Source organism: Triturus cristatus, chromosome 4_2, assembly GCF_964204655.1.
Source record: "Triturus cristatus chromosome 4_2, aTriCri1.1, whole genome shotgun sequence".
Taxonomy (NCBI): Eukaryota; Metazoa; Chordata; class Amphibia; order Caudata; family Salamandridae; genus Triturus; species Triturus cristatus.
Window position 1 is genome coordinate 11,461,678 of NC_140586.1, and position 144,179 is coordinate 11,605,856.

The following is a 144,179-nucleotide window of genomic DNA, read 5'->3' on the forward strand; positions in this document are numbered from 1 at the left end:
CTCAGAAAATTGCCCCAGCTCCACTGAAGCAGACATTACGAGCTCCATGCTGTACGCATTGTGGGATGCCTATAATGGGACTCAGTACATGCAGCAAGTAGTGGGTAGGAAATTCAAGCACTCAGTGTGAGAATCTAATAGATAAGCGCTTGTCATTCTGTTTGAATGTCATTTGGAGGAAACCTATATCAGAGGTTGGTGTGACCTGAAGGTAACTGGGGGATTGTGCAGAAGATACACAACGCGTCTTGCCCAAAACACTCAACATTTCAAAGACGTCTACTAACACCTGCGATTGTCTAACATGGACAATTCTAACATGAGGTTATATTGTGCCAGAGAGTATTAAGGAGGTCTGTGGCCACATTCTAAAGCACCCACTGCTGCACTAATGGCAACAGTGAATGCACTGCCGAGCATGGTGCAGCACTTCAACCTAACTGTTCTGGTTAGAGGATGCTTCTGCGTGCTATAGTTTTAATCGAGCTTTCAATCACATCTCAGTTTTCACATACATTTTTAAATACACAGAGGCTTATGTACAACCCCCGTGCGCAGCTGTAACATCCCTTTTTTTTAAGTTCCGGCAGCGCTGAGTGCAGAGCCAAATGTATGTGGCCACGAAAAGCCACCCTACGAGGCTTTCCATGGCCTATTAGATATGGTGTAAGGCAACACAGTGCAAGTCGCTGTGTTGCCTCACACTGCTTCAGGAAGGCATGCCATGAGCGTTGCCGTGGGTGTTCCCACTCAAAACCCATGGTGTCTGAAACAATCCCAGATTCACAACACACATCCACTCAAAACCATGCACCTCCCAAGGGTGGCGTAACGAGGAGAAATAACTTTGGCCCATATTCACAAAGGGTTAGCATTACTTCTTTAACCCTAACCCAACGCTAAACCTTTTGGGAGATTAACAAACCAACACTAATTGGTATTAGTGTTGGTTTATATGGGAAAGTAATTCAAAGCAGCCTAAAACGCTACTTTGCATCAAAGTGAGGTTACATGGGTGGTATATGGGTGTTCCCATGCAACCAACCATGCTTTTGATCCTGAACCCTATCTATTAACATGAGTACACATGGGTTAGCGCCAAAATGTAATGCTGCTTGAAAGCAGGCGTTAAAAAGGAGAAATGTTTTCATTTCTCCTTTATTTTACGACTTTGCTTTTGTGCTGCACTGGGCAGCATACAAAGTAGGAAAAGCATTAAGGTGTGTCTAGCCATAGTATTTTGTACAGGAATGGTACCCTGCCTGTACAAAACTTTTGCACAGGCGGAGTACCCTATGGTAGGCTCAGGCATGCACCCTAGGACTAAGGCGCATTGGTGTATGCCTGGAGCACAGCTGCTGAAATCAGCGCTGGCACTAGAGAGAGGGGAGGAGAGAGCCATATCTCTGTGAATATGGCACTCTCCTGCTCTCTTCCTGTCACGCAACCCAGCACAGCATTTTTGACTGCTGCGCTACGTTCCGTGAAACCTTTAAGAAGCTGGGCCTTAATTTCTCCTTGTGTTTTTCCTCTTTCTGTGTGTGCTAATAGAAAGAGGAAAACACCTCCATTGATTGTTTTTGTCAAGGCAGGTAGGTGTCCCCTCCTGCACAAAAACAATAATTCCTTCAAGCTGGACATCCTTGCACCATGGTGCAAGAGAGCCTGCATTAGTGCAAGGCAGTCATTTGTGCGCCAGCGAAGAGGACAGGAATGCGCCTTATCTCATAGATACAGTGTATTCCTGCATTTTTCTTTATACACAGATCAGCTCAGCAAAGTGCTGTGCAGCGCTGCCCTGCCTCAAATAGTTGTAAATGAGGCCCACAGTTTAAAAAAATAGTGTTATGACGTCACATTCCAGCATGGACGGCGACATCGCATTAGGAAATATTTACGAGAGCAGTGAAGCCTGCCTTTGTGTAACCTTAGCTACTCGGGGAGAAAATGGATAAATAAAGGCTGTTAACCATGTGGGTGCGCATCAGAGCAAACAGAGGGGAAGCGATAAATAGAAATTCCAGAACCTAACAAATAGCTGTTGTTCAAACACCCGCCTGTTTCCACATTCAAACAGCCCCGCCTGAGGACAAAGCACACATCAGAGTTTGGACGTGATTATTTCGGTTAAACAAAATATAAGAAAACTCGCTTGCTTCCGGATACGGAATCTAGCCCGCTTACAGGAATCAGCGCTGTCAGTGTGCAGAGAAAAGTGGACTTGGGAAACAAGGCGTATACTGTGCCCGGAGAGACGTGTTATATTTAGGGCAAAAGACAGGGTGAGAGCTGCTCTTATGTTCTGGGGAAAAAAGCTGGTCTTTGTTTCTGAGCCTCCTTTGCAGCACGTGGAGCCCAGGAGGAGAAACGAATCTGTGGCTCTCAAGCACATAAGCTCATGAGCTCCCAGCCTGCCCAAACCCCGAGGTGGAGAGGCAGAACGTTCCAGGAGGTCTCCTCTCCTTTTCAAATATTCTCTTAGTGATTCGGCCTCCATAACAACCTCTGGAGGCATCTCAGTCTGCCAGCAGAGTACGTGCCTGCCCATCATGGCTGCAGGAATGCCATGATGGGTGCTATAAAGTACAGCATAAAGGCGGGAGGGATCATCATGAAGGGCGGACAATAAAACACACGAACTGCTCTATTAGTTGCACCAGCAAAACCGTGTGTTCAGAACGATCACGACTGAATAAACAGAAGTGAGATGCGGTGATGAGCTACCTATGTTGGAGCAGTCATATGTGGCTGCTGTGCAGATCGGGGAGAAAATCCAGGGGAAATACGTCCTCTCTACAATGAGGAGCTGTTCTGAGAGCGGCCCTTCTTCTATACAGCTCCACTGATGTTTCTAGAGCACTGCTTGTGTGTGGGCGCTCCAGGGATCATGAGGTCACACTGGCGGATCTTGAGAAAAGTGTGTCCCGAACACAAAGTACGTTCGCCCTTGCTACATCAGAACTGCTCGTGTACTCAATTCGCACAATGGGCTGTCAATCAATCAATCAATCAATCAATCACTGGAGTTTCTAGAGCAGATGGTCTAACGTGCCAACTTCCACCACAAAATGACATTAACATCTCAATGCTTCTAGATCAGCGATTCTGCTACTCTTTGAGCTCAACATATTCAGTGAGCGCTCAGTTGTTTCTAGGGAAGTCTACGTGTGTAAACTTTCTAGTGTGCGCAGATCGCTACTTCTCCTCGGCGAACGTCGCATACAGAGGACGCTGACGTTTCTCGAGATCTCGTGAAGGGATGATTCTACCGCAGAGCATCAACTCAGATCAAATGAGCTACCAAACCGTGCCTGTCTCGTTCGCAAATAGCGTGCTCTAACTGTTGTTTATATAGCTTACCATATTCAGCACTGACCTGGGCTCTCACGGACTAGAACAAATCGTCTCTGTACTCATCTCAGGTACAATGAACTCTAACTCGTCTTTCTAGAGCAGAGTTCCCGCAGTGCTCACCTCACTCACAAGGAGCTCAGAGCTCTCGCTGCTGCTTCTAGAACAGAGACATCCCTCACACAGGCCCCGTAGCCAATGAAGTAGAGGGAGGGCGACCCTTCTGGGCCCATAGCCCCACGGGGAGGAGAGGATGGGTATTCAGCCCAATGCCAACAAATAAGGACCATTGATGTGTACGAACAAGTGGTGGCATTGCACCCATCCCAAATATACTATATTCGTGTGCCTCGAGTAAAACTGTCCCTGTGCTCACCTCATGTCAGTCTACTGCTGGGGAGGGGGGGTCTCTAGTGTGCCTGGAGCAGAGCTGTTCTGCTTTTTCCAGCGAGAGAGTAGGCTCTCTCAGGATTCACTGCACACGAGCATATCAAAAGCAAAGCGTCTGATCTCACCTCATGGTTAGTGAGCGCTCACGGGTGTATTTGTGGTCCGCTACCCACCTCACATCCATTACTGGTGAAGCCCTCTGTGTACAATGACTCATGTAACTGCAGCTGCCGGATGAGCAGTTCTTTTCTGAATGTGCCCATCTATGTGTGAGGACCCCACACAAACACCTTAGGAGCCTGGGAAACCTGCTCGTCTCAGTCCGTGCGCTCTAGGAGAGGCGGCCACAGTGACACCGTCGCCCCTTTGCTGCACCTCCCGGACTCTTCGGCCTCTGCCCAACCTGTGATCGTCAACGGACTTTTAAAAACACCACTTCACGGCGAAAAAGTCGAGCAAACTCTGTCCGCCGTATGGGTTCTTTTCCAGGCTTCTGGAATGGGCAGTAACCCAATTACTTACCTGTAATTTTCATTACCCCGCCGAGGTCCTCCTCGCCCCAGTCCTCACTCGTGAGGTGGAAGCGCCTCGGAATTCAGGACTGGAGCAAGGAGGGCGAAGATGAGGGGGTACGGAGAAGGGACCTAGCTGGCAGGGTGAAGGGCGTCTGGCGGGTCTCTGGTGGGATCCCGACGAACAGGGACTAGACGCAGGAGGAGAAGTGGGGTTTTGAGGATGGGGAGAGCTCTGACACCCGGGAGAGAGGAAGGACTGGGGGAGGGGGAGTTCTGGATTTTGGAGAGAGATGGGGCCAGGGCTTTCAGGGGGAGGTGAGAAGGGAGGTCTGTGGATTTGACGAAGGAAGGGGCGCGGGCTTTGAGGTGATGGGAGGGCTCTGTGGCTCAGAGAGGAATGGGAAAGGAGCTTTGAAGAGACGGTGAAAGGGCTGGTGGGCTCAGGTTGCACCTCCGCTGGGGGGCAGGGCCGGGCCACAAGGCCCAGATATACGCCGGCGCCCGGAGGGCGGAGGGGACATATAACTGCGGTGCCTTGGTCCAGAGCAGTCGGGGTGAAGTTCCTGCTGGGGCCGGCACTGGATTCTCCTTCTTTTCCCGAGGGGTCGGCTGCATGAAGGCTCGATAGCTGCTGGGGAATATCCGCTTCTCCCTCCTTTTCCTCGCAAAAGTCCTGCATGTCTAATATTTAGACATGTTCAGCTTTGTGCACTCGCGGACTCTGGTGCTATTCGCACTCACCCAGTTCATTTTATTAGCCATTGTCAAGTGTCAAGATGAAGATATCCGTAAGTAGCCGCGCTGCGCGTCTCTCCTCCGTGGGGGCAGGTGTCCTTGCGATACCTTGCATGACCTAGGAGCGGGCTGCCCTCTCTCGAGGGCCTGGGGGCAGTGGGCTTTGGAGAATAGGGGTAAATGTTGCTGCCAAATGTGAACATTGTGAATACATGTTGAAATGTGCAGGCCAGTGTGACACTAGCGGGCGAGTCCATAGCACTGAAGCAAAAAATGGTTAGAGTGTAAAATATATGAGGGGAAAGGGACGAGAGTAGAAAAGTAGCAAAGGTGGATGTTTGGTGTAACATTTCGGGGGTACTTGCACCGTGTTAAACGTGGTATATAAGCGAAGAAAATATGAAACTTGGAGGCAGTAAATGTGTTGTGGGCATGTGGTATAGGCTTGAAGTGCGTGATGACAACACCTGTTACAGACTAACCTTATACGTTTGGTAGAAAGTGATTGATAAAACACATTCTTATTATTATTACGAGTACATGATATGGGTATAGCTATACCTGTGGGAGGTGCCCCTTTTATGAAGGGAAACTTATACCTAATGTGGGGGCGAGGAAGTGTGCATATAGCGAGGGGTAGATGCACTTGGCGTAAGGTGCGTATGTCCCTAATTGATAAAACACATTCTTATTATTATTACGAGTGCATAATATGGGTATAGCTACACCCGTGGGAGGTGCCCCTTTTATGAAGGGAAACTTATACCTAATGTGGGGGCGAGGAAGTGTGCATATAGCGAGGGGTAGATGCACTTGGCGTAAGGTGCGTATGTCCCTAATTGATAAAACACATTCTTATTATTATTACGAGTACATGATATGGGTATAGCTACACCCGTGGGAGGTGCCCCTTTTATGAAGGGAAACTTATACCTAATGTGGGGGCGAGGAAGTGTGCATATAGCGAGGGGTAGATGCACTTGGCGTAAGGTGCGTATGTGCCTAATGTACGCGTGGGGTACTGGTGTTAATGAGACGCACTGCATATGAAGAATGAAGGCTGCAAATCCCAAATCATTGGCTGCTATTTATTGCAAGAAGCCTGTTCTAGATCGCGCAGCTTGTGCCTAGAACGCTTACGAAAATCTGCAATCTTAGAGCGATCTGAGCAAAACGTCAACAAGATAGAGCTGATCCCCAGTGTCCAGTATGTCAGGGTCACCTATTTGTAGTGTATTTCAAGATTCAACGACCCTTCGGTTTCAGTTAACGTTTTAAATGTGATGTCTGTATTCTACGCCAGGACAGCCAGCGGCACTGCCTTTAGGCTCAGGCGCAGCTCGATTCACGCGGAATATGTGTTTTAAGTCTAATGTCTGTTAAAGACCCTCGGGGCTGTTATTATTGCGAGACACTAAGCCCATGATAGATGTTAATATGTTCCATGGGCAGCTACTGCTGAATGAAGTGAAGAGGGCTTCAAAGGCGCAGGCGCAGAGGTACCTGGGCCCGCACATTCCCAGACTATTTACAGCTGCTTTCAGAATCAAAGAGCATTAATGGACGGTCTGGGGCCAGGAGGAAGCACAGCGTTCGCATGTAGACACAACACAGACATCACTGGAGAGGGCGGATGCTGCGAGGAGGGGGGCGAAAGCCACACCGGTGAAGCAGGAGCTAGGGGGTGCCCTGGGAAGGTAGGAGTTGTGGAGCTAGAGCACAGAGAAGGTAGGACACAGACCCTGAGGGGCTGGGGAAGGAGAGCAGGTGGCACCGGAGAATGTGTGGGCTCGGTCCCTGGGGAAGGTGGGAAATGTGGAGCTGAGGCATTGAGAATGTAGGGCTGGGTCATTGGAAAAGGTAGGGGGTGTGGAACTCCTGAAGCACTGGAGTTGTAGGGCTTGGACTACCAGAGAAGGGAGAGACTACAGCACTGGAGAAGCTGTGTAACACAGGCCCCTGCAGCTCCAAAGGTGCTGGGGTCCCGGGCCCATCAGGTGGCAGATTCTCAATCTAAAACCTAGGATATCTGTGAGATGCGCAAGTGTAGGGGACCCTCATCAGCTACTCAATCTAAAACCTAGGATATATGTGAGATGTGCAAGGGTAGGGGACCCTCATCAGCTACTCTATCTAAAACCTAGGATATCTGTGAGATGTGCAAGGGTAGGGGACCCTCATCAGCTACTCAATCTAAAACCTAGGATATCTGTGAGATGTGCAAGTGTAGGGGACCCTCATCAGCTACTCAATCTAAAACCTAGGATATCTGTGAGATGTGCAAGTGTAGGGGACCCTCATCAGCTACTCAATCTAAAACCTAGGATATCTGTGAGATGTGCAAGTGTAGGGGACCCTCATCAGCTACTCAATCTAAAACCTAGGATATCTGTGAGATGTGCAAGTGTAGGGGACCCTCACCAGATACTCAATCTAAAACCTAGGATATCTGTGAGATGTGCAAGTGTAGGGGACCCTCATCACATTTGCAGGGGGAGGGGGGCATCATTTTGCATTATGCCACTGCGAAGAAGGCGGTGATCGGTATTTCAAGTTGTGGAGAAGGTAGAGGCTGGGTGTAAAGGCTCTGGAGAACGTAGGCATCTGGTAGCTGGGCATTAAGTTGCTACCAAGGTTTCAGGGAAGGTAGAGGCTGTGCAGGTAGAGCAATGGGACTCCATGGGCACAATGGTCTAGAAGGTAGTAGCTGCATGCTGGGACAGGTGCTGTGGAGAAAGTATTCCATCGGTAAAATCAGGCAAATAAAGACGACACAAGCAGAGAAGCTAATGGACTGGAGAAGACAAACAGTGAAACTGGGAATCTAGAAATCATTTGAGTCCATTAATTAGGGCTACTGATGAATCTATTAAAGAAACTTGAAACATGAGACATTACCGGCCTGGTTACTGCAGATTCAGGAGTGACGTCACTGAAGAGGTGGGGCTGAGTTACCGGAGAGACTAGCACCTGGGGTAGTGGAAACTGCAGGGTGTAGCGTAAGAGGTACTGAAGAAGGTATGGAGCGACAGACTGTAGCAATGCAGAGAGAACAAGGGCTGTGAAGTGTGGAACATCGGCATTGGCGAGGCTGGGGGTGGTGAATCCGCAACACTGGAAATGTCATGGCTGTGGGGGCTGGGGGACTAGAGAAAGCGAGCTCTTATGCATTGGGGCATTGTGGAAGGCATGGGCTGTAGTCTGAGGTCACCGGACTGTGGAGATGGAATGCAGTAGAACTGGAGGATCTTTGGCCCCAGTAATAGCAGGGGCCATGGTGGTAAGGCATTTGAGAAGGTAAAGCTCAAGGGACTGTGGCACTGGCGAAGGCGAAGGCATGGGCTGTAGTCTGAGTTCTGTGGAGCTGGGATGCCATAGAGAATAGAGCTGTCCCAGCTGGTCACTGGTTCAGGGATTGTAGGTGATGGGGCACTGGTGAGGGAAGGGACTTTGGCGAGTGGGGCACCAAGGAAGACAAAAACTGGTGTAGCTTAGGCTAGGAGAGATGGCGTGCCCTGTAGTCTGATGCCTGTAGGCAGTTGAACGGGGTACCACAGAGGCAAGGGGTAGTGGTGGCTGAGCAAGACTACTGGGGGTGTGTGGGGGCCCAGAGAAAGAAGCAGGAACTGGCAATTGATGCCATGAAGGGGACGATTCGGGAGTTTGGAGCTATTTGAGAGGCCAGGCCACTGAAGAAGACGTGCAGGGAGTAGGGAAAGCAATAGAGGGCCAGGTGGCAAGCTACTTACTATAGCAGATTGATGGGCAACAGGTTGTGAGCCAAAACAAGGGAACCTCCAGAGAAACCACCTAAGGATTGCAGGAATGCCAGAGCCCCCAGTGTGCTTTAAAATGGCACTCTAAAAATAGGCCTAAGCAAAATACAAATATTTTAGGCTCTCCAGGAGGGGACAGTTGCCACCCTCCATGTCTCTCTTTTTCAGTGAATGCCAATAGCCCCAGTCTGCAACACTGTTTCTATTATTCTTCAATGAACAACGAACAAACTAGCCTGCGTTTCTTCCACATGTGTAGAAGGGTGTTCCTAATATGCATCAGAGTGGGGCAACCTTCTGACCAAAAATGTGCTTCGACTTTTTTTTTTTTAAACTAAGGTATTTCTTCAGGAGGATTTGGGTGGTAGAAAGATGTATTTGGCCTGTTTGGGCAGATCCTTGTACTGGGTACATTCCTTTTCAGTCTCCACTTTCCAAAAGGTTGTAAATCAAATGTTGGAAAATGTTTTGCTCTCTTTAATTACCCTACGCTGTGTGGATTCCAGTCCCGTGAAGTGTAAACTTCCCAGAAACGTTAAAATATGTTGAGTGGTATAACTGAGAGGGTATGTGTTAAGTGGTGGGTTTCATAACAGAAAGGGGTGTGCAGAGAATGCTGACTTTGAGCTTAGCAGACAGTCAGCATTTAAAGAGTTCACTGTAAAGATGAGAGAAGGACTGGATGAGGAAGGCGTGTGAGTGTGCGTGCAGCTCTTCAATGAACCAACCGAAGTCATTTGTGAAGTAACATCTTGCTAGTGGTTAAAGAAATGTAAAGCACCCAAAACAGTGAAATGGCATAAACATGGCACCGGAGCTTGAAATGAGACGTTGAATTGTGATTGATGAAATACGGGTAAAGTGAGTGAATTCGATGGGATGGGTTATGGCTCACAGAGCACCTTTTTGTATTGTAAATGGCGCACAGAATCTATAATGTCCTGCTCTCATGTCTTGCCGTGAATATTAACTGTAATGCCCACCACGGCTCCCCCTCTGTGCAGCGTATGAAGAGAGGGTGTTGTGGCCTCCAATGAAAGACACCCATTCACCACTGTGAACGTCTGTTTGCACTGGGAAGATTGGCGGCGATGTTTTCCAGATGGGGCCGACATGCCATCCGTGTTTGTTTAAACCGGCCCCTGACCGGGAGCTCTGAATTGGGTCCTCTGTGTCCTTGAGAAAAGGCCCATTCATCAGTAGAAGGGTCCGCTGGGCTACCCAAGCCTGGCCTTGTCCAGGGCTGCCTTACCAGGCGTTCCCTTTAGGGGCGGCAGGGGGCAAGGAGACCCTGCAAGAGTAACAGTGGGGCACATCCATTCACGAGCTGGCTGCAGAGCACACAGTGGGAAACGCATACACAGGGTGGCCCTCAAGGGGTACCAGTGAGACGTTCATGAGCCCCCTTTAGGGGCAGCACATACATGCGTGATCCCCTCTGCAGGGGCAGCACCGAAGCACAGACATGCACGACCCCCTTGCAGATGTGTCTACAAGGCCCCCAGTGGGAAACATATAGGCATTGACTCCCTTCAGCAGCAGCAGCTGCTCACAGACCTGTCCCGTCTTCCTGCCCCAGTAAGAACCAGAGCTGCAGGATAGGGTCACAGGAGCAGCAGTGAGGCACAGAGCTGTCCCGTCTTCCTGCACCAGTAAGAACCAGAGCTGCAGGATAGGGTCACAGGAGCAGCAGTGGGGCACAGAGCTGCCCCGTCTTCCTGCACCAGTAAGAACCAGAGCTGCAGGATAGGGTCACAGGAGCAGCAGTGGGGCACAGAGCTGTCCCGTCTTCCTGCACCAGTAAGAACCAGAGCTGCAGGATAGGGTCACAGGAGCAGCAGTGGGGCACAGAGCTGTCCCGTCTTCCTGCACCAGTAAGAACCAGAGCTGCAGGATAGGGTCACAGGAGCAGCAGTGGGGCACAGAGCTGTCCCGTCTTCCTGCACCAGTAAGAACCAGAGCTGCAGGATAGGGTCACAGGAGCAGCAGTGGGGCACAGAGCTGTCCCGTCTTTATGCAGCAGCACCAGTAAGAACAAGAGCTGCAGGATAGGTTCACAGGAGCAGCAGTGAGGCACAGAGCTGTCCCGTCTTCCTGCACCAGTAAGAACCAGAGCTGCAGGATAGGGTCACAGGAGCAGCAGTGGGGCACAGAGCTGTCCCGTCTTCCTGCACCAGTAAGAACCAGAGCTGCAGGATAGGGTCACAGGAGCAGCAGTGGGGCACAGAGCTGTCCCGTCTTCCTGCACCAGTAAGAACCAGAGCTGCAGGATAGGGTCACAGGAGCAGCAGTGAGGCACAGAGCTGTCCCGTCTTCCTGCAGCAGCACCAGTAAGAACAAGAGCTGCAGGATAGGGTCACAGGAGCAGCAGTGGGGCACAGAGCTGTCCCGTCTTCCTGCAGCAGTAAGAACCAGAGCTGCAGGATAGGGTCACAGGAGCAGCAGTGGGGCACAGAGCTGTCCCGTCTTCCTGCACCAGTAAGAACCAGAGCTGCAGGATAGGGTCACAGGAGCAGCAGTGAGGCACAGAGCTGTCCCGTCTTCCTGCAGCAGCACCAGTAAGAACCAGAGCTGCAGGATAGGGTCACAGGAGCAGCAGTGAGGCACAGAGCTGTCCCGTCTTCCTGCACCAGTAAGAACCAGAGCTGCAGGATAGGGTCACAGGAGCAGCAGTGGGGCACAGAGCTGTCCCGTCTTCCTGCACCAGTAAGAACCAGAGCTGCAGGATAGGGTCACAGGAGCAGCAGTGGGGCACAGAGCTGTCCCGTCTTCCTGCACCAGTAAGAACCAGAGCTGCAGGATAGGGTCACAGGAGCAGCAGTGAGGCACAGAGCTGTCCCGTCTTCCTGCAGCAGCACCAGTAAGAACCAGAGCTGCAGGATAGGTTCACAGGAGCAGCAGTGAGGCACAGAGCTGTCCCGTCTTCCTGCACCAGTAAGAACAAGAGCTGCAGGATAGGGTCACAGGAGCAGCAGTGGGGCACAGAGCTGTCCCGTCTTCCTGCAGCAGCACCAGTAAGAACCAGAGCTGCAGGATAGGGTCACAGGAGCAGCAGTGGGGCACAGAGCTGTCCCGTCTTCCTGCAGCAGCAGCAGTAAGAACCAGAGCTGCAGGATAGGGTCACAGGAGCAGCAGTGGGGCACAGAGCTGTCCCGTCTTCCTGCACCAGTAAGAACCAGAGCTGCAGGATAGGGTCACAGGAGCAGCAGTGAGGCACAGAGCTGTCCCGTCTTCCTGCAGCAGCACCAGTAAGAACCAGAGCTGCAGGATAGGGTCACAGGAGCAGCAGTGAGGCACAGAGCTGTCCCGTCTTCCTGCACCAGTAAGAACCAGAGCTGCAGGATAGGGTCACAGGAGCAGCAGTGGGGCACAGAGCTGTCCCGTCTTCCTGCACCAGTAAGAACCAGAGCTGCAGGATAGGGTCACAGGAGCAGCAGTGGGGCACAGAGCTGTCCCGTCTTCCTGCACCAGTAAGAACCAGAGCTGCAGGATAGGGTCACAGGAGCAGCAGTGAGGCACAGAGCTGTCCCGTCTTCCTGCAGCAGCACCAGTAAGAACCAGAGCTGCAGGATAGGTTCACAGGAGCAGCAGTGAGGCACAGAGCTGTCCCGTCTTCCTGCACCAGTAAGAACCAGAGCTGCAGGATAGGGTCACAGGAGCAGCAGTGAGGCACAGAGCTGTCCCGTCTTCCTGCACCAGTAAGAACCAGAGCTGCAGGATAGGGTCACAGGAGCAGCAGTGGGGCACAGAGCTGTCCCGTCTTCCTGCACCAGTAAGAACCAGAGCTGCAGGATAGGGTCACAGGAGCAGCAGTGGGGCACAGAGCTGTCCCGTCTTCCTGCAGCAGTAAGAACCAGAGCTGCAGGATAGGGTCACAGGAGCAGCAGTGGGGCACAGAGCTGTCCCGTCTTCCTGCACCAGTAAGAACCAGAGCTGCAGGATAGGGTCACAGGAGCAGCAGTGGGGCACAGAGCTGTCCCGTCTTTATGCAGCAGCACCAGTAAGAACAAGAGCTGCAGGATAGGGTCACAGGAGCAGCAGTGGGGCACAGAGCTGTCCCGTCTTCCTGCAGCAGCACCAGTAAGAACCAGAGCTGCAGGATAGGGTCACAGGAGCAGCAGTGGGGCACAGAGCTGTCCCGTCTTCCTGCACCAGTAAGAACCAGAGCTGCAGGATAGGGTCACAGGAGCAGCAGTGGGGCACAGAGCTGCCCGTCTTCCTGCACCAGTAAGAACCAGAGCTGCAGGATAGGGTCACAGGAGCAGCAGTGGGGCACAGACCTGTGCCGTCTTCCTGCAGCAGCAGCAGCAGTAAGAACCAGAGCTGCAGGATAGGGTCACAGGAGCAGCAGTGGGGCACAGACCTGTGCCGTCTTCCTGCACCAGTAAGAACCAGAGCTGCAGGATAGGGTCACAGGAGCAGCAGTGGGGCACAGAGCTGTCCCGTCTTCCTGCACCAGTAAGAACAAGAGCTGCAGGATAGGGTCACAGGAGCAGCAGTGGGGCACAGAGCTGTCCCGTCTTCCTGCACCAGTAAGAACCAGAGCTGCAGGATAGGGTCACAGGAGCAGCAGTGAGGCACAGAGCTGTCCCGTCTTCCTGCACCAGTAAGAACCAGAGCTGCAGGATAGGGTCACAGGAGCAGCAGTGGGGCACAGAGCTGCCCCGTCTTCCTGCACCAGTAAGAACCAGAGCTGCAGGATAGGGTCACAGGAGCAGCAGTGGGGCACAGAGCTGTCCCGTCTTCCTGCACCAGTAAGAACCAGAGCTGCAGGATAGGGTCACAGGAGCAGCAGTGGGGCACAGAGCTGTCCCGTCTTCCTGCACCAGTAAGAACCAGAGCTGCAGGATAGGGTCACAGGAGCAGCAGTGAGGCACAGAGCTGTCCCGTCTTCCTGCAGCAGCACCAGTAAGAACCAGAGCTGCAGGATAGGGTCACAGGAGCAGCAGTGGGGCACAGAGCTGTCCCGTCTTCCTGCAGCAGTAAGAACCAGAGCTGCAGGATAGGGTCACAGGAGCAGCAGTGGGGCACAGAGCTGTCCCGTCTTCCTGCACCAGTAAGAACCAGAGCTGCAGGATAGGGTCACAGGAGCAGCAGTGAGGCACAGAGCTGTCCCGTCTTCCTGCAGCAGCACCAGTAAGAACCAGAGCTGCAGGATAGGGTCACAGGAGCAGCAGTGAGGCACAGAGCTGTCCCGTCTTCCTGCACCAGTAAGAACCAGAGCTGCAGGATAGGGTCACAGGAGCAGCAGTGGGGCACAGAGCTGTCCCGTCTTCCTGCACCAGTAAGAACCAGAGCTGCAGGATAGGGTCACAGGAGCAGCAGTGGGGCACAGAGCTGTCCCGTCTTCCTGCACCAGTAAGAACCAGAGCTGCAGGATAGGGTCACAGGAGCAGCAGTGAGGCACAGAGCTGTCCCGTCTTCCTGCAGCAGCACCAGTAAGAACCAGAGCTGCAGGATAGGTTCACAGGAGCAGCAGTGAGGCACAGAGCTGTCCCGTCTTCCTGCACCAGTAAGAACCAGAGCTGCAGGATAGGGTCACAGGAGCAGCAGTGGGGCACAGAGCTGTCCCGTCTTCCTGCAGCAGCACCAGTAAGAACAAGAGCTGCAGGATAGGGTCACAGGAGCAGCAGTGGGGCACAGAGCTGTGCCGTCTTCCTGCAGCAGCACCAGTAAGAACCAGAGCTGCAGGATAGGGTCACAGGAGCAGCAGTGGGGCACAGAGTTGAAGGGTTTCCTTGTACCTCCAGAACCCACTATGGGGCACAGGTGCAAGGTCTCTCTGCAGGGCAACAGTAAAGAACCCAGAGCCCAGGAGGGAACCTAAGAGGACATAGGGTGTCACTCTAGGACACAGGGCACCATACTGGGAATGCAAGAACAACAGTGGGACAGAGCACTCCTTCGTCTGAGTGCAAGGAAGGAGATGTGGCCTAACGGCTGGAGCTGAAAACTTTGAAGCTGGGAAACCGGATTCGAATACTGGCTTCGGCTCAAAATATCTTGGTTTTCAGCACATCGTTTTGAGCGCCTTTACTAACAAGACTTGTAAGGGACTTTGAGTTCTTTTGTAAAACGTTCTAACGGCCGTGTATAAACCTGCAAATTAAAAACCAGTAATTGGACCCACAAACCCAGACCCAGGAAGACCATCCAGGGACGCTGAACCCAAGAAGGAGCATGAAGGGGAGTGGGAGGCCTCAGAACCCCGGAATGTATGTAGCGGAACAAAGAACCTCAGTCTTTAATTGATTTGATCTACCTATGGTGGATTAGCCGGTCAGAAAAATGTAGACCTTGTCAGTCGGGTCAGTGGAGGGAAACATACCTCGTGATTCGGCTGCGAGGGCAGCAGATAGCTATAGAGCTTTAGATTCTGCTTCCAGGGACAGAGGTGAGGCACATACCTGCAGGCTCTGCCTAAAGGGTCAGTTCGCAAGTTCTAAGACTCCAGACTCGGTCTGTATGGACAACAGTCCAAGACAGTGATCTAGGCTCGGCCGTGGAAGCAGTAAATGGGCTCTCGCCTGTGGCTTGCATTTGCAAGGGCCTTGTTGGACAGTGGTGGACGTCAGAGCTCCACACGTTGGTAGGACGGGCACGGAACACAGTTGTAGGCTCTATCAAAAGGGGACAGCATGAGGCACGGACCTCAACTGTGCACTGGGCCACTGTCCCCAGAATGCAAATGTCACAACGTTCTGAAAATAAGTTAACAAGAGAGCACAGCAATTGTAATCTTGATCCCAAAATGTCTCTACACGTCCATTTATCTAACACATCCTACGAAGTAGAAAAAAATGCAAGCATTATGTCATGAAGAAAAGTTCCTACTAAGAATATATTTACTGCAGCGTTTGCTTACTTTGTATATGCTCATGTAAATCAGACAACCCCTCAACCACTCAAGTCTTTATCAGGCTTGCATAAAGTTCCAGAACACCATAGGAAACATGGCTGTAAACTAAGTATGTTCCAGATGCTGAAGCTGGTTGCCTGTCTATGCCCTACCACCTCTAGAATGTGCATGGAGTATCCACATATGTGCATATTGACTACGACAAACAACCCTGATTGGTTCATGCTGTCTGGCAGTCTTGACTGCACACACACTGCTCCTTGTGAGCATTTCTGGTAGATTATGTTTGTGGATGTAAGTGCCTGTTCTCAGTCCCGACCACCTGAACACGGAGGGCAATCCCTTAAAACTCTGGGCCCTCACACCCGGCATGCCCTTGAGTTGGCCTTATGAGGCAATCTGAACTAATGCAAATTTAGAAAAGACATTAAAATCTACCTTTTTGAAGACACTTTTTACACACCTTTGCCTTCTCTGAATCAGCACTGTACCAACTCAGGGACGGGCTTTTACTTTCCTTTAATTCTCTTAAGCCCAAACTTTCGGATATCCTCGGTACTCCTAGATTCACACTTTGTTACCTGCCTTGACCTTCATTTACAACTGCTTCCTTCTGGTCTCTTCTGCCAGGTTTCTGGCATTGATTCCAACTAAACCGCTCTATTGCCATGAAGCCTCTAAAGTGGCCCAAAGGCGATATGCAGGGCCTGACAGGTTATTTCAACAAGCATTTCCCAAGTGGGGTGGAGCTCTTGGTGAAAAAACAAACAAGAAGCTTTAGAATTCCAGCACCAAACGTCACTACTAGTGAATGCCTATTAAGTCTGCACTGAGCCTCAGTGCATTGAGTCTAGGATGTGACCCACATACATCCCAAAAGGGTGGCAACAAGCCAGCACTATCCAAAACAAATAACATGACCCTGCACCCGAGAGCTGGAGCTCTTGGTGGCCGGTTTTGGACTGTCCGGGCCGCTGCTGGTGCCTTTGTACCCAGCTCCAGAGGTTAACTGTGGCAGGCATGGGAAGGGGTAAAGCGAGCGAGAAAGAGAGGGAGGAATGGGCAAGTTAAAGGGAAAGTGTTCCGAGAGGAAGAGGAGAGAGATATAATGGATGGATGGACAGTGACTGTGCGAGGAGAAGAAGTGAGTGGTGCTGGTTTGCACATTTGTGCCTGGGCCACTTTTGGTTGCCCAGTAGGCCCTGACATGTGCTAGTGTTTTATGATATGCATGACATGCTTTAAATTAATATGTGGGGGCAACATGTCTTTTTTGTATTTTTTCGACTTAACATTCTCTCCAATGTTTAGGAAACTTCCATTGTATCATTTTTTTACATTCGCAGCACAGAGCCAGGAATGTAAGTAATGTCAGGCACATAAAGTGCTGGGATGTGCTCCGTATGTTTATGGACTAGGAGTGCAGTATGAAGTCTACTCATTGCTTTACCATTCATTCAAAGTAGGTTTTTAAGAAGGAGCTCAATAGTTACAGTATGGAGTATGGAAAATTAGAAATCAGGAGACAGGCTGCCCCTTTGGGAAACCTAGAAATAGCACGATAACCTCTACACTAAAAGGAGGTAGAACAGAAACAGTCCCATATTAGACTCTGACACCTGACTGACCCAGCCCCAACCCTCGCAGTGGCGCCAACTAGCCTCGGAATGTCAGGTTTCACGAGAGGCCCCTTCGTCTCAGAGCATGTATGAGAGTGCGTTTACCTTATATTATGACGTCAACATAAAAGGCGTATTTTGCATGCTGGTGTTCAAGCACAGTGACGTCTTTAGCTCAGCGAGTCTCTACTTTTACGAAGTCCTAATATATATGTAATGCATAGCTTGATGTCAGCCACACCTCTCGTGTTGCATCACGCTATTACATGAACGTTCAGGATAAGAGCAGGGTCTCATTGGTTACATCTATCCTAGAGTGATCCTGTTCGTGTTGCTTATGTGTCTGCATGCTTGCACAGAACGTTCCGCTGCTCTAGGATTTGTAGGATGTGTGCTAAGACCATGACATCTTTTTTCTTTCATTCTTCATCTGTCTGGCCCCTCCCCAGTGGACGCTGTGAGTTGCGTTCAAGACGGGCAGCGCTATAGTGATAAGGATGTGTGGAAGCCTGAGCCCTGCCAGATCTGTGTGTGTGACACGGGCACCATTCTCTGCGACGACATCATCTGCGAGGAGGCCAAAGACTGTCCCAATGCGGAGATCCCCTTCGGAGAGTGCTGTCCCATCTGCCCCACCGAGCCGTCCTCCACCACCAGCGGTCGTAATTTATTTATTTCTGTTCCATAAATAAATTACCAGAATGTGCCAATGTCAGGATGTGCCGGGTGTTTCCCAGAGATTGCACATTCATGGGGTGCTGCTGAGAGTGGAAGGCTGCACTGCTTCACTCTGTTCTGTCTCCTTCACAAACGTCCATGTGGGCCCCTTGCTATATGTGCACTAGTCATGAAGCTTATGGTGTCGGTCCAAACATATAGGGGCCTATAGGGCAGCTAGGAGATTTGTAAACGGACGCCCATCTCGTAGAGACCAATGCAGCGAAGGGATTCCGTCGCATGTCAAGCCTGGCATGTTGCGGACTCTTGTCAGGCCTAATCGGCATCTCAGATTGTGTGCTCTATTGGGGAATCAGTCGTCTAGTTTCCCATAGTGCATTGCTCCTCAGGGAAAGCCTTATACTGCTGAAGAGAGCCTCCCAGACTTGCATTCCCAGAGCCTGAAAGCACACCTCACAAGGGACCTCCCTGCTTGTGAGGCCTGTTCAATACATTTCATTTACACACCAGTGCTCCTTAGGTGACCACCCACGCCGACTGCTGCAACTTAATAGGGCTTTATCTCGTCTACACTGTCACTGCAGATCTCCTGCTACCTCTCCCCTGTCTGCAGAGTATTTTTTGTAAGGTACATGGACCACCTCGCTTCACTCATCACTCGCCATCCCTCTCTCATATCACCGGCACTGCGCTCAGCCCTCCTCCAAAGAAATCACGCAAACGGAGCCCAGTTTCAAGAATAGGGTTTAGATTGCGTTTCCTTTTGTTAGGTAACTGCAGGCGAGTCACACCTTTCCCTATGTATAGAAGAACTGAGATTAGTGCTACAACTCTACTCCCACCCAGTCTGATTCCACCAGTGCAAAAGGGTCTATGCAGTTGCACACTGATGAGTACACTTCCACACGGGCACGTGCAGCTGTGATGTTATGTACCCCTGTCCGTACACAAAGCAAGTATTTAGGGGGGGCAGCTGTGTGGACTTTTATCTAAGAGACAGAACTACTGTGAAGCAGCCTGTGGCCTTTTTAACTCTTCACTTACTAGGGATGCAGGATACTAGCTATTGTATGCCTCACTTAATGTATGCTTGCATACTATAAGAACCCGCGCAAGTGAAGAGTTAATTTAAGGCTATTAACAGTTTTCGTACCTGCATTCTGTATTTATGACGGTGACAAATGTTGTTTTTAATGCAATGCATTGTTATGCTTCCTTCCACCATCTTGTTCTGAAACAGTTGGTGTCTAACATAGCTTTTCCAACTGCATAATTTATAATTTCGCCTGCTAAATTAATACGTATTTTGTGGCTGAGCTGAACATCTTTTACACAATAGCTTTCTATGTGACCCTTTGTGCTCAGTGCTCTGATTTCACTCGCCCATGGATGTCTGACTCCTCTCACAGCCTACGCCATATGCCACATGCAGATTCAATGTCTTCTCCACCCTGCCAGGCCCGCCACTCTACCACCCAATGAGATGGGTTTGGTGGGGAACTTTACAACTCGCCGTTGACTAGCCGTCATTGAACTCTCTATTCCTAGTGTCCTGTGGTGCTGTGTATGCCTGTGGACGAGTCAAAGTGTCAGAATATGTTGAGTGTATATAGGCTCATGGACAGCTTCTGACCATCTCTTCTCTTCTTCAACAGGGCAAGCAGGACCCAAGGTAAATTGTTTTAAAACTCAGTTCCCATTTGACCATACTTCTTTGGAGAAATGCTGATTGGACTGTTGGGCATGTAGTTACTGTGCTCACTAGACTTACAAGATACAGGAAGAAAAGGGGAGGGATTTCCTTGAGCTTTGCCAGGTAGGAGAACATGAGGGAACCCAAAAGCTGCAAGTCTTTCAGTAAAGGGTATAGTTAGCTACTGTGCTGAGATGTGCTGTTCTCCGCCAAATTCCTACTAATAGGGGCACTAATGGGACTACTGACAGAAGATATGGCAAGCACCGGTATTGCCAATACGCCTGACCTAAATATTTGGTTGCAGAGCAAAAACCATTCAAAAAGTGGTAGCCGGTGTGCAATTTAGAAATGTTTTTTTGTTCTGAGGTATACATAATATATTCAAGCATTCCAAGATGGCCACTCGTACAGGAGCAATCATGCTAATAATTCAAGTGCAGGGCAAAAGCACATCAAGACAGGCGGGTGGCCCGGTAGCAGAGTCCACTGAGCTCTCACCAAGGCCGACTTTAGGGCAGTGCGACCTGTGCGGCCGCACTGGGCGCTGACCTGTGGAGGGGGGCGCTGACCTCATGGGGTGTGCTGTGTATAGCAAAAACCTATGATTGGAGAGATAAGGGGCACTTTTGCCCAGTGGTAGTAAGAGAATCCGAGGGGGAGGTCATGGAGGTGGGGGGGCGTGAAAAATGATTGTCGCACTGGTCGCCTCCAGCGCTAAAGCCAGCCCTGGCTCTCACAACAAAAAACAATTGTTAAAAACATGAAATATAAATAAACGTTGATCCACGAGCCCTGGCACCTTATTACACGATGTTCCCTGTGTTTGTCCACAAGGTGCACAAGTAAAATGTTGTCACTAACACAGAGGACAGCCAGTGCCAGAAGTGGGCTGACACATTGCCCCACCCTGTATGTTATAATGGGCAAAGTATAGTATGATTGAACATTTAAAATAACAAGGGATGAAGACCACTCACCAAATGCCCATATGTGTATGTATATTACACATGGTTTTTTTAGTTTGAAAAAAACCTAAGCAGTGAGACAACTAACACTCTTTCAAGGGCCAGACCTAAAGATGTGCTGTAGTTCAGAAAGCATAAAGGCGAGATCATTAGATGACTGCATGTGCTGAAGGTCAAAGATGAAGTTAGAGGTAAATGTAGGAGAGGGCTATCACTACTCCACGTTGAAGAGTATAATGATGAAGTGAGTGGAGAAACACCAGCCCTCCATGTCAGGAAAGAATATTCAAGTTGAAGATAGGAAAGGGCTGCCTGTGCTCCAGGTCAAGGAGGAAGTGAACGGTGAAGATATGGGAGGAGAATCTGCAAGATCAGGGAGGAAGATGAAGTAGAGGTCAGGAGAGGACTGCATATATTCCTGGAGAGAATGTGCTCCAGATCAGTTAGGAAGGAAAAAGTGAGGGCAAGGAAGGGCAGCCTCTATTCCATATCAGTTAGGACAAAAGTGAGGCCAGGAAAGGACTGCCTGTACTGCAAATGAGAAAGAAATGGAATGGCAAAGGCAGGTCAGAGAGGGTAAAAACAAGGTATTTTAAGGGCAGTACTTCCAGAAATGCACATCAGGAAATAAGTTAAAGGTGAACTCTGTAAAGGACTGCTTGTACTTGAAGTCAGACAGGAAGGTAAAAACGAGGTTAAGGGAAAACGTTTCACACTCCTGGTCAGGAATTAATGAAGAGGCAAAGGCAGGTGAGGGCTGCCAGTCATGAGGGCTATTCTCCTAAAAGCTCCTTATATTTCTTGGAGCAAAAACATTTCCGACCTGTTTATTGACTAGAAAAGACAATACGTCCCATATAGGTGAGTGACAGGCCTGGCCACCCTTCTCTCTTTAAATCTGAAGTGTACCAACCTGGCCAGAACCTGAGACAGAAACCTTAAGACGACTTACCTGGGCGAAGCAAATGTGTTATTAGTGTTCTGAGTGGGATCCTCTCTCTAGAACTGGTATCTGTTTAGTAAGTGGAAGTAGCTGAAATTCAAACGTTGAGTGCAGAATATGACATATGTAAAACAAGACTAAAAAGATAAAACCGGAGATCAAGTAGGTGTCTAGTTTCCGCAATAGGTGAGGAAATAAGCTGCCTAATGTGCGGTACCGGTCCATCAAATATTTTCATTCACTGGAGTCCAAAGGTGCTATGTGCCTTTGGCAGGGATGCCTGTTCTATATATGCTTTGCCTTGGAGAAGCACAGAAATCGTTTGTCCTTTTGGAGGTGGGGCACATCTGTACTAGGCGCATACGTTTTAATGCTAATAAACTATTATTTTAAAACATAACAACAATTACTGACATTAAACCTGTTCCAAAAATAAGGGAGACAAATGAGAAAAAAAAGAGGGTAGACATGGTGAAAGTGAGCGGGGTAAAAAAGGACAGAGCGAGGGGTGCAGAATGTACACCGAGATTGTATGTAAGGGACAAAGGTGCTCTCAACTCTGGTCTGATTGTCATTGTTAAGATGTAGGTGAGAAAGGGTCATCTCCTGCTAGCACACATAACCTCCAGTTACATTAAACTGGCACATCATCGAAATCCCTTCATGATACAAGACTATAATTTTAGTATCGTATTATTATGATGCGCCGTAAACAAATTAACAAAACTTTTTTTACTTTAACTTTTACCTTTTAGGGACAAAAAGGTGAACCCGGTGATATTAAGGAGGTAAGTTTGGCTTCTTTTGAATGGATGCAGGGTTTCATTAATGCATGTCTGATCTTTACTATGGTGAAAAGGGGAACTCGTTGGGCCATATGCTGGCTTACCTTGTACTTATGATTGGCCACTGTTGTTATCTGAGCCAAGAATCGACAGAATCAGCTACAGTCTGGCGTTAGCAAATCAGTTTGTGAGATTGAGCCAGTTGGAGTAAATGAATATTGTCAAATTGGGCAGTTACTATACTAAGCATAGAATAAACTGACTACATTGCAGGATGAACGCGCTGACAGTAAAGCAGCCCTCTGTGTTTAACGATTTATTAAAGACATACACCAATTATACAGCAATGGCTAATTCGTACAGTAAATATGTTCAAGAAGTATGCTACAAGACTTAGTCTGAATTGCTAAAAAGCTTTTAGTCTAGCTGCTAGCATTAAGGTCATTTTAAAAATGCCCTGTTCATTTTTAAATGAAATTACTTTTCTTTTCACAACATTAATCTGCAATTTTTCACTTTGTTTTTTTGTGATATAGGCTGTAGGACCAAGAGGACCCCCAGGCCCACAGGTAAGTATCCAACTTAAGATGTTATTCTTTTTAGCATATCGATTAAGAAAAGGCGATGATTTTGATAACGACTGTGTGCCCAAAACAGTAGCCAGTGGTAAATAGCATGGGCATCCTACTAGACAGCAAGCTAACTGTTGCCATTTCTCTGTTTAAGGGACCATCTGGCGAACAAGGTGCACGAGGTGAAAGAGGTGAAAAGGGTGAAAAAGTGAGTACTTTTAAGTCTTAAAACAGACTACTGAATTGTATATGAATCTAACTAACTTGAAAATTGGTCTTCTTGTAATCCTTTGCTTTGACTTACATTCACAGGCAGTGTTTTTACAGTACATATACATTGTTCCTCTCTTGTCCATTGTACGCAGGGTGCACTTGGACCACGTGGAAGAGATGGCGAACCTGGTACGCCCGGAAACCCAGGGTCTCCCGGACCACCTGGCCCACCCGGACTTGGCGGAGTATGTGCTGTGTTTCATCGTGTTTTTTAAAGTGCTCCTTCAGTGATAGAATTGAACCCAAAATCTCACTGCTGTTGTTTTTAAACTATATAGGGTATGCCCATATGGCATATACATGCAAATAGAACAAGCAATCAGTGGTCAATATTTTTTAATAGAAACAACTGAGAGGGTGGGTGTAACGAAGAGCTCACAGGGGAAAGTGGCAGGGTGAGAGGGGGGAAAGAGAAAGTCTGAGAGTAGAAGAAATAACGAGCAAGACCTTTGGGAGAGACACAGCAGCAGCAAACAGAAAATCCTATAATTGAAAATGAGTCACTACTGTAGTTCAAGGCAAGGATTGCATTGGAGACTGAACTATATAGATCCTAACAGCCAATAGCATCAGGGGAGAGACAATATTCCACTGGAATCAGCCAAGATGTAATAAGCACAAAAGCGCCAGTGGTCGAAGGAGATGGGCACAAAGCCCACCCTAAACATAGTGTAACCAACATATCTGTTTGACAATGATGCTGACAACTTAAACCTTAAGACATATAAGAATGCATTCCAACACTGCTTTGCAGAAAAGATAACAACCTAGAACAGGCAAGCGTGAAAAAGAGCTGAGAATTTAAACGTAGAGTTAAAAAAACACATTTTATCTAAGTATGCCTTTCCTGGCCCTGCTCCAAAATGTATGTACCAATCTTTTAAAATTCAGTCATTTACTGAGCTTCTTCATATTTCAAAAATATCCATGACAATCTATATCAACGTTGTTGCATCACACATTAAAAATGATTGCACATCTTACTTTCACACTTTTTAGTTTGTGCGGCTGGACTGTAATCGCCAGATGTATGATGAACACATTTTCTGGCTGCAAACCCTGCAAATTGGTAAATTGCAGTGAATGCGACAAGAAGATGTGTTCTTCAAATATACTAAGCCCATTAGAGCTAAATGGGTTTTGGAAACCCTTTGAAATTGCTATTCCGGAAGGGTGTGTTTAGGAATCCCCTTCTAAATAGTGATTCCTAATGGTATGCATTAAAGGTTTGCGACCAAAATATGGTCTCAAAACATGAATATTTTGCATACCACTGAATAATAGTAGTAATCCATTCACAAATGGGGAGAAGTCCCCAAGGGTCCCATTCCCTTTTTTGAATGGTCAAAAAACATTTTTGGGAATAGGCAATGGTACATGGAAGCATTGCCTAATTTTAAAAACTTTTCTTTTTTGTTTTTGCTTTTTAAACGCATCCCATTTTCCTTTAGGGAAAATGGGACATCCCATTTGCCTTTAGGAAAAAAGGGCTGAATTTAAAATAAAAGATGACTGCTTTATTTAAACATGATCACAGATATGGTATTCTGTTGATCCCAGCAGACTATGATCTCTGTGATGACAGCTAATCATAGTGGGTCGCAATTTGTGCCCTGAAATATTAAAATTCATGAGGTAGGAAGATTTGTAACCCACTGTGATTCAGTATTTTGTGAACTACCTGTTAGTACATAGGTTGGTTCGCAAAATACCCACTTTTTGTGAATCATATCTTAGTACACCTGTCCCTAAGTTCTCAAAAGTGTAAAATAGTGTTTAAGGAGCATGCAGCGTAGTTCCTAACCTTTACGTAGCTCTGTCACCCATGCCATCTATTTGGGAAACTCAAAGATGAAATGGACGAGGATCTTTGAAAAAGCGAGAACTGAAGGTGGGCTTGTGGCATTAGTACTGTCAGAGATTCTTTCTAGAATGGTCTAAGTATACAGCACTTTTGTTCTCCACTGAGACAATGTTCCTCAACGCAGAACCAAATGTTGAAATTATCTTTCTTCAACAGCAATCCTTACGGATTTGAGTTCTTAAACAATTAAAGCATTCTGAGCACTCATTTCTATATGGAAAGTAGTGCACTGTCCTTTGCTGAAAATTGATTTGTATGATGATAATTGCCTTAAAAAGAAACTTGCTGGGTTTTGATTTTACTTCCACTTGCTTTGCTGTCAAGAGGGGAGCAACACTCTAAGGGGCATATTTATTAGCCCCATGTGTCCTCTGTGGCTTTACGTTTTGTGTCGCTACAGTGGCACAAATCACAAAATTATATTTATGAGTTCAACCAAAGCTATCTTTCCGTGGCTTTGAATGGCCTCATAGATACGGAGTAATGCAAGGTAGCGCAAATCGCTGCATTGCCTTATTCTGCGCCTAGGAGGCATTCCAGGGGCATTGAGGTGTGTGTTTCCAAGCAACACCAATGGTTTTTTACGCTTCCCCAGATTTACAAAACCATGTCAACTTGGGGATGCGCCTAAACCTTACGCATACCCAGGGGAGGTGCAATGAGGAGAAATAACTTTATTTCTCCTTGTTTTTTTCTTCTTTCCATGTGTGCAGCATTCTGCAGGACACTTAGAATGAGAAAAACTCCTCCCACAATTGTTTTTGGGCAGGAAGGTACCCCTTCCTGCACAAAAACAATCCTGCCGAGAACATAGGCACCCTTGCATCATGTTTCAAGGGTGCCCGCATTGGCTCTAGGCTGTTGATAAGGCACCAGCACTGGGGGAAAGGACAGGAATGCACCATACTAGATAAATACGGTGCATTCCTGCCCTTTGACTGTGATGTAGGGCAGCGCTGCAAGGTAACTTGCTGCGCTGCCCTACTCCAAATCCCCATAAATGTGGCCCTACGTGTAGACAAATAACAGCATGTGCTCACCACCATACATCATATGTTCACCACCTTACATTTGCATGATGTCACAATAAATAACATTACTACGACTCTTTAAATGCTGGGAAGAGCTTCAGCCTTAAAAAGAATTGTTCCCATGTCATGTATCTTCTATTTTTTGACAAGTGCTTTACTTTGTTTTTAGAACTTTGCTGCTCAGATGACAGGAGGATTCGATGAGAAGGCTGGTGGTGCTCAGATGGGCGTGATGCAAGGGCCAATGGTGAGAAGACCTTCTGTCGTTTGTAATCAGCCCCTACCAAGAATCAGAGCCTCTGTGTAGCTGCTGTTAAAGCTGAAGCAGACATTCATGGCGCAGAGGTCACTGGAGTGGCCCATCATGCACAGCTCCCCGTTGTGTCTGAGAGTGGTTACATCACAGTGGACCCGCGGGAAAGCCGAGATAATTGCTCCCGCCTGTGCTCTTGCCAATTTCCAAGTGCAGATGTCAAATACCTCAAATGTTATAGCACAGTAGTAAAAATGCCACATGCCTGTAATTAAAGGCGGGTTGCTGCTACTCTTGGCACTCTGTAATTTAGACAGCAGTTTCTGTTCTCAATTCAAAAAAGTTAAGAGAAGCAAATCTCCACAATACAGCCCTTTTTTGGCATGAGGTGAATGAAACTCCAGTTTGGTTCACATGGCGGCCTCCCAGAAGCAGCTTATTTAAATAAACATACTTTTGTTGTGGTATTTCCAGCTAGGCTTGAGGCCATAGATTCAGTTACACACATGAGTTATCACAAGCATGCAGATGTTTCCTTTTCTTCTTTCTCTCTAGGATTCAGATTCAGTGAACAGAGAATGTTAGGGTACAGACACCGCTTCACTGATCCTGCCTTTCTTTATCATTTTAGGGCCCTATGGGACCAAGAGGACCTCCCGGCCCCTCAGGATCTCCCGTGAGTATAATTTTACAGCAATATACAATGTTTGCTAGAGTGTACTCGACAGGCAAATACACGAAATCAAAGCATATTAACTCAAGAATCCTCAAAAAGGTTGGAAGGTACTTCTTTAGCGCTCCAAAGCTATACTTATGTGCACTTAGTGCACTGCACTATACACATTTCTCTTTCACAAACTGGAATAAATAGTTGCATGACGCAGAGGAGTTGGAAGTCAAAGCAGAAAGCATTCCATTCTTGCATGAATGGAGGCTAGCTTCCAGAACAGTGTCCAACGAGGTAAAGTTTCGAAGTTTCCTCAAAGTAAACGTTCTCTTTAAATAACATGGAACACGTTTATGGTTGCGATGTCGTTGCCTTTCTTTTAGGTGTAACCACCTAGACTGGTGTTTATTGTCGACCACAGCTTCGTTATCTGAATCTTCTCTGCTGATCATATTGGTTTAGCAAGGCCTTGCGTCGCCACACCATTGCTGCGCAGAGCCGACAGAAAAAGACACTTCTTGCCCTGGGTCGGTGTGTGGGGCTTTCCCTTCGTTTCCAGAGCATAAGCAAAGTAAACAGAGGACAACCTCCTCAACTAGAACTCTTGAAGCTTATGGCCCAGGAATCAGACACTTCCACTCAATAGTGAGGATCTACGCCCATTTTTGAGACTACGGAGCAACTGTTGTCCTCGCAGGAGGACGCAGGCATCTTGAAGTTTGATGGTCACTATGTATGACATAATGAGAGAAAAAAGAGATTGATGCATACCTTCTCGCAAAGGAATCCTGACTGAAATGTTGGCCCTGCGCAGAAGAACATTTCCTTATGGAGGCCGTGTGCTCTGTGCTCATATCTCAGGTGCCAGTACCCGCTGTGGGGGATGGAAACACCAAGACACATTTTGCAGGGATGTTGTTGAGTGCGACTAATAGCAGAAAGTCCTTTTTGTACATCACGTGGCCTGGTGAATGGGGTTTCTAACCTTTCACTTGTTGCAACCTCTCTTTTGAGGATGGGCACTTTATACTCTTTTAGGTGGGTCTGCTGGAGTAGACCAAAGGGCTTCATAGGTGCACCATGTGTGTGTGCCATCTGTTCCAGGCAGGCGAGGCCGCACTCTTTTTAATGAGAGGAAATGCAATTCATATAATCTGCAATAGTAGCATGCTCCTTGGAGCATTCATATTTAAACCTAGTTCTAAGCACTGACATGTATCATGTGTACAATTTTACATTCCAAAATGTGAAGCTGAGGTACACATGCCTTTTTAGGTCTCGCCTGACCCAGCACATGCGCTGGTCTGGCGAGACTTATTGAGAGGGCTCCAAAAAGTGCTACCAGGCCAGCCTAGAGCTACAGTGCATGTGCACGGGCGCGCGCGCCGTGCTTTACCGCGATTACTTTCACTTTGCTGCTGCTTTGATGTTTGATCGCGATCGCGATCACTTTCGCGGCCGCTTGGCATAGCCAATAGGTCTCTCTTTTGGGACCTTATAAGTATTTAGTTATGCAACTGTTGCATGGCTAAACACTTATAAGGTCCCAAAGACGAGACCAATTGGCTATGCCAATGCTTGTTTAACTATATTTTTTGTTTCTCCATGAGTGGGGGGAACCATTTTCCTTCAGTAAAGATTTTTCTCCCATACAGCCTGCAATTCTGGGTGTGTTACCTCCTCTTCCCATCCTTGATAATACAATAAAATAAGTTTGCTCCTGGCCCTGGTGGGAATACATTTGCAAGTGATTTGATAGGGAAAACTACTTGCAAAATGTTACCGGGCACCTACAAATTTGCATCGTTTATGGGTATTCACCAATTGTTATTGTTGGACTTATTCTGGAAAAGCAATAAATGTGCCCACGCAACCAAATTTGTTAACCTAGAAATCTTACCACGACAGTGGGATTTCCAGGTGAGCATTGCTAGAGCAATATCCCAAAATCCTGCTTGGGCAATCAAGAATGAGATTTCGCCCTTGCAAATCCATTAATTTTTGTGCATAACTTAAATTTAATTGCACATATACCTTTGTGAATCGGACTCTGTCACTAAAAGTGGTTATTATGCCCCAGGATAACATTGTTTTGCCTGTATTGTACAGCATGACACCTATCCAAGAAGTTGTCAGGGTCCGGTATTATTAATTCAGTTGAATGGCTGAAATGTTCACTAACTTGGCAAATAATTTAATTGAAGGCTTAACTTCATCCCTGGCCTTTTAGATTCCTAGGTTTTTATATTTGTGCTATGATGAAGCCTTCAAGCACTTTGAGGTAGAATCAACCATCATGAGACACCCCCTGAGGAAACAGGAACCGATAACTAATGTTCTAACCAAATCGTGAAGCATTTGCGTCAGGGAACATCACTGAAAGTACAACACTCGCCGCAAACACCTCCACCACAAAACCGAGGGTCCCGAGAACAGACACTGTGCATACACTATGAGGCATGGCTCTATCTTCAACTTTTGCCTTTGAGACAAAGGTCACAAAGATCTACTTCTCCGTTTTATTTTAGGGTCCTCAAGGTTTCCAAGGCAACCCCGGCGAACCTGGCGAACCTGGTGCTGCTGTGAGTATTAAATCCATACTATTAATGCTCTTTTCTCGAGACTGCTAATCTTAGTGTTCCAGTTCCTTGCATCACATTCTCACTTGAAAATCCAGATGTGCAATAGAAACTTAAATTCGTGATATCAATTATTTAAAATTACACACCAATCACAAGTATTCTATTGTAATATCTGCTGCACCAACCACATCAGCACAGTATCATTTGTACTAATCTAGGGACAGAAAGCTCCTTTGTTGGTGAGTTCCCTTTCCAAAACTCTCCCTTCAGTGCCATCTGCTCCCTCTGAAGAACAGACTTTAGCTCTCGTGAAAAAAGCCCTTGTTCAGTGGATGGTAAATCACATACTTTGAGTACCCACCAGTCCACCAGCTGTACACACAGGCCTGGTCCCCAAAGACCCCAGCTCTATCAACATGGCTGTGTTTATTAGCAGTGGGGATGCTGGGCTTCCAATGAATCGAAGACAACAAAGTACCACGGGAATAACGAGCAGGCCTCACCGAGGCACAGCATAAGTACTGACTCTCCTACATATCTGCAAACAGACAGGCAGCTCTACTTCTAAAGGAAGTAGGCAACACGTCCTAGTCCTAACAGCAAAGGCCAATAAAATACTACAACACTCTACAAACTGCTATAAAAAAAAATACAGCTGCAAATGCAATGCAAATTTAGCCCAAGTTTTACTCTCTGTATTAATTCAGCTACAAGGTTTTACATTTACTATTCCAAGTTATACACATTAATAAGAATCATTTGTTTTGCATTAACTGTTAGTACAGTCTGAACAGCTAATATACATTAAAAAAATATCTAAAATAAGACAAATAAATATAAATAAGTTGTTTAGTGCGTTCAAGAAAACAGAAGGCAAAACATAAAATACAATTTATCCCTAAACACTATAGTGATTTGGGGCAGATTTTGTCCTGATATTGTCCCTGTAGGACATGATTTTTTCCTGTTAATACATTTTTTTAAAAATAGACTCCAGACTAGCATGTCTTGCACCTCAAGGGCACTACTAGTCATTAGCATTTGCAGCTTAAAGCACCATATTTTCAATACCACAGCCATTGCTTGATATGAAGGAAAAATAAGTGCAAAGGCTCAAAGATTTTTGCAGTAGCTTGCCCTCTGCGCTGCTCACTTCTGGCACTGCTGTCTGCCACCGTCACTCCATTTGCTGCACTCCTTTCGCTGACCTAGTATCTGTTGTAGGATATTGGTGTATACAGTGCTTCACACTGCACACTGGCTAGGCGTGCGTAACGCTACAGTAATACTAATGTGCAGTTTGCCATTTGTTTCAGCATTCGGCATTAAGGTAAATTGACCCCAAGTTTGACTGCCTGTGCTTGTTTAGTGCTGTTTTTATTTTGCACACTGGCATTTGTATTCCTGCATTTATAATGGGGGTAGGAGGAGGTCTTAGTACTTGGGAGGAATTGAGTGTGGGATTGGTGCCACTAATCCATTGCCAAAGTAGTCGTGCCTTTGTTGGACCTCATTCACTATTAGAGATGTAGCTACAGCAGTTCGAGGTTTATCATGGAAAACGCAAAGCTGACAACACTGGAGAGTAAGTGAAATCATGAATTAAAGCACATCAATTAATTTCCAGTGGTCTAAGGGGATATATGCTGCTGAGCTTTGTCAAATATCTAGCTAAACAAAGTACTCCATAGCACGAACCAAGAATAGTTTAAAGGTCTTTTATTTTACACTAATTTAACATTAAGGTCAGCCATTTCTGGTGCAGAGAAGTTCACCATGCATGACAACAGGAAACATTACCTATTCAAACGACATAAGATCATGTTTAAATGCATTGCCTATCCAGGGGCCAATTCTCAAATATGCTCTCGGGCATGCCTTTTTGAATGTTAGGTCACCGTGACCCTTCTCAATATTAAAGAACATGCTTTGTGCGGCAAGTTAGATATATCGCCAAGGGCAGCTACCCACTGAAATGCATTCTCTGCTTCATTTTAAAGTCTTCATGGCCTTAAAGTTAAATACTCTTGTAAGATTAAATCCTTAAAATGTAGCGATTGCCTTATGAAAACCAAATTGTATTTTGCAACATGTGAGATGTGCATTTTTGTTTCACAAACAATGAAAGTAAGGTGTACAAGCGCACTCTGATGTGTCCCAAATGTAATAAAAGTGAGAAAAGGTCGGTGGTGCAGGTGGGTAAATTCTCCTGAGTGTAAGGATGAACAATAATATTTCCTAAAGCGCGATCCTCTGGGTTCAGGGGCGGCACCCACTTGCACTCATTTGAAGTAGTTCAAAATGACACTTTGTTAATAAAAGTTGTTTTTCAATTGAATTATTGAATTGTTTCATTAGTATTCATAACTGATATTCATAATTCCATCATTATGATACATTCGTCACACTTTGTTCAATATTGATGTTTATAACAGCCCAATGCATTTCGGGCTGTGGCCCTTCATCAGGGGCGTGGTTCCTCTAATCAGTCGGTGAGTTACATCCAATTTGACCTCAAGATGATGCTCAAACTTTCCAATTTACACCGATAGCCGAGTGTCAAAGAGTTCAGCATTCACTCCGACAGAGAACGCCGAACTCTTTGACACTCGACTATCGGTGTAAATTGGAAAGTTTGACCATCATCTTGAGGTCAAATTGGATGTAACTCACCGACTGATTAGAGGAACCACGCCCCTAATGAAGGGCCACAGCCCAAAATTCATTGGGCAGTTATAAACATCAATATTGAACAACATGTGACAAATTTATGATAATGATGGAATTATGAATATCAATCATGAATACTAATGAAATAATTCAATAAATTCAATTGAAAAACAACTTTATTAACAAAGTGTAATTTTGAAGTACTTCAAATGAGTGCAAGTGGGGGACGCCCCTCAACCCAGAGGATTGTGCTTTAGGAATCATGTTCGTTTCACTCCATTGTGGTGAACTGTAGGTTTGAGCCTTTACTTTTTAAAGTCATTAATAACATAGACATCAATTCTCCAGAATTCCAGAGATAGTGAAGGGACATTATGCACACTTCAACTCCCATTGACATTGAATTGTTGACAACTTGTCCCACCACTAGCTAGAGTATGGGGCAGATTAAAGTCAATGATTTAAAACGAGGAAAATGAAAGTGGGTTATTTGAGTCCTGATTATGTGCAGTTCCTGCCACTTCCTGCATTACTCAGGGCTTAGTTTGAGCCATAGGCTGCTGATGGAGCACACATTTTTTGGGGACCAACACTTATTTTTCCTCTTCTGGAATTTACCCAGAGCAATAGAAGGAAAAACAAAGGGGAAAGGAGGAGGAAGCAGGAACTGCAAGAGTGAAACAAATGGACAGGTAGTGTCTAGCATGAGGTGGATTCCAGACTACGCAGTCTTGGTATTCGGCATGGTGACATATAATAGCACCGTCCAAAAGCTTCTGAGCAGAGCCTCGTCACCAGCACTCATTGTTTTCCAAATTAAGCACTGCATTACCCCTGGTATCAAGGGTATCAAGGCCAGTGCCTGGAGTGCCAAGTGCATGCCAAGGACAGCACCTGCTACCCTTGACAACCCAAAATTGATGAGATGAGTGTTTCTTTCTTAAAATGGACTAATGTACTGTGATGATGTTCAGTGCTTCTTCATTAAATGCCTCGTCAAGCATTCGTACCAAAGTCATGTTTCCTTCAATTAGGAAACATTTTCCATTTTGATTCAGAACTTTTGAAACTCTGCAGTAAAATCTGGCTTCTGTAAAGTCAATACATTTTTCTTGGCCTCATCTTAAAAGGGATGATTTTTCTATAGTAAATGAATGCATCAAACATTCACATTTGGACAAAATGTTGTTCACACGATCCTATTAATAGCATACCTTTTACAATGCAAATAGTTTACAAGTACAACACATAAACATCCATCATTCTGAGCTTGACATGGATTTTGTGGTGACAGAAATATTTTATAAAATTAATTTTACTTTAGTTTGTACACTTGAGGAACATCATGGTTTTGATATCAAAGTTTGCAAAATATCATACAAATAGATTATATTAGATAATACAACCCTCCTATGTATGAAAGACAGGATGGGCAAAATACAAACAGAAGGTAAATATCTGAGTACTTTCTAATGGGGTTTGGCCAGACTGTCAACTTCTGGAACACAACCTTGTTGTGCTTCTCAGGAAATCAACGTTATTGTTTTCAGTGGGAGTTTATATGTAAACAGTCAGCTTTATTGTCTCATTCACTTCAGTGTTCACATACATTTTGTGGTTTCCTCTGGCAGTAGTAGTCAGTGATGTTTTCTTACCAAGCTTAGATTGGGCAACAACACCTCACATGGGGAATCGGTCGTTGGAGAAAGAGTAGATGGAATAAAGACCGCACAAAGGAAAGATATTTCGCCTCATAGCTTGACAGTTATATTTTCTGCATTTCTTAATCTAAAAAAAAGAATACAAATAGTATTTTGACTTCCAGCTTTAATAATACCCAAATAACTGGGAACAACGTTGATAATCAGTTCTTTTCTCTTTTAGGGTCCAATGGGTCCCCGTGGTCCTCCCGGTCCCGCTGGCAAACCTGGTGATGATGTAAGTAATAGTTCTATACATGTAGACGTTTTAATACTCAGGATTGATGCCAAATGTAAAAGGTGAACAAAGGTACTCAATCCTAAAATCAGCTTCTGTAAAATGATTGATTAGATTTTTAATATAAAATCAAATCTCTTTATCATGGATTTCAAAATTGCCATATAAGTCAATCGAGCGATTATAGCATTAAGACCATATTTAATATGTGATAGAACCAGCAACTCTAGGTTATAAGTATAGCTGATATTGGAAGTGACATTCTAACCATTTATATTGTTTTTTCTTCAATCAGGGTGAAGCAGGCAAACCAGGCAAAAATGGTGAACGTGGTCCTCCCGGTCCTCAGGTATGGCTCAAGCATAAGATCAAAAACAGGCAATGACTGCATGAAAACACAGGGGCAAGTGAGTCAATGACTGACTGCACTGGCATTTATGCAAAATATACCTCTATGTAGTGCCCAGTATGGCTAGAGATATACTATTTTTTCCATTTCTACTCTGTCAGATAAGATCAAAAGAGAATAACATTAAAAATTAACTACTGTCATATCTTTTCTAGAAAAATATTTGTGTCAGACCCCATTGTGAAATCACCTCATTGCCCCCACTGTCCTGCAGTAAAATAGTGTAGAGATTGTTTTTTATTCATCTTCATACCAGTTCTCTGCTGAGGAACTCTGCCTCAGATGGTGATGGTTAAGTGTAGTGGTGGCATGTACTGGAAACAAATCGTTAAGATCCATGAGTGCTGATCACAGACTATTTAAATAAATTTCAGAGGCACTAAAACCACTGCATTGATGGACTCGTGTGAATCCCCAGGGGAGGGAGCAATGATAACACTATGAGGCTCTGCTCAATATGCATGTTCCAGGACTCTCTCCAAACTGAATTCCCGACACAGCTTAATAGATTATCTAGAAAAGAACATTACATTTTAAGTCTCAAAATAGTTTATATTCTAGGTCTGCTCGACTCTTGTAAATAATATACACATTGACATGTTAGAAGTATGTGTCTCTCACAATCATGTCATTAGCTGTTTGGTGTATCATTCCACCTTCTCGGGAGTGCTTCATTTGCAATGCATGAAGGACTATTTTGCATTTGAAAATGGCAATCACTCTTTGTCTGTTCAAACCATTATCTCATGCATACATTCTAAAAACAAAGTAATTAATTTTTTCCATATAGCGCCTTGTGTGCAATAAGTCCTTTATAGGTTTCTACTGCACAGCGCTTGCTCTGAGCTTGTGAAATCTATTGTATTTAATAAACTTAAAAGGGGCTTACATCCCGCACTTATTTTTATTTGTTTGTGTGCTTGCCGCTTACTTTTCCTCCATTTCTAGTGGTTGAAGCATACTATTTACTGTTGGTCCTCGTGTGTTTCTCTCATGAGTGTCCCATGGCCCAAGTACTTGTTTTCATCTGCTTTGGTGGAAATTCCTTTGTTAGGTTTCCTTTAGTTTTTTGTGCAATTTTACATAGTGTGGTACACAAGCACCAGTTCTGTTATTTAGGTTTTCTCTGCTCAGCGCTTGTTTTTCTGTGCAATTTCACAAAGCGTGATACAGAAGCACTAGTTCTATTACAGCGGGACACATTCCAGGCATAGAGGGATTAAGTGAAAGTGATTTACCCAGAATCACAGGATGTTGAGCCTCTTACCGAGGCTCGAACCCTGTTCCCCAGCTTCCAGGTAAGCCGCTCCAGCCCTTACAATACTTCTGTGCTCTATCTTAAGATTCGAGAAGATCAGCATACAAGATGGCTGACACTCCTTTGGAACACACAATTCAAATGCGTTCCCATTATAAGTTTCAAAGCAGCGCCGGTCACTTTGTTTATCTCTATGAACATCCGGCTTTACAACTGCTCAGTTTAATCTACTGCTCAGACGGATGAACAGCTGAGGTGGACTAAAACCCTGATCTACAAATAAGACTCCACAGAAAAATCTTAACTTACTCGAACAGTTTCACAGGGTTGTTATTCACTTCACGGTTAGAGCTGTTTTGGGAGAAGCACAAGCAAGCACTGCTTTCTCACACCACTGGTCCCTGCACAGTAGAGTGGCAGTGGGATTGGTGCTTTTGGGCTATGCCTGGGTGGGGGCTCCTGACTGCCCTTCAGGCATGTGCCTGTTGTATCACACTGCAAGTGTCTGTTCTATCACATTATAAGTGTATCCCAGAGAAACAAACTCACAAATGTACAGAGACTTTGGGACGGGTGGGTCAGCGCCCCCACTCTGTTATGGGGAAATCTGAATCTTCAGGGGTTGTAGGTTCTGATGTTGCTTCCCTCTCAACCCCAATCACTGCTCTTTTGTAAGGCATATTAACCAGGCTCTAGCAGAGTGTACCAGTGTACAGCGAGGAACCACCAAGTTGTACATACATGTTTGGTTATGTGAGCCCAATTTGAGGCACACAACTGAAGAACAAAGTATGTGCAGAAGAGATGAAGAACTTTTAGGTGAGCATTCTAAACTATTTTATATGAGGTCAGGGTGTAGGGTCAGACTGCACATTGTGACCAGAGAAACTCCTGCAACTGCACACAAAGCTAGTCTATAGGAACCAGATGGCGGTGGCTAAACTCCTGGCAAAGGAGGGAAACCTCACCAGATATTAAATAGCCTAGTGAGTTGAATGACTTTGTAGAGATCTTTGAGTAATATGCAGATCATTGCTCTGAATCTTGTTGGGATTGAATCAGCTTTTTAACCTTATGAGGCCGATAAAACCAGTACCATTGACCGGGCAGTTATGACTACTATATCCAGTGTCAAAGGCCATTCCTGCTGTATAAGAGATCAATTTTATTGAGCAGAGGAGCGGGGGAAGCCCCCCAGGGCTTGAGAACATCCTTTGATGTGAAATTGAGAGTGACTTGAACAGAATCCATATCTGAGCAGGCACACATCTGGATTTGTACTTGGAGTACAAATGATACTTGATGTCAGAATCCTGTGCAAGCAGTCTCTAGATTGCCGGTCTCTTTAAAAGCTTAACCATGGACTGGCTGGCTGCTAGACTGTCTCCTTCTCATCACTTACTCCTGTGCATTTTGTCACACTTTAAGCTTTTGTCTCTTCAAGGGCTGTCTGTCTCACTTTAGGTTGTCTTTTGTAAAGACTGTCCACTGACCCCTCCACCCACTCTCCCTCCCACTTTTGTGTTACATCCAGACCGCTAGTTTAGTCCTTGGGCAGTCTTTACTTTATACTTTCGACATGGCAAACTCACTCTAGCCTCTTTAACCCCCTAATTGATTATTTGGCCAGTGTTTTCAAAATTTCCTTTAAATCCGTTTTTTCTTTTGTAGCCCAAGAACTTTGTGTTGTGAACCAGCTGGCCCTATTTGCTTAGTTACCAATTTATTAAGCCGTCTTGATAATGAAAGCAGCAGTACTTGACACAACTTTATCTGAATCTTATGGCCCAGGGCACATCATGGCCTCCAAAATATATAAGAAGGCAACATTTAAAATTGAAACTAAAATAATTACAGTGGCTAATTTTGGTATATGTAAAGCAGTGGCAAGCAAGCCCCGATGAAGCGATGAACATTGTTCACTCATCTTATTAAAACTTTTGCCAAGAAGCCTTTTAAAATATTATGCAGGGGTTTTGAATGCTTTTATTTGTCTTTTACTGAGGAGTAAATAGACCAATATGTCAGAAGTGATTTATTAAAAGAATGTAATTTGGAGGCTCTCACACAACATAATTCTTGGAATGGGCACTTTTGAGGCAAATGGAGTCTACACATTGGGGTTGGAGTTGCACTCTACTTTGCACCACGGTACTCAACACCACTGCACTGTCTGCCACTCTACTCAACACCACTTTGTGCCTCTTCACTACATGCCAATGCACTCTATGCCACATGACACCACTGCACTCTGACACTACTCTACAACACAGCACTCTACTTCACTCTACTCTGTATCAATCCACTGTACGCCACTCCACTCTGCAGCACTCCACTCTACACCACTTTACTCTGTGTCACTGCTCTCTACAGCACTATATGCATGACTCTATGCCACTGTACTCTGTACCACTCTGCACAACTGCACTCTGTGCCACTCTACTCTGCACTCCTACATCTACCCCACTGTAGTATGTGCCACTTTGCTCTACTCTGCACCAATCCACTCTGCACCACTGCACTCTACGCCACTGCACTCTATCATGCACCACTCTTATCTATGCGACTGCATTCTATGATGCTGCATTGTACGCCACTGAATTCATTGCCACTGCACTCTACACCATAACACTCTGCAACACTCTATGCCAGTGGGCTCTACTACACCAGTCCACTCTACTCTGTGCCACTCCACAGTATGCCACTCTGCACAATTCCACTCTAAGCCACTCCAATAAACAACACTCTCTGCCACTCCATTCTACAACACTTTACTCCACTCTTCACCATTCCACTCTACAACACTCCATAGCACTCTCCTCTACACCACTAACTTTTAGCCATGCTGAACAGCAGCCACACTGGTTCACAATATGGCTAAAACACATTGCAAAGCCAATGGTTCTCGCATAGGCAAGACCTATTGGCTTTGCCAACGCTTGTTATATATTAATCAGAACTTGTGAGTCAGTCCTTTACTAAAATAATTGAGTTTGGTTTTCTCTCGTGCTCTAAATTCAATCAAACAATCAAGACAGTAGAGCCGTATAGTTTGCTATAAGTTGATCATGATGTGTTAATCAAATAATTTTCATGCGTGTACGTATAAATGGAAAATGTTCATTTTACCAGTCCATCAATCCATCCAACCATTCATCCAACTGTTGTCCATCCTTCTCTTCATCCATCGATCCACACGCCCAGCTACCCGATTCACACATTCACCAACCCACCAGTCCATCCTTCATCCATCCATTCATCGTATGTATTGTTGTCTGTCCATCGATCAATCCATCTGCACATCTACTTAATTCACATATCTACCATCCCACCAGTCCATCCAGCTATCCATCCAGCTATCCATGCATCCATCTATCGTTCGGCCTTCTGTTCATCCATCGATCCATCCATTAGCCCATCTACCCAGTTCACTCCTGCATCCATCTAGCCAATCATCAACCCACCCATCCGATCTTCTTTAGTCACGTGTGTACTTTGTATATGTATGTATATATACTTATGCACAGGTCTATGTGTTATGCATATGTGGCACGAATATGTTTCCATATAGCAAGCACAAGCATTTATAAGAATGTTAAGGTACACTAATGTAAAATTGTAATGCCTGCAATCAAAACAATGCAATTGGAAAAAAAAAGAGCTAAAGACTATTGAAAAACAAGCTCACTAAATGGGTTATGTTTATAAGACCATAAACTAATAATGTAGGTTAAGAATTGCAATTTCTAACTCTTACAATGCATATAATGCCATTGGAGACAAAAAATAGGTATAGAAGCAGTGTTCTACTGAATGCACATAACTGGAAGACATTTGTGCTTAAAGATTTCTTTGAGTACATTGTTTGCCTGCACATATAAGGCAACATTCAGTGCTTTTTACAATTCCTTCATAAATACATCTAAATACACGGATATAGAACACCGGTGTGCCATTTACACCTCTAGTTTTAAGGTTGGCACAACAATCGCAGCAAAGATCAATTTAGCATTTTGTGAATAACTTCGCCAACCTCTACAGTAAACTTTACAACTTTAGAAATCATAATCCATAGGTTGTCCTGCCACCTTTGCAACAGATTACTAGGGTAAATGGGATTCGTAGTAATATGAGGGTTCCCAAAGCATGTGAAATTGTGATCGAACGTGTAAATTGCATATGCAAATTTAGCCATAAAAACAAAAATTGTGATTCTAGGTATGCACAATTTGCCCATTTTGTAGTGCTTTCCTATATTTAGTGCTTTTTTTGGTTTAGTTGACGTATTTCAGTCGGTTTGGAGACATAAACGAAAAACAAGCTGGTCGTTGAATAAGAATCAATTCTTTATATGAGTGTTAACATTTCAGAATGAGAAACAAGAGTTCTCAATGGAGCGTTTGGTTTTAGACGAGCATTTGGATTGGCTGATTTATCTTGCCCTTACAAATGGCCCTTTTCTTACTCTCCTTTCACCTCTCTACCGCCTTCAGAATCAGCTTTATTTTTTAGGTCGAGCCTGGGCATGCGCTGCTCTGCGAGGCATGCTATATTGGAGTACGGGCTTGAAGCCCCGCCCACACTCCACCCATATTTGTCATTGGCTTGTGTCTTTACCCTTCGTAAATCCTGGCTTCTTATTCGTTAATAGGCATGTTAGTCCCTCCTTAGTACCGCCTTGTCTTTATTGAGTTTCTCCTACTGCAGGCACGACATGCTTTCCTGCAACATTCAGCACACCATGCATGCTTTCACGGGGCGCTTTTACAAAAATAAATTGTTTTGCAACTTGACAAACAAATGCTTTTTTGGTAAAATCTCCCCATAGCGCGCTTTCACTTTAATAGTGGCCGCAGACCTTTCTTTAGACATGGCTCGTCTAAAGAATGGGGCATGGCCTCTATTAACATGAAAGCGCAGCATGGGGCGCTTGTAAACATCAAGCATTTGCAATGCAATAGGTCTTGCATTTTGGAAACTTTGACCTATTGGCATTATAAATGACAATGCCTTTCATTATTGCAAGTTTTTTAAACACATAATTAAAAGGCATTGTCATTTACAATGCCAATAGCTCAAAATCTCGTACGTGCGAGACCTATTGCATTGCAAATACTAGTTTTTTGTTGTTGTTGGTGGGCGTCGACATATCACCATTTGGTGTCACTTTTATGAATGCAATGGGCTTTCCCATATTTACAAGGCCATGTAAAGTCATCCTGCGTGACGCATTTTGCAGCTCACATAGAAAGAGGAAAATTCCTTTAATGATTATTTTTGTGCAGGAAGGTGTCCCTTCCAGCATAAAAAAAAACATTCCACCAGTGCAGGCACCCTTGAAAAAGGACACAAAGGTGTTTGCGTTGGCACACTGCTGCTGTTTGTGCACTGGCACAGGGGAGGAGGACAGGAATGCACCGTATCTTGTAGATATGACACATTCCTGCCCTTTTATTCTGATGCACGGCAGGGTTGCAGGAAGGCCTGCTGTGCTGACGTGCGTCAAAATATTGGAAATAAGCCCCATAATGTTTATTAGAATTGTGCAAATGAAGTTAGAAATTAACACTTCCACTATCATCTTTCCTACTAAGACCTTATACAAGATACTAGCAATGTTTGAGAAGTGATACTTTTCGCAGTTAAGAAATTACTGGAATTGTTAAGGTATCTTGTGCTTCCAATAAACTAAATCATTTTTTTTTGTTCCCAAAATGTTTAGGGTGCCCGTGGCTTCCCTGGGACTCCAGGTCTTCCAGGAGTTAAAGGACACAGAGTAAGTCTTGACTGTTTCAAGCGAACACAACATATTTCGTTATATTTGTTATAGTTTATTCTGCAAACTTGAAGTTTACATTAACCCTGGTTCTTTTGATTATATTTCTTGTTAGGGTTACCCTGGCCTGGATGGTGCCAAAGGAGAAGCTGGTGCTGCGGGTGCAAAGGTATTATTTACACAATTTCTTAAATAATTATAATTTAGGAGGCAACTGGGGACCTTTGCTTTAATTGAATTACACCAAGTACAGCAAGACTGCAGTCTATCTCCCATGCTGCTCTTTCCAAGAGCACCTGGGCCATATGCTGTATAGTGTGTAGTTGGCTGAACCTGTTCCCATAGTTTGAGATCTGGTTCGGATGGTCCCAGGGCAATTAGAGGTATAGGGCACCAGATGTGATAGAGTATTTTTACCACTGGTGTCCTAGGCCTGCCACACTGTTGGATCCCAGCTCGACTTAGCAAGCTCTCTTTTAGCCTTTGACTCTCTATGGTAATAAGGCAGAGCAGTCTAAGTCTTAGTCAAGAAAGTGATGAGGTTTAGACAGGAAAAATGCAGTGAAATACACCAGTACCACTTAATAACTGAATATCCAGACAGTGCTCAACATATAGGGAAAACTACTCAAATACCTACAATGAATACTAAACATACTATGAACTCTCTTGCTCATTCCAAGCTAGAGATATAACCCCAAATATTGTTGTAGCTGCTAAGTTCTGGAATTTTCTTGATGGAGTATTTTCTAGCGGAATTTCCGGCCAATGTAATTCTACTTAGATGTTCTAGATCAGCGTCGAACAGACTGACTTCGCAAGGAACACAGACTCATAAATTGTTAGCCTGTTACTTCAATAAGATCTTTACTCTATGCAAGCAAGTTCCAACTGTGAAACGCAATGTACGCTCTTACCTCTTCACTCTCTACAGAGCATGTAGGCATGCAGCCACCAGTAAGTCCACCAGTGTCACTGCCACATTTAAAACAACATTTTTTAACTTGCTGAAATTCGTGCTACAGTTGTTCAAAGCTGAAATGTTTTTAAAGAGGGTCCGATGCACGTGTTGCAAACCTGTTCAGGGCCAAAGCGATGCCCCCACACCGTCCCAAATTGACTGGTGGGAACCCTTCAAAATCCTTGTAAGCCTAACCTGTCACAAAAGGGTCAAAGGTACAATGTCGGTGACCTAGAGGTACTGTCCTGAGGGAGTCTACTAGCACTGCAGCTGGTTCCGCATGCTCTAAGAGTAGTTCCAAGTGCCCACCCACTAGAAGCCACTTTTCTAGTTACAATCCTCCAGTTGGACTTGAATTATTATGGTGTCAGGATGATTACTGGACCAGCAAAGCTGCATTCAAGTCAATACCTGAGGTATAGACAAGTGGTTAAAATGCGGATGTCTTGACAACCGTTCAAAAGATTTCCAAAGGTATGGTACTAGAATATTGTGGCCTAAATTTAGGCTTACAAAATAAAAGTGTCCTAAATATTGGTTACAAACATTTCACCCCAATAGAGTTAATAATAGAAAATCTGCTGTCAATGGGGCATTTATTTTCTATACGATGTTGCGGCTATGATATTTATGTCAGCCAATGTTTTTGTTATTGATATTCTGACATACAACCGTTACATATGATCAATGGTTTTTGAATCAGCACACCTCTACTAGCTACCTCTATGACTAGAGGCAAAGTAGTTTTAGATGTTCCAGGAGGAAGGTAGAGCCACAGCAGGTTTCCCTTCAACATGGCCTGAGTCATATACAAAGCAGGCTCACCAGTAGCCCCTGAATGCTATGTCTCTTCCCCTGGTCCCCTGTATTGTTCAGACAGGTGGAGTTGAATGGTCTCCTCAAGCAGCTGGGCAAGGAGGCCGTATGTTTTCAAAATGTTGCCGTCCCACAGCAATTCCCACAGGTCTCTTTGATTAAATCTTGCCTCTGATTCTCTTGCAGGATGCACTCATACAAACAAGGGGCAGCACAGCGTATTCTTTCAAGAGTCAAGAAAGCATAGCTACTCTTCTTCTTCTTGAGTAGGGTCCAATCTTAGCCCACCTTGAGTGCAGGAGGGAAACCTGTATCGAAAAGCTGCCTCTAGAACTTAAGTTGATCTGCTACACTGTTGTGCAGCTCCACCTTTAGTTGATGAAAGTCACTGTATCCCATCATGTATTCTTACTAATGCACACACAGTCCTTACATTCAGCACACAACACGGCTGACTCATACACACGCCACCCACAAATATCCACCACAAATGAAGGTGAACATCCCATTTAAGCAAGCCCTTTTAATGAATGGGGCGCAGTGGGAGGGCACTAGGCATCTCTCATTGAAGGAGCCAGATAAATAGGTCTGCCCATTTATTACTGATTTCACTGCCAGGGTCAGTCCCTCAAAACCCTGCTAGAAGAGACAGTCATCCTCTTAAAATGCGGCAAACCTTTGGAGCCCCTCGACTGCAGAGCACCACTTTGATGTCTCATTACATTTTGACAAAGAGGTCCTCAGTGATTTCACATGGTAGTCAGGGGTTTATTGGGGTGAAAGCAAAAAACACAAAAACTGTAGAGAAAGAATGACGGGTAGTGTGCTCACAGGAGCCATGCAGGGGACTTTCTTTCCCAGCATACAATTATCCGGGTATTCCTATATTATGTTTGCTCCTATTTGTTTTGCAATTTCCACTTGTTGCACCATTATTCGTCCTTAGCAGCTACAGGAGCACTGGGGATGATGGACACCTATTAGCTATTATTATATTAATAAAATACTGCCATGCTTTAACTATACCAATGTGCCATCAGCAAAAGTATCAGCGACCAGGGTTGCTGTGGCCTGTGGATATGAACGATCAGTTGTTAAGCACTTGTTCTAACAATTCAGAGCTCCAACCTAGTTTTGTATTTTTTGTTCCTAGGGTGAAGGCGGTGCTCCTGGTGAGAATGGTGCTCCTGGGCCAATGGTGAGTAATGGACTTGCTGAGATACTATTGTAGAACAAATAAAATGTATTTTGTTTGTAATAGAAGGTAGCTGAAAATGTATGGATATATTTTCATTTATTGGAAAACAAATACTTTTCAAAACTATTATACTTATCTCTGACCTCCTGGACTTGGATTTTAAACATATTAATTTTTTTTGTGTTTTATTTTATGTATACTAATTATGAGGTTTAAAGTGAAAACCTCATTAAAGGGTCCAGCTGAAATAGGTGTCTTTTTCTTTTGCAGGGTCCCCGTGGTCTTCCTGGTGAGAGAGGTCGCCCTGGGCCCTCTGGTGCTGCTGTGAGTATGTCTTTGTCAACCACACTATCTTCCCCAAAACACTCACAAGTTTGTTCAATGTATGTAGATAGACACAGAAACACTGTGCAACAATGTAAACTGGGGAGCCTGCCACAGCTTCAAAACCCAGACTGGCCACCAGAGAAGCTCTTCTAACATGTATGCACTCTTAAACAGGAAGGCCCGTTCAGTTCTTGCACGTGTGAAAGACCATAAATGGGGGAAGCATTTCTGTGTTGATGCTGCTGCTATCATAGTTCCTGAAGAGTCCACAACATTTCTATGTGTGCCACAGCACACATAGAAAGTGATAAACACCTCTTAAGATTGTTTTTGTGCAGGAAGGTGCCCTTTAATGCTGCAAGCGCGGTGTTAAACAGCCGAAACAGTGCCAGCGCAGGGAGAAAGGACATGGAATGCACCATATTGCATAAATACAGTGCATTCGCAGAAAGATGAATGTATGGCGTTACAATGCATACATTTACAATGCATGCCTTTACAACACAGTTTTTACATCGCAACATCCTTTACAACGCATTCTTTTACATCGCATGCCATTACATCGCATTTTCAGAAACTACCTTTACAACGCATTCCATTACATCGCGTTATACCTTTACAACGCATACCATTACAATGCATACTATTACATCACATTTAAGGTAAGTGTTGGATAGTAGAGGGGTAATAATTACTATTCTAACTCCAGTGATTGCAACAGTAGGGTCATTGTTGGATAGTGTAGGGGTAAAAATTACTATTCTAACTCCAATGAGTACAACAGTAGGGTAAGTGTTGGGTAGTGGAAGGGTACTTCTGCATTGTAATAGTATGCATTGTAATGACTTGCGATGTAATGCCTGCGTTGTAGTGACATGCATTGTAATGACATGCATTGTAGTGACATGCGATGTAATGGCTGCGTTGTAATGACATACGATGTAAAGGATGTTGCGATGTAATGACTGCTATGTAAAGGAAGAGTGATGTAATGACTGCGTTGTAAAGGTTGTTTCCCGTGCAGCACACATAGAAAGAAGCAATAACAATGAGAAATGAGATATTTCTCTTTATTACACCTCTCCTGGGAATGCATATCTTATTGACACATTCCCAGGTTAAGCAGTTCTGGCAAATCTGGGAATGCATAAAAAAAATGAGAGTTGCATGAGAATGAACCCTGCAATGCTTATGGAACACCTTCCCAGGGCAGAGTAAGGCAACGCAGCTATTTGCGCTGCGCTGCCTTGCTCCAGATTTATGAAGTCACTCAATGCCATGCAAAGTGGCCTTGCGCGGCTTCATAAATCTGACTTAACGTTCGTGGTGAAAGAGCCAGTTAACATTTGGGTGCTTGCATCGATCAGTTCACTGTCAGTAGCGTGAATTGTCTATTACACCATTTGGGTACCTAATCTGTCTTGTTTGCTATTGAATGCTTATAGTGTCCTACTAAGACAGACTCTTGGAATTTCCAGTTAAACATTATTCATATATTTGCCTAATGCGTTTAATTTTTCTCTTTTTCTGCTACTAAACCTCCAAGAAATGTATGTACTTTGGAACTTATCAATACCGAAACACGACTCACCTTAGAAGCTCGTGGTTAGGGATTTGTCAATTGCGTGGAGCAGGCTAAGAATGTTATTGTAAAAGGATCTCCCTTGGACCCGCCCCCTACACACAGTAACATTCTCGGCAGTGCTTTGCATAGCAAAATGCCTAATGCTTTGTGCCCGGGCTTGCATCCAACATTCCTGGACTGCTCGCTATGGCTTCTGGATGTCATGTGCTAACCTAGTTACTGTACCATAAAATTGCCCTCATTCTGCAAACAGTCTAAGCCATTAAAGCTACTGTGTGAAAGGCAAGTGTTTATAGAGGCTTAGCACGCTATATTTCAGACGGTTTCTGAGCCTAGATCCTGCTCTCTGTTAAAAATGAAAGATTGATGAAAGAGTGTTTTGAGAATATGAAGGTTTGTGAAACCTTCCAGATACACATATTTCAATTAAATTAAATTAAATTAAATCTTATTCACGCAGAGCTTTCCCCTCCGCTTGGCTCCTTAAGGCAGGAACACATTAATCGAACTCGCAAATTCCAATTCCCGACCACTTGTGTTAACAGTTCTAAAATGTTTATGCACGAACTTCCGTTTTTAATCCCTGTCACGCTGCATTCACAATATTTCAAACGTCGCTGAAAACGTCTTCTGTTTCCACAGGGAGCTCGCGGCAACGATGGTCTTCCTGGTCCTGCTGGCCCACCTGTAAGTATAACCATGCTTGATTTTGATGTGAAAACACTTTTCAGATAGTGTCTGTCGAAAGAAAGATATATTTATATTTTGATGTATGTATTACTAAATTCTATTTGGTATATTGTAAACTACACAAACTATAAGAATCAACTAACTATACGCAAATAAAAAGCAACCACAAACAAAGTCCAGTTCAGTCAGTAATAAATAATGTAAATTTTACGTTTCTGTAATCTGAAATATGTGATAGAAACAGAAGCCTGTGGATTCACTCCCTGTTTACGACGGGTGTAGTGAGCGTGAAGAATGCTTTACGGCTCGCTTCGACTGTCTGCCTCGTGCATCATTTCTATAATGACGACCTGTCTCTAACTCGACTCTGTTTCTCCTTGTCCAGGGACCCGTCGGCCCTGCTGGTGCCCCTGGTTTCCCCGGTTCTCCAGGCTCTAAGGTATGTGCAAAGTGCGCTGCTGCCCCTGCTAACCCGCTGCTGGCATGAGAAAGTATGCTGGTAATTCACAGCCAAGCACTCCAGGCTCGTAACTTTGTAAAAAAAAACAACAAAAAAAGGCTTTGGGGCTTCCTTTCCCCATACATCTCCTTTCATCTAAACTCAGCTGCTGAGAACACCTGAACAAACTAAGTATTTTAGCCTAACCTTCTCGAAGAGAAGCAAGCCTTTTTAGTATGAAGGTCTGGGAGAAAATATAAACTCAGCAGTGTTTCATACAAGTGCCTTATTGTTGTAAAAGCTCTTTCCACAGAGACTAGCATAAATGTTTCTTACAGCTCGCTTTTCTCTTAGTAGAGTTTGCATTTGTGGCTAGCAGACAGAAGGACAACTAACTGGTCTCATGTAGGACATATAGGTACTCGCTGCAAACGTCTAGGAAGCCACATATGTGTCTGTGTGGAGTGAGGAACTACACGTTTGTGTGGTGTATTATCAGGGAGGTAAAAAGGAACTCTCGGTTGATGGGTCCATGTGATTGACCTTGGCAGTGCTGTGGCTGTCTGGCTTTTGGCGGACAGCCATTAAGAGAATTTGGAAGCATAAAGAAAGTCTGTTGACAGGATGGAGAATATGGTGCTAGAATAATTATCGCCTCCCAAACAGCCCTCAGTCCTCTTATTGGCATGCTTGCGTTACCTTAGACCAGAGCACACAAAACATATCCTCTTTAGGTCTTAATGATCTTTTCTACCCATTGGAAGGGCCCGAGGTTAACTCTGTGGCCAACGGTTTGAATCAGAGAGCCTCCATGGGGCATTTCATCCTTCTGATATTGATACAATGAGTATTCTTGAGATAGCCACACCAAGACACAGCTTTGCCTATCAATGGATGCATAACAGAACACTCATGCTTCATACGAGGTGAGCTAAACTGAGTCTCCATGTAGTCATTGACTACCTGATGTTCAGTCTCGCCTAGTTGTTTTATCTTCTATCTCTGTTCTGTGACCAACACATGCAGCTTAGCATGCATACTGTGGATCAATGTGGCCACAAATATAGTCGGATCAAGGCCTGAGTTATGAATGAATAATTGACTGAAACTTTATGAAAGTCTTAGCAGCTAAAAAACATGACACAAGTAGTCAGTTACTACCAGGGCTGTCCGGCCTCTCTTGGCCTATAAGACACACACTAGTATCATGCAGGAATGGCCCGAACGCCCCCTCTACCTCGATCAAAACACATACACGTTATCCTTTTCTCACTCACCTTTTTGAGTGTCCAGTGCTTTTTCCTGGCCTTGGTTTCGTCTTAAATGTAATTAGTCTTTCACGCAGTCAGCCCCCAAACTGCGGCACGGTGTATGTTTAGGCTGCGAGCAGTCACGCAGGATTTCCGGTATGTGCTTACTATAGTTTTGTATATGGCTGCACTGAGAAGCTCTGAATTGTGATTCAGTTCCTCTCTTACATACAGCACTCTGGTGACGTAGCAGGTGCCTGGACCGCTCCATTGTGAGCTGTGATATCCTTATATCAACCCTATGAAGATGTGCAGGGGTAGGCCGCAGAGGGAGCCTTGGCCCAGTAATGTCTTTATGATCTTTATTTATTGAGTACGATAGCATAGTATCTATGTTTATAGAATCCAGGTGCCCTGCCCCCATCAATGTTTATTGGATATGAAATACTCTTCGTTGTGTAATGAGTGTGAGATGCTCTCCATATGTATTACGTACAAAATCCCTGTGAATGTTGATTGGGTTTTGGTTGCCTTCCTTACTTAATAAGTTTTAGGTTTTCTCGATATGTAGCATGAACAAAGCCTCTGCACATTTTGAGTATTTGTGTCCTTCTTTATTTGATACATATGAGGTGCTCTCAATATGTATTGAACACAGGGTACCCATGAATGCTGCGCTAAATGTTTAAGGAGCATAGGGGCTCTCTGTGTTCTGACTACAAAATGCCACTGAATGTTTATTGAGTGTTCGGTTCTCATCAAAGTTTAGGGAGAATAAGTTGCGTGCACGCAGATGAGGGTTGAAAGAGGCGGGTGCAGAAGGGGGCGTCTGGAAGTTCAGAGAGATCATTCTGTGAAGCCGGGGTCTCTACAGAACTGCTACTCAGGTTTCCAGCAGTACGGCACAAGTATGAATGGAAGTCATGTTGTTTTTGGCCCCAGGTTAATTTCCTCCACGAGGTCTAGTTTCACGGATCGCCATGGTTACCAGAAAGAGCAGGAATCTGCCTAGGAATAGAAAATACAAGGGCTATTGAGAAGAGACGGAAAAATGCAGAACTCTGACCTTGTCCGAACACAAATAATTACACATTTTCAGCAGGGAGGTCTGAAAGCAGATGAAAGGAATGCTTGGAAATCTGAACTGCAGTTAAAAGAAAGGCACATTTTTGAGGAAGAGGCACTTGCGGAGACTTGTTTTGAAAAGCCTTTACCCTGGTGCGTGCACAGCTCTATTCATTTTGGCCTTACTTAAAATCCTCAATAGAAAGATTTTCAGGCATTACATAAATGCAGAATTTCTTCAAACGAAAATACATCTATAAACATCCTCAAGGGAAAAGAAGATGACCTATGTCTATCAGTTCCCTGGTATAAGGCTTCATCAGAATACCTATTTTTAAAAGTCCTATATAACAGTGTGAATGTAAGCCTTTTTTAGAGTAGTGAGCTTCTTTATATTAAACTGTCAGTGCTGCCAATGTAAACAACCGGAAGACACACCATTGTATTAATCTATCTGTAGTAAGGAGAAGCACAACTTTCTCTTATATAGCCTGATTCATTAACCACGGGGGGAAAAGTTCGAAATTTGCTTCCATAGGAATTTGCTTGGAGAACATGTTTAACTTTTATGGAATTCTCAAAGACTTCCAGGGCGACTCTTTCAAAATTACGACAAAAGAACACACAGTTCTGTCAGTTTGTTATCAACTGTTTCTTGCTGACTAGAAAATCCAGTCACTATGCAAGAAATGTCACTATGGCAGAAAAAACCCTCTGTGAAAAAATGTACTATCATACTACCATAAACTTCCTAACTAGTTTCAGAAAAATGCATCCCATCACTGTACCTCAAAATGACAATAATGTGATAGAAAATAACTGTATTCATTCAGAAAACCCCTTAGGTTGTCATCTTTAGTTTTCCAAAACAGCCCATTGCTCTGGCACAAATCTCTTATTACACCGAAAGAGCACCACACCACTGTGCCAGCAAAATCAATCACCGTGGCAGATGACCTCGCCAGTCTGCCAAAAAATCCCATATCTGTGCCAGAAATGTCCATCAAAGTGCCGAAATATTCTATAACAGTAGATAACAATCCACTATGGAGACAGCAATTATCATCTCTATGGCAGTTAATTGCACTATTGAGGAAAACATGCCACAATTTTGTCAGAATATGCCTAGTTCTTTGAGACAATGTATAATTGTGCCAAAACATACCATTACTTTCCCATGGCTATTGCAAAACTATACCCCCTCCCATGACACTCAGGACTCATGCACCCACTCGTAGGAATATTGAGGTAATTGGCAGCCAGAGAGTCGCTTGTTAGAGTCCACATCTCTTAATTGAACATATCTACCTTATTCCATAAGTAAATCCCTGAAAGGTATACAACAGTTGTCCCCAGCGTTTGGCTCCGCTACTCACTCGTTCCGTTTTCCTTCACCCCGAACACTCATGACCTCAGGTCCCGCCCCTGGACCGACCTGAGGTCATGCACAAGCACACAACAGAGGGCTCTCAAGTATCATCCAGTACTACTATTGATAAAATACCACAATTGTTTCCATGCATTTCAGACACCCACCTATTTGTGACATATGAAAATTGTGTCGCAGCGGCCAGAGCGACTGACGCCCGCAGTTCGATCCCCAGCGCAGGTGCAAGCTCAGCTCGCCATCATGTGACTCTGGGCAATAGCTCACTTAATCTCTGCAACAGCGCCCTGAAACCTTTGAGGGGTGATATGTATGCACTGGACACATTATTTACCTATTTAAATTCTGGATTTGGGAGGTAATTCACCCATGTGTATTATCCTGAAAGGATTTGGTGTCCAAACACTAACCTAGATGTGTAAATTCTGTGCGACAGTAACTCAACTGCACCGTAGATGTATGCATATCAAAACAGAGAGCATATTTTCCAATATATGCCCTTGTAATTTAGGTACATTTTTATAATGTACATCAAGAACAAGCAATACCTGTTTGTTGACTTTGCTGTTATGATCATTGTGCCAGTAAAATCCATCAATATGAAAAAACATACAGCACTTTGTCAGAATTTACACTAGCAACGTAGGTCAGTCCCTTAATGCCCACCATGGACATACGCATGTCATGCAATTGAATGCCCGCAAAGACCCATTCAGCTTTCTATTCTTTGGAGGAAGTAAAATTTAGAAATATTATAACTGATGTTAATGATGCTGGCTAACTGCATTGCTTAGGAATGTCAGTAGTGCATAGTGAAAAAATGCTAAAACTCTGTCAGAACAACACACAACCATATCAAAAGCAAGTACTTTGCAATGACTTTGGTATCTATAACGTTCTTCCCCAGCAGTAAAATGTGCTAATTGTTCGCAGTTTATACCTATCTAGAGTGTAGATAAATAAATATTAAAACATGCACGGGCAGATTTATAAGCCCCTTGCACCGCCATTGCGTCACTTCTTTTGACGCAACTGCGGCACAAACAATGCGGCAAATTTACAACGTAACGCATCTAGAGAGATGTGTCATGTTGTAAAGCCCCGCATCAAATTATACCTGCGCCAGGTATAATGTATGCAGGCTAGGCATTCCCATGCAAGAAGCCATGTAGAACTGATGCAGTGAAATTTAGAACATTTCACTGTGTCATTCCACACCTTCACTGCATCAAAATCCCTACACCTGCTCAGACCAGGCGTAAGGAATGACGCGGGGCTTTTTGTATGGGACTCACCTATCTGTTGTGGCACAGTGCTGGAGTTGCGTCACTTTCATGAGCAACTTCAGCGATGCGTCACTTTTGTGCCAACAGATGCGTCAGTATTTCTGACGCATCTGTTAATCCTTGCACCATGGAACACTTTATTGTAAATACAGTGCATCCATGGTAGCGCAAGAACATTTGGCACTGGCACAAGGAAACTGACGCTTCTATGCAAATGCGTCAGTTCTTTGTAAATCTGCCCCGCAGTGTCTGGTTGAGCATTTCTACTGTTAACATATGTTACAAAGTACAATTCACTGTTACAATTATCAAAACTGAGGGAAAGTATTTACATTAAGTAGAGAGTGAGAGCTTTGTGTGCCTGCTCTTGTTTGTGGTAGCTGGATTTAAACAAACATATGCTATACCTCCCTAGCATTTAGTCACTCCGTTCAGAAGTTCTAGCACAATGAGCGAGCTTCAGATTCTTACCAGTAAAGCTTCAAGAAGGGGTGAAAAGGACGTGCCTAATAGACTGGAAGTAATACTTCTTGAATTAAGCCATGGGACTGCCTGAGGTTTCCCAGTGCCTCGTCTGAAGAGCAGAATGACTACCAAGACCTTAGTACAGAAGTAAAAGCAATTAAAAACGGGCATTTGTTCTTTGTAAGCAAGGCCTGAATATCAATTCAAGTTTATCTGACTCATTAGTAACTCTGGTAATTCAAACATTTTATAGTTTGACAGAGCGGTTTAGAATTTCCATAGTATACAGATTCTTCTCTCATTCCAAATTATAAATGACATTTATATCCACCCTGGCACTAAATACATTTTACTTTATTGCATGATTTGTTAAAAACCTTTGCAACAGTATATAAAGAGAGAGGTTCATTGCTAGGTACTAACTTTGACAATGAGTTAAAAGCATCATTATGTCCTTAGGTACTGGTACATTTGTATCCACCCTGGTGATTGCCATTATTGATTACATTTTTACTGCAGAGCTATAATGAATTGTAAATTCTGTCTTTTATAGTTATAGTTCACTGGATTATCTCTTTCTATAGAAATAGCTGCAACATTGGTTAATAATCCTCATTTCTTGGGCTTTTATACCAAAAGAGTAAGCAGTTTTCCACACTTAATTCTGAAAGAATTTCATCTGATCAGCACAGTACTTTCCTTTTCCCATAAGAAAAATACAAAACTTTTAGAACAACAGTGTGACTGTAGTTGAAAGAATATTTGAAATGGTTTTCTGGTGGCCTGAAAGCCTGAGAAATGGAAAGAATTCAACATCTGTTTGAATCATGTTCAAGAGATAACATTCTGGTGTTTGTCTAATCAAGGTTGCTAATTTGCAATGTTTTATATTATAAATGGGGATTGAGAAAAATGAAGCCTAGGCATACATGTTTTGAAAAGAGAAGTTCATTCATTGGCAGTCCAAAGCCGACCACGACAGCTCTCAATCATGCCATTATTTTGATTTAGGCTTACTACGATTAAAGGAGAATTGAGTTGATATTGTACATCTTTCTTATTAGCACACATCTGGGAGAAGCATCCATTCTTAGTATTCCTGCTTTGTAGCAAGTAGTTGCCCATCTAACAGATATGCAAAAAGCTCCATTTTGTTTTGTCTTTTCCTTCTCAACATTAAGGTAAAACTCCACCCACCCTTAGTGAAGGAGAGAGAAGTACTACAAACAACAGAACCTCTTACATTGTCTCACATACAGGCTACTAAATGTGCTGGGAGGTCTTTGTAGTGTTCTGACTCACACTGTAATGTTTTGTGGCTAGAAAAAGGCAAATGTATGCCTACAGCGAGGTGCCCATGGTGATAAAGCCTCCTTTGTGTCCATTATACAAGATTGCGTTTTCGCAAACTAAACATATTATATGCTAGACACATTATATGATAGAACAGAGAGAATATGCCTACATGTAATGAAGATACCATTGGGAGAGGTGATAGCATCTAGATACATCATCTTATACATCATCTGTAATATATTGCTTAAAAACAATGCAAAATGTGCATATTGCAATGCATGGGTATTGTAAAAAAAAAACTTACAAAATGAAACATGCATCATGTGCATTCCAAATGTTATACCACAACTCTGTATGCCTTTTTTTGTGTCGAACGAACCTAACCACAAGGCAGCAGAGCACTGTACAGGGTCAAAGGCAAATATACAGTTAATGAGTGATTGGAGAGGTAGCTGGATTCTGGGAGCATATTTGTACTGTTTCTGCATGGTGAAGCAATGTTTTTTCAAGTGGCATATGCAGCTCTTACCTAAATTTAAGAAAGTTTAAGATGGCCCTGATGTAAACATGGTTGCTGTTTAACATTCTTGTGTATAGATGGAGAAGGTCAATGACCTTGTTTTATGTTTTTACACCTCATTGCCTCAAGTGATGGTGTCCTGGCTGGGGCGGTCTGATAGTGTCCTGATTGGGGCTGTCTGAGAGCCACCAGGGAGATGAGCTTGTTAGCCAGATATGCAGTGGTGCTTGTTGTGATGCCTTTGTAAAGGATGCAGCTGGTTTTGAAGATGGTACAGGCCATAAAGGAGAGCTAATAGATTTCCATCAGGATGGGGGTGATGAAGTCTGGCATATAGGATGCCACTAAGGACAGCCAGTTCGGATTCTGGAGGCCATGGAGGAGGGTTTCCACCATCCAGATGTAAGACTTCAAGGGCCTGAATTCCAGTTCTTAATTCTTTTCTTGGATGAACAGTTTCACTTTCATTAGTAGAAAGAGCTAGTACCAGGCAGTTTTTGTTTTCATAGCAATGTGTTCCTTTAAGTGAGGTTGGTGTCCAGGATGAGTTCTCCATAACTGTTTATCCTTTGCAACGACTACACATTATCACTTAGTAAAAACTAGAATATATTTGTTTAGATTTAAAGAAAGTTAAGATTTACTAGAAAAGTAAAGCTGAACAAATCTTTGATAGTGTACCTATGAAACCTCTGTCTGTTGAATTGACTCCTTACATATCATCTAGTTCTAGTAATGATTTAAAGTGTTCAAATGATTCATAGTTTAGAGAGATATTGTTTGATTGGAGTACAAGATATTTGACATTTAGGAGGATTCAATATTATTTGATAGTGGACTGAAAACAAAATCTAAATTTAGTCACATTTGTCTAATGATAATGTAGTTGATCTTTTTCTTGATCTTGTGAGGTGCCATTTGGACAGAATTCAGAAAAACAAACCCAATTGTAACTTGACTAATAAAGAAAGATTTTCTCTGATCAGTTTGAAAAATGATTTATCAGTTATTATCTACAAAGTGGATTAAGCAGGGTAAGCTACTGCAACATTTGTTTTCCAGGCTACAATACTGAAGATGAAGCACAGTTGGGTGTAGACACGGATCATGATCACAATCAAAATTAAAATCCAAAATATTTGATATATTAGTGGTAACCCAGTGAAACTATCTTAAATGGTTACATTTCTTCACTTTCTGCTCCATGCACTGGGCTATCCAAAAGCAATGATAGAGCAATGAAGATAAAGTATTTCAATTGTATCGGCAATGCACCTCCTTTTATAAAGATTTTCAGTCTTTTTAAATATGTCTATGGTTAAACTGATCAACGCCTCATGTTGGTATCACATCCACACATCCTTGATCAATACTCCCTTTCATAACAAGGATAAATGGTCAGGTTCTTTCTTTGATGATTCTTTATGTGAATATAGTATTTCAAACACTTCGGCTTGAAAAGGATGTTTCATGTAGTTTCCTACCTTTCATGCTGCAACATTATTTACAATACTGTTTTTTATATTAACAGATGTCATATGTGTAGTTAGATGTCAATGTCAATCATTTGATTGATTATGTTTGTAAGGCTGAACAGCAGCATGCATTCTGAAAACATAAGCATGCATGGGATGTATATTATGAGACTCCCATGCCAGGAAATACACCATGTATACCTACGTCTGTCCATGCATCTTTTTTTTATTATTATAACTGTACGTATTATATAATGTTCAGGTCTATTGCATTATTTATTTGAAATGTATTTTGTATTTTCCATTTAGGGTGAGGCTGGCCCAACTGGTGCACGTGGACCTGAGGGTCCCCAAGGTTCAAGAGGCGAATCTGGAACTCCGGGGTCTCCCGGACCTTCCGGGGCTTCTGTAAGTATTTTTTGTTATCAAATATGACATACATTTCTGATCGTCTGGATGGGTCTGCAAAGGACGTTAATAAATGTTGGTATATACTAATGTAATGCAGCCTTTAGTGTATGATCTTCAGCATTTGTCAAGTGGTAGTCTCTAGATCAGCCAAGAAGGGTTACATAATGTTTGCAGCTCTGCGGCACAGTTCTCATAAGGACACAGAGGGTGTAGGGCTTATTCAATGTCAACAGATCTGCAGCACTGCGACCTAGCTCTTTTTTAGAGCATGGATAGAATCAGTCTTACTAAATGTTTAACATGCACCATGGCTCACATATAATTGGGAGATCAGATTTGCTTACTGTGTTCAGCACTGCAGCACAGGGCTCATACGTCAGGTGTTGAGAAGTCATACTCAAGTGCCTGCAGTACTTTGACTGGGGTCGCAAACAACGGCGAGGCATTGTCTACCTAAGTAATATATGCAGCTAGGTAAAGAAGCGCAAATATAAGGTGGATTCAGGCCTATTTAATGGCTGCAGAACTCAGTAGGGGACTATTACACCAGACACTGAGAAATTGTGTTCTGCTCTATCTGCAGCACAGTGACTGGGTTATCATACCAGATGTTAGGAAGTAAAAATCCAAATTCCTTCAGCTTCTTCTGCACCAAAGCATGGAAACAGCCAGCAAAGGAGAATGCAAATGAACTAGAGTGGCTTGCTCTGTTGCATGGCCGTCTGTTCCAGGTATAATAAGTGGTACTAACCAGTACCAGCAGCATAGCACCAGGGCTCATACACAAGGTTTTGAGACACAGTCCTGATTTGGGTTTGTAACTCTAAAGCAGGGTGTTAAGTGGCAGACAACCAGTTTAAAGGTGGAGCTGCAACTTTAACCAAAAAAAAACCTTTTTTTTTTTTTCAAGTTTCTTCCAACATATTGCTTTATTTGAATGTCGGGGCTATTTGACTACATAAGAACGCGGTGGCCCACCTGTTTCCTCCGAACATTACATAATGATTGCAGAGAAATTTAATTGACTGCTTTGTGGGGGTCTCTCCATCCACTCTCAAATAAACCTTACTTCACTCTAACATCTACTAAATGTAGAATTTGAACAGACAAGTTATTTATTAGGGAATTAACAAAATCGACCGACTCAGAATAACAAAAATATACATATTTAGCTCTAATTATTTGCTTTCAAATATCTCTAATTCAGTAAAGAAATTCGGAATGAGGTGAACAGCTCCATATGAAATGATTCAGTTCAGCAACCATTTTGTGACTCATTTTATGAGTCAAGTCTCTAGAACCATGGCTTAGCTATCATCTTTTGCAGTGTTCAACACAACGATAAAACTATAATGAAGAACAATGTGCATGCTTTATTCACTCTTTTTATTACATACTCCGTTACATCATGAAAGAGTGATTCATTTTCGCATTCATGTATGTTTTAGGGAAATCCTGGAACTGATGGTATCCCTGGAGCAAAAGGTTCAGCTGTAAGTATAAAATAAATCTGTTTTTTCTCGTTATATCAGTTAGTTTAATGTCTAAAGATCAATATAAGGTGGGAAATCGGTGGGCAGACATAATTACATTTTGGGGCTGGTTTTAACTGTAATGTGTAAATAAACTGAACGAATGAAGTGACCTCAAAGCCTAGGGCTATTTGGTGGATGGCTGAACACTGGTTGGTATATTATCTTGAGGACTCAGACCAGAAGCATGTTTCTTAAAAAATAACCCGCCCTCTTCTTCTTTTCACTCTGCTAGGGTGCTCCTGGTATTGCTGGCGCCCCTGGATTCCCTGGCCCACGTGGTCCACCTGGCCCTCAGGGCGCTACTGGCCCTCTCGGTCCCAAAGGCCAAACGGTAAGATTTAAACAGCTAACCTGCTCTAAAGTTCAGTTGGGTAATTATCACATTTTCAAATCCAGAGTAAGCATGACACAGTTAACAGCACCTGCTCTCGGACACGTCACTATTTGAGAGTTATAGGAAAAACGTTCGTTGGATCACATTCCAAACACCATTAAACACAATCGATTAGCGGGGTCAATCTATATGTCTCAACTAAAACGCAACATTCGGGTAATCAACGATATTCTAAATAATTCAAGTCCTGTCACAATCCTCTACTGGATGACAGCAGAACATCACATGTAGTTCCACATTGACCCACATGCATTCATGGATGATAGCAGAACATCACATGTAGTTCCACATTGACCCACATGCATGCATGGATGATAGCAGAACATCACATGTAGTTCCACATTGATCCACATGCATGCAGTGCCACACATATGAACTGTCATATTATATGTTAGCATACAACCACATAGAGGTTCACTGTACCAGCCTGCTTTATGTTTCTACTTCGCAGTGTCACTGCACTTAGAAAGCAGGTATACAAGTAGATAGTGCCAGAATTGGAACATTTTATTGGCTGAGCCAACTTCTCATTCCGTAGGGGGTGCTTATTTCGCATTAATGCGTCAAAAGACATTTTATATTCTCCCACTCAGCCATACCAGGACAATATAAAAAATGCCGTCAAAGTTTCCAGCTAGTATACAACTTGTCAGCACAAGACATGTCGCTTTCTGCCGCTAGCCCGAGTATCACGGAATACAGTATCACAACACAAGACAGCTCCTATTCCCCCAATAACACACATTATGAATACAGACGGCATGTCCTAGTTCCACACGCACACACATAGAATAACAAACAGGTATGCTTTAATGTTAGGCAACGGAGACGTTTTATTTTCCAATTTAAGAACATCACAACAATACAAGATGCTATATTAATCAACTCTATAGAAAAGGAAACATATATCATTCCCCCTTTCCTCTTTCAGCAGGACAACAATTTAGTATGCCCTATTACCCCAATGTCGTGCATTAAGGCAACACCTTTTCTTCCATAGAAAGTTATTTATTTGATGGATACATTTAGCTTCATTTTTGAAAATATTTATTGGAACATATTAACCTAAGTTCTACACTAAAAGAGGAGTGGCAGTGGGCCAAACAATTCTGTTGTGTACATAAGGTAGCAGAATCTTGAACCTCCTGGAGACGCAAGTAGCAACTATCGTAATTACAGTCATAAAGAAACAGAGACCAAGGAACGTACTGCTGGGTTCTACTCGTTGTAACAGACCCCAGGCCCAGTAACATCGTCAACGCCGACTCCAAATATGGATCAATTGGTCTAATCAGTAAGATAGAGGAGGCAGAGTTTAGAATGGGGGCGGGGGTGATTGTTTCAGTATCTCTCAGTCATCAGATGAAACTTTTCAGTATCTCTCAGTCATCAGATGAAACTTTTCAGTATCTCTTAGTCATCAGATGTAACTTTGAGCTGAATTTCCTAGGAACACAACATATTTTAATCTCGGAATGCTACCATTATTTCAATTGTCAATGTAAGAAGTCTGCGAAGTGATACATTTTCTTTCATATATTTTCATTTCAGGGTGACCCAGGTGTTGCAGGATTCAAGGGCGAGCAAGGACCTAAGGGGGAAATTGTAAGTACCTGTCTACCACAGCTATAACACCGCTGTGATGAATTTTTATTGAGTTAGACTATCATTATCTCATAATAGTGTTCAAATAGCGTTCACTATGCATTACCAAATGAATTACACGAGATGCCACACTTTAATACACTCTGATGATTCATTGCTTTCCTTGAAGTTGAAAAGAAACTAACAGTGCTTTAGCCGTCACCCTCCTAAAATGACGTTGAAGGATATTGCTCCAAAACAGTGAGAATCTCCATTGTTGCCACGAAAGACAAGAATATCAAGAAAGGTCCCTCAAACATTTGCTCATGGCACTTTGTGTTGGTAAAAATGAAGCTTATTTCTAATCACATGGGAATTCATGAGCGGCATCAACCACTTTCTTACGCTGGCGCCCACTGCACCCTGCCAGAAGTGTGTGCAGCCCACTGCCTCGTGTGAGAGGCGCATAATGACAGATGGTGTCATACTGAGTGGGCCCCTCTGCTTGTGACTAAGGCAGCTCACCCTCACTCCCACAGAAGGTTGTGGCTCGGTGGGAGCGAAGAGGAACAGGCATTTGCATAGCCAATAGGTCTCGTCTTTGGGACCTTGTAAGTAAAAATGGTTTGATTAAGCTCCCAAGGGAGATGAGAAGTCCACTCTGCAGCTCAAATTCACACGCAGACCACCCTGAAGAGTAGCAGTGCTCTGATAACCCTGCACTGCTTAAAATAGGACTGATCTAGTAAAACGCATACATCAAAATAAACATGACCCTTCGTGCTGTGGCTTACCACTTCCATGCTCAGCCTGTGCAGCAACCCTAGTTTTAGAAAACAGAGGATAAGGCATACACTTCACAACCACCCTTAGTCAAAGGTATTGTCCTGGATCGGAAGATGCCGCAGTGATTCCATCATTTTTTAAATCAAAATGTTGGCTTTTTCAAAAGATTTTCAAGTGTTTTCCTGAGAGTCATAAATGAAGCAGTGTGGACTCAAGCGTCTATAAGACCTGTAAAGCGGCCTTAATTAAAATAAAACGATATTTGAATTATTTTAGTAGCCAATCTCCCACTCTAAATAACACGTTCATTGTTAAAAAACACAAAATCCTTCAAGGATTCATCAAATACCCTGATGTTATGAAACGCGTATCTATGAGCAAAATACCGACAGTTTTAGCGAAGTGAGCATGCCGAAAGAGGCATACACCACTAGGTGGCAGTATGAGCACATGTTACTTTAGCTGGAGATCGGGGAATACTGTTGTATCATACAGTTATTGTCCCAGGTGTAAGCTGAATATCGCATTAATATCTGTCTCACTGAAATTTGCAAATATATGCCACTTTAACGCGGCCCTAGGAAATTTGGTGGTAACATTGGTTCCGGTCAAAGGATACTCACTGACTTGTTACATCACATGTATTGCAGTGCAAGTAGCTGCCTTACGTTTATTATTTGGATATTACATTTTCAAAAGCATTTGAACAACTATAATAGAATAAGATACTTTTCAGATGCTGGACGCAGTCTGTGTATTGGGCCATTTAACGCTAATTTGGGCAGAGACCTTGTATAGCGAATGTGAATCTGTGGTCATAAAATCGCCACATTCAGCCTCACTGTTCAATATGTGATGGAAATTACTTGAAACCATGTCCGTGCCTAGTGTATGAATAAATGAATAAATGAATGAATTCTTTATTGTTGTGGTTACTTAAAACCATTACAAAATACAACGTAAAAAATGTGTAGCAGAAAAAAAGGTGCAGCAAAAAAGAGAATTCATTCAGATAATGTAGTCATAATTTTTTTGTTTTGTTTAGAACATAAAACATCTAGACGGGATCAAGGCTCGAAGACAGAGGCCATTTAACGCTAATTTGGGCAGAGACCTTGTATAGCAAATGTGAATCTGTGGTCATAAAATCGCCACATTCAGCCTCACTGTTTAATATGTGATGGCTATGACTTGAAAGCATCATCGTCACATTACATTCCAAGAACATCAGGGACATTTTGTAGCATGTTCCATGCGTTAGGATGATGTCAGAAATGTTCCTGCCTGTGTAGCAATGACTTCTGCTTTCGCTTTTAGGGACCCTCAGGGCCTCAGGGTGCCCCAGGACCGGCTGGCGAGGAAGGCAAGAGAGGTGCCCGTGGTGAACCTGGTGCAGCTGGGCCACTTGGACCCAATGGTGAAAGAGTGAGTAAATGCAACATCAGTGACAGCATGATCACATATGAACGCCATTACTGTAAGTGTACGCATAGAAATAGAGACAGACTAATGCAGGACAACTTAAAAGTGAGACAGGGTGTTGCAGATGTCATGAATCTTGAGAGGGGCATCCGTAGCATGCGGGCAGAATCTGCTACCACCGCCATTTGATCAGGCACACTACGATTTCACCTCTATAACACAATCTACAACACTGAAAGTATTTACTTAAGTGCCTCTTTAGTTACGTTGAAAAAAGCTTATTTTTTTCTTTGATGTTTCTCTTTGTTTTGCAACTGGTTTTAATGTCGGCTGCATCTTTTCTTTTTTGTAGGGAGCTCCCGGTAACCGTGGTTTTCCAGGTCAAGATGGCCTTCCAGGACCCAAGGTGAGTGTCTAATACAGCTGCACTGCAGTCAGTATATTAAACTGACTTTTAAAAGCGCAATGAGCATTGAAAGCAAGGCAGACATCACTCAGCCTTTCTCCTGTGCAGTAGGATTAAAACAAGGTCTTTTGATAATTAAGAGCATTTTAAGGTCATGCTCTGCTTAATATTTCAAATATTGAGGAAGACTTTCGTTTCTTCTTTGGCCTTTGATTACTCTGTAACAACATTTAAACAACTGGGGGCAGATTTACAAGAAAGTGACGCATCTGTACAGATGCGTCACTTTCCCTGCGCCACCCTTAGAAACCCATGCGCCACCATAGATGCGCCATATTTACAATACGGCGCACTATGGTGCAAAGATTGACAGATGCGTCAGAAATTCTGACGCATCTGTTGGCGGAAAAGTCACGCATTTGCTGGAGTCGTGTCGCAAGCACGACGCAACTCCAGCAGTGCGTGTTGAGGCCTATTCCCACTACACTGCGTCACTACTTACGCCTGCTTGAAGCAGGCGTAAGGTTTTGACACGGAGGCGTCCTAAAAGTGGCGCAGTGAAATCTTGTAGATTTCACTGAGTCACTTTTACAAGGCCTTCCTGCGTGGGAACGCCCACCCTGCATACATTATACCTGACGCAGGTATAATGTGACGCAGGGCTTTACAACGTGACGCATTGTTTGCGCCGCTGTTGCGTCAAAAAAGTGACTCAAATGCAGTGCAAAAGTCACGCAAGGGGCTTGTAAATCTGCCCCCTGATGTCTAAGTAAAGCAGAGCATAGGGTGATAGCTCAATGAACGCATTATATTTCCGGACCTTTTGCAAAAATTCAAGCTTTAGCCAAAAGTATGCTCAGGCATGAGCAGCACTGTAAACACTGCTTGTCTCCATGGCAATGAAACATAAAAAGAAAGACAAAATCATCAACCTTGCTCATTTCACTTACATTTCACTACCCAGATGAGTATTTATCCATTCTTCATTATGAACAGACCTTGCGTTTTATATTGGCGCTGAAAATATTAGACCCTAGATTTGCACAGGCTCCAACTAGCTTAGGGCGTTAAAAGCAGCACTTCTGTTTGGATTTTTGCAAATGTCTTCTCTGCGAAATGAAAAAAGAATGACTGTCGAAGGCAATTTTAAATGTTGTTTGTGTGTGCAGGCACAGCCAGAATCTGCTGACATTCGCACCCAGGACTACAAACTACATTTGCCATTGCAATAGTTTGCTATTTGAGAGGAATAATACGGCATACTGATCACAGCATCGTTTTGGGTGTTTTAGAGGCACAGCGGCTAGAGTTAACTTCACAGGCTGAGAATCGGCCCACTGTACTTGGCTCCAGGCACTCGAGTCTGGACATACTAAAGGTGTTACATAGGGTGTGGTGTACCCTCAAACAGGGACTAGAATAACCCCAGGACTTCAGCCAAGCATTGTATAACAGCATCTTTTTTAACTCTTTGTCATCTATGACTCCCCATGGCAGTCATGGGCTTTCACGTAGGGCTCTTGTGCACTCTGGGACTTGTATTCATTACTTACTTCAGTTGGTTCACCATGCGAATGCAGACCATAAATGTAATAGTGATAAATATGCAGTTTTTACAATATCCTTAATTGAGCAGAAGCAGCTCATGTGCTTAGAAAGGCACCTATCCTGCTTGTCAAGGTTTACCTATGACCATCCTTCAGTGCTTTAAATGGGGAAAAATAGTGCAGGTACATGTGGCGAGTGGGTGGGGCTAGGGGCAGGTGTAAAGGCAAGACATGCCGATGCTCTCTGACTTCCATACTAGTTGCAGCACATACCAAAACACATGAGAAATTCGTTTCTATAACCAAAACTGGTTAATTCGTTATGCAAAATGAAAGCCAAATACAGTGATATTTTAACATTTCTTTGTGTTATAATATTTCTCTCTCTTTTCTCTCACACAAAACACGCACAGACAAACAGATAACCAGAGAAACATAAGCAGACACTCACTCCAAAGAATCAGGTGGGATTAAAGCCATTTTAGCCTCCTTACCTCCCATGGCTTTCTTCATTGCACTGTCACCGGGCTGTCTCCATACTCTGCAACACAGCATGACAGTGAACACCCGGATATCATGCAAATGAGCCAACGCTGACTAGTTCAGAGGGGACTCAGCGCTACAGAAGTGCTTTGGCTGCCAAAGAGACAGGCTACCACCACTAGCAGCCTATGTGCCTACCCTTTCATGATTACCGGTACGCTCCTCGGTAGTAGAGAAATGCTAGTACTCAGAGTGATAAAAGTATGAAGTGCCGGTACTCAGTACCTGTGAATACTGGCCCATTTAAAGCACTGCCATCCTTCTCTGTGCACTAAGTGGTTGGACACCCGGGCCTTATGCACTATATAGATCGCCTGATATATTTATATAACAGTGGTTTTAAATACTGTGGACAAGGCCCAGTGGATGACAGGGTGGACAGTTTCATAAAAGTAAGGACTAATATATAATACAATTTATAATTACTACAGTCATGTAGCGCATAAATACCACGTGTCTAGCTTCTAGGCAATGACAACACTCATCAACAGTCAGCTTTAGTCCTTCTTTGAGCACAGACATGACCCCCCCATGATTGTATTTACTTGGGTTGTCAGTGTATAAAAGTTTGCAAAAACCATGACAAATCAAGCATTAACAAAGGAATATGGCTGGGGGCCAACGCTAGACCTATTACCTTTGCCAATGCTTGTTTCTTAAAGAAGAGTTTAGTGGTGCATTGACATGAGTTTAGTAGGTTCCGTTAAAGGGTTCTTGCCAGCAGTTCAAACCCACCCTCATTACCCAAGTATGATTCTATATCTTTGCCAGTGTTGTCGTCCATGTGGCACAGTTAACTCTTCACACAAGTAAACGTCTTTGGGTGGGCCCAACAGTTGGTAAGCTAATGCTGCAGGCAGCGCCCAGATACCACAGGACCGTAGGCAGGGTGGTGCACACCTAGTGGCTCTGAATGTAAACTTCTTGGGTGGACCCGGCACTGGGTAAGCTGATGCTTCATGCAGCATCCAGATGCCACAGGCTGTAAGCAGGGTGGCACAGCACACCCTTCGTGTCTCTGTATGTAAACTTCTTGGGTGGACCGGGCACTGGGTAAGCTAATGCTGCATGCAGCGCCCTGATGCCACCGGACCGTAGGCAGGGTGGTGCACACCTAGTGGCTCTGAATGTAAACTTCTTGGGTGGACCCGGCACTGGGAAAGCTGATGCTGCAGGCATCACCCAGATGCCACAGGCTGTAAGCAGGGTGGCACAGAACACCCTTTGTGTCTCTGTATGTAAACTTCTGGGGTGGACCCAGCACTGGGTAAGCTAATGCTGTAGGTAGCGTCCAGATGCCACAGACTGTAGGCAGGGTGGCACAGCACTCCCTGTATGGGTCTGAATGTAAACTTCTTGGATGGACTCATCAGAGGGGAAGCTAAAGCTGCAGGCAGTGCCCAGGTGCCACAGGCAATAGGCAGGGTGGCACACCCCTTGTGTATCTCTGCATTATATTACCACCAGTCACTGCACAATATATTGGCTGGCTTAACAATGTTTTGGAATTTCAGTAACTTATATTGCACAACTGCTCACCAAGCTAAAACTTACAAAGAAAATATTATTAATCAAATAGGCGCAACCTATTGCATTTACCAATGCCTGTTTAGTAGAGCAGTAGATTACAACTGTGCATCTTCCTTTTCTTTGATTAGGGTGCCCCTGGTGAGCGCGGCGTGGCCGGCCTTGGAGGCCCTAAGGGAGCGAATGGTGACCCAGGCCGTCCCGGAGAACCTGGACTTCCCGGTGCAAGAGTAAGTTTCACAAATCATTTGCTGTGTAACTAGCAATCTTCATAAGGTTCCCAACTGTAATTACTATTGTTCAAAAGATGGCTGTTCCAGGAGTATACACAGTAATGTATGAGTGAATGTAGCTTGAACTGTACAGAGAAGTGCAACATTGAACAAAATGCAAATCACCATTACTTAAGTTGCTGGATCCAACTCAATTTTGAGCATGAACTGCAGATGAGGTCTCATAAGAAACCGTTGGGACCAGCATTATTAATCATCGGCAAGTTCAATCTTACATCTGTCACACAGATCTATCATCAACTTTGGGCCTTTTTCCTTCCTCACCAGGCCTAATTCTCACTCTAGGACTTCTGTATACTGCCACTGATTTGAATGAACTGTGAGGTCTGAGAGGGTGTGAGAGGGATATCGGTTGTGTGCTGCCATACTGTAGTAGCTGCAAACTGTCAAATCAGTGTGTGTATGGCTAAGCAGCATATGATTGTATCCCCGTAACAACACAGAACACTATTGTAAGTTGACTCAAACTCTACCCTCTCATTCTCTCTCGCTCTAAAAACCTCCCCCCTCACTCACTCTCTCCTCTCTCTCTCTCTCACACGTTCACACACTTTATCTCTCGCTCTCTTTACTTATTGCTAGGGCCGTATTGGCCCTAGCGGGCACTGGGCATTTACCCAGTGGGCCGCCTGGGTGGGGGCTGGTTTTAGACCCCTGGGGGGGACGTTTTTGTTACTGTAGGCCGGTTTTGCAGCATAGCTGCAATACTGGTCCCCAGCAACAAAAGAGGCACAAAGGTTTCCACTAGCGCACCCCCTGCACCTCTCTCCCCCCTGGGGCAGGCCGAGTTCTTTGCCAGGGCCGGTTTTGGTTCCCCGTCCAGCCCTGCTTATTGCACCTCACTTCTTGAAAGCAGTTCAATGAAGTATGTAGGTGTTCTTTGTATAGAGAACCTTTTTACACAGCCCTCCCTTTTAGCACATACATGTTTTTGCAACAGCAAATAGCCAGGGTTGTAGGAAGCTGGCTCTATATATAGTATGCCACTAGGTGGTTATACCAGGCACAGAGTTCAGGGGATCCCTAGAAGTGTACAGGGCTTAATGAAAATTCCAAAGTGCTCTGTTAGTGGTAGTGTGGATGAGCAGCATAAGGCCCAACACAGAGGAGTGTAAGACATTTATTGCAAAACATTGAGCAAAAATGGACACACAACTCAAAAAGGAGATCCACACCAATTTTAGAAAAAGAAGCTTTGTTTGTGCCTTATTTTATGACCAAGATATTCGCAATAAGGTAAGTTAATTTTTAAATAAAAATACTTTTCACTTTCAAAAGTTGACACAAAATAATTTCTGAACAGTTCATTGTTATCCTATGGGGAAAACAAGTGTGTGGTTAAACAGGTAAGTATCACGCTTTACAGTTCCAGGCTTTGGGACCAAAGGTCAGTAAGAGGCAATGGTCAGGTGAGTACCAAAACTGAACCACCAGCGGCACAGGGGCGGCCGGGTGCAGATGTCAAAATCGAAGTTCGGCCGAATGCGTTTTAATGGCGACTGGGAGTGCTCGAAGCTACACTGCTTGCAGGTAAGTAAATCAGTTGCAAGAGCCAAGCTTTGGGGGGTTAGATCAAGCACAGGGGGGGCACAAAGCAACACCAAACCTACACCACCATCCGCTCAGGGGCGGCTTGGTGGAGGATGCAAATTCAGCATCAGGCTCCCAATTCTCTTCAATGGGGAGTCTGTTGCTAGGAAACAGGCCGAAGGCGTTGCACCAGAGGTTTCAAGAGGGAGACTGGTGACAGCAGAGGTAAGTTGAGATGTAGGGGGTTGTAGGATCATTGTCGGTTCAGCTTACCTAGGCCCAGGGTCTTCGGGTGCAGAGGTGCCTTGCGACATCGGAGTCTTATTACCAGAACTAGACACGGTCAGGGGGAGTCCCTGGATTCACACAGCAGGCTCTGCCATAGAGATCAGGAGAGGTCAGACAATGCTAGACTTGAGGTCAGAATCGCTGGGAAGACTTCACTGCACAGGTGATCCATTCCAACTCGGGCAGTGAGAGTTGGGTGCAGAGTGGGCAGGAATTGCAGTTCCAGTTTGGAGTAGATTTCTTCTGGATAAGTCCACTGTCCACGGGAGATTGGTGTCTTTTTCGAAGGCAGCAGTCCTCCCAAGGTTTTCAGAGTTCGCTGGCTGCAAGACAGGTCATGTTTTTGTCGCAGATTCTTCAGAGCTGGAGACAGACCGGTAGAGCTGGAGCCAAGGTAGTCGTCGTCTTCTGGCTTCTCTTAGGCCATCACAGATCTAGTTTTTAGGTCTGAGGAGCCACCTAAATACTAAATTTAGGAACGTTTTAGGGGAGTAGCAGGTAGAGCCAATGGGCACCCTCAATTATGCCACCCTCCTGTGGGAGGGGGCACAGACTTAGGCCTAATTGGAGGGTCTCCCTATCTTCAACATGGCAGGACTGCTTCACTTTGCCTCCCCCACCTTAGAAGTGGAGTTGGCCGAGGTGGGCACACCTCCTATTCTAGATCTTCCAGCCTGGGGGTGTAAACCGGGGGCTGCCATCTGCTTCTTGCAGTATAGGCTGGGCATAGCATTACAAAGGCGGCAGGCCTTTGAAGTTTCCCTTTCGTGCACTGGCCAATCCTTGGGGAGGAGGTGTGACACGTAAACCTAGTATGTGCATTGTTTCTGGTCCCAGAGAGCAGAGGCTCTCCACCCAGGGGTCCAGAAACATGTCTGTGTGTGGCATGCTGCCTACAGCCAGTCAGTGACCACACAAGGGTCGGTGGGTTTTCAGGAGCCAACTCAAAGGGGCACTCTGAGTACCTGGTTTAATGCATCTCACACTAGCATCAGTGTGGCTTTATTACAAGGAGTTGTTTTGTACCAAATACTCATAGTTTTAGTGAAGCCATTATGGTGCTGGGGAACCTGAGTCGTCAAGTTCACAGCCCATGTACTCTCTATGGCTTCCCGGGCTCTTACAATATTAAGGAATACTGTAGGGGCACATCTGCTAATGCAGATATGCCAACACCTATATAGGTCTCCCTACTTTTGGGCTGGTAAGCCTGCTAGAGGGGTGACTTACCTATATCTTGGCCAGTGCTAGTTGGCATGGCACACAAACAGTGCACAATGTCGACTTTGTTGTTTTGTCTGCACCAGGCCATGCCTGTTGCAGTGGCAGTCTGTATAGCCTAGGTGAGGGGACCCTCTTCAGTCCTGATGCCCTAGGTACCCATGTACCTTTTACTAGGGACTTACAGGGGGCCTGACGGGCCAATTGTGGATCAGTTTTAGGGAAAGTACCCTACAGTCAAAGTTGCATCAAAAGCCAGGCAAAAAAACCCACATATTCTCACACAGGAACTGCAGCTTATTTCCTGTCTACTGGATATACTTCCTGTTGAATTCCACTTGTATGTACACTGTGGTGCAAGACTGGCCTCTTGCAAATTAAGTACTTCTTTATCTAGATGTGGTTAGCATCACAGTAGAGTGCAGAACAGTTCAATTTGCTGTGATTAAGGAAAGAGGGTATTCTTGTATTATCAATACACACAAAAACATAGCAGAACTCGAAAGACTGCGGCAATAAAGTGGTAGTTGTACAACCTGTTCTTTCTACTGTAGTCCTCTGACTTTGGGTAATTGCTTATGTTGATCTTCAGATAGAATAAGTAACATGTTGTCTTTAAAATTGTCGTGGGGTTTCTGAGGCTGATATCATCATAGCCCATGAAAGAAGTGGGCTTCCATGTTATGTGCTGCCAAATCTCCACCTGGAGCACAGTTAGCTTAATACTGAAAGGAAGTTTAAACAACTTGAAAAATGATCATCTTTTTTGACATAGCCTGAATCATTCAAAGCATCCCTGCTATGATTTACCTAAATGAACCCAAAGAGCCAAGCAAATATTTGTTTATCGAGACAAGGGAGGGAAAAACAGAAAAAAATAATAATAAAAGAAGAAAGCAGGAGCTTGCAAAAGCGTGACATAAAGGGGCAGGGGATGCCTGATACTGAATTAAAAAGCATGAATGAAGTTTAAACTGCTCAGCCTTGATGTTCAGCATGCCAACATTTAATTGCACTGGCCATGGGCTTCTGAGCAGAGTTTTGGCCACCATCACTCATTCTTTGACAAATTAAGCACTGTTTGGAAATCTGTAACTGTGCCATACTATCAGCTTTATTATTTTTGTCTTACGATGGATCCAGTGACTCACGTCATAGAGTGGCTTTCTGCATGTTTATGTTGTTATATGTTAGTTGCAACCCAAATACATTAGTGCTAAGTTTGAAAAGACGAATAGCTGAGTAGTTCTGTCTAGAGATCAAACCTGTATAGGTAGGATAACACAAAAAGAACATGAGTATTTGTTTGACAGCTGTCCTATCCTGCAGTTTTCATCATTATGTGCAATCCGTGTTAGTCATCTTTTTTGTGTTTTTATTTAGGGTCTTACTGGTCGCCCTGGTGATGCTGGACCTCAAGGAAAAGTTGGCCCCACTGTAAGTAGAGCATTTTCTCTAATTTTTCAGTGTACACAAGTGTAGGAACTGCAATAGACATCAAATAAAAACAAAATTTGATCTGGTTCAAGCAACGTATTGTTTTATAAATATAACGTTGAAATATATACAGAGGGAACCATCTCACAATTCTTTGGGTTTATTTAAAATAAGGATACCAGAAGACTGTACAAAGATATTAAAGAAACACAAATTACCTCCTAGACATTGCCTCTTTTTAACAGATATTACAGAAAACAACACTAACCAATGTGTAAACAATTAAACGCACAGACATTCAACTCATCCTTAGTCTGCTTCACAAGCGCTCAATGCAGCTTGTAGAAAGTATTTGCATTGGCTTTTCAGTCCTTCATGTAGTATAAAATATTAATCATTGGAGGGAAAATCAGTGATCCTAGTTTAGAAATCATTGACTTTGTTGACATTTATACCAGGGTGCTGCTGGTGAAGACGGTCGTCCAGGCCCCCCCGGCCCACAGGGTGCTCGTGGACAGCCTGGTGTCATGGGGTTCCCAGGTCCGAAAGGTGCCAATGTGAGTATATGCTTACTTCCAGCCAAAATTAATGCTATGTACTTCGTCATTCACAGTGATTGAAAAGGTAAGGCAGCTTTTTAGAAAGAAAATATGAAAGAGAAAAGATAGCAATTTTTAACATTATAAATAAATCAGTTCCGAATACGTAGATATTCAGGACATAATTGTGTAATTATGGAGACATTAATTCCATTCATATTCCATGCCACCTCTAGGGCAATTAGGTATTGAGGCTATCCTCATCAGCATATTCATCAGAGGGTGACATATTATTATGGAAATATCACTGCAGACATACTTAATCAGATTAATGAGACAGCTACACAATAATGAGGTACTGAGGTATTCCCCCTGACTACAAGTTCATCTTTATTATCAATTCACTGATCCTGCAGACACTATTGTTTAGTGGACTCTCCATGGGAAATGAGAGCAAACTCTCAGGGCCTGCTTCAAAGAATGCTCTTGTAAGAGGCCAAGCTTTTGTCAATAGAGTGGTTCTTTTACAATGACATATCATTTACATGATCAAAGGAGACATTGGCCCTGCACAAAAAGGTTTTACCAACAATGATTTCAGGTATTTACATTTGGGTGGGCAGGAGGAAGTGTGCTGGCATGGAACTTCATGGCATGGAAAAGAGAGGTATATCAGATAACTTGTACTATAATGAGGTACCCCTTTCCAGAACCCAGATGGCATTTCCAAGTTAGCTTGTACTTAAAATCTCAAAACTGTGAAAAAAAATCCACCGAGGTCATTCAAGACTCTTACATTAGTTAAAGGATATAATGAAGAATCAGCATTATATATAATTTATATATGGTAAGAAAAAAATTGTATCTTTTCATGAAAGTGAAGTGGACAAATCAGTAGCTGGCTCACATTAGATTTGGTAAACCTAGGAAGCATTCAAAATGAAATGTGATCTCAAACCACTTGTCAAACGTGGGTAATTAGAGGCTGTATACTAAAGAAGCCAAAGAGAGACATTTCCTCCCACCTGTACCTCCCCAGGAACCTGCAGGCATCTTGTTTAGGCTTATAATCAGGAGAGGCTATGCCATTGTTTTGGCTACTGCCTCGAACTTGTATCACTAGAAAACACAGGTATGATTTGAAAACGGCCATATTATTGTCTGATTGAACGCTACTTGACCAGCACTGTGGTGACCTGAGATTCAAGATTGTATCCATCTGTGTTACGAAGAACACTATTAGACAAAAAGGGATAATCAATTCAAATGATCCATGGAGTACGGGGTTTGGTTTGACGCACACCACAGAACCCCACATTTATTTTAATGGAGATGGAACATGCATTTCTACGCTGCTAGGAATCCTGTGAACCCCACTTTTGTCTTGGACAGTCATCTTCTTATCATTGCTCTACTGGATAAAAAGGTGAGAAAGTATGACTGAGACTAAGAAGCCGCTCACACTTTCATAGCTCACGCATATCGAGGAGCTTTTTTTCTTTTTTAATGGTTGCAGTGACTCACAAAGAGAGTGGACATTCACAAGCTCTCATAGATTTCCCAGAACTATTACAGCTAGGTGTTGGGCAGTCAGAGGTTGCCTCGTCAAGACATACCATAGGCACAACATGTACATTATTGTAGGACATTGTTTCATATCAAGTGTAAGAAGGAACGAAAGAGTATTTCATGCAGTTCTTCCACCACAGTTTGTGGTAAATATTGGCTTTAAACACTGCTAGGTCTTCCATTGTCCACATAAGACTCCTGTAAATATCTGTGTATCCCTCCCCCCTAACTGTCATGGTGTTTTCTACAATAGTTCTGTTTAGTATATGATGACTTGAAGATGCAGTGTACGGCATGGAGAGTTAAACGGTGCAAGGTCTAGTGATTTTTTACATAAGGATCCTGACAATTGACATCTTCTTGGCACAGAGAATATTCTAGCATGAGATCAGTAAATATGTCCCATAGCACCACAAAAATAGCAACTTCAATAAGTAGCTTCACCATTGTAGATGACTAAGCACAGTGCACATGTTTTTTTAAATATTAGTATTGTGTTTTGACAGTCATTAAAGCATTAATTGCAACAATCTTACCTTTGAGGCTCCTTGCTAGGTGTCCTCATCTTACAACATTGCATTTAGGGCCCCAATCAGTACTTTTTCTGTTTTCTAGCTGCCAATCTGATGGGGTGTTTTTATTTTTTATACTGGAGTGGTGCAACACTCTATTTGTCTTCATGAAGGAAGGGTCAATAGTGTATACATTTTTTGCTGTTAAGATTTCTGCCTATATTTTACTAAGCACTTGCCATCTTCTTTCAAGGGTGAGCCCGGTAAAGGTGGTGAGAAGGGATTGCCTGGAGCACCTGGTCTGAGGGTAAGGAAATGTATCTTTGTTCTTCCTCTGCAAAAATCAAGTTATACAAATTTAAAAGTTTCACTCTCTTGAATTATATTATACTCCCAAACTGAGGCAAATCGTTTTTTAAATTTACATGAGACATAAAACATGCACAGTACTATACGGAACTGTTCAATAATTTTCAAGGATTCACTTTATTATATGTCACTGTTCAGTAATGTTGTTACTTGTCCACTCTTCAATTATTTCTGGAGAGACAGAGTGCTACACAATGATATTGCATACATTTAATTTTATAATTTCTAGGGATACATGTGGTTTAATGTTACTGTTCATTTAGTTTTTGGAGGCCGATATTGCCACATAAAACTGAAATTCCAGGCCTATTTCTAAAGACCTATATTTAGTTATTTCCCTGGCAGTTAATCCACTTTGCCCACAGTGGTGACTTAATTATTTCATTCACATATTTTAAAATGCGTAGATCAGAATTTGCTATGGGAAGTCTATTTTTGCACAGACAGCGTTACTGTCACTGGTCATTTTTGCCCTCAGTTTCAGGAGCCACACATTATTTTTGCACTTTGTTTCCACAAACTTTAAAATAAATTGTGTATGCACTTTTTCTTCAGGGTTTGTCTGGTAAAGATGGTGAGACAGGTGCACAAGGTCCATCTGGCCCAGCTGTAAGTATCAGTTGAATTTATTACTTTATTCCATATGAAGAATTCCATTGTAGTCTTTATTACTGATTATAACTGTAAGAAACGCTGTATTTCTCTGCAGAGTTGAATAACATTTTATTATTCCTTTAAACCATTTTTATTAAGTAAATAGAATTAATACACAGTAGTGCTTTTTCTGCTGTTGTCTCTCACACAGTCCTTGTTAGCTACCAGGATACAGTATCTTCTAAATGTCAGACTTGGTGAATAAAACTATTTTTTATTATTGTTATAATAGGTTTGTTATATTTTAGATTTGGGGCACTGGATGTAAAACATTTAATTAGAGGGGAGTTTGATGTTTATCAAGAGTTTCCAATACTTATAGTTTATTGATCTCACACTAACACTGTGGAGTGTAACTGCTTGAATGACCTGTTATACACATGTGGAACTCCACCAGGATACCATAACCGAGGTATGACTAACCATGCGCTTGGCTGTTTATTGTTGCCACTGTCCTCGGAAACATGCTAGGAATGTGTTCAACTTAGAGAAGGTTTCTGTGTTCATTATTCCAAAGCATTGTGGGTGAGATGTTTATTTGAGATTTCTATTTGACACCACATGTGTTTATGGCCACTCTAGGAGGAGTGAATTATGAGTTCTTGAGTCTTAAGGATTATTTCTAGAACTTGTTTTTGGTGCTAAAGAAGTTTTAAAGTTGGACTCACCATTGTTTTTGTTTTTTCCTTCAGGGCCCTGCTGGTGAAAGAGGAGAACAAGGTCCACCTGGTCCCAATGGTTTCCAGGTATGTGGAAGTGTAGCAAGGAAAGGGGTGCAGGCCATCGAGGGATCTGTAATTTGACACACACGATCTGTACATACCGTAAATTATACAACTTGAATTGATGGCTGAACATACACAGAATACACACACAAAACACACACACACACACACACATATATATATATACACACCATTTGCTATTGTATACCATTAACTATTTAATATTACTGTATACCATTGACTATTTACTATAAAATTTGCTGTTAAATTGCATCAAGTGAATAATACATGCTTACTCAGATCAGTGTATGCTGGATTGCTATGAATGATAAGCCCCCTGATGGTGGCCACTGAATAATGTATACATTGAACTATAATGCATCAGAAGTGTGTGGATGTTGGGAATGGTGTAAAATTATTAGTCATGTACCATTGATCACCATAATGCAATGCATATCTAGAACTCTGCATTGTCCATGCAGAACAGGAAATGTTAATGTCTGGTACTGCATATTAAATTCATCTCTAATTGAAATGTATGTGTTCTGCTTTCAGGGGCTTCCTGGCCCTCCAGGTCCTCCAGGTGAAGGTGGCAAACCAGGTGACCAGGTGAATAATACAGCCACCATGTGATATGAAGGTCTGCGCATGCGTTTGAGAGTAGAACCTCCAATAGGGTCGAATTTCAATATCATTTGTAGGGCCAAGAGTTTATTCAGTCTGTTGGATTTCTATGTTGGGGCGCGAAATATATAGGTAAAACAAGATACACAAATCCCTAATCAATGTGCTCAACATATATAGCTACAAAACACCTAGAATATAGTTTAAAGATTTGCAAATGCCACCTCTTGAGGACAGATGAAGTCTCAGTACTATGTGAATGGGCTGTCTAGATTTCCACACAGTATGGGATGCTAATAGTATTGCTAACACAGGCGAGACATACAGGGCATTTGTAGTGGCAATTTTGTTTATTTACATAGAAAGATATTTCCCAACTTGCATGGCGACATCTTATGACACCTTCTACCAGCATATGTACATAACAGTATCCTTCACCTTCCACTGTTGGTGGTAGTATGTACACTAATCAGGGGCCAATTATGTTTCCATTTATAATGTACCAGTTGTATAGTAATATACTTTGTACAGATAGGATGTGGCCATTGTACTTTTTTTTTTAAACAATTTGCCTAACATACATTATAGCCCTTTCTCTGTGACTACTATATATCATGTGTGTACAGTGTGCACTATTTTATGGTGTGTATATTAAGCGTGTACAATTATCTTGTTTGTATTTAACAGGGTGTCCCCGGTGAGGCTGGAACCCCAGGTCTTGTTGGTCCAAGAGTAAGTATATTAAGTGTTCTTGACAAATATACATTATATCAGTAGATGAGAAAACACTCATAAACAATATCAGCCTAAGAAATAACGAAATGATTTGGTGGAATTAAATTTGTAGGGAAGATGCGTTTAAGAATATAGTCCAAAACAACAGTGGTTTCCAAGAAGTATAGTATAAGAAATTCAAACCAAGCAAGCCTTCTCCAGCTATGCTGCTATGTCATGAAAATCCACAACAGGCACAAACTCTTCTCACAGGTTTCAGCAAAGAGTTCGAGATACTTCTCTTAAAAATACCCCTTATTACAGAATCAAAAATATTTTCCTCTCTGATGTAGCTTCCTCCATGGCCTACCCTAAATCACCGCAGCCAATGGACCATCAACCTATTCATTTTTATTCCCCCTCTCTCTCAGCTTTACTCTCCCTGTTTCAATGACTTCCCCTTTTCTTTCTTTACCTGATGCATTATCCTTCTCTCACTACTGTACAGCGCCCTGTTGCTTTGTAGCTGATTCATGACATCAGCTAACTATACATATCATTTCTTTATAAGTACTTTTAGACAGATTAAACGTTTTTTTCCACCATTGTCCATGACACTGACTACTTTTCTTTCCATTTTTGTATGTATTTTATTGGCTGAAGCAAGCAACTCCATAGTTCTCATTGACTGATTGCATGCAACAAAATGAGCGTATTCGAGGGAAAAGTCAAAGGTGATTTGTGAATATTCCAATTGTCTGACACTGTCTTATTTATTCTGGATTGACTCTATGTTTCTTTTATTGCAAAGGGTGAACGTGGCTTCCCAGGTGAACGTGGCTCTTCCGGTCCTCAGGGTCTCCAAGGTCCTCGTGGTCTTCCTGGAACACCTGGCACTGATGGTCCCAAGGTATGTTTCAATATCAACGAACAGCATCCTGCAAAGTACCAAACAACAACAAGACCTAGTCTTACAGATAGCACTGTGTACATTGCAATCAAAAACAGAGTGCTGAGAGCGGCACAACCTAAAGCAGAATATTACCCATTCAACTACATGCTGCCACTGAGAAAAATTAGAAAGGGCCCAGCGCATGAAGATTTAATAATCTAAAATGAAGACCGTTCTTTTAAATGTGCAGTTCTCTAAGAAGGAGCACGAGTACTTGCCCAGTCTTTTCTTGTGGAAAAAGCATTGCTTTCAGAAGGCCAACTCCTTATGGTAGGGGCGTAGCTCTTACAAAAGTCTGTGCAAGGATCAATGTGCTAAGAACAACACTTCTCGAAGAGCACCCTTTATAAGAGGTGATACACACAGGAAGCGCTTTGCTTTTAGGACAACTACTTTTAGAAAGTGTACTGCTTGTGGAAGGAGCACTGTACTAAAAAGTGGCACTACTTGTGGCAAGGACACTGCTCTGAAAAGGATGTCTCCATTGGAAGAAGCACTGCTCTTAGAAATGGCACTTATTATGGTATACACTCTACTCTTAATAAATTACTGGCGCTGGAAAGAGCTCTGCTTGTGCAAGAGCTTTTCTTGATAGGGGAACTCTGATCTTAGAAGAAGCACTTCTTGTGGAAGGTGCGCTGATTGTGAAAGGGGCAATAAATGAAGCAAGAGGCCTGCTTGAGAAAGGAACGCTGCTCTTAGCAGGAAAACTGCTTTAGAGTGTCAGTGCTTTTTGGTAGAGAAATTGCTGGTGGAAGGAACAAAGTTCCTTCAATGAACATAGCATTGCTCAAAGGAGTTCTTCCTCTAGAAAGAACACTTTCAGGTTCTTAAGTCCTAGACGAAGCGCTACATGTGGCTGGAGTACCACTTTAGAAGAACAGTGAGTTTCGAAGAAGTACTGTTTGCATGAAGAGCTTTCTTCTTAAAAGTAGTATACATATGGTCATGGTTTTTGTAGATCATCGTTATGTTCACTCCTTGCTAAGGCTCGTTAATCCTTCATGCATCATTTAACCCAACCAGTGATTTAACCAAGTCTATTTCTTTGCTTTAGGGTGCAACTGGTCCATCTGGGCCCAATGGTGCACAGGGTCCACCTGGCCTGCAAGGAATGCCTGGCGAAAGAGGAACATCTGGTATTCCTGGACCCAAGGGAGACAGGGTAAGTAAGATATTCATAAATATCAAGACCATAACAAGATGCAAATTGCAATAAATTACCATTTGCATTGCGGTACAAAGCATATGAACAAGTGGCATGCAGAGGCCCAAGTGCTGCATCCTTGTAGTGACAGAAGAACAGCCCAGATATCTGGCCGAGATCAGCTGTGAGTAGCTTAATTGTAAGTAAACCACTTCTGATGGTAATAGTAAAAATCTTCATCATAAGCAACAGAAGATGCTATAGGTTGAGAGTATTACATTCCATGCCATGTGCATTCTCCATCAATCAATCGTCAAGCCAGTGGCATAACGCAAATTATTGCAGAAGTATTTATATATCTAAAAGTATTTAATAGTTTTGCGGTATATGTATCAATTTACTCAAATTAAAATACTAATTATTATATTTACATAAATACAATGTAAAATGTTTCATTAAATCTATTTCCAAATAATAGAATGAATTCAAAGTTGAACTTTTTATGGGGATGAAAAAGAAAACTCTCAACAAAATGTTTGACATCTTATATCCCTATGAGTCAAACAATGTGGCGCATATATCCCTGATGTCACCCAGAGTCACATAAAAATTTCATTTTCAGGAGTATTTTCGAATGTATTCCAAAATTACACTACTATAATTATTTTTGCTTCCCTTATCCCATCAAGGAGCACAATCGGCTAGAGGAATTAGGCACAAATGCTGCTTGAGTATGCTTTAAATGAAGGCACCTGGTTAATTTTTCCAAAATATCAGGAAAGGCCCCCTTCAAGTATCTATCAGTATAATACCCAGTCTACTCAAGATCTTTAGATGGCCTGCTTTTCAATGAGTCAATTCAATTAATCTATTCCATCAATGCCAGGGGACCCAGTAGTTGGATGTTAAGAAGTATGATAGACAGGGTTTAGGCAGTAATGTTGTGTTGTGTGGGAGTCATTCAACGTGGTTGCACAGGTACCCAAACCCAACAGCACTGCAAGGTGATACTAATGGTAATACAACACTGTACACATCTTTCTGAACATAACATAACAGCATAACATATCATAACATTGTAACATAAAGTAATGTATTGTAACATAATGTAACAAAACACAACATTAAAAAAAGAACATACTTCGCATCAGTATGCGTTATCCAGTTGTTTACAATCACTCTTTAGAGCAGTGGGTTCACAGTTCAAACTTTAATCAATTGGCCACTGAAGACTCATCTGGTTCATTGATACTATACCCAACATTTGGTACATCTTGTAATTTGGAAAATGATTAACTGAGTATGGAATTTATTTTTTATGATGTGTAGCTCTTTGCTATCTCATCATTTTGATCCATATGGTATTGCAGTCATAGTTTTCTGTTATACATTTCCATTAAAGCATCAAGACTCCAAACGTCTTACTAAAAATCACAAGAGTTTTTTTGTATCTATGTAAACGTGTGTTTTCTATTGGAGTATAAGGTAACTGCTAGGTGAACAACTGAGGAAGTATCCCTGAACCTGCTCTTCTATTTTAGGGCATTGTTATGTTTCCTTTTCTGCTAACACTCGGCATAAATAGAAGCCAATTTAAGAAGGAAAATACAAGCCATAGCTCTTCAGTGTAAGTTAGTAAGATAATACAAGAGAAGAAGCCACAGATAGTTTATTTTCCTTCTTGCATTGATGAATGTGTTACTTGTCGTTCTCTCATTTAATCTACATGTATCTAATGACCTGCTAGAAGTTACATATTTTTCAACATTTAGCAAAAATGATGTTCCATTTTCTTCCACAGGGTGACGTAGGTGAGAAAGGCCCAGAAGGTGCTTCTGGCAAAGATGGTGGAAGAGTAAGTACTGGAGAGGATTAACTTAGTCCCAACTAGTTGCACGAACTGCTGCCCCACAACATTGCAAGGCCATCTCAGTGTAGTGAGAGAATATGTAACAAAGCCTGAGCTGCAATAGACACAATGTGCTGCAATATTAGCTCATGTACGCTGTGGGACTGGGAAAGTTTCAGGCTCCAGTGAACAACTTCTCTGCTCGCACTCACAGACGCCCACCTTCACATTGTGCACACCCATCCAAAGTACCATTTACTGTAACATAGTGATGTGGCAAATCTCATTGTGTACATTCTGTAGAGACCCTACTGCACACACATGCTAGTGATGTGACAACCCTGGAAATGCAACTCTCTTTGCCACCGACCGCAAATCTCATTGTGTACATTCTGTAGAGGCCCTACTGCATCTACCTCCTAGTGGTTTGACTACCCTGGAAAGGCAACTCTCTCTTCCATCCACTTATGTTGTGAATAACCTGGCCATTAAGTTCCCCTCACACTAGTGATGCAAATATCTCCTTATGAAATAAATAATTGTAATCACTTGTCTAGGCACCTCTAAGTGGCAGCCTTTCACATTAGTAATTTACCCCCACCCCCCATTGTTTGCTACTGTCAGAAAGGTGCAGTGCAATTTTAATTCACGAAGTTGCAAATACCTTTCATGTGCAAAAACTGTTATGTGTTTTTTTTAATTATCAAGTTTTTGATTAATATGCATGAAAAGGACTGTTTGTCTTACTTGAAATATTGCATCTTTGAAGTATACTAATGATTTGTTATTGTTACCCAGGGTCTGACTGGACCAATTGGCCCTCCTGGCCCTTCTGGCCCCAATGGTGAAAAGGTAAGAACCATATACGTACAGTTATACTGTCACATGATTTATTATGATTTTGCATCAGGGTTACATCACTTTTGTGGCGTAGCCCAAAAGCAAAATGATTTTTGCTATTCCCTTCTTTCTTTCTTTTTTTGGTATTTAAAAAGCCATGCATAGTCATTTATCGTGGCTTTCCGTGGTTTAGTAAATACAAAGTAACGCAATGCCGTGCTTGGCACAGCCTTGCATTACCTTGCATTCAGAAGGCGTTCCATAGTGGAGCATGGGATGAATGGGTAACATTAAGGAGAACTGCTCCAACAAGATGGTATTGCTAAAGGTCTGTCAAATAGTCACCTTGACATGAGTAAATCTGCCTCATTCATATTAACTTTTGAAAGATACTTCTATTGTAAAATATTGCATTCTCGTCATGGGCTATGTCATTAAAGAGACAAATGGTGATGTAAAAGTCACCATAGTGGTAAAGAATGGTTGCTGACCGCTAAAAAGGTTGTATGTCAGAATATGATTGGCAAAAATATCATCTGACATAAATATTGTGTCCAAAATATTGTTTACAAAGATATCATCCCACTCGATGTTAATTTCACATTATTATGTCCGATGGGGCGATATTTTTGTAAAAGATATTTATAACACACTATTTTTGCCAGATGATATGTTCTGGTACGATACCACAAAAAATTTAGAACCTTTCAACATCTTCTCCTACAATCTACATTACCTAACACCCTAAATTCTGTCCCTCTTCATGTACTCTCAAGTAGTATCCTGCAGCTAGAAAGCAATGCCCCTCCTCACTACAAATCCATTGAACACATAATTCTTCCAAGTTGGTTAATATTCAGATTTCATTTGACTGGTATGGAAACTGCAAACGGAGGAGTGAAGATCACTGGAAGACATGGATCCATTTTCCTACAGAGATATAATTCTCAGCCATTTCGATTGCGTACATTTATCAGAAACCCACAGGAGTACCATATTCTTGTTGTGCAACATATTGAAAGCTAATTTTTATATAATATCAATATTATGTAAAAATTTACTTTTAATATGTTGCACATTAACTTTTAATATGTTGCCAAATTAAATGACTGCTCCAAAGTAGACATGAAGGCAACTATGAGTGTTCATGTTTCCAGTCTGAACGTCATCATAACCCACAGGATCAAAACAAATGCACAAAGCAAAGAGTGCCCTCTATTTCAATGAGTTTGACACTGCAGGACTTTGAGTATGCGGGTGAATCAAGCAGCGTCCGTTTGTTGGCTCAGTCTGAATGCACCATTGATCTGTCTCACCATAAAGGAGCAGCTTGTGATGAGTTCTGTTGAAGAATGGAAACAGCCTGCTAAGTGTAAGGCCATATTATTGCAGTCTTCAGACATCCCGTTTTTTAATTTATGTATTACTCTATTCACCATTTCTGTCCTTGGAATTGATGGAAGCTATGTCTCATGTTTTGTTTTGTCTGTCTTTTTCAGGGTGAATCTGGTCCTCCTGGCCCTGTTGGAGCTGTTGGTGCTCGTGGCGCTCCTGTAAGTCCCTTAGCATTACATTTAAAACATTTTAAATAAATACTCTGTATGGACTTCAGATGTGTCAGTCGGAAGTGGTCACTTGTATTCTTATTTTTCCAGAAAAGGGTTGCCTCATTATTTACTGCTCACTCGCAGGTTTTTACATTGTTCTGCCCCGCTTTGTCAGTCCAAGAGCCTTTGGATCAAATCATCTATTAGCCTGTCTGCCCCATCTCCATGGTTGTTTGTCATTCCACCTGTCTATGTATCTGTCTGTTTAATAACCTGATTATTGCTGTCTGTTGCATCAGTTTGCTGCTGTTTACCACTGTCCTTTCTACAGCTAGCAATCCAATTTTTAATTGGTTTATAACAGCTCACAATCATGCATGGTCAAAGAGAGTAAATCACATTAATAGATGGAAGTTGATTTACTTTCTGAATCAAACTAGCAGATTTATTTAAATAGTAAGTATAAATCCAATGCCATATATGATGCATTTGTATGACTGTCTATCTGTCTATCTATCTATCTATCTATCTATCTATCTATCTATCTATCTATCTATCTATCTATCTATCTATCTATCTATCTATCTATCTATCTATCTATCTATCTATCTATCTATCTGTCTGTCTGTCTGTCTGTCTGTCTGTCTGTCTGTCTGTCTGTCTGTCTGTCTGTCTGTCTGTCCGTCTATCTACTAAAAAAGCCAAAGGCTACAGGGACATTATAGTTACATTGATGGTTTGCCCACACAAAGCCATAGAAATTCATCAGTTATAGTTATACTTATAGTCATACTTATGTTAAGAAACTTTAACTCACAGCCTAAAGTTACTTTACAGTATAACTACTGAACAGATTTACCGCAACACACAAAAAGCATAATCTGCCAAATTTGGGGCCTCGTTTATGGGTGATTGGCATAGGGCAGTGCAGCAAGAGCCCAACGTCAAAGTGAAAGGACAGGAGTTCTCTATATTTATCTAACACCGTGAATTCCTGTCCTTTCCCCCAGTACTGGTGCCGGTTCGGCAACCTAGCGCCAACGCAGGCACCCTTGCACCATCGTGCAAGGTTGCCTTTGTTGTTGGCAGGATTAGTTTTTGTGCCGGTTGGGGCACTTTCCTGCACAAAAACAACCCTGGGAGGCGTTTTCATGTGTTTGGTGTAATTCCGTTCAGCGGTTCGGGCTGTAGCCGTGTCTAAAACGTACAAAATCCTGGTACGGGCGAACGCAAGGTAAGTGGTTTTCGTTTTTTAAATTTAAGTTTACCTCTTCATCATCTGTCGACCCCCCCAAGGCCCCACCGCTCTTACCTGCACAGGCTGTGCCTGCCCAATGGCCCTGATCCATTCGATCCAATAAGCTCCAATCTTTCCTGGTCGACAAACTCGAACCTGCAACTCCACTGTAGCAGTTCAGACAGCATATATATAAGTTTCCAGGAGTCCATCAAAGCTGCCAAACTCCCGTATGGGTGCTCGGTACGTGAGGATGGACTCACAATATATTCACATCAACTCCAGAACGAAGAACACAGGCACTCACAGGATCAGATATCCAATTTTAGTTGCAAGAGGCAGGCAAACGCGTTTTGGCAGAAATGCCTTTATCAATGCATGTAAGCCCTGAGTGAATACCAATGAGAAAGTTACTTTTGTACTTAGCCCATAGCGCTTCCATTGGATGACAGAAGTGAACACTAAAAGGACTGCTGCTGTCTATATTATATACAATCCCTGCACCGACCATATTTGCATGTAGCAAATGCCATTAATTCAAGTGGTAGTGACTAAGTTTCCCCGGAGAGTATAGTACCAGGAATTAAAATGTACCATTAGCCTTCTATACGCTGCCTTAGGGAAAAAACTGTACAATTATAATTTACAAGCAAACACGCAAAATGGCCTAATAAATTGCAGTCTGCTAAATTATGCCCTGTATGGGCCGTCACACATCCAAAGCAGCTGTTCTTTGCATAACTCTGTAAATGCAAAGTCTTGCATAGCGTGTCACTCCATCAAATTAAAACACTTTGAAATATGCCCCCTCGCTACAACTGCAGGCAGCCTGAAACTGAAATTCGATTAGAGTCCATTCCAAAATCTCTGACCTTTCAAGGCTTCCTGAACCGCTACAGTGGAGTTGCCGGCTCAAATTCGTCGACTGGGAAGGTTGGAGATTATTGAATCAAACGGATCAGGGCCACTGGGTGATGTAGTTGGTATATACAGTACAATGCCAGAACGTGGAGCAACACTTTGCCTATTCAAAATAAATCGACATTACATAAAGAAAAATGTAGGCATGTCAGCCATTTCAAAAAAGTAACTTTCAATAAATGAAGATGTTTGCTCTCATTGTTACATGTAGAAGCCACAGAAAACAAGACATATTATTCCAGCTGCGTTTCCAATAGCATATAATGCATAATATTTTAGTGTTTATGTTCTAAAAGGGTACAGGCTTCTGTATGTGTGCCCAGTACTTAATTTGTAAAAATAAATACATGTAGGTGTCCAAACTATTTCTTAAAAGACTTTCCCCGGTTCTGCTCAATATCTGGGTTACATTATACCAGGGCTACCTTGTCTTGATTTCACCCCATTCTCCTTTCTTCCACTGCCCTACACCTCTTGTATATGTTTCTCATCTTTGCAGGTTCTTTTTTATCCCTGCTCTTTCTTTTTGCCACTTTTTCCTATCATCCTTCTCCTTTTTCCAAAAGAGGAGTCCCGGTGACCACTACCTGCCAAAATGAAGCTCCAATTTTTTGTCCTGTTGTAGTGCTGACTGCAAGCTTAGAACTTTACACATATTAATTTCCAACCATATGTATTTCTAGTACCTTCTGATGGTGTGCTTAATAGATAATAGCCCATGTCTTCTACTTATACTTATTACATAAAATATATTTCATATTATTGTTGGCCATTATTGTTAACCTATGTACTTTCTGTTGTAGGGTGATCGCGGTGAGTCCGGTGCACCTGGTCCTGCTGGCTTTGCTGGTCCACCTGTGAGTAATCAATCATTATCTTCACATACATTTTGAACTTTATGAAGTTTGTTTATATGCTTGAAGACCATTGCTGTTATCTTTTTAAAGAGCAGACAGTACTGTGTTACAGTCTCTAGCAGTTAAGATATGCTTTTTATTTATGTTTTTCTGATAGTTCTAAGTAAGTAAGGTCAAAGCGCCTCTTCATACAGTTTAGCTGGAGAGTGGATGTGGATGGTTGTATTAGCAATATGTCTGTTCTTTCAGTTCTAATGGAAGGTTTTACCTGTGTAGCTCTTGTTTTGTGTTGTCTGTTTTCTTCAGCTACCTTCTAAATAATGGATCTGTTTAGCTTATAGGAAAAATGGTGCCTGTCTGCTGTGCATCCATTCACTTTTTCTTGTTGTGCAGGGTGCTGATGGCCAACCTGGAATCAAAGGAGAACAAGGCGAGTCTGGTCAGAAGGGAGATGCTGGTGCCCCAGGTCCCCAGGGTCCATCAGGAGCTCCTGGACCACAGGTTGGTAAAATGCACATCTGGCCACTTTCAACCCCATTAAGTATTCGACAAAGAGAAGGTACAAATGAAAAATATTAAATGGGCAACTTCCTAAAAAAACAGACGAGGTTTCACTACAAAATCACCATTCTGCCTCTACAACAAAGCCCTTGAACATTTTCTAACAGTGAGGCCAAAGGGGCGTGAAATCTACCTGAAACACAAGTAGTGACCATTGACAGTGGTATCCTTCACTATGCCTATCCTCTTGCCTGAAAAGAGGAATCCTGATGATACCATCATAGTGTAACTGAGGCGAGTGCATATTGCAAAGAGAAGATAAGCATTTCTTATAACTGCCCACTCACTCTACCTTGTAACCAATGTATTTCCTAATACAGATTTTAAGTAGTAATTAGACAGTCAGTCAGTCATATTCCTTTATTGCATAATTAATTAAAACCCTTACCATATATGTACAAATAAGCTAAAAAAAGCAAATTGTATAATAAAGAAAATTCTATACAAAATGATAGTCATGAGCATAGACTATCTCAAGGATATAGCGCATTTGGAGGCTGAATTGAAATAAATGCCATGAACATTTGGGAATCATAAACAGAGCCATTGGTTAACGTACCAGCTTATTACTGTGCAATATAATTAAACTGTGCAAACAGTGCATATAGTCTAGAACACGAGCATAGACAATCTCAAGGATATATTGCAAGTGGAGGCCGAATTTGGGTAAATGCCATAAAAGTTTGGGAATCGTAAACAGACTCAGTGGCAAAATGGCAGCTCATTACTGTCCAAATTAACTTAGCTGTGCAAGCAGTGCATATAGACTGAATACCATAAAGCAAATAGTTGTCTAATAGTGTACTGAAAGGGAATCTATAAGAAACATAAAAATGGGTGGGTCATTACTAAGCAGGTAACTTAAATATGCAGGTAATGCAAAGTCTAAAACCATTAAAAAAGTGCTTTGCCCGAACACATATTAAAAAAGCAACCATAAAAGCATTACAATTCACTAATTTGGTGTTTTAGTAGGAGCTGTAATCAGTCTTGTTGGTGTCTTTAAGCAATTCTTGTAGCAGACCGATGTATTTGCCAAATTTTGCCAGGTCACACAGCTCCACTATGTTAAAAACTAAATTTGTTGACTCTTTGCAGGTTAGTATCCTGGGTGTTAAGAACAGTGGTTTGAACAGGGTGCAACAGGCGTTCAATAGTGCAGGGCAACTACACAGAAGGTGGTTAAACATTTCCTTTTTGTAACCACAAAGTTTGCACTTAACTATCATGGAAAGGGTGTGCCATTTAGGGCTCATATCTTAAGCTGTAGGCACATCAACCTTGCAGCCATGATTTGTTTTAGACATATCTTTCTGACCGAACAATGGAGGTATGGCTGTGGACTTAGACAAGGCAGGTGGTGAGTAGCGTAAGATGTAGCCACTGCTTAAAATACCGGCATACACCTTAATTTTGCCAAATCAGTTAATATTGACTGTGATGTTATCTGTCTTTTCAGGATCACTTTAGCACAGACATGTCTATTTGGAGAGTGTCCACTGATTTATTTAAATAATTCGACCAAGGACTCTTCTTTTGTATACAGATGTGTTGAAGAACTGATTTCAAGGTGTTAGATGGGACCTTGATAATTTTATAGTGATATGTTGAAAAGGTACCCATTTTAGACCACTTTTGAGCCTTCAATCCAAGTTCTAATCTGATAATGCAATCTCTTGTATAATGTGGCAGCCTGAAAATCCTCTTATATGCTTGAAGTTGCAATGTATCCAATATTTTAATTAGGTTTGGTTATGTGAGAATTATCATTTGGGTAATGTCAACCCCACCCCTCAAATTGTCAATACAATTGGGATTGGTGTTTTCCCAGTGCAAAGTTTTCAAAGTATTCAAGATAAAGTTCCTCAGAATTGGGAATTGCAAAGGGAATCAGTGTATGTGCACTGATTTCTACATGTCTTTTTTCTCTGAGAACTTTTTGCTGCAAACATGTTTCACCAGGCGTTGGGGGAAAACAATTCAGCAGTGCTGTGTTACTAAGCAGGTTATATATATTCCTGATTCTGTCGAAAACTCATGTTTATGATTGGAATCAGGATTACTGCAATTCTTTGAATGAAGGCCTGGAAATTCTTATTTGATCTAAAGTTCACTAAGAGAATGGACATAACTAATCCAGTTATTCTAGATGTCAACATTTCTCCTGTTCTAATGTATGTACATTAGCTATATAAGTAGAGCCTTGCGATATATTCCCAATAGCAGCCTTTCTCTGTGTTGCGCTCTCTTCTGTTCAAGTATAACCTTTTCCTGCACATGTTACATAAATGGCCTTCTCCTCCTCTGCCTTCAGTGTCCACTTGACACTCAGAAATGATATCCATTGTGAACCTTTGAGAAAGTGGAATGATTCTGTTAACAAACTAAACATACTCAAACTGGATGTCAAATCCCTATATTTACATGCTCACTGTGTTCCTTTTTTACAGGGTCCAACTGGCGTGAATGGTCCCAAAGGAGCTCGTGGTGCACAGGGACCACCTGTAAGTATTGCCTGTTCATTAACACTCTCATTTAGGAACAGGGAGATAGACAATCCACAGGTGCCTAACATCAGTGTTCTCCACCAGGAAATTTATGAGGACCTGTTACAAAGTATGATATTACTGTAATGCTCAGCAGACAATTATTCACACTTGCCTATTAAACATATGACAACTGCTATCACTTATACAATAATGCCTTGTGTGACACTGGCCCCTTTATGAAAATAGTGCAAATAAGATGGAATTAAGTGTAGGTATGATAAGTGGATAAAGATGTTGCTACCGTTTTTTATATAAAACGTGTTCCTGAACTGCACAGTGGAGATATGTTGTTTATGCAGCAACATCATCTTAAAGTAGATTAAATAAATGATCATTGTACACTATTTATAAACGGAATTTCGATAGAGTTAAATTGGTAGCTGACATCTGATGTCTCAAAAGGATTTGACATACGATGACAGACTCATTATTTAGAGCAGATAATTTAATTCAATGAATGATAGAGGGACATGTTCTCGTCACAAAAGAATAGCTTATGTGCAAAGCAGACATTGTGCTGCTAGATTCATAGTAGGGGCAGTGAGCTCCTCCAGTTATCCTGAGATGTGCCTGAGAAAGGACGCCTAAATCACAACTCACGATTGTACTAGGTGAACTGTAGAGGTGCATAAAAAAAATGTATATATTGCTGGTAAACATAAATTAGCCGGATGGAGGTCTCTGGTTTGTATAAGGTGTTTGCTTCTGTTTCTTCTCTGCTGGTTGTTTACTTGCATCTATATCTCCAAGTTTATAATGTAGAAATGCTTTTATTTCCCGATTTAAGGCCTGTTGCTATGAATGATTTATAATATACGCCTTTCTCATTCACATGAAACGTTAAGCTTCATTCTTCCTCCCAGTCTAATAGGGCGGAAGAGGAATAGTCCATGATCATAAACCCTTGTTGTGAAAATTGTTATTGCAATATTATATATTTAGAAATATTATCTTTGAAGATAATATCCTAACCATAATGTGCTCAGGAAATGTGAGGAAAAAGTAATGTATTCTCATTTTATGAAATTCATTTTTAATTCACTTCTAATACAGGGTGCTACTGGTTTCCCTGGTGCTGCTGGCAGAGTTGGACCACCGGGCCCTAATGTAAGTTACTCACTGCTTTTCCTGACTAAGATGATTTTGGTAATGACCTTTTCTGAATTATGAAACCAATCTGTGTGCATCATCAATAATAAAAAAAAATTCATAACGTGGGTATCAACTCAAATCATGCAGACTTGGATAGAAGAACAGAGTGACCCTGAAATTGTCAGTGTCATCACTCACCACTTACTCCTTAGACATTGCTAGTGCGATGACTGGGAAAAGAGGAGTGACTGCTGAAGAAGAATGTTTATACTGAGACGAGGATAAAATGTAGCAATTCTCTTAAACCTTAACATGCATGCTGCAGACAATGTAGTTGTTTTCTGGTATTATTTGAGAAGATTATTGAAAATCTGCTTTAGCGTGGAAAACTTTTTTTTTTTTATAAAGTGCGAACTAGACCCGAAGATATCAGAGAGCTTAACTGAGCACCAGTTGCATTACAAACGGACTCATTCATTTGTATTAGGCACAGGGAGATTAAGTGATTTACCCAGAATCCCAGGATATTGAGCGTCTCTGCCGAGACCGGAACCCAGTTCCCCAGCTCCGAGGTCGACCGCTCTAGCCGCTAGACCACATTCTGTACCCCTATTATTTGATATCTCTCTGAACATGAAGGAAAATAAAATGAACCACAGTAGCTCGAGGTGTCAATAAATAAAAGGGGTGACACAAAGAAATAGGTCTCATGATGGGCAGGTACATATGCAACCCTCACCATATTTTATTGTCAAAACTGCACATTACCCAAAATGGATAATAAGGTCTGTCCCCCAAGCAGAGGCCAACATATGCATGTGTATTCCACCTAGCACTTGTTTTGTGAATTCTGGCACAAGATGATGAAGTAATGTTTGTCTGTTTGATGACTTGAGAAACTGATTTGCAGAGTGAAATGAACAGATCTATTACCTGTTTTTGGAATTATATTGTGAGGTATATTGAGAATTTTGGTGATTTTCTTTCAGGGTAACCCAGGGGCCCCTGGACCACCTGGTTCTTCTGGTAAAGATGGTCCCAAGGGTGCTCGTGGTGATGGTGGTCCTCCTGGCCGTGCTGGTGACCCTGGTCTCCAAGGACCTTCTGGCCCTCCTGGTGAGAAGGGTGAACCTGGTGAAGATGGTCCTAATGTGAGTAGTAATGTGGATGCTATCATTTTCTAATACCACTACATTTGAAGATCATTAATGCTTGAACCTGTTTGTGCCTCCACTGTGTGGGCGATAAAGTTTAATGTTTATAGGATCTATGGGTTAGTCTAACAATCATCTCCTTATAAGGTCAATATAATTACTTAGATGAAGAAGAAAGTCTCTATAGATAAAATATAAGCCCATTGAAATATGTTGAAAAATGCAGATTTATTTTAATTGGTTGCTAAAACATACATTCATTACATTTCTGGTGAATATGCCTAAAACTCAGGTTAATACAAATATTGACCTGACAGTCCATCATTAATCACTGAACTGGTTGATAGTATGTTTTAGAAAGGCTTCTAATTTCAGTGACAAGAAATCAACTAGCGAGTGACAGGCCATCAATGACCGAGCACTAACAACATTGATGGTCCACTGACAGTGATCTCTGACAACTGTGGCAGGCGACCTGTCAGTGATCTATGATGATATAGACAAGTAACCAGTGAATGACCAACTTTATAAGTACACCCTTCAAGTATTCTCTAAGGTTAAGGTTAGAAAATGATCTGTGATCTGATTGGCAGGCGATGAAAAGGTAACCAAATCTGAATCTATGACCTTATTGGTAGGTCACTGCAGAGCATATTTTGTGTCTCATGAACTGTAGTAGTAAAACATGGTGCCTAGATTTCACAAGGGGCCAGATACTATGGACAATTCCCCAACATCTGTCCTCAATGCTCTTCTGATGTTCTGCTGTCCTGGCGAACTAAGAATGTGGAAAGCTGCACTCATACTATTAGTTCACTGGATGTCACAGCAGCATGTACGCACTCTAATTTTGCATCAGATTTCACCAGAGACAGAAGACCTGTCTTCTTTTTTAAAGAATATTTTCATTTGTTCAGCTTTAAATGCTGTTCGTTGGTTAAACATAAATTAGATATCTCGAATTTTACTAATGATCAGAGATCAGATACTCTTTTCTCAATGGAAACCTGGTGCATCCATAGCTTTGCTCCAGATGTAGCTCAGGCTCTTCCGGAAAGGTATTGCATTTTCAGGCCAGATCGCTTGGATAAAAGGGGACGTGGTATTGCAATTACTATTAAATCAGACTTTACGTACACAGCAGGTGACCTTCTGATCTCTGATTGGGAAGGTGTCATTTTCTCTTTTAAACTTTTGCACAGATGCTTCTATACTGGTATGCCGTCCAGATTTTCTCAAGCTCCTTTGGAAGCCATTGCACCTTTTACCTCAAATTCCCTGACTTTAACATCCTTGAGATTCTTAATCTTCGTTTTTACAATGGCTTCAGCTCAGTGTCCAATCTAACCAACGACCTAGAATTTATGCTGCTCCCAGACCTGTTCAATGCTCCCTCCCATCATGCAGGGTATATGTTAGATCCTGAATTTTACAACCTTACTACTCTAGTAGTTCACTCATATTTTCCTCTTGTGTGGACAGATCATTATTAGATCCCCATGTCTATACTATTAGATCATTCAACCCTACTCTATTGAGTGCGAAAAGAAATTGGTCAAAAGTCGATCCTTCTGCTTTTGGTGACTTTTTAAGTGCATCTAAACCAACCTTAAAGTCAACCATAGACAATGTGGATAAAGCAGTTTAAATGATGGATCTTTTCCACTCTAGCCAAACCCTCTGACCACTTATTCTAAACCCAATGTTAAACTGCTTGAACCCTGGTTCAATAGTCAGTTTTTGTCCCTTAAAAAAGGCTGGAAGCTGCATGAACTTGGCTGGCATAAAGACAATTATCTCACCACCAGAGCAAAATAAATGGCTGTCATTAAACGTTATCACAAGCCCTTTAGAAAAGCCTGCTATGCTTTCTATGCTGCTAAAATTGAGGGTGCTTCCAACTCCATCAAGGAATTATTTTTCATTGAAAATCTTTGTCAGATTCCATGGCAAGGATACCATGACCCCAACTTCTGTGGGGAGATGTTATGAATTTGCAGGATGTTTTGCCAAAAAGATCTTCGATAGTTACACAACTTTTCCTGTGGATGCTAAGGTTCTAGCGTCTGAGCCTCCTGAGTCCCCTGGACTCCGCCTTGCTCTTTTACTCTTGACAGATTGGAAGATTTTTATGGTTGTATTAAGTTTTTTTAAATCATGTTCAATGCTGGACCCTGCACCGCGGCATGACTTAGAAGGGTGCCTTCTCATTATTTACTCTACATTGGTGGATTTATTTAATCTCTCAAAGAGCCTTTTTAAATTCCTCTAATCATGTGAACACCCATATTTTCCTCCTCCCTCTTTTGGTTAAAAACCTGGAACAACATATTAATCACCAACAATTCAGATGAACTCAGATGAACCCACGACCAAAGTGGCTCTGTGACACTCATTTTGCTTGATTTGAGTATCGCTTTCGATATGGCATCTCACAATGTTCTCTTTGGAAGACAAATGGATTGTGAAATTCGTAATAAAGCTTTAAAGTGGTTTGTGGCCTTATAAGAGCTTTGCTCCTTTCAAGTGTCTATAAAGCCCTTCTCATCTACGACCCAGCCAGTCTCTATTGGTCTCCATGGATCCTTGTTAAGTCCAACCCTTTTAAACATATATGTCTGGCCTTTGACTGACATTGTGAAAGCATTTGGCATCCTCCTGGAGTGGTATGCAGACACTACTCAGCTTATGATTGCATTTATACCTTAAATAGATAGCTATCCTTTGCAACTGAGGAACTGTGTATTGGCTTTGCCATATTGGATGGGCCTCAACTGCCTGAAATTTAACAGAAGAAAGACCAAGGTAATGGTGAACCTGCCCAATCTTTGGTGTTCCAAATAGTAGCTCAGTGCTTTGGGACCACTTCCAGTCCCCAAACTAGTAGTGACAAATGTGGGTGTATGGTTAGATTACAACTTTAGAACATCAGATAATTACTGGGCCGTCATGAGGTTTTGGTCTTTTAGGATTGTTCAAGAACATTCTATGGGCTCTTCCTCCTTCCACTCAAGGTCCAGGCGGTTGGCAATGTTCCATATCTGGGCATCACTAAGACATTGTTAAGGTGACTTCAAACTATTCAAAAAGTGGCAGCTCAGGTTCTTGTGCACATCACCAAGCAACAATCTGTCTCATTTCATTTATCAGATATACACTGGTTATTGGTGGGCGAGCATAATAAATTCAAGGTTTTGTTCTTGGCATATCATGCTTTTGCCAATTCTAGTCCTCTTTATCTCAGACATCTAATTGAGCCATACCTTTCACCTAAGATTTGAAGATCACCCAATCTCAGGCTAGTTCATGTCCCTAAGATTAAATAAACTAGTTGTTGAGGATGATCTTCCAGGTTTCTGGTGCCTATACGATGGAACCCTACCACTCCATCAGCACTTGAGCTTGAGTGAAGAGATTTTTCAGAACCATCTAAAGGCTTGGCTTTTCGAACTCTGTCAGTTCTGCTCGCTGCTTTTTGTAGTAGCCGGACTCCTTTGAGCGCTGGAAAGTATCTTGGAGCAGCTATGTGCTCTATAAATCCTACATACACATATAGCACACACAAGGGAGCTAGGGCTCACTGCTTGTAGTTTGTTATTTCTGTCCACCATGTGCAAAGAAAAGAAATGCAATTATACCAGTAATAAAACATGTTTTACTTTAACCTGTCTTGCCTGCTATTTTAGGGCCCTGATGGTCCTCCAGGTCCTCAGGGATTGGCTGGTCAGCGTGGTATTGTTGGTTTGCCTGGACAGCGTGGTGAGAGAGGATTCCCTGGTCTCCCAGGGCCTTCTGTAAGTACTTGTATTTATTCAGATCACACTTTTAAAATGAATAAATCTTAAGCTTTGTATATGAAGACAAATGGTAAAAACGTGTCATTCACTGCATTGAAGAAAATACCGAAAGTTGTATGTATATATTCACATAAGCCAGTGTGATACTGCTACAACAATTAATGATGGAACATAGGCAAGAGCTGATTTGAAAAGTTTCCCTTTTCTTTTATCATATAATCATTCTAATTTCGTATTTTATGTTATGATGTTAATGTTAGTGATGGGTTATATCACTTTCTAGCACTCTGTCTACCGTAACCCGAAATAAAATAAAAAAAGAGAAAACTGCCACTTATACTTTCAAGTCTGCTTTTGCTGTGCCACTATCACGATGTTAATACAACAGTCACGCACATGTATTGTTAATGCTGATATTAAATGCAGAAAAGAAATGGGCATTTAGAAGCAGATTAAACTTGTGTTTTGTTTCACCTTCACTATCTTTATAACAATTTGGTATCTTACATGACTCATATGCTAACCAATGATCAAGTTTACTGCTAATATTACATTGAGTATAGAATCCAGAGAGATGAAGTAATTGTTGTCGCTCATCACTGATTGACATTGCATTATGAGCCTTTTGCCGTGTATTTCAGATCGGTTCTGGCCTCAATCAATTATAGTTCCCTCGCCATGGCTCACATCCACTGTGCGTTTCATCTATATGTCTCTTAGTACAACCTCCTACTCCAAATCACAAAATCTATTTGGCACATCCCAAATTTATATGTCAAAATCCGCTTCATTAGGATTGTCTGTTGTTTATAAAGGGTCAAAATACTCCACATAAAGGGGTACATAACCGAAGGTTGAAATAACCCATCTCAAAAATGGTTTAATGTCTGGTGATTGCAAGTGGGGAGGTGGAAGCATCAGAGAAGTCAGGCCTGGAATGTACAGAACAGAAGCACAAACATTATTTTGTGTTACGGACATACCCCAACCGATTTCTAAAAACCCTGAAGTACAAATAAAGCTAGAAAGTAATATTAGTAAATTGATGTGAAATTCTTTCGATAATATCTGAAAATAACACTTAACAGGAAAAATTTATAGAACTCAAATCTGAAACATCGAGTGGAGTAAATGTATAGAATACCTTTCCTTCAGAAACAGCTGTGACAAAAAAAGGAAATAATTTAAAACTTAAAAGCTTGGGTCCAGATTTATTATTCTTTCACACAGCTCAATGCGGCAAGTCACCATGAGCCAGTGGCGGTTCGTGCACGTAAGCGCAATGGGGCGGGGGGGTGAAAGTGACATACAAAGGGATAAGGAATATATAATAAATAAATAATGAAAACCACTTACTTTGCGCTTGCCGCATCGCTGTCTCGGCGTTGCGGCGAGTGCAAGCTAAGTGGTTTCAATTATTAATTTGTTTTATACTCCTTATCCCATCGACACGATTTCCTGCAATGACCAACACTGTTAGCTGCCTAGTGCCAACACAGGCACCCTGGTGTCATGATGCACAGGTACCTGCGTTGTAGGCAGGATTATTTTTTTGCAGGAAGGGACACCTTCCTGCTCCAAAACAATCCCCTGAGGCATTATTCTCTTTCAGTGTTTGGTGCAGAATAAGTAGAAAGAGAAAAAATAAAGATATTTCTCCTTGTTATGGCTCACCTGGGGAGGCGTAGCATTTTAACACATTCCCAGGTTTAACACTAATTGGAAATTTGGGAATGCGCCAAAATCAATGGGTGGATGCTTGAAAACACCCACTTTTCACCCATAGAACGCTTCTCTGCCGCAGAGTAACGCAAGGAAGCGATTTGCAATACCTTGCGTTACTGTATATTTATAATGCCTTATATTTTTTTATTTTATTTTACAGATTTTATATAGCGCAAACTTGACCCTAATCGGGTATCAGAGCGCTTTACATAGCACCAGTTGCATTACATGAGGACACATTCATTTTTGTTAGGCATGGGGAGATTAAGTGATTTGCCCAGAATCACAGGATGTTCAGCGTCATTGCCGAGACTCGAACCCAGTTCCCCAGATTCGAGGTCGACCGCCCTAGCCCTTAGGCCATATATATTTATCATGGATTTGCGTGGCATGATAAATCTCACTAAGGTTTTGAGTCACCCTTGTACCCCCTTGCGTGGCACAAGGGTGACACAAAACCTTAATAATTCTGACCCTTGGTAAATACTGGGGCCATGAGTGGTCCAAGAGTCTGTAAGTTATAAGAAGGCAGTGAAATAGCATAAATGACCACTTCAGGTGGTGTTTTAAGGCTATTGAATTGTATTCTCTATGTATACTTTATAGCTGATCAAATATGTTTATTATCTTGAATGATGGGATTCTCTATTTCTTTGCAGGGAGAGCCTGGCAAACAAGGGTCCACTGGATCTGCTGGTGACCGTGGCCCCCCTGGTCCTGTTGGCCCACCTGGTCTGACTGGCCCTTCTGGAGAACCTGGACGTGAAGTAAGGGACCTAAGAGGTCATTTGTACCTTCTGGTAATGTGGCAAACAGGATGAATGTTTGGTAACAGTTTTACAGGCACCTTATAACTGGAGAAATCAAGGAAGGTATGACTGAAATATCGCACACCTCCCAGTGTTGTCCACAGATGTTTCCAGTGTGTTCCTCCCAATTAATTGACATCTTTGAAGTATGTTGGTTTAGGCTGACATTAAGGATATTGCCTCCACAACCGTTACTGTTGTATTTTCTGGGATGTCTTTAATCGAAGGACTAATCTCTTAGTTGAAATATATGCTAGCACCTGTCTTCAAAATACATTCCTACTCTTAGGACTTCATGCACATATTCTCTAGTGTTGTCTGTATCGTCAGCAAGGTTTGTGTGTTTGGTTTTGTTTTGGAATGCTGAGTGACGTCCGTAATCAGCCACAAAAATTACCTTGTTGCATGTTCTTAGACGCAGACAGCTCTTTGATGTCTCCATATAAAAAATACTCAACCACACCATGTGCCACAACTATTGGCAACAGCTGACATGCTTACTCCATACCTAGAAAGCAAAACCATTAAATTATATTGAAGTAATGATGTTTAACGCTGAATGCTCTTGATTGCTGAACAGCGAATGAATGAATGAACATTCAAGCTAAATGTTTCCATACGGTAGCAAAGACAATTTATGCAAAATTTCAATCAACCCTTTGCTGGATGGTATAAATCACAATTCTCCAATCTTTTATTTTCTAGGGCAACCCTGGCTCCGATGGTCCTCCTGGTAGAGATGGGGCTCTTGGCGTTAAGGTGAGATATTTGTTCAGCCTGCAGATTTTGTAATACATGTAATTAAAAGATTAGGCTATATTGATCTAAATTGTTATTCATTTGTTCTTCAGAATAAATAAAGTGCCAGACAGCAGGATTGTGCCGCTGGAACTATATTTTATGTTCACATCCAAAAATGATGCTAATTTTAAAACAAGTAGCTATTAGAAGGCTTTTCAAGAGGTGAAAAGTGCTAGTTATAAACATATACATTCAAGTGGCATGAGAGGGGAATCATTCTTAAATGCTCTTTCATTTTTAATCAGTCTCTAAAACAACAATAAAAGCATAATTAATTCGACGTCCAAAAGAATTTGTGATCACAAACCCTGTGATAGATAACAGAGTTTGCGACCACAAAGTACTTTTTGGGAGATGCACAAAGCCCTTTTTGTGAGTCCAAAAATGGCTTTCTGATTTGCAAAGGCAGTTCTTCGACTCAGTCCAAATTGTAGTTAGGAAAGTGCATTGAAGAGACTTCCCTCCTTGAGTGCCATAGCAAAAGTGGGGTGGGGGGAACCGCACTGGGTGGCACGAGTTTTGGGGGTGGCGGCCTCTGCCCCCCACTCTTACCTTCGGCCATCACACTAGCACCCCTCCCACTCTTACATGTGGCAAACACAGAGACCTAGCTACCTCACAGCCCTCCTAACTGTGATTGTCACTGACATCTATTAATGTTTTTTATCACACTTTTGGTTGTAAACCATTGATCGGATACTGACTTATGAGTTATTGTGGTATTTGGTTAACAAAGGGGAAGCTGTTCATGTGGAACAACATCCCCTTGGGAATCCTGTTGAAAGGCATCAGAGGGAGTTGACAGTGGTCTACTACATGTTTCCTGCATCCTCCCGTCAATGTCCTCCCAAATAGCAACTTTTTTTTACATATAGGCGATTTTTAATTAAAAAAGTTTTCCGCTTGGAAATTTGAATGCAAGTCACAGGGGTGTCGCAAATAACAATCTGCTTAATTAATATTTATTAGACAGGTTTTTGTGACACTTGTGATATGGGCATTGTTGCGATGCAAACTATTAGCAAATAGGTCACTTTGCAAAATCACTAGCAGGTCTCAAAAAGTTACAGTGCAATTTGCATTCACTATTTTCGACCTGTAAATATGTCCTTTAGGCCAATTATTTGGCATTTTGATGTACAAAGATACTAAATCATAACTGAACCTAATCACATTTAATTTTCGAAGACCGAAATGTTGCATGCACTTGTCGAAAGATAGACAACATACCTACATTCATATACTCAGAGCATATGTTTTTGTGGACTAGTGCAGTGACCCATAAAAGAAGGGAGGACTTTGAACATGTTTGTAAAAAATGTACAGATCATTATTTCTGGATCTGCAGCTACCATTCCATGTAAATACACAACTCAAAATCCATTAATTTTATTACAGGGTGACCGTGGTGAAACTGGACCTGTTGGCGCTCCTGGAGCTCCTGGTGCCCCCGGATCACCTGGTCCCGTTGGTCCAACTGGCAAGCAGGGAGACAGAGGTGAAGCTGTAAGTACCTTTTTAGTGAAATAGGAAATGAACCCCCCACCCTTCTTTCTTTACAGGCTTGTGTAATTTAACAATATCATAAATATAGGCGAAAGAGTGAATTGTAGTCTATGTACAAATGCATCAATCTCTGTGAACCTCATGTGACATATTCAGGGTATTGGCATTGAAGTGACCAGGGTTAGTATTATTAAAAGTGCCCTGGGGGTGCAACAGGGATGCGCGCCCAGGTCTTTAACCCCTGGAGCAGTTTGGTATAACAAAAGGGGCTGAAGAAGCTTGTGAGGGGCCTTCTCTATTGTAGATTGTGTCTGCACACATTTAGCACTGTCACAATCTCAAAGGCGTGAGCCCAAATTTCTATGGGATAGGACACAATGAAAATGACTAAACACGTTCCCTCTGCACAGACCAGGACACAGAGGCAAATGAGCTGTCAGCAGGCCCATCGATTGTGTGCCACAGTCAGTGTGCCACAAGTGTGCCTTGTGGAAGAAGAGCAAGGGTCCTACAGGCCCTTCAGACAGCCCCTTGCAGGTGGGTTCAGTCACTCTTTGCACCCAAGTGGAAGGGGGTCTCTGCTCCCCTTTTCAAATGCAGGCTTGTTACTACCTCCACGGTGATGCCCTCCTCTGCTGGACAGGCACAAGTTTGCATCTGCACTGGGATTAGCGCATTCATTGTAATAGGGTGCACTGAACTGGTCTGCGCCCATATCATCCAGTTAAAGATGTGCTATGGCACGACCACAGCAAGATGCACTCTATGTGATATGGGCCCAGGGATAATTTTCAGGGGACTGTCTATCACCACCCTTCACTAAAGTTTGTAAAATGTCATGTTTTACTTCTGCTCTGTGCCTTTAAAATGTACTCGTAAAGGCAAGTCCCTGGGAAGGGTGTTACAAAGTCTAAAGTTGAGATTGCACTCACCTTGAAACTAAGGCTTTAGAAGTCCTGGCTTCCTCAAGGGACGAACTTGCTTAAAGCAACACAATACTGAAGAAATAGGAAGACAGGAATGGTGTATCTCTTCCATTTCTTAGACCAGGTATACACAACAATTTGAGAAGCACCTTAAGGTCCTCTATCTTTAGCACAGTAAACAGGCGCATAAGAGAAGGTAGCTAGGTTCCCAGGAAGGTATCCTGCACTGCTCATTTTTTCTTCCATATTGTGCATCCTACTGAGAGGTCACTTAAGAAGCCTTTGATCAGTGTAATTCCATCACCCGGTTAGTGGATATTTCCTGGTCAGGTACTGGAAAAAGTAATTGAGAAAAGGCAAGAATAATACTATCAATCTTTTTATGTTACGAGATTAACCCTAGTTTGCAATTTCATAAATAACACAGAATCTCAAAAATATTTTCCATTATTTAAGTTGTGAAAATAAATCAATTTATGCAGTACTGCAGTAAAGCAGAGGACGTTTGAAGAATAAAGAAGAATTTTTTTTGTGTCTGGATAATCAAACTATTTATCTATCACAACTTTAAAGATAGGCATTAGCTATTATGGTTTTCATTTTTTAACAGAACAGGAGACATTATTTTGGTGAGAAATGTATTACCTTATGAACTCACACAATGAGTAGGTTATTATTAATTGCAATAGTTTATTCTGCTTCCTAAATATGATGAACACAGGTTTCTGTCCCTTTCCCTTAGGGTCCCCAAGGTCCATTGGGTCCATCTGGCCCTGCTGGTGCTCGTGGGATGCCTGTAAGTAACATCTCCTTTCTATATCTAGGTGTAATATATTCTTTATCTTATGTGTTACCTATAGATATTGGTGCAGAACATAAACAGAATAGCACCAATGTGCATTATTCTAAAATGCAACATCTAATTGTTGAATGAATTACTTGTGTGGCAATTTTTGTATAGTATACTTTATTAAAGCAGTATAATGTATGAAAGCAAGGTTGGTACTTTGACTAGATTAACAAGAATGTGGAATCGGTAGAGGTTTGCGAGAAAAGCAATATACATATGCATTTTTAAGAAAATATTATCCAGATCAGAGTATCTGTTTTTGTTTACCAATAGCTTACTTACGTGTACCTGTAAGATGGAGATAGAAAGCATTAAAAAAATAGCAATGTGATGTGTTACCCATTTTCATTTATTTATTCATATATTGTTCTAGGGTCCACAAGGGCCTCGTGGTGACAAGGGTGAAGCTGGTGAGGCTGGTGAGAGAGGACAAAAAGGTCACAGAGGTTTCACAGGTCTTCAGGGTCTGCCTGGTCCTCCTGTAAGTATTAGTATAAAAGATCATCTGATGTTTCATGAAAACATATTGCATGCAGCACGTTACTGATATGTCGGCAACATCATCTCTCTAAAAGGAGATACTAAAATATAAATGAGTACCTAAAATAGCAATACGTGACATTGGTGAAGTTGTCTCTCATTGACTGCATTAAAGTGTTTTTACTGTCCCTCAACTTTTCTAATTGCTCAAAGTTGGCAAAGTTTTAAAAGCAAATAGCGGGTGACAAATTGGTTAAAAAATAGGTTTTGCTGGAGAAAAATGTTGAGAAAATGATGGGATAAATCTCCTATCTGGAGATTTTTTGGGAAGATATATTTTTCAGTTAAGCTGTGTGAAAAATTACAAACTTTAAAAAGTCATGAAATTGTAAATGCTGTTAACTGTGCAAAACCTACACAGCTACAAATTAATTTTACACATCCTCTATCTTAACTTGGCTTCATTGCTCATAATTAATGTAGCCCTCAGCACAAATTGAGGATTAGGAGTTCTATAAATTCAGAACAGATAATTGAAATACCCGCAGACTTCCCATGGTCTGAAATCACATTTAAGTACATTCTTGGTAGATCTGACAACATTTGTAAGAAGTGAGATTTGAGAAAGATATGTTTGTCTTTAACATGTCAGTGCTATGATGATCTGTTCCCATGGTCCAGTTTGGGCTTTCAGATTGGTAGACTGCATTTTCAAAAATGAAAGTGCTGAGTGAGCACCAGTGGAAAATAGAGGGTGTACTAGGACCTTATTTCATTTTCTTCCCATTAATTTTGGACCTTGCAGGACATGTCACCACAGCAGTAGTTTTACACTGCTACCAATTACAATCATGAATTTTCTGAAGGAACAATCTCATTTTGACGTGAAACACATTCTTGATTCACTCTTGGAGCAATAATTTCCTCTATGGCTAAGAGTTTAACAATAGTGTTACATAATTCTGAGTAAGTTATACAATTGCAGCAGCTCCAGCAACTAGGACACTCAAAAAGGTATTAAAAACAATTAAGATGAACGAAAACATTGAATACTATTGAGTATAGTTTTTTTGTGCTGCTAAGGTATAGAGATTCATTATCTGTCTCCCATTAAAGAGGTATTTTAAATTAAATTTGTTATATGAAATATTTGATACAGGTACACGAGATTTTCATAGAATTAGGAGCTAACAGTTTGATCTTGAATGTGGGGCAAGCTTATAATTCCTAAACTATGATGTGCCCCACAACAAGTAAACAAAAGTATATCTGAACTCAACCAGAAAGTAATTGTTACTTATGTAGTTCAGCATTCCAGTTCATCTTCATCTGTACCATATAGCATGATAGCATTCTCATTCTAATGCCCCAAAAACCTTTGATAAACATCATATTCCTAAATTGCCGATTAGCTGTTGCATTGTCTCATAAAATGTCTTTTAGTGCTTTTGTGGAATTGATAAGTTTAAATAATTGAAAAAGGTTCTGAGATGTCCATCCATTTGGATAGCCACTGGCTAGCTAAATTGCAGTAGATATGTCCTGCTTCCTGGTTATAAAAAGAGAATGTCATGGTAACAGTTATATAAATCAATGAGGGGTGCTACTGTATCACTAAATAATAATGCTGCAATGTCACAGAAAGTGTGTACAAATGAACTAGTCTATGGTAAAACATGCATGATGCTTTGACTATCTTCCTTCGATAGGGCACAGCTGGTGATCAAGGTGCAACTGGTCCCTCCGGCCCTGCTGGTCCCAGAGTAAGTGTTAACCATGTATCTTTAACAGAAAATATCTTGACTCATGGTAAATACTACATAACTTCATTTAACCAGGAGTAGATGATACAATGCAGATTGAGAATGGTTAAAAACCTGTTTCTTTCAATACAGAAAGTGTTTGTCTCAATGTTTGGTTGTTTTTTGCTTAGCGTAATATGGAATGAATCCTTGTTTAGCTTGTTAGCATTTAAGATACAAACATGACTCATATTTTGACAGTATAGAATTTGCTCCTACTTTGTAAGACCATCCCCCATTGCAGACAATTTTAGGATTGTAAGTCGTTGGTATGTCACTCATATTTCATTTGTTTTTAACATAGCTGATGGTGTGAAATTAATTAATTGTGAAATTAATATGCAAGTGGGCTCTTAACTCTTTTCTTCGTATATTTTTAGGGTCCTCCTGGCCCGGTTGGTCCTTCTGGCAAAGATGGCTCTAACGGTTTGCCTGGTCCCATTGGTCCTCCTGGTCCCAGAGGTCGAGGTGGTGAAACTGGCCCTGCTGTAAGTAGCATTAGCTTCACAGTACAGTGAAAATACACTTAAGAGTGAATTGTCCTCAGAAGGCACATCACTGTTTATGGTACAGCATGAGTCAAAGCCAGCATAAGCACGATAAATAGCTTTGATAACATGAAACATTATACAGAGTACAAAAAGAAATGCATACATCACGTATTAAACTTTAGCTTAGTATGCTTCACAGATACTAAATATTAATATTTACTCTATCTAAATGGTATACATTCCCTTAACCAGCCTCATTCAACTCTAACTCTCAGAACAAAGTTCAGAAGTTATAGCGTTTATTCATATCTTCCCATTCTTGGTTAGCTAAGAGCACATCACACATTGTCTTAGTAGAGAAGTGATTATTTCAAAACTACTTATCTCCAGATCTTTTGTCATTAATAACAGTTATCTTCAGAAAATGTGTATGTCATTACCAGAAACAAAACAGATGAATTAATTGGATATCAACTGTTGTTTATGATTATAATGTACAAACTGTTTCTAAATACATTCGGCCATAAGCTTGTAGGTGGTTTAACAGTCTCTTATCAGTTGTGTCTCTAGTGACGTAGATTGAAAAGAAATACTAAGAAAGAGAGTGCTGAACACAAATTGAAGACTGTTATCAAGAAAGAGTGGACACAGGATGAAACTTAATAGAACTGGTGATCCTTGTTAGCATCAAAATGGCATGTTTCTATCCTGCCTATCAATTTATGATTCACTTGCTATTGCATGTGTTCTGATTAGGGGCGGGCAGAAGTTGCTGAGTTTTACTCCGCAGGATTCCGCGGAGTTACACAAAAACTCTGCTAGATTCCACAAAGAAGTGCAGTATGAGAAGCGATAAACGCTAAGGATGAAGCAGTCACAATGGACTGGGTGAGCACCCAGTACACATTTCCCTAGGGAACATTTACCCTTCATCACTACCACCAACCACTTTGTAAACTCCCAGGCCCCCTCACCGTAATGATGGCAGCGGGCTAAAAGCAGACAAGCAGCCTGGAAATAAAAAATATTACCTCATGGAACCCAGATATTGGGAAGGGCGGTGTAATGTGGATGTCATCAAGGATGGCAGAGTCACAATTGACAGCCTTGTTAGAATCATCCAAAGAAGGTACTTACCTCAGTACTTAACCCCTACAGTACGATTTCTCTTATTTACGCATTAACAAATTAAAGCCTATACGTGATATCAGCCCAATTAACACTCGGTTCCTGCTGCTGATCTCAAGTAAGCAGTTCCACTTAAACACCAGTGAATCACCGGAGAGCAGGGCTGCCATTCATTGAGTTTCAAATTTAGCTCCGCCCCCTCCCACTCACAGATTGCTCCATCACAGCCATGCTTGTTATGCAGACAAAAACAGCAACATGCTGAGTTAAAAGATCACAGTTCAGTGTGCACCAGCCTCTTTTATAAAGAGGGAAGGTTTAACTTTTTACAAAGCGCACAGTTTCAATGTACAACACGTGGAAACACTGCGTCCATGTGCAACTTGTGCCTGACTCTGAGGGTCCAATCTGGCGCAAACTCCATCTGTGCTATAATTGTCATTTTCTGCAGGACTTTGACAGAGCTCAACAGGCATATGTGCTCACAACTGTACGTATGAGTAGGAAACAGCACATACAATCATTAAACACAGGCAGAACACCTCACAGAGATCCAACGCTGCACAGATTGGCCATGTGTTTGCCAGTTTGCCCCATCACGCATGCACCCTTCCAACACTCCATACACCAACTAACATCAGACCCTATTAGACAGGATTCACAACACGTCCTACACAGCCAAGATAGGCCAGTAGATAGACGTCAGAGGCCCCACGTCATCACCTCTTGCTCCCAAATACAGCAACCACTTCACTGCACTGTGGAAATGTGCAACTCAAATACCGCAAATACCCAGCAGGACCTCTGAGCATAGTGCTATCAACAATTATAACACACCTGCTTTACACAATAAGAAAGCTACAAATACAGTAGTGATACAACTTCATAAATTAAATCAGAATTCAGTCTGTGATGGAATCTTCAAAACTAGGACTTCACAAGCGCTGCGAGGTCAAACATATTGCACATTGTGCGCTAAACAGATAAGACTTTCAATAACATATGAAAGAGAGAATGGTATTGGCTGAGCTGCTCACCCGTGACACAGTACAGTCTGATATGTTGATAATTGCAGCTACACTAGAAGAGGAGGTGGATGTCAGCCCTGCTCCCCTTCACACTGTGGCTGAAGGAGGATAGAGTGTCATGATTATGTTTCACCATTCTATATATTTTACAGCAGACAAAGGGTGTGGAGCGTGGGCAGTCATTTTTAGAAACCCCTGGAAGATGCTGTGCGCAGAAACCCTCAGATATATCATTTACTGATACTGAAAATATTATATTGTTTCTGTGAAGTGTTGGGCATTGTTTATCTTTTTAGCTTCCCTTGTGAACAGTCATTCCCTCACCTCAAACCTCAACGACATTAGGAGCACATGCTTCTCACAGCCTCCGACCACCCTTCTCCCGCTTGGAGAGCTGCCTGCTGGTTCCAATTAGTGCAGACTAGGAATTAGTGCTGCCGAATGATTCATTCTGCCAGGGGAGCCGAGCGGCTGAATTGATTAGTCATTCTGCATTACAAGATTAATGTGGAATTACTAAATTCCTCCAATTCTGCTGGCTGAATTGAAAATTCTGCCTACTCCTAGTTCTGGTATCATTTTGATGCTTACAAGGACCACCAGTCCTATCCATTTTCACCCTCCAATGCTTCCAAAAAGGACTATTCTATGTATGCATCACATTATCAGTGACAACACATTACATATTTAACAATACTCTCTACATCATTACAACTTTGTGTTTTTTTTAGTGGTCGTGCATCCTGCATATATTGAAGGGTTTAGAGCAGGGATCTTCAACCTTTTTTAAACTGAGAGCTATGTCTATTCAAAGAAAGTCCTCCTGAGCTACTAGCAAATACTTGTATCACTGTTAAATAGTGAACACATGTTAACATAACACTATGACCATGCTAACGAGGATTATCAGTATTGTTTGCCCAAACATTTCTGGCAAGGTCACCAGCTGAAATGCCACTACAACACTTATCAATATTAAATGCATCCACCTGATTAATGAAGTAAAAGCAAAAGCATCACAAATCCTGTGGTGCAAATGACATAACCACACAAATAAGTCAGCCAAATTCCGCTTGACATCTGATTCTACTATCAACTTTAAATGGTTTTTGGACTTGCAACCTTTTGCCTTTATCAGCATGGCAGTTTGTGAAAATACTCATATTTTCCTATCAAATACTACTTTCCATTTTGGGCAAGAAAAGCACCCCCCCCCCCCCCAAAAATAAAACAATTTAAAAAAAAAAGATTTGCCTTTGAAATATCCATTTTCTATTTAGACTTCCAGTGAGGACCACCGTTTATCATGGAAGAACACAATTTCAAATAGACATCATCATGAATGTGCATACATGCATACACACAAACAGAATAATGCACACGAGGCTCTTAAACAGCACATCTCTGGATCCATACCTTTGTCTCTTTAGCTTTTGTGCTGACCATGCACCAAGCTAATGTTTTCATTATGGCTCCACAGTTCCACACTTTGATGGGTCAGCAATGGTTACTACTCACGCTACTCCTGGCACTCTTATTTCATTCAGTGTTCTTGCACATGATGCGATTACAACATGACCAATTGCCTTGTGAATTAACTAGTGTCAGTGGGGAGACAGACGGTCATGTGTCAGACCCATATGCAGACAAAGAGGGTGGTTAAGGGTTCCCATGAGGCACAGCAATTGGTTTGACTGGCTGCTACTCTTAGGGTCTTGAGGTAAGCATTACTGCCTTCTCTAATATGCACAGACTCTCTGAATGAGGTACTTGTCTTGGCTTCAACTATGAGAGGTACTTTGAGGGTGCTTGTGAGCTGCCAGTATTACCTGAGCTACTTGTTGGAGACCCCTGATTTAGAGCTGTACAGTAAATTCTAATAACAACATGCAACAGAATTAGTAGTTTTACAGTCTGTAAATTATACTGGTAAGTATTAGCACAATCCACATGTAGGATTTAGCCCTCTTTGAATTGGAAAATCTTCCCACTTTTAGATTAACAATTATAAATATTAGTAGCCACTGTAAAATATAGTGAACAAGCTTGTACCTTGTCAATGTTTTGTGCAATTAATTGTTTACAAAATGTAGTGGATTAAAAATAAAACAAAATCAAAGTTACTCTATTTTCATTTTGTCTCCTATAGGGCCCTCCTGGCAACCCTGGCCCACCTGGTCCACCTGGTCCTCCTGGTCCTGGCATTGACATGTCTGCCTTTGCTGGTTTGTCTCAACCAGAGAAAGGGCCTGATCCTCTCCGTTACATGCGTGCTGACCAGGCCTCAAGCACCCTTCGCCAGCATGATGCTGAAGTTGATGCTACACTGAAATCTTTAAATAACCAAATTGAAAGCATTCGTAGTCCTGAAGGCAGCAGGAAGAACCCAGCTCGTACTTGCAGTGACCTGAAGCTCTGCCATCCTGAGTGGAAGAGCGGTATGTACATTCAGATTGATTCCTATGGAAGTTTTGACTGGCAAACGATATAGTTTTCTGTATATATAAATTCTTGCAGTGGGTATTATAGGCTCTAGGTGTCCAAACTATCAAGGATTAGCGCAGACACAAAGGTGATTGTGAAGTCATCATGTGAGTGATTGAGTCAATGAAAACCCTTGTTACAATTATGTGTAGCTAACCATCTCTAGGGACAATCACATTCAGTAAGTCCTTGGTAATAATATTTTAATCAGACTTGAGTAATCATTGAACCAGCAAGATGGCTCAGTAAGGTAATTCTTGACACTGACACCCTCAGTGATCTGCACGTCATGAGCCTGAAGCCCAGCAAAAGAAACGGTATCTTCTATGCTAATTGAGTACCATTAAACTGGAAACAATGCCAACAGTATTGGAATAAGTAGTGACAGAAATATCATATGAAACACTTTTGAACATATTGTAATTACTATTACATTATTAATATTATCTTAGTATCTAGCTAAGTAATCACCTCCCAGCTCTGTTCTCAGAAAACTATAACACATTTCATGGAGTGTATTCAGATAGAATCTTTCCCTTGCACTGCACACATCTCCACTCCAGCAGGTAGATACCATACAAAGAAAGGAAACCCCAATTCATTGTTTGAAGTCAAAAGGAGATAGTTAGCATATTTGCTGTGTCACAAAAGTGCCTACATAGTGATTCCTAGAGGTGTCAATGTTAAAAATGTCTTGCTTGACTTCATGAGGATTTTGATAAGTATGAAGTGATGCAATTTTGTATGTCTCCTTTTCATTCCCTCAGCATATGTATAATGTCAGCTTTTCTAAGGTCATCTGTGAAGTCAATTGGAGGGCATGAGTCACTTTGCTTGATATTTTCACCCTACTCTGCAGTAGCTTCATTGCCAATTTAATGTCCGCGTTTTATGGCAGCGTGGATGTGTATTGTAACTGCAAGCTGTGAGTGAAATCGGAGTTTAGTGGCTGAATCTCTACCACCATGTGCCGGTATCTATAGATTATTTCATGTTTCATGAAGCCAATCCCAGCACAATTCAGATTCTGCATCTAAATCAGCATTACAATTTGTGCACACATTTTGCTCAGACCTAGGGGGACAATAACTAGGAACTCTGAAACTCAAGGCTGCACCATATTTACAAGAATGTGGAGCAGACTTGAGTTTCCCCCTGCAATGGCGCTAAGTTTAACAACTTAGTGCCAACGCAGGCACGCAAGGGTGTCAATGTGCAGGGGAGGATTGTTTATGTGTAGGAAGTTGTCCCCCACAACGTCCGTAAAAGTGATGTTGTGGTGGCGATAGTGGCTTGTACATAAGACACCCTTTCACACTTTTTCAACGCATAATGTTGCCAGGTGAAATCTGACAATTTTCAAGGACAAACCTTAATAATATGAGTGCTGGAACGTGACAAAAAGAATGGCAATCAATACTATCTCAAATTCTGAGGCGATGAACTTGGAATGGGAAGGCAGCACCACTCTGGAGAAAACTGTACTCCATAGAATTAAAACTTCCAGGCTCGTATCACTAGAATGTAGTTACTCAAAACACGAAATGAGGGCCTAAGTATGTATGACTGAAATGAAATATATTGCTGTTCAAATGAAATGCAGCTTTTATGTTTAGTTCCCATAGACCACCTTGTCATGCTAAAGTGTGCTATATAAATTCACTAGTAATATTAACAATGGCAGTAGTGCAGGTTTAAAAAACAAATGCCAGGGATTAAACTGTTATATATTTGACTGTAAATTAGTAACTCTCTGTCGGAAGCTGGCACTTTATGTGATATATTAATAATATGATATACCATGTAAAGAGTCAAGGATTCCCTTATAAGTTGACAGAGGCTTGGTCTAGCAATTCCAAGGAGCTTTGTTAGGGGTAGTGGGGTCAAGCAGCCTTAGGCTTAACCGAGAGGAGTGCAAAACCCCTGTAAATACACACAATGATTATTAAATGACACACACAACTGAATAAAAGGATCCACACCAATTTATAAAAATAGCAAGTATCTTTATATATGTTTAGGCATCAGAGAGAAATAGTTTGGGAAAGTACGCTTTTAAATATAAATTATTCGACACAGTGCAATATTTGAGTTTGGCAATGTTATCCTATGGAAGGAAGAACAAGTATTGCAAACAGTTATAGTACAGCGACTTACAGGACCAATCTTCAAGAGTTAAGGTGAGTGGTGGGCAAGGTCCAAGGCAGCACCAAACGTACACCACCAGCGGCATGAGGCCGGCCAGGCTCGGCGTGCAAAACAGTGTTGTGAGCCCAAGGTTATTCTATAGTTAGGTCACCACAAAAAGGCTGCAGGTTCTGGTTGGAAGGCCAGGTGTGCTGAAACAATAGGGGGGTTCAGGTCTTGGGTCCTCTTCTCAATAGCCCACGGGCAACAGATGCACTGGTGACTTCGGCGTCGGGTTTTCTTACCAGGAGCAGTCGTGATAGAGGGGGCATGCGTGCAAAGGCTGCAAGCTATTGCGACGAGGCCAAAAGGGGTGAAGCCACAATGGGCTCGGGCTCTGGAGAGCTGGGGGACCTTGATGACACAGTTGTTCCACTTCAACTTGGGCTAGGAGCAACGGGCACAGTGGTGGCTTTGGGTGTTGTGTTTTGGCAGTTCTGGAATCCTTTTCTTTTGGAGTGTCTGTGGGATGATGGGAACAACTCCGCTGTTCTTCAGGAGATATTGGTCTTTATTGAAGGCAGGTCTCCCAGATTTTGGAGACACACAGCTGCAGGACAAGACGTTGTTTGCGCAGTTTAGCTGGAAAATGGCAGACAGGTCAGCTGGAAGGGGGGCAAGTCAGGTGCTCTCTCCAGTCTTCTGCTTTTGCAGCTCTTTGTGTCCTTCTTCGTAAGTCATCAGGATCTGCTTCTCTAATGCCAGGGATTCCCCTAAATACTGAATGTAGGGGCTTTGGGGGAGTGTAGGGTAGTAGCCAATGGGCAATCGATCCTTGGGGTCACCACGTTCCATATATGACCACTTTCTGTTGGAAGTGGGCATAACCCTGTTCCTGAATTCCTAAGTATGCCATCACAAAGATAGCTATTTCTGAAAAACTGGGTCCACCTCAGTGTAGCCCACCTTAGGGCTGTTACTAGTATGTGAGTGGCAGATCTACCTGACTGGCTAATATTTCTGCCAGTCCAGGGTCCAATGGGGTCCTGGACAAATGGGGCAGCTTGCCCTCCTGTGAGAGGAGCCAGATCTGCATTCCAAAGGTGGCAACTCTTTGAAGCTTGCCAGCATGGGAGGCTAATCAGCAGGTCATCCTGTGGGAGTGAGTGTTACACCCTCTTCCCGGGCAGGCTTTTATCCTGGGCCTCCTGAGAGCAGAGGCTCTCACCCTAGGAGGTCAGAATAGTGTCTCGGGTGGCAGGCTGGCTGAAACCAGTCAAAAAGCACAGCAGAGGCTGGTAGGTTTTCAGGGGGCACCTCTAAGGTGCTCTATGGGTGCATGTATTGTTAAATCCATCACTGGAATCAGTGAGGGTTTGTCAACATGAGATGTTTGATACCAAACATCCCTATCTTCAGTGAAGCCATCATGTAGCTGAAAAAAACCCTTTTCACCAGCGTCCAGCACATGTCTTAAAATGGCTTCCCTGTTCACTTGTACTTGCAGTAGTAGGACTGACCAGCAGAAGGGCATATCTGCTCATGCAGGTATGTCCTTCCATGTAATATTTATCACCTTGCCTTAGGACTGTCAGGCCTGCTGTAGGGCTGACTTACAAATATTACATGCAGTGTTAGGGGACATGGCACACAGGGATGTGTGACTTGTCGTGTTTTCACTTTTGTCTGCGCCAAGGCACATAGCCTGCTATGGCAGCCTTGCATGTGCTTGATGAGGGGTCCCATAGGGTGGCACATTTTGTGCTGCTGACCTTAGGGACCTTCTTTAGTACCTCAGGCCAAGGTACCAATGGTACCATTTAGTAGAACATACTGAGGGTGCTAAAGGTTTTTCAAATTGGGAGGGGGGCAATTGTACAGTTTTGGGAAGGAGCTCTGCCACTGGGGACCTGGTTAGAAGGAACCCAGTGTACTTCCAATCGAAAACACATCAGTTACCAGGCAAAAAGTTGGGATGACCATATCAGAAAAGACTTATGTCCTATATAACCCCCAAACAAAAGAGGATGAAACTAACCTTTCTGAGGAAATTCTTCATCTTCTAAGTGGAATAACCTGGAAAGGCCATCTGCATTAACATGGTCAGTCCCAGGGCTGTGTTCCACTGTGAAGTCCAATTCCTATAAAATGGCTTTCCTGGTCACTTGCACTTACAGTAGTAGGACTGACCAGCACAAGGGCATATATTCTCATGCAGATATGCCCTCACATGTAATATTTAGCACCCTGCCTTAGGGCTGTCAGGCCTGCTGTAGGGGTGACTTACAAATATTACATGCAGAGTTAGGGGACATGGCACACAGGGATGTGTGACATGTTGTGTTTTCACTTTTGTCTGCTCCAAGAAACGCAGCCTGAAATTGCAGCCTTCCATGTGCTTGATGAGGAGTCCCTTAGGGTGGCACAATTTGGGCGTTCTTTAGTACCGCAGGCCCTGAGTACCAGGGGTACCATTTACTAGGGACTTACAGAGGGTGTTAACGGTTTTGAAAATTTTGAGAAAGAGCTCTGGCACTGGGGACTTGGTTAGCAGAAACCCAGTGTAATTCCAGTCGAAATCACATCAGTTAACAGCAAAAAGTGGGGATGACCATATCAAAAAGGCTACTTTCCTACACTCTCAAAACAAAATAGCAACCTTTTGTAAGTTCTTGGGATCCACCGCAGTGGCCTTTGTCATAAATACAATAATGTACCATCTTTTAAAGGCTACTGAGAAGAATCTAAAATTGGAAGAACATACGGCATCCAGTTTTGCTGTGAATACATGTAATTAGAATGCAATTCTGAATAGTTCTAACCTAAAAGACATGTGTTTGATTAGAATGAAAAAATATTAAATAAACACAATCATGCACATTCAAAAATGAGGTACAATAATGTTTGAATTTACTTTACAGGTGACTATTGGATTGATCCTAACCAGGGTTGCACTTTGGATGCCATTAAGGTTTTCTGTAACATGGAAACTGGTGAGACTTGTGTCTATCCTAACCCATCAAAGATCCCCAGCAAAAACTGGTGGACAAGCAAAAGCAAGGACAAGAAACACATTTGGTTTGGCGAAACAATCAACGGGGGCTTTCAAGTACGTATTTCCCATTCTTTTTCCTGCAGCACATAATGTAAAATGTTGTCGATAAGTCATGTGGTTTAAAATATGTCATTTTAAATGTGGGTTTGTTAAATGTTTTTTACAATCTGCATAGTTGTAGTTAATACAAGGCTCTTGCTTCATATTTCACTCTACAGTTCAGCTATGGCGATGACAGCTCAGCACCCAACACTGCCAGTATTCAGATGACCTTCCTGCGCCTGTTGTCTACAGATGCATCCCAGAACATCACTTACCACTGCAAGAACAGCATTGCTTTCATGGACGAGGCTTCTGGCAACTTAAAGAAAGCTCTTCTGCTGCAAGGCTCTAATGATGTGGAGATTAGAGCAGAGGGCAACAGCCGATTTACATACCATGCATTAGAAGATGGTTGCAAGGTAAATCGCAGTATATTAAATTGCTTTAATATTAATTAAAATAATAACTATAGAGCTGGGTGGAGAGCTTGAAAGGTGCAAGCTTGTTGGTGAAGAAAACAATAATCAGAAGGTCATGAGCTCATATCCGCAGGCCAACTCAGTCTTCCATCTTTCCAAAATCAGTAAATGGAGTTCTAATAAATTTGGTAAAACAGTAACATTTCTTAATAGAACAGTTACTGTATTGCATGTGTGGTATGTAGCACTACATACGAAACAAGTCATTGCTATAGATCACCCAATTATGGAGCTACCTGGCCAAGGTCTACTGTAAGAATTTATGTCATTATTCGTAATTACTTATATAAGTATTGCTGAAAATGTTTTCTCGAATTCATGAAGGAATGTAGGTCTGCAAAGAAACGATTAACATCAAGTTACCAAGACATTAAATTAGCTTTAGGAAAATGATTACACGTAGAACATTAAAAGGCAAGATATTTTTTATTTTCTAAAGTTTCCTCTAATGAACGTAATAGATGTGGTAGATGTGATCTAATTCAAGGACCGGCCCAACCTTGCTACCCACAAATGGGTTTCTATATGACATAGAATGAACCCCCTTATCTACCATGAGCATCAGATGCATGATTTATTTTTGCCTGTGCTCTTTGAGAGCAAGTGAAAGTTAATACAGGCTCAGAGAACCATAAACTATCAAATTCAAGCCAGCACGTCTTAGGCCCTTGCATTCTGCACTTTTTGGAACTAGAATTACTGCCTTTGTGTCCGTTAAAAAGGTTAGAACTTTTAAAACAATTTAGGAAATAATTTGAAATGCAATTAATGTAGTTGAAAATATGACAGGTGTCCAATGAAACACTTATAAAGTTAAACATTTTCTGAGGGGAAAATCAGGAAGTTCAGAGGGGGGTCAGTAGAATAATTGTTTGCAAAAATATCGTTAAAAAAACTTTAGCTTGTGTAGGCCGTTTCAAATAATGACGAGCAAGCATGCTAAATACATAGTTGATAATTCAATGATTTTGCTTTTACATTTTAGAAACACACTGGCAAATGGGGCAAGACAGTCCTCGAATACAGAACGCAGAAGACATCTCGCCTGCCTATTGTGGACATTGCACCTATGGATATTGGTGGAGCTGATCAGGAATTTGGTGTTGACATTGGCCCAGTCTGCTTCTTGTAAAAAAACTTTTAAAACAATCTAATAAAGTTAAATTAAAATCCAAAGGACCTGAGTACTTTCCAATCACTTTTAGGACTTCTGCACTGAAAGGCTGAACCGACCCCAAAATACCATTCATCCACATGGTCACATTTTGGACTTTTTTGTATTCTGATGCCATAACGTGGCAGACTGCGAAATAAAATAATGATGTTATTTATTTATTGTCTCTCGAAAATGGGTCTGGTGAAGGTGGGAAACTAACTAGCATGTTTGAAGGCTCCCCCAATGAATGTAGTAAGTGCAGGTTTTAACACTACCCCTAGCAAATGTCAGCAGGAGTGCTATGTATGATAATAAACAAAATGGTGCTATTGTTGTAAAACAAATGTGTATTTTTTAATCTTCAATTGATATAAAAATATTTGGAAAGTACAAACTAATCTCGGCTTTTTTCATTTTATATTTTTGTTCGTAAAGATATTTCTAAGATATAAAAATTATCTGTCATCAACTTTTTTTCTCAGCCAAGATGAAGGAAGTTTTTTACAAAACCTTTAACTTCCCTGTTTAAGCTACCTCACACTAAGTGAAAAAAAGTAACTATATGTTGAAGCTGAAGTAAACGTAAGTAGCCGAAACAGAAACTGGGATTTATGTAGGAACGTCCTTTGGATTCCCTTGACATCATCTTGGTCGTCTTGGGATTCTAGGTTTAGTGAAGTCTAAAACAGTAAGGGAGCTTGTGATTCATTCAATAATGCAGGGCAGGAGGGCTGCTGATTTGTGGCACAATATCTTGGAACATCCCAAGTACTTTGCAGCGGATGCCCATAAATTCAGCATTGCGGTAGCCAAAGAGATGATGTACACTATGTAAAGTGTGTTTTGGGTTATAGCCATTCAAATTCTTCTACTGTTTTTCAAAGCCATGAGTGTTGTCTGATCCACATTATTTTCTAGTGCCATTTTCCCAAACCTTTAAATATTCCTCATTTCAAATTGCCTTATCCTGTAAACTTGTGGAAAGAGGAGGGGGCGGGTGTGGGTGGGTGGTATGGCTGTAACGTGGTAGGGAATGGGGCAATTAATAGGCCATATTCAGGGGAAGGGTCAAAAGTATACACAACAAAAGATATGTACTATTTTGTATATGTAAAATAGATTTTTCTAAAATATTTTGCAATACGGATTTTAAGTGTGGTAGAATAGGTAACATGCCCGTCTCAAACACTATTTTTTCTTCTGTGAAATAGGTCTGCCACATTGTACATTTCTCTATTCCTAGAGCCCCTATATTTTCAGCAATAATGGTAGAAAAAAGCTTTTCTATAAAAATAAAAACACTTTTTTTTAACATTTCTATTTGTATTATTTTCCATCTTATGATGTACTCTTTGTTGAATGGTGTTCATTTTACCTTGGATATTTCACGACAAAACAAAACAACACAAATAAAAACGTTTAATTAAAAATCGGAACACAAGTGATTCGTATTTCATCAGACCAATGACGTAACGTATACCAAATGGAAGGCGAAGAGTATATGTAGTTGGAGGATGTTCTATGATCCTCAAGTAAATTCTTGAATCAAAAAGTGAGATGCTCACGCTGGTTTTCATTTTTACAAGCCTAATTTGAAAAGAGCTGATTCACTTTTAAATGATCTTAAACAAAATTAACCTGTCAAAGTTTCATTAGAGGAAGTTGCACTAATGTAAATCCTCTGTGGGTTGCAGCTGTTTCAAATGTCTCAGTTTTAAAGAGGCACATCAAAGAAAGATCAGCTGCTTTAGATTTGAAAATGTACTTTACCTGTAATCGTAATATTAAAAAACAAGGTGGATAACCAGACTTGTTAAAACTAACACGGTGTTAAAAATAAAAACTGAATGTTCCACTTTAAGATGGTCTTCCATCAAATTTTCAATTTTTTTCTTCTTTTTTCTCAGTGCAAATATTTAACCAGGGAAAGTTCTAAGTAAATAATATATTTATGAACCAGTGTTTATTAACCCTGAGGGCTGCCTTGTTAATTATGGTATAGATAGAGGTTTACCTTTCTGTCAGCTTTGTTTAATTGGCGAACAATAATATATATATGTACTTGTCAGTTCATGCTGATCGTGTGTCAGTCAGTCCGGAGGGTAGCCATTGGGTGCTTGGAGAGTAAGTCAGCGGGAGTGACATCATTATGCTTGTGTATGTAGGCATAAGCACTGAGAAAGGCCAGCATGGAGCAGCACACAAAGGAAAAGGTATTGGCTCCTGCTATCACCACTGTGCAAAGCTCCTTCTCTGGGCAGTGAGGCTGGAGATGACACCTGCATCAGGAAGGTCATAGCACCCATAATAACGGTTTAATACCAGCACTGCAACCAGGGCCGGACTGGGAACCAAAACCGGCCCTGGCAAAGTGCTTGGCGTGTCCCCCTCCCTCCCCCGGGATTGGGGTGCCGCCGAGCTCTTTGCCAGGGCCGGTTTTCGCCGATTTTGTTACAGGGCCGATTTTGCAGCTGTGCTGCAAAAACAGCCCTGTAACAAAAACGCCCCCCAGGGGCCCAAAACTGCCCCCCCCCCCCCATGCGGCCCACCGGGGGATTGCCCGGTGCCCGCTACGGCCAGTCCGGCCCTGACTGCAACCTTGTAAAGCTCGATGCTGCCTGGCTGCGCCTTTGCTGTCTGCTTGGCACCTAGAGCTTTGACAACCACCTGACCCTAAATCAGACCACTGCCACTATAGAACCGTCTGTTCATGATTGCTTCTGTATGCCTGTTAGAAAGTATATCGATCAGGAAGGACTGTTGAGCCACAGCATGAACCCCTCTATGGGTTTTCTTTGGAAATACATAGCTTTTTTTCTCTTGGCACCTACAGCAATATATTTTAGGCTGCAATACACAGCAGCCGTTCTAATTAAAAGTCAGTAACCTTTTCACAATTATCCGAGTCCCTGAAAGTGAGCTTGGTGAGATTCATTGCTTGGCGAGATGTGCAGTCCTTCGCATGTTTCTGTAGGACTCGGAACTTTTCAGTCAGACCCCACGTGCCGGGGCGGTTTTGTTCAACCACGCGTTGTGCTCAAGTCTCATTGAGGCTGGCACAACTGCACAACTGAATGGATTATGCATGCTGTAAATACATTGATTACGTTTTGATCGCTGCTGATGGCTTACTGTAGCTTGGTTGCCCGAGGCACGGCCTCAAACTCATGCAACTGGTAACAACATAGCACGTTTGCTTATAGTAGAATTTTGACACACAACAATAAATGACAAGTCATTTTTTAACTGGCTTCGAAGATAACCGATAGTTCGACTGATTGCTATCTAAATGATGCCTATCTTTAGGCAATATGCTCGGTGGTATGGGCGGTGATGTGAGACTTAATTGTGGTTACTGTAAAGTGAAGTATACAATTGTGAAATATTTATAGAAATCACAAATATCAATTATAATTATTGTGATGTATTTGTGTGTTATTCATATTCTGTTCTGACGTCGTTTTTTTCATTATAGCCTACTACCGAGGATGTTTCCTTCTGCAGGCACGGTGTGTGCATACTTCCTGTCGTTTGTTAGTGGCTCCCTTGATGTATTCTGCATTCATGTGTGTGGTTACTAATCTCTGATACCGTATGTTCTGTCAGTTCTTTTGTGATGCTTGTTTGCTCCTTGGTGATTACTTTTCTCAGTTTGGAATATATGATCACAATATTATGCTGTTATTTCGCAGTGAAAGTGGTGAAATGTCTCATTCATTGACCCAAACGCTCACTGCTGACGTCTGGTGTGATCTGCAGGCCATTCATTGGAAACCCGACCAACTCGATAAAAAAAAAGATTCATTCAATTTGGCAGCTTTTATTTGCGGTGAATAGAAAAGAAAGAAATTTACTAAAACTTGAAATTTAAAAACATATTCTTAAATAATTACGCTGCTTATACTTTTGTTCTATTTATTTTGTCTGATCGTGTCTGTAGTTGTTTTTCAAAGTTTTTGACGGCGATGAGGCGTGCGTACTGTACATTTTGTAAATCTAGTGAGTGTTTATGCCATTGGATATGATGTACGTGAACATATTATTTTATGATGACATTTGTGTGTAGTTTTATTCTATGCCTACTTCATTGTATTTTTTGTGGATACATACGCTATTTGTATTTGTATTGTGGAAAAGTTTGCGTGCACCTTTATTCAGTGTTTAGGATGGCCTGTCTAGATTTTTATCAGTGAAAATTATGTGTGCAGTGTGTATTTTCCGATGCCGATGTGTACCCGTTTTATTGCTTTCAGGACAACGCATGATTTGTGTATACTTTGATTCTAGTTTGTTATGTTTATATTCTTTGATGATGAGGGTTTTATTTCTGATATTCGATAATAATGTATGGTTATTATCTATTTAGGAAAAACGTGCATGTGTTTATGACATTTATGCGTAGTATTTATTATGTGCAACAATTACATGCGCTTGGGTACATTGTTTGAGTGTGAATGATTGCACACAGGAGAATGCATAGTGTTCATAATTCCGAGATGCTTTTTATTGCACTAAATAAATAACGATAACCTGGAGTATGGTGTTTCTCAGGTGCAATACATAGCACCTATTACGAGTTGCAAAAAATAGCATGCAGAGTTTGGTGGCTAGCACACCAAAACATGCTTAGAATGATACATATTGTTCGCTTTTCCCCTGTTAAATTCCGGTAGACCTTTTGGCTTGACCAATGCTTGTTTTAACATGTCAGTGCTCAAATGGGTTCTACAGTTATGTTATGAACCCCTCTGCAATGCCGTTTAGAACAGTTTTTGGGCACTAATCATAATTTTCCAAAACATACTGTTTCAGCTGAGTTATGAATTGTAAATGAGGTGACCTATTTACCTGTGTCAGTAAGAATATACATATACACACATATATATATATATATATATATATATATATATATATATATATATATATATATATATATATAGGTTGACCCCAATAGAGAGGTCACTCCTGGGGGCGGGGGGTTACAGCACAAACACCAATGGCAGCAGCAGCTCAAGCAGAGACCTCAACTTCCAGTTGCAAATAAAGCCAGACGCGTTTCAAGCCGTAGCCCTTGTTCACTGGCTTGAACTGATTGTAATAATGGGGGCAACTAATCCACTGGGGTTTAACGGAACTTGCAGTTAGCACAGGCATAGGAACTACATGACCCAAAATGCCTTGCCTGATGACGCCCATTGGGGCGGGACTGTTTAATTGAATAAAGATGTTCCAAACGCTATGCTGCCTCCGTTTACTTTGTGCAAGCCAGTGAACAAGGGCTACGGTTTGAAACGCGTCTGGCTTTATTTCCAACTGGAAGTTGAGGTCTCCGCTTGAGCTGCTGCTGCCATTGGTGTTTGTGCTGTAACCCCCCCAGGAGTGACCTCTCTGTTGGGGACAATATAAAAAAAAATATATATATATATATATATACACATATATATATAAAGATGCAAAAGTCTCGTAAATACGCTCTCAGGAAGGAAAGGCAAACACAATAGTCCCAGTAGCCAGTTTGCATTAAACTGGCTACTGGGACTATTGCGTTTGCCTTTCCTTCCTGAGAGCGTATTTACGAGACTTTTGCATCTTTGGATTGCCTTTCCGGATCGCTCCACCGGAGCATACGCCACCCTTCGAGGGTCCCAGCGTTCCAGTAGGAGCTGTTTTGCTTTTGGATATATATATATATATATATATATATATATATATATATATATATATTTGTATCTTTTTTAAATCTCTGTTGTACTATGTACAACTTACCTAAGAGGTGCTGAAGAAATTAGTGAGGCTCCCTAGATACATTCACTAACACCAGTGTGATGCAACAAAAGTCAGGTGCTTTCAAATCACCCATAAAACATTCTAGCAGACAAGAGATGATAATTAACATTTCAGTCTGTCAATCAACCTGTCACCAAGAAAGTCACACCACACAGAAGTACACATGGATCAGAACACCCTAAACACTTCACACCGCTGTGATTGCTGATCCTAATTCCAAATAATAGGTCTCACCTACAATCTGATCTGTCTTTCATCACCAGGCCTATTGACTCTAATACTTTAACATATACTTAGAGTGGGCTTTGGTCCAGATCACTTCAGATCATTGGCTTTTTGTGCACATCTTACCTCAACCCACATGTAATTGATTCTCTGCCACAATTTCAGCACAGAAGGGAGCAAGAAGGGATTATGCGGTACATCCCATAGGAAAAGAGCTTGAAATGGGATGTATGACGTTACAACGCACACTTTTACAACGCATGCACTTACAACGCATTTTTTACAACGCATAATCCATTACAACGCATGACATTACAACGCATGACACTACAACGCATTTTTAAAAACTACCTTTACAACGCATTTCCATTACAACGCATAATACCTTTACAACGCATACCATTACAACGCATAATATTAAATTGCATTTAAGGTAAGTAATAGATAGTATAGGGGTAAAAGTTACTTTTCAAACTCCAGGGGGTGCAACAGTAGGGTAAGTGTTTTGGATAGTATAGGGGTAAAAATTACTATTCTAACTCCAGGGGGTGCAACAGTAGGGTAAGTGTTGGATAGTGTAGGGGTAAAAATTACTATTCTAACTCCAGGGGGTGCAACAGTAGGGCAAGTGTTGGATAGTATAGGGGTAAAAATTACTATTCTAACTCCAGGGGGTGCAACAGTAGGGTAAGTGTTGGATAGTATAGGGGTAAAAATTACTATTCTAACTCCAGGGGGTGCAACAGTAGGGTAAGTGTTGGATAGTATAGGGGTAAAAATTACTATTCTAACTCCAGGGGGTGCAACAGTAGGGTAAGTGTTGGATAGTGTAGTGTAATATTATGCGTTGTAATGGTATGCGTTGTAATGGTAGTATGCGTTGTAATGGAATGCGTTGTAAAGGTAGTTTTTAAAAATGCGTTGTAGTGTCATGCGTTGTAATGTCATGCGTTGTAATGGATTATGCGTTCTAAAAAATGCGTTGTAAAGGTAGTGCGTTGTAAAAGTTGCGTTGTAAAGGTTGTTCCCCCTTGAAATGTCATCATTATTTCCTAACGGAATTACACAATTACCTCATACACACAGAGTCAGAATTGAAGGCTATGAAAGACAGGACAAATGGCATGTGAGAACAGCTAACCAGCTAACCCCTTTAACGGGGAGAACCTCATAATGTGACAGTCACTTCAGGGTCATCACAAGTAGGGTGCAATTACCAGCATTGTTAACATTACTCTGTGCTTGGTGACATCTTGTCGTTGTATTGACTCCCCGTACCCATACAGTCCATCCACTCTGCTTTGCGCCCAAACACGTGTTTGCCAATTATTGTTTGTCTGATTGTTGCTGCCATTCAAATCTCTATTAACTCTCTGGCATCTCGGGGATTAGCTGAGGCATCCTGCTTAATGTCTGGTCGCAACATTGTTCCCTCTCCTTTGTGCCAGGGTATTACATATATATTATTCTTAACAGGCTTTACAATATCTTATGACTGCCTAGCTCCTAACTTTCTGATACTTACCCTCCTTGATCAGAGCTCACTCCACCATCGATTATCAAAGGCAGACCATCATACCAGCCCAGATGCCAACACCAGTTCAGGACAGGTTTTACCAACGCCAACTTGCAACAGTAAGTGCTCCTGTGTTTCACTTCCTCTTTCCCATTTTCCCTCTTTCTCCAGCCAGGATTTGCTGCGAGCCCATGACTGAGTTTGAGCTTGTCATTCTCTCACCTCTTTTTGTCAGATGTTTCTGTGCCCTTCAGTCACCTAAGGAGTAAGCTGTAGTGCATGAGGGTCTACTTTCTCTATCACCCCTTTCTCCCTGCTCGCATCAGAGCTATGGCTCCTGCCATCCTGTCGTTCACATTTTAGGTCGAGCCTGGAGTTAGCGCGCAAGCGCTGCTCTAGGAAAGATCTGGGGTAGTTCAGTAAGGAAGAGAAGACCCACCCACTACCCCTCCAACATTTTTCATTGGCTTGTGTCTTTGTCCTTAGTAAATGATGGCTTCTGATTCATTAATAGGCTTGTTAGTCCCTCCTTAGCACGGTTGTGTCATCATTTGATTCCTCCAATGGCTACTAGCCCCTTTACTTGGTTGTTGCATGGTAGGTGTACTATTTCCTTTATTGTTACTGTAGGCACCACTGCTGTGCTTACATTCAGTGCGCCATGCCTGGCATGCTTTATTTGTCACCACTTCCCACGCTCGTAAGATGTGGCCTGTGACGCTATGTGCCATCGTGTATGTAAAACTGTTTATTTCCAGAAAGCGCCTCACTGCGCTTTATCTTTAACATAGCGCCCTCGTGCCTTTTTCTCTCTTGTGCTCCCTGGGCTGCGCACCACATGAGGCAGCTCTGCAAGAAACACGACCCCAATCAGAAGAACAAGGAGCGCAGGTACTGGCCCACGGGCACTGACCGGGATTGACCCGGAGGGGCGGTGAGAGGAGGAGCGAGGGCAGATGAGGCTCAGTAAGGGGAGAGTTGCGTACCTGGTTGGGCGGTGATGTTGACCCCATTCACGTGCTGATGGTTGGGGGTCGTTGTTCCAGTAATTATTGTCTAACAGCTGACAGTGAATAGCAGAGGTGAACGGTGATGTCTGGACGGAGAATGCACTGGTGACTGAGCACACATGTGTGTTGATGCTTGTGGCTAAAGTGGAGTTGGGGAGGCTAGTTGCGCTTGGATGCTGATATCTGGCAGCCTGGAAAGCTGACGTCTGGGCCAGCATCACCATTAAGTTTGCCAGATGACTTGGTGTCACCGGGACACTTATAGTCGCGGGCATTCCTGTGAGAATTCTTTGTTTAGGGGTAATGTTTTGTATTATAGCAGTTGTATAGCGCTTACTACCCCGTTGTGAGGTGCTAAAGGGGTTGTACACATGGATAGCACATGTTTGGCAAACTAATTAAAGTAAACGCAACATCTGTTATTGTTCTTGAAACGCAGTTGTTTCTAACAAGGAAGTCAGTGACTGGAAACGGTTATCCAGATGGCAGTTATATGGTGACCCTTGACTTTACTGCGATGACTGGACAGGTCTCGTGGGTGCCGATCTCTCTCTTTTTTTTGTAATTTGTAAGTCTCTACGCGTTTCTGTGAGAAAGTGCCATCTTTCTTGCATGGTATGCCCCCACTTTTTGCTGAATTGCTGAATGTACTTTGACTGAGTGTACCATGGACTCCTGCCAATCAGGTGCCCAGGGCCTATGTTCCTTCCCTAAAAACACAAAACCCAAATTGGCAAACCCTGGCCACATGTCAGCCCCTGGTAAATGGTACCCTAGATACCCAGGGCCTTGTGACCAGGGAAGGCCTCTAAGGGCTGCAGCACTCATTGTGCCACCCTTAGAGGCCCTGTACCCTTACACACACACACTGCCCTTGCAGGCAGGGTGTCTGGGTGCCAGACCAAACAAAGAGTCGACATGGCACACATCTCTGTGTGCCATGCCTATCACCTACACTGCCATGGCATACATCAGCCACCCCTCTAGCTGGGTGTCCTATGCCAATGGTGTGGGCACAGGAGCAGGAGCCCTGTGCCCCTACAGTACCCAGGTCCATTCCTGGGCACTGTAAGTGCAGTGCTGCCATTTAAGAGTACATGGTGCTGGGAGATCGTCAAACACGAACTCCACAGCACCATAATGGCAACACTGAAGACTGAGAAGTTTGGTATCAAGCTTCTCAGCACATTAAACCCACACTGATGCCAGTGTGGGATTTAATGTACCAAGCCCCCCAGAGGGCATCTTAGAGATGCCCCCTAAAACCTAACCTACAATCCACGTCTGTTGCCTAGGCTGCCACACAGCAGACATGTTGCTGGACCCCTGGGTAGGAGAGCCCCTGCTCTCCTGGGCCTGCAACAATGCACATCCTGGGTGAGGTGCTAAATCTCCTCCCCCAGGATGGGCAGGGGGACGCTTCTGGCCGGAAACCCCAAATAAGGACAGGGGATGTGCCAGCCTGCCAACCCCACCCCTCAGGTGGGAGAGGCGAGGTGAAGCACATCTCTGGGCTCTCGCCATCTTGAAGATGGGAAGCCCTGCCCTATCAGGACTAGGTTACTGCCCCCCTCCCACAGGAGAGAGGCAGGATAGGGGGTGTACCCACCCCAGGACAGGGACCTATTGGTCCCTGCCCTTCACCTACCTGTAACACCCCTAAATCTAGTATTTAGGGGCACCCTGAACCTTCCTTCCCCAGATTCCGAAATCCGAAGAAGAGCTAGAAGAAAGAAGACCTGCCCTGCAGCTGCTAAGAGGAGGAAGACACCAACTGCTTTGGTCCCAGCCCTACCGGCCTGTCGACCCTCGAACCTGCTCCAACCCGGCATCTCTTGTGGCCAGCAACCTCACAAACCCCGGAGGACCTGGCTACCTTCTGACTCTAAGCCCCCTGGGACTCCCATGAGTAGAGGTTCTACTCAAAATCTTCTTCTAATCCCTGGCAGCAGCCCGGAACCGCTAACCCAGCACACTCTGCACCAGCCAAGCCTGGCCTGTGCGGGAGTGAACAAAGACCACGAGGACGACCCACGGCGACTGTGACCCTGAGTCCGGCACACAAGGACCTCCCTCGACACTCCTGAAGAAGCCTGCAGCCTCAGAACCAGGTGCCCCCCCAACCGCGATCAACAGAGGGTGAAATTCCCGACACCAAAAGGAACCCCTGCACCCGGCGCCCCACGGCCCCCTGTGTCCAATCCCGGGGTACCTACCTATCCTCCAACTACCCAACTTACCTCTCGAAGTGGTGGTGGCACCTGAAGAATCTTCGTCCCCGAGCTTGCAGTCTTTTTCTAAACCGGAGATTTCCCATTGAAATCAATTGAGCGCCCGAAGGCTCAAAAGCACCCTGCACCCAGCCGCCCGAGTGGCCCTCGCAGTGCAACCTCTACACCAATCTACTTGCCCTGAGTAAGTGACCAGGAGCCTAGCTCCCACAGCCGCGTGGCCTGCTAGTCAGCAGCCACCAACCAAGGCCCCCCTACCTCTCATAGGATAACATTGGGTCTAACTCTCTCTGCACCCGGCTGCTCTTGTGACGCTGAGGGTGAACCAACTGTACCTACCTGACCCTTGGAGACCCCTGAGTCTATGCCCAGAACCTTAACTCTGCCAGTCAAGTACTCACCTTTAAACCGATAACTCAATTTTCTTCATAGGGTAACATTGACTGGCTTTTTCCTGAAATTTCTTCCAAGTGTGGACTTTTCAAATATTAAAATATTCACCAAAAATCAGCCGAGTAACGAAAACAAAAATATTCACCTGCTATTAGGTGAGCTCCCAGTGCTGGATCTTGGTGCCCAGCACTGACTCTGAAAAATACTTACAACTATACTTACCAGTAACCCAATTTTCTCCCATAGGAAATCATTGACTGTTTTTCTGTGAAATTTCTTCTAAGTGTCAATTTCTGCAATATTTAAATATTGTTTAAAAATCGTATAATTTCTGAAAACTTAATTACTTACCTGTTTTGGATAAAGGTCCCAGTACTGAGTCTAGGCACCCAGTACTGGATTACAAAAGTAACGAGAACATACTATACCTGCAACTTGAATTTTCTGCCATAGGGAATCATTGACTGTTTTCTATGAAATATTTTCTAAGTGTCAACTTTTAAAATAGCAAAATATTGTCTAAAAATCATCACAGTAATTAAGTCGACTTTCATCACTTGATTCTAAGTACTGACCCAGGACTGAATCTAGGATCCAGTCCTGTAGTTCCAAAAGTAATCCTAAAAGTAATATGTGACAAATCACTTGAAACTTCCATTGAACTCAATGCATTATTGTGTTTAAAATTGTGTTGCCTATTGCAACCACTTGTAACTTTCTACAAAAGTCAATTGCATATTGCAAAAGTATTTATATAAAGCATCTCATTCTTAGAAAGTATATTATAATACCTATTGTTGGTTCTAAAATAAAACAAGCATATATTTTTATATATAAACCATTGGCCTAGAGTTCAGTTATTGAGTGTGTGAGACCATTTGATGGCTGAGTGTGTGCAACAAATGCTTTACACTGTCCTCTGATTCTGCCTTACTGCTCTACCAAGCTACCACTTTAGAGAGTAAGGTTATATCTAACTTTAACCTCTGCCAAACCTCTGGGGACTGTGGACTCTGTACACCCTGTACCTATTTGGGAACAGTATATACAGAGCCACTTTCTCACATTGGTGGCTCAGCGGTGGGATACAAACTTGCATTTGTTGGACTACTTGGTTACCATCTGATCACACGACAGAACTCTTAAAATTGCCTTTAGAATTCTGATTGGTCTTTTCCAAAATTACTAAAAGTCTTGCTAGGGCCTTGCTTAAGTCCCATTAGAATTTTAGAAAAATAAAAGTCACTATAGTCAGGGTAGAGGATTAGAACTGTCAGGTTAGAATTACTCAAACAAACCCAGCTATTAGTGTAAATAATAACATGGACCTGGTGGAGGAGCTCGACCTCACACCTTGCTTGCACTTGTCTTTCAAGGAATTGAGGTCCCTATGCAAAATTAAAAATATACCAATGGGCCTGCATCCAGCCAAACTAGGGCTCCAGGAGCTCTTGGCTGAGTGTGCTAAGGACCACCCATCTGAACATGGTGATCGCCAGTCAGATGAGGAAGGGGAAGAAGAGGGGGTGGATAATAACCCCCCACACTATACCCCCGGGGGAGGAGAGGGCACCCATACCCTTCAATCCAAGAATTAGCATCTGGGGACCTAGAGATCACACAGGTGACTCTGGTACCAGAGAGATCACTGGGGAACCCACCAGTGAAGAGGACAGCCTTTTAGAAAGGCTGGCCAAAAGATTAGAGCTAGAGTCCAGGCTCCTGGCTCTAGAAAAAGAAAGGAGAGAGATGGGTTTAACACCCATCAATGGTGGCAGCAATAATAAAAATAAGGATAGGGAGGAAACTTCTGACCTTAAAATCCCCAAAGGGATTGTCCCTAAATTTGAGGAAGGTGATGATATCACCAATTGGTTCACAGCCTTTGAGAGGGCTTGTGACATCAGAAAAGTAAAGAAACCTCTCTGGGGCCACTCCTGTGGGAACTGTTCTCTGGTAACGGCAGAGACAGGCTTCTGACCCTCTCTGGGCCAGAAGCAGGATCCTATGACCTCATGAAGAAAGCTCTGATTGAGGGATTTGGATTCACTTCTGAGGAGTATAACATTAGATTCAGGGGGCTCACAAAACCCAGACCCAGTCCTGGATTGACTTTGTAGACTTCTCAGTAAAGACACTGGATGGTTGGTTAGCTGGACATGGTGTGCAGGATTTTACTGGATTGTACAATTTATTCATGAAGGAACATATTTTAAGTAACTGCACAAATGAAAAGATGCATCAGCATTTGGTAGACCTAGGTCTAATTTATCCCCAAGAATTGGGAAAGAAGGCAGACCACTGGGTCAAGACTAGGGTGACAAGGACAACCACTAGGGGTTACCAAAAGAAAGTGGTCACAAAGCCTTCCCAGGGGAAAGGAGGTGAGAACCCCCAAGATAAAAAGTCTGAGTCTTCCAAAGGGTCCGAAAAACCTGTTCAGGTGGGTGGGACCCAAACTGCTCCCTATGTGCCTCAACCCTATAGGGGGAAGAACTTTGATCCCTTAAAGGCCTGGTGTAATAACTGTAAGAGGTCAGGACACCTAACTGTAGATAAATCTTGCCCCCAAAACAAAGCCCCTAAGGGACCCAGTACAGCTACTCCTGGGGCAGCAAGTATACAGATGGGATCAGAAGTGTACCCTGAGCAAATCTGGGAACACACTGAAGCAAGCCTAGTCTCCCTGGGAGAAGTGGAGTTTGCCACTGTAGCTGTGTGGCCACCCAACTTAAAGAAATATTTACAGTACCCCTGGGTGAATGGAACTAGGGTAGAAGCTCTGAGGGATACAGGTGCCAGTGTCACTATGGTGAAAGACACACTGGTTTCCCCTGAGCAATATTTGATTGGGAAGTCTTACCCAGTCACCAACGCTGACAGTGTCACCACTAGTCATCCCATGGCCATGGTGACATTAGGCGGGGGGGGGGGGGTTACTGGCCTGAAACAGGTAGTGGTCTCTCCAAAGTTGCCAGCTGCATGTCTGCTTAGAAATGATCTGGAAACCCCAGCCTGGGCTGAGGTTGAGCTAAAGGCCTATGCAGCCATGCTGGGCATCCCTGAATTGGTGTGTGTGCAAACCAGAGCACAGAGCAAGAGGGAGGGTGAAAAAGTAGGTCTGTTGCCTGAAATAATGGCCCAACCAACCAAGAGAAAAGGGAAAAAGACTGGGGAACTAGCTTCTGTACAGCAAAACATTCAGGACCCCTCTCACAGGGAGAGGATTTGGATACCCCTGAGGGAACTGAGTCCATGGAGCTTGACCTTTACCAGGTTGAACTCTTGGGCCCAGGGGGACCCTCTAGGGAAGAGCTGTGCCAGGGTCAGCGAGACTGTTCCACTCTTGAAAGCCTGAGGCAGCACGCTGTTTCAGAATTAAAGAGAGATGTCAGTGGTACCCACAGAGCTTATTGGGAAGAGGGATTACTGTATGCTGAGGCAAGAAACCCCACTCCTGGAGCCACGAGGAGGTTGGTAGTGCCACAGAAATACAGGGAGTTCCTCCTAACTTTGGCTCATGACATCCCCCTAGCTGGACATCTGGGGCAATCCAAAACCTGGGAAAGGCTAGTGAGTCATTTTACTGGCCCCAGATGCACCAAAAGGTGAAGGAGTTTGGCAGCTCCAGTGTTACCTGTCAAGCCAGTGGCAAGACAGGTGGCCACCCAAAGGCACCCCTCATCCCACTACCAGTGGTGGGGGTACACTTTGAAAGGGTGGGAGTGGACATTGTGGGTCCACTTGAACCTCCCACAGCCTCAGGAAAAACTTTATTCTAGTAGTAGTGGAGCATGCTACTAGGTACCCTGAAGCAATTCCACTTAGGACTACTACCACTCCTGCAGTAGCCAAGGCTCTCCTGGGTGTCTTCTCCAGGGTAGGGTTTCCTAAGGAGGTGGTTTCAGACAGAGGTTCCAACTTCATGTCTGCTTACCTGATACACATGTGGAAGGAGTGTGGAGTGCAGTACAAGTTTACTACACCCTACCACCCACAAACCAATGGCCTTGTTGAGAGATTCAACAAGGCATTGAAAGGTATGATCATGGGTCTCCCTGAAAAACTCAAAAGGAGATGGGATGTCCTGTTACCATGCCTGTTTTTCGCTTCAAGGGAAGTACCACAGAAGGGAGTAGGTTTCTCACCCTTTGTACTTCTGTTTGGTCATCCTATAAGGGGACCACTGTGTCTTGTAAAAGAGGGCTGGGAGAGGCCTCTCCAAGAGCCCAAACAAGACATAGTGGAATATGTGCTTGGCCTAAGGTCCAGAATGGCTGAGTGCATGGAAAAAGCATCCATGAACCTCGAGGCCAGCCAGGAGCTCCAGAAGCACTGGTATGACCAAAAAGCTGCACTGGTTGAATTTCAACCTGGGCAACAGGTGTGGGTTTTGGAGCCAGTGGCACCAAGGGCCCTCCAAGATAAATGGAGTGGCCCTTACCGTATCCTAGAAAGAAAGAGTGAGGTCACCTATTTAGTTGACCTGGGCACTACCAGGACACCCAAAAGGGCTATCCATGTGAACCGCCTTAAGCTCTACAATGACAGAGCTGACATCACCATGCTGATGGTGACTGATGAAGAACAGGAAGCAGAAAGTGAACCTCTCCCTGACCTCCTCTCCTACAGCCCACAATATGGGTCAGTAGATGGTGTGATCTTTTCAGACACCCTCTCTGCCCAACAGCAGACTGACTGCAAGCAAGTCTTGCAACAGTATGCTAGCCCCTTTTCCCTGACCCCTGGTCTGACAAACGGGTGTACCCATGATGTGGACACTGGTGACAGTGCACCTGTCAAGAACAAAATCTAACGACAATCAGACCAAGTCAAGGAAAGCATCAAAGCTGAGGTCAGCGAGATGCTGGAGTTAGGGGTCATTGAACCCTCTGAGAGCCCCTGGGCTAGACCAGTGGTTCTGATCCCCAAACCTCATCAACAAGGTGAAAAGAGAGAGATGAGGTTCTGTGTGGAATATAGAGGGCTCAACTCTGTCACCAAGACACATGCTCACCCTATTCCAAGAACAGATGAGCTGATAGATAAATTAGGGGCAGCCCAATTCCTCAGTACCTTTGACTTAACTGCAGGGTACTGGCAGATTGGCATGGCCCCAGGAGCAAAAGAAAAGACAGCATTCTCCACACCTGATGGGAATTATCAGTTTACTGTAATGCCCTTTGGGCTAAAGAATGCCCCTGCCACCTTCCAGAGGTTGGTGAACGATGTCCTAGCTGGGCTGGAATCCTTTAGTGCAGCTTATCTTGATGATATTGCTGTCTTTAGCTCCACCTGGCAGGATCACCTGATCCCCCTTGGGAAGGTTTTAGAGGCTCTGCAAAATGCAGGTCTCACTATCAAGGCATCCAAATGCCAGATAGGGCAGGGCACTGTGGTGTACTTGGGCCACCTTGTAGGTGGAGGCCAAGTACAACCCTTAAAACCCAAGATCCAGGCCATCATGGACTGGATAGCTCCAACAACCCAGACCCAAGTCAGGGCATTCCTTGGCTTGACTGGGTACTACAGGAGGTCCGTGAAGGGATATGGGTCCATTGTGACCCCCCTCACAGAACTCACCTCCAAGAAGATGCCCAAGAAGGTTAACTGGACAGTTAGTTGCGAAAAGGCTTTTGACACCCTGAAAGAAGCAATGTGTTCAGCACCAATTCTGAAAGCTTCAGATTATGCCAAGCAGTTCACAGTGCAGACTGATGCCTCTGAGCTAGGGTTAGGAATGGTCCTATCCCAGACCAATGATGAAGGCCAAGACCAACCTGTTGCTTTTATAAGCAGGAGGCTACTCCCCAGAGAGCAGCGTTTGGAGTGACATTGAGAGGGAGGCCTTTGCTGTGGTTGGGTCCCTGAAGAAGTTGAGGCCTTACTTGTTTGGTACTCACTTCCTGGTTCAAACTGACCACAGACCTCTCAGATGGCTAATGCAGATGAAAGTGGAAAATCAAAAACTACTAAGATGGTCCATCTCCCTACAGGGAATGGACTTTGAAGTAGAACACAGACCAGGGACTGCCCATACCAATGCAGATGGACTTTCCAGGTTCTTCCACTTAAACAATGAAGACTCCATAGGGCAAGGCTAGTCTCATCACCTTTCATTTGGTGGGGGGGTTGTGTGAGAAAGGGCCATCTTTCTTGCATGGTATGCCCCCACTTTTTGCTGAATAGCTGAATGTACTTTGACTGAGTGTACCCTGGACTCCTGCCACATGTCAGGCCCTGGTAAATGGTACCCTAGGTACCCAGGGCCTTGTGACCAGGGAAGGCCTCTAAGGGTTGCAGCACTCATTGTGCCACCCTTAGAGGCCCTGTACCGTTACACACACACACACACACACTGCCCTTGCAGGCTGAGTGTCTGGGTGCAAGACCAAACAAAGAGTCGACATGACACACATCCCTCTGTGCCATGCCCATCACCTACACTGCCATGGCATACATAAGCCACCCCTCTAGTTGGGTGCCCTATGCCAATGGTGTGGGCACAGGATCAGGAGCCCTGTGCCCCTACAGTACCCAGGTCCATTCCTGGGCACTGTAAGTGCAGTGCTGCCATTTAAGAGTACATGGTGCTGAGAGCTCGTCAAACACGAACTCCACAGCACCATAATGGCAACACTGAAGACTGAAGTTTGGTATCAAACTTCTCAGCACATTAAACCCACACTGATGCCAGTGTGGGATTTAATGTACCAAGCACCCCAGAGGGCATCTTAGAGATACCCCCTAAAACCTAACCTACAATCCACGTCTGTTCTGAGGCTGCCTAGGCTGCCACACAGCAGACATGTTGCTGGACCCCTGGGTAGGAGAGCCCCTGCTCTCCTGGGCCTGCAACAATGCACATCCTGGGTGAGGTGCTAAATCTCCTCCCCCAGGATGGGCAGGGGGACGCTTCAAAGGCATGCCGCCTCTGTGAGCTTCCTCAGACCACTGCAACCCCCCACTCTGGTGGGAAGCTTGGCCGGAAACCCCAAATAAGGACAGGGGATGTGCCAGCCTGACAACCCCACACCTCAGGTGGGGGAAGCGAGGTGAAGCACATCTTCGGGCTCTCGCCATCTTGAAGATGGGAAGCCCAGCCCTATCAGGACTAGGCTAATGCCCCCCTCCCACAGGAGAGAGTCAGGATAGGGGGTGTACCCACCCCAGGACAGGGACCCATTGGTCCCTGCCCTTCACCTACCTGTAACGCCCCTAAATCTAGTATTTAGGGGCACCCTGAACCTTCCTTCCCCAGATTTCAGATTCCGAAATCCGAAGAAGAGCTAGAAGAAAGAAGACCTGCCCTACAGCTGCTAAGAAGAGGAAGACACCAACTGCTTTGGCCCCAGCCCTACCGGCCTGTCGACCCTCGAACCTGCTCCTGCTCCAACCCGGCATCTCTTGTGGCCAGCAACCTCACAAACCCCGGAGGACCTGGCTACCTTCTGACTCTAAGCCCCCTGGGACTCCCATGAGTAGAGACTCTACTCAAAATCTACTTCTAATCCCTGGCAGCAGTCCGGAACCGCGAACCCACCACACTCTGCACCAGCCAAGCCTGGCCTGTGCCGTAGTGAACAAAGACCACGAGGACGACCCCACGGCGACTGTGACCCCGAGTCCGGCACCCAAGGACCTCCCTCGACACTTCTGAAGAAGCCTGCAGCGTCACAGAACCAGGTGCCCCCCCCAACCGCGATCAACAGAGGGTAAGATTCCCGACACCAAAAGGCACCCCTGCACCCGGCGCCCCACTGCCCCCTGTGTCCAATATCGGGGTACCTACCTATCCTCCAACTGCCCAACTTACCTCTCGAAGTGGTGGTGGCACCTGAAGAATCTTCGTCCCCGAGCTTGCAGTCTTTTTCTAAACGGAGATTTCCCATTGAAATCAATTGAGCGCCCGAAGGCTCAAAAGCACCCTGCACCCAGCCGCCTGAGTGGCCCTGGCAGTGCAACCTCTACACCAATCTACTTCCCCACTTGCCCTGAGTAAGTGACCAGGAGCCCAGCTCCCACAGCCGCATGGCCTGCTAGTCAGCAGCAACCAACCAAGACCCCCCTACCTCTCATAGGATAACATTGGGCCTAACTCTCTCTGCACCCGGCCGCCCTTGTGCCGCTGAGGGTGAACCAACTGTACCTACCTGACTCTGGGAGACCCCTGAGTCTATGCCCAGAACCTTAACTCTGCCAGTCGAGTACTTACCTTTAAACCGATAACTCAATTGTCTTCATAGGGTAACATTGACTGGCTTTTTCCTGAAATTTCCAAGTGTGGACTTTTCAAATCTTAAAATATTCACCACAAATCAGCCGAGTAACGAAAACGAAAATACTCACCTGCTATTAGGTGAGCTCCCAGTGCTGGATCTTGGTGCCCAGCACTGACTCTGAAAAATACTTACAATTGTACTTACCAGTAACCCAATTTTCTCCCATAGGAAATCATTGACTGTTTTTCTGTGAAATTTCTTCTAAGTGTCAATTTCTGCAATCTTTAAATCTTATTTAAAAATCGTATAATTTCTGAAAACTTAATTACTTGCCTGTTTTGGATAAAGGTCCCAGTACTGAGTCTAGGCACCCAGTACTGAATTACAAAAGTAACGAGAACATACTATACCTGCAACTTGAATTTTCTGCCATAGGGAATCATTGACTGTTTTCTATGAAATATTTTCTAAGTGTCAACTTTTAAAATAGCAAAATATTGTCTAAAAATCATCACAGTAATTAAGTCGACTTTCATCACTTGATTCCAAGTACTGACCCAGGACTGAATCTAGGATCCAGTCCTGGAATTCCAAAAGTAATCCTAAAAGTAATCTGTGGCAAATCACTTGAAACTTCCATTGAACTCAATGCATTATTGTGTTTAAAATTGTGTTGCCTATTGCAACCACTTGTAACTTTCTACAAAAGTCAATTGCATATTGCAAAAGTATTTATATAAAGCATCTCATTCTGAGAAAGTATATTTTAATACCTATTGTTGGTTCTAAAATAAAACAAGCATATATTTTTTATATATAAACCATTGGCCTAGAGTTCAGTTATTAAGTGTGTGAGACCCTTTGCTGGCTGAGTGTGTGCAACAAATGCTTTACACTTTCCTCTGATACTGCCTTACTGCTCGACCAAGCTACCACTTTAGAGAGTAAGTTTATATCTAACTTTAACCTCTGCCAAACCTCTGGGGACTGTGGACTCAGTACACACTGTACCTATTTGGGAACAGTATATACAGAGCCACTTTCTCACAGTTTCTTGAAGGCTGTCTCCGAGTGAGTGAATGGAATGAGGTGTCTTTATTGCACGGATTATATGCTGATGGTTGAGTTGGCAAAATGCTGGACTGGCATTATGTATGAAGAAAGAGCAATAGCCTTGAACTGTGATTGATGATCATGTCTGAGATATTATGGCGTATTAATGTCTGGGTGGAAATAGATGCCGTTGGCTGTCAATGTGTGGAGGCTACTTTGACTGCTGCTTATGGCTCAGTAGGCATCAAAGGTGCTGATGGCGGAATGAACAGAGGGTTTTGACAGCAGCGTTCACGTGGATTGTTTCGGGTAAGAAGGGGTGGTGATGGCTGAATAAGTGATGTGTGTGCTTTATCAAATGGGTGCTTACGGCTAGAAGGGCATGATGCAGTTGGCTGAACTAGAATAGGCCCTGATGACATAGGGCTGAGCTGCCATGCCTTAGTTGAATTAGCAAGTAGTCAAGTACATTTTTTCCCCTCACCTTTTTAAAAGAAGTGGGGGACAGGGTCATGCTGAGTAAGCATCACTACTACATATTGCAAAATAGGAAATAGACTGTGTGGTGGATGTGTGTGTGTGTTTGCTTGTGTCGCTGTAGTCAGTGGTGTCTGTTTGTACCTGTTAATGGCCATCTTTATGTGAGGGCCGCCTGTCTTGTAACTTACCTACATCCATTTATTGTCGACTTACACTTGGTACTGTTCAAATATTCCACTACTTTTTGGAAACATTACTGGAGTGGGATCAACCTCTTTCATAGCCATGACATCCCGTGTCCTTATAGGCTGGGTTTTCTTTTGTTCTAAACCAGATCAGTTTTGTATTGAGGGCTAATTCTCTTCGGCGACGATCTGGATCATGACAGCTAGTGCTGCAGTCAGCAATACTTTTATGTTGCAAAAAATAAATGTTGTAAAGTCATCCTGTGCCGTCGGCACCCCCAACTTTTTGCTGACTGGTACTGGTGGTAACTGACTCTGAGTGACCCTGGGCTCTGCCTAACCAGGCCCAGGGCCAGTGCTATGCTTAAAACACTTAGAATACAGTGAAAGCACCTACATACACTAGGGTACACTAAGGGTTGGAGTACCCCTGTGATTGGCATGACCTACCCCATAGGGCCCTAGTACATATTAGGGCAGGGGAATTTAAACTACTTATCAGTCCCTAGTATAAATAGGGCATGGCAGTTTAGAAGCCAGCAGACCTTTCTGCACTTACATGTGTGCACTGCTGAAACCTGAGTTATTTTTAAAAGGGGCTCTGTGTGGCAGGACTGCTTTTAAAAAGTAAACTGAGCCCAAATTCAACTTTTGTGTATGGGGCACTTAAAAATGGACAACCTACAATGTTGTGGCATATTAGGAACCTCCAGGGTCATCCCTAGGTGTCCCAGGGATGAGGGGGTCAGGTATTTATAAGGTGGACCCTTATAAAATGAGTTTTATATGCCCTGGGTTAAGTGAAATTTCACATTTCACTCCCCAAATTGTGATAAAGTGCTGCCCAAATTCGACAACATTGGCTCCAACAAGCTGCACAGCCACATCTTAGCCTGAATCCAATGAATTAAGTTCGTATAATTTCTTCAACTTTTTATTCTTTTTTCACCATAATTTTAATCCTTCTCTTTTGCATTCAATTCATTTTATTCAATCCATGTTTTACCAGCTTTTTTGAAATATCGACGTAAAACATGGATTGAATAAAATGAATTGAATGCAAAAGAGAAGGATTAAAATTATGGTGAAAAAAGAATAACAAGTTGAAGAAATTATACAAACTTAATTCATTGGATTCAGGCTAAGATGTGGCTGTGCAGCTTGTTGGAGCCAATGTTGGCTCCTTCGTTGTTTAGTTGTCTTCTATCATAGACTTTATCCTAATTTTGTCCAGACATGCCTCCAAGTCACAAATTTCCAAATTCATGACATTTCCCTTAGCGATCATTTCCCGCAGAGTATTGGAGTCAAGGTTGATTGTAGATTAGTTAAAGGGAAGGTTTTGTTCACTCATCTTGCTAACAGTGTTACATTGGTTAGACAAAATGGCTATGCGCTGTGTAGGAGAGTAGGATCTGCACTTATGTTGCCCCCACTTTTTTTCTGATGTATACACTGGTTTCTGGCTATAGTCTGGCTGGGTCGCTGCTAATCAGGGCCCCAGTCTCTCTGTTCTCTCTAAACGACTTGGTGTGCATATTAGATGCACTAGTGATTGGATACTGTGGTACCTTATGAGCCCCTAGTATATGGTACCTTAGGTACCTAGGGCATAGGCACTTCACAGGCCTACCAGGGGCTGAAGCATGTATTATGCCACCCCTGGGAAGCAGACTCAATCTGACACCACAGGCCTGCTACTGCAGCCTGTGTGAGGTAGTGTTAGCACTCCTCACTGAGATATAGGTTTCTATATCTCACCCCGAGTGGGAAGGGTATGCTCAGACGTGAGTCCCTTGCTCTCCATGCCACTGGAATCAAGCTATCCTGGCTGACGAGGGCTGAAAGCCCGAAACCGGTCCTAGGATGCTTGTTTCCAGTCCAGGGAGGACCTGGCTTGGCAGTTCGGGCTGGACTGTTCCCATGGGGCACAGGGTCAAGACTGATTTGCATATGGCTGGGTTCAAACTGGAATGGCATGGTGAGCAAAAAAACGATGGATTTAGGCCCAGATCTCTGTACTGGGGTGAATGTATGACATCGTTCTGCATTCTGTCCATCAATTGTTGTTTTTGCATTTGTCACCCCGAGTGGGAAGGGTATGCTCAGACGTGAGTCCCTTGCTCTCCATGCCACTGGAATCAAGCTATCCTGGCTGACGAGGGCTGAAAGCCCGAAACCGGTCCTAGGATGCTTGTTTCCAGTCCAGGGAGGACCTGGCTTGGCAGTTCGGGCTGGACTGTTCTCATGGGGCACAGGGTCAAGACTGATTTGCATATGGCTGGGTTCAAACTGGAATGGCATGGTGAGCAAAAAAACGATGGATTTAGGCCCAGATCTCTGTACTGGGGTGAATGTATGACATTGTTCTGCATTCTGTCCATCAATTGTTGTTTTTGCATTTGTCACCCCGAGTGGGAAGGGTATGCTCAGACGTGAGTCCCTTGCTCTCCATGCCACTGGAATCAAGCTATCCTGGCTGACGAGGGCTGAAAGCCCGAACCCGGTCCTAGGATGCTTGTTTCCAGTCCAGGGAGGACCTGGCTTGGCAGTTCGGGCTGGACTGTTCCCATGGGGCACAGGGTCAAGACTGATTTGCATATGGCTGGGTTCAAACTGGAATGGGATGGTGAGCAAAAAAACGATGTTTTTTTTCCCAGATCTCTGTACTGGGGTGAATGTATGACATCGTTCTGCATTCTGTCCATCAATTGTTGTTTTTGCATGTGTTTTTCTATATCTCACCATACACACACATATAAACCTATCAGCCACCCCTATGGCAGGCACTATCAATCCAGAGGGCAGAGTGCTTGGTTTACAATGTGAGGGGGTGCCTCTGCATGAGCAGGGCCCCTCTGCAGCTACCAGAGTCTATTCTCTATGACTGTTTGCGGATGCGGTTAAACCATATACTCTGAAGTGCATTAAAATGCTAACTTTGGAATGACTGCATCAAAACATGTCGTGTTTGGTGTCAAACAACTTGGAATCATACCCCCACATCAATCCATGATGTGGGAGCATGATCCCACCCTTCTAGAGGGGACGACATGTAAAACAACAGAAATCTGAAAGAGCCCTGGCATCACAAAATGGATGCCACCAGCACAGACACTGGGCTGCCCTCCTGCTGCTGACAGAAACTCGCAGTGGAGGAAGCCCAACAAAAGGCATCCTGTCACAGGGAGGTGTCACCACCTTCCAGACAGGATTTAGTGTACTGGAGCTGGGTGGGTGCACTTCTAGAGTGCTTTGAAGTCCTGCACTGGGGGAGCAGTAGGCTCCTCTGTGCATATGCCAGCTCAAACCAGTTCAGGGGCTACCTGTCCCTGCTCTGGCGTGAAACTGGACAAAGGGAAGTGGGTGTAACAACCCCCTCCCCTGACCCTCCTAGAGGAGTGGTAATAGAGCTAGTCCCTCCCCCATCATCAGTATAAGATAGCAAACTTTGTCATTGCAAAGCAGATAACCCTGGACGACGCTCTACAAAGAAGAATCCTGGCCCTTCAACGTTCCACTACCTCTGGAAGACAGAAGAATCTCCCTTGGAGTCAAGGAGTGACTCCCCTGCTTGGCAGGCACCAAAAACCTTAATCAACAGTCGCAAACTTTCCTGCTCCCGCTGGAGTTCGAAGTCCCTGCAGCCCTGGAAGTAGATTTCCTGACTTCTCAATGGCCACTGGGAGTCCCCAGCAGAGCTGTGGCGAGTGGACCCCACGAGTGACGAGGAACAGCAATACCCAGGGACTGTGCACTATTGTCAAGTGCAGCCCCTTCACGACTTTCTATGAACTTGTGCATTGGACCATTGGTGGCCCAAGCCTCCAGCAAGTTTTCCAGTGAAAATCAGAGGCCTACCCCATCCCAAGTGACCGTGGGCTCCTGTGAAGCATTTCCTGAAGAGGCGTCTTTGCGATCCCTTGCCCGTTGACTTGTGGGTCCTCTGAAGACTTTCTTATCAACTCAAAGGAGTCCCCTGGTTGCTGCAGGTCAGCCCTCACTTATCCTTGCTCAGTGAGTCCCTCAGACCTTGCTGGTCTGCACCATCGACTTTCTTCACTTTACACAAGACTTGCAGTTGCCAAGGCTTGTTGGCTCCAAACCGGGTGCCGACACCGCAGTCAGCTGCAGACATATGGGATACTCTGAATCCAGCTGCTGGTCATCATCGACCTCTCCTGGACCTCGTGAGCGAAGAGTCAAAACACCATCGATGACCTGAAATCACCCGACATCTGTGGTCATCCATCTTCCTGGCCACCGGTCACTGGCAAGTGACTTTGAACACTGTCCCTTCAATTTTCAGGTCATCGGAATCTCGAATCCATCCTTGGATTCCACCGGACACTTCTTCAGTCGACGCAAGCAGCAAGTCTTCTTTGGTCTCCATAGAAAACAGCGACGCGACCCGACACCAAAAGACACCTATGCACCCGGCTCCCCTGGGTGAGGTAACTCATGCACTCCAGTGCCCTAATGTGTGTTGGCCCTCAAATTACTTACCTTGTAAGTGGCTTGCTTGTAGACTTCCTCGAAGTACCCTAAAACTTTAAAAATCAAACTGCGACTTGCCCCATTATAATCAATGGGGAACCCGCGGCTGTGTTCACACACTGCACGTGTCTCCTGTGGGCCTACTACTTACCTGCTTTCACTGCAGTTGTGAAGTCCCAGCGATTCTACAGGCCCTAGGCCTTGTCATTTTGCAAGTCGACTTTCCTATGCCATTTTTTTAGTATATGGTCTGGTACGCCCCTAGGGCTCCAGCCATATTTGTGCTTAACTTATTGAGAAACGTTGAATTTTGAATGTGTATCTGGCTTCTAATCACATAAAGAGATTAGTAGAATGTGTCTAGAAATAAATACATATATATATTTGATATATATACCTGTGTGGTGTCCTTTCATTTGGTAATTCAAGAGATTATAAGGTAAAACAAGCTGCTTTGCATTTCTCTGAGACTTAGCCTAAAGGCTGCTCTCCACAGCTACCACTAGTATAGCTTTCTTTAAAAGGTTGTCTTAAACCTATCTACCATAAGAGTCGAATTGGACTGGTGCAAGGTGGCCACTATAACTAGTGACCAGCATATGCCAGGCCAACGTCTCTCATTGGTTGGCAGCGTGTGGGATTCCAGCTTGCCATTGTTTTACCAGAAAATCTCTATTTGAATTACTAACTGAAAACCACTAAAGATACTAAAGGTACATATAAAGTCAAGCTTAGTATCAATAAGTTCTACTGAACTTAGAGCTTTTTGTGAAGGGATAGCACACCCTTGCTACAGCTCAAGGTAGGTTCAGTAGGCCACAAACTAGTGTAGGTAGTACAACACTGCACAACAATAGAATGTCCTTAAAAGGTGGAGCCAGTGGGTCCACCCAGCCTCAGTACAAGGACATAACCTACTTTGACTTGAAGGCGATGTGTGTTGCAAGAAACCTGAAGCTAGGACGGAGTCCCTCAGCCCTACACCTGATAGATCTGTTGATAGCAGATGACCTTAGGTCAGCTCTAGGAGCTGACAGGTCTGAAACAGGGGGTGGGTCAATTACAGTGTCTGGGTCTGATGATGAAAATCAGGATGAGCAGGACTGTGGTTGAAAGGCCAGATCCACAAGGATCTGAACAGGACAGGGGAATTCTCCCTAAGAGAGTTGGCAGAGTGGAAGAGAGGACTAGGTCCCTATCAATGGAATCTAACCACTCATATCACTCTGACAAGGAGTCTGTCCATCAGAGGAACTCATACTTACATAGAGAGACCTCCTCTGAAAGAAGGTACAAGATGCTCCAGTATGAGGAAGCTAGGCTTGCCCTCAGAACCAAGCAATTGGCCTTAGATAAAGAAGCCTTTGAGCTCAAGAGAGCTTCTAGAATAGAGGGGTTAGAACCCCCTGGTGGCAGCAACAGTGTCCCTAGAGGTAGAGAATATACTCCAGACCATAGGAACCTGTCCAAGGTTGTTCCTCCCTACCAGAGTGGGGATGATATCCACAAATGGATAACTGCTATAACTGCTATGGAGAGGGCCTGTAAAGTTCAACAGGTCCCCCAGAAACAGTGGGCAGCAATCTTGTGGCTCTCCTTTTCTGATAAAGGTAGAGACAAGCTCCTCACTGTTAGAGAAGAGGATGCTAATGACTATGAAGCCCTGAAGAGTGCATTAATAGATGGGTTTGGCTTAACCACTGAACAGTACAGGTTGAAGTTCAGAGATACCCAGAAAGCACAGACTCAGGATTGGACTGGCTTTGTTGATTGTGCAACCAAGGCTCTAGAAGGTTGGCTGGTTGGTAGTAGAGTTACTGATTTTAAGGGATTGTATAATCTTATCATGAGAGAACAGATCCTTAATAATTGCCAAAACCAGTTGTTGCATCAGTACCTGGTGGACTCTGATCTGACCTCTCCCCAAGAATTGGGAAAGAAGGCAGACAAATGGGTCAGAACCAGGGTGAGGCAGAAAACCCAGAACCAAGGGGGTGACACCAAGAAGCAAGATCCTAAAGGCTCAGATAAAGGTGGGGATAAGTCAAAAGACCAGAAGTCTTCACAAGGGCCCCAAAAATCTGCATCTGGTGGGGATTCACAGTCTACAAAGGGAAAAGTCCAAAAGAAGCCCTGGTGCAAATTCTGTAAACAGAAAGGGCACTGGACTTCTGATTGTACCAAGTCCAAAGA

At 43.1% G+C, this 144,179-nt stretch overlaps 1 protein-coding gene across 2 annotated transcripts; it reads left to right on the forward strand.

The window, feature by feature from the left end:
* Positions 1 to 4,750: 4,750 nt before the first annotated feature.
* Positions 4,751 to 117,701, forward strand: COL2A1 (collagen type II alpha 1 chain). 2 transcript variants are annotated; one of them, XM_085600236.1, is made up of 54 exons: positions 4,751 to 5,044; positions 17,695 to 17,904; positions 19,579 to 19,595; positions 22,283 to 22,315; positions 22,849 to 22,881; positions 23,039 to 23,092; positions 23,250 to 23,342; positions 26,222 to 26,299; positions 26,937 to 26,981; positions 29,501 to 29,554; positions 34,109 to 34,162; positions 34,458 to 34,511; positions 41,552 to 41,605; positions 41,721 to 41,774; positions 44,536 to 44,580; positions 44,851 to 44,904; positions 47,135 to 47,179; positions 47,568 to 47,621; positions 56,675 to 56,773; positions 58,225 to 58,269; positions 58,544 to 58,642; positions 60,257 to 60,310; positions 62,393 to 62,500; positions 62,850 to 62,903; positions 66,652 to 66,750; positions 71,236 to 71,289; positions 71,748 to 71,846; positions 74,163 to 74,216; positions 74,834 to 74,887; positions 75,625 to 75,678; positions 76,213 to 76,266; positions 76,969 to 77,013; positions 77,807 to 77,905; positions 79,005 to 79,112; positions 80,896 to 80,949; positions 81,742 to 81,795; positions 83,283 to 83,336; positions 86,292 to 86,345; positions 86,739 to 86,846; positions 89,357 to 89,410; positions 90,509 to 90,562; positions 91,537 to 91,698; positions 95,388 to 95,495; positions 97,883 to 97,990; positions 98,738 to 98,791; positions 100,232 to 100,339; positions 102,008 to 102,061; positions 102,489 to 102,596; positions 104,305 to 104,358; positions 104,778 to 104,885; positions 109,194 to 109,482; positions 114,577 to 114,764; positions 114,929 to 115,171; positions 116,217 to 117,701. In XM_085600236.1, exons 1-54 carry the CDS (start codon positions 4,951 to 4,953, stop codon positions 116,361 to 116,363), a joined length of 4,467 nt encoding a protein of 1,488 aa, XP_085456362.1. In that variant the 5' UTR covers positions 4,751 to 4,950; the 3' UTR covers positions 116,364 to 117,701. The 2 variants fall into 2 exon arrangements, with proteins under 2 accessions (XP_085456362.1, XP_085456363.1); XM_085600237.1 differs by lacking the exon at positions 17,695 to 17,904.
* The last annotated feature ends 26,478 nt before the right edge of the window (positions 117,702 to 144,179 follow it).

Coding starts and splice junctions, on each gene's coding strand:
- COL2A1 (XM_085600236.1), top strand. CDS start 4,951: ATGTTCAGCTTTGTGCACTCGCGGACTCTGGTGCTATTCGCACTCACC. Junction 47,622..56,674: donor CCGGTTCTCCAGGCTCTAAG/GTATGTGCAAAG, acceptor TTTTCCATTTAG/GGTGAGGCTGGCCCAACTGG. Junction 58,270..58,543: donor CTGGAGCAAAAGGTTCAGCT/GTAAGTATAAAA, acceptor TCACTCTGCTAG/GGTGCTCCTGGTATTGCTGG.